General features: G+C 50.0%; 2 protein-coding genes, 1 long non-coding RNA gene and 1 other non-coding gene across 6 annotated transcripts; 1 reads left to right on the forward strand and 3 right to left on the reverse strand.

Annotated features, from left to right (window-relative positions):
* Positions 1-7,849: 7,849 nt before the first annotated feature.
* On the reverse strand, positions 7,850-36,098 carry ETF1 (eukaryotic translation termination factor 1). 2 transcript variants are annotated; one of them, XM_042790286.1, is made up of 11 exons: positions 35,983-36,098; positions 35,756-35,898; positions 20,542-20,717; positions 19,588-19,727; positions 16,160-16,298; positions 15,028-15,218; positions 14,369-14,498; positions 13,441-13,596; positions 12,804-12,868; positions 11,455-11,602; positions 7,850-9,958 (listed from the first exon to the last, which is right to left on the reverse strand). In XM_042790286.1, the coding sequence occupies exons 1-11, from the start codon at positions 36,070-36,072 to the stop codon at positions 9,876-9,878; spliced, it is 1,461 nt and encodes a 486-aa protein (XP_042646220.1). In that variant the 5' UTR covers positions 36,073-36,098; the 3' UTR covers positions 7,850-9,875. The 2 variants fall into 2 exon arrangements, with proteins under 2 accessions (XP_042646220.1, XP_042646221.1); XM_042790287.1 differs by having other exon boundaries at positions 35,760-35,898; positions 35,983-36,092.
* A 4,702-nt stretch (positions 36,099-40,800) lies between these two features.
* Positions 40,801-62,771, reverse strand: HSPA9 (heat shock protein family A (Hsp70) member 9). 2 transcript variants are annotated; one of them, XM_032992714.2, is made up of 17 exons: positions 62,635-62,771; positions 61,687-61,745; positions 60,207-60,294; positions 59,912-60,093; positions 59,272-59,396; positions 57,672-57,745; positions 57,482-57,588; positions 56,507-56,669; positions 55,741-55,833; positions 53,845-54,054; positions 51,166-51,393; positions 50,252-50,356; positions 49,077-49,194; positions 46,592-46,686; positions 44,260-44,352; positions 42,420-42,560; positions 40,801-41,579 (listed from the first exon to the last, which is right to left on the reverse strand). In XM_032992714.2, exons 1-17 carry the CDS (start codon positions 62,707-62,709, stop codon positions 41,520-41,522), a joined length of 2,016 nt encoding a protein of 671 aa, XP_032848605.2. In that variant the 5' UTR covers positions 62,710-62,771; the 3' UTR covers positions 40,801-41,519. The 2 variants fall into 2 exon arrangements, with proteins under 2 accessions (XP_032848605.2, XP_032848604.1); XM_032992713.2 differs by lacking the exon at positions 62,635-62,771 and adding an exon at positions 62,242-62,283.
* Positions 50,853-50,924, reverse strand: LOC116961513. The gene has a single exon (XR_004407013.1). It is a non-coding gene; the product is annotated as a small nucleolar RNA SNORD63 (small nucleolar RNA).
* A 55,260-nt stretch (positions 62,772-118,031) lies between the features above and the next one.
* Positions 118,032-124,600, forward strand: LOC122153275. The gene is made up of 2 exons (XR_006165122.1): positions 118,032-118,621; positions 121,653-124,600. It is a non-coding gene; the product is annotated as an uncharacterized LOC122153275 (long non-coding RNA).
* Positions 124,601-142,646: the final 18,046 nt, after the last annotated feature.

Genomic DNA, 142,646 nt, shown 5'->3' on the forward strand with positions numbered 1-142,646 from the left:
GGCGGTCCTGGCCGGCACCCCCAGGGCCAGAGTCCCCCCCGGCTCCTTGCACGAGCCCAGCGTGGGGAAACGAGCAGCTCAGCACCCCCAAGCCCCACCGCACGCATCCTTCCCTGCCGGAATCCCACTGGCCTCGGGGAGGGCCGGGGGGGGGACACGGACCCCCCCCTGGCAGAGAGACACCCCTGGGTGATGCCTGGCCCCCACGCTGGCTTCTCCCAGCCCGGCTTCTCTCCTGACTTACCTGCAGCATTCACAGACACCCTGGGGTGATCTAAATGCTGTTTCGAAGCTCTGGTGCCCCAATATAAAAAAAAAAAAAAAAAAAACAACGAACAAAACAAACCAAACAAACAAACCCCAAACCCTACGCACCCTTCTAGTTACTGATTTCATGTCTCAGATGTCTGTAATACATTTCTTTCCATACTTACTGGCAAGTACTCTCTATAGACATGCTGTGAGGTTATTCCAGCAATGCCTTTATTTTCTCTCGATACCTTCAACATGTTGGACGCTTAACAAATTAATACGTATTTTCACTTTGTGCAGGGTTGAGAGAACAAAAACCAGCCCCTAAATCCCTGCTTGAACCTCAGAGCCACCCTCGCTCTGCACCCTTCCCAGGGCTCTCGCCTGTATTTTCAGGTGGGACAGAAAAGGTTTCTCCACCCCTTGCCTGGCACATCACCCTCCGTTTCGCTGTCACTGCGCGATTTGAAAACAGCACCAAACCTTTTTAGTGAGGCTCAGTAAAGGGCTGTCAGTAAATATGGTTGTGCCACCACTGTCAGCCGACCGCAGACTCTAAGAACTCAGCTTGTTTTGGCTCAGCCTGAACTTGTCCCCACTCCCCACCGGCACAACGAATTCCCCTCGCCGGAGCGGCCGAGCTGCCCGACCATCCGGTGAGCGGCGGCTCGCTGCGCTCCCAGCTTCCGCTTGGGTTTGTGCAATTACGTACTTGTTACCCTCGAAAATTGGATCGTATATGGTGAATCTGCTGCAAAGCTCAGCCCTCGGTATTTAATTAAATTTACAGACCCATTGGCAAGACAGAAGAGGTGACAATGGACTGCTTGGAAGCAGACAGACCACTTACCCCGAACAAGATCCTGACTGTAAGAGCAGGACAGTAGCTCCTAGGTGTGGAAGCGGGCAGTGCCAGCTCTCCATCCTGCACGGGAGGAGGTGACATTGGGGCAGCTGGTGTCCTGCCAACTGTAGCACAACCTCAGGGAGCCAATAGTTGATTGGGAGATGACAATAAAGCTATGAACAGACTTGCTTTGCGGTGCATCACCCTTCGGGTGCGTCCACCTACCTAAGCAGAACGGCGAGGGACTAGGAGTAAGCTCAGTTACCCTGCTAGTAAGAACGTGAGAACAAAAGCAATTCATGTGCCGGCCTTTATCCCCAGCACCAGGCAGCGAGGGATTAAACCACCCGTTGGCTTTGCAATTGAAAGGGAAAGCCCCAGCCCTTTTGTTGGTCTTAATCAGAACTTATTTCCAGCTTATTTTTTACCATGTATTACAGCTGTGCAAACCTTGGGAAGGATTAGTGCCCTGGGGTCTGCCCCTGACCCTGCGGTCCCGGTTGGGCCCCAGCAGAGCAGGTCTCTGCCCCAGGCTGCAGGAGCCTGCTGGGGACCCCCCCCCCACCCCCCAAGCTGCAGAAATGCAGAGCCCTGAAGATCACAAAAACTTAACGAGCCACCAGAGCCAGCCCCGTGGCATCCCCTGTCGCGCTGGAGCGGCTCTGAGCTCCCGATGCTCCTCACACCAAAGCCACACACAGCACGTTCCCCCTCGGCGCCCTCCCACACCCCGGGATGTTCCTCCCGGAGCTGCTCTGGCAAACGAGCGTGACCCAGGCGTTAAACCAAACCCGGCTGAAGCGCAGCAGGGCTTGTCTCAAGGTGGACACGCAACGGTGTACCTCCAGAAGGACAGTCCCCCGTCCTCCCCGGCTTTCCGAAGCGTGGCTTTGTCATCCCTCAATGCGCTCGGGAAAACCGCGCAGACTTTGGGCACACCTGGGATGCACAGAGGACACGGGAGGGGGGTTGTTTAAGATTCATTCAGCCACAGATGCAACTCAAATCCACCGCAGCATCACGAAATAAGCAGGTTCAGTGAAGCCTGTAAGTCTGTGGGGCAAAAAGCAGAGCAGTGAGGGAGGGAGGGCACACTGGGTGCGCAACAAAACAGAAGGAATGACGGCAGACACCCCAGCGCAGAGGTACGCGAGGTGTCCCGGCAGCCTGCAGCCACCCCTGCCATGGGTTTAAAGCATCCTCCCTTCCCTCCCCACCCTCCAGAAATATGTTCTTGGCTCCCAGGCAGCGCTTGAGCGAAGGCAGCCGACTTCAGCTTACGGCAACCACTTGCTACACCTCTGACGCTCGTGTTTCACACGGAAAACCCCCGTGCTTTATCTCGTATGCAAAGCATGAACATTGTCCTTTCGGCTGGTTACCTCCCGCGTTCCTCAGGCAATGAGTCAGTGGGAGCTTCCTTGCAGGCAGTGTAGAAATGTTTTTTTTCTTAATAAAAATTGGCTCTGGGAACATGAGTGATCCCTCTACCCATCCCCATCACCTCCTGCAGATAACTCCAAAATACCTCTGTGCAAGCTAAGCACTAAGCAAACCTTGCAAACCGCTATTTAAATAGCTATGAAAACCCGTTCTTTAAACAGAGACAATCTCTAAGTAAACTTTTCCCTTTTTGCTTGTGGACACAAGTGGCTTCAATCCATTGGTGTCCACCAAAGCCGCAGGGATGCCGACGCAGAGCACTAGGCCAGCGAGGGGGAGAGCTGCGGAGCATGGCCCCCCCCAGGGCAACCACTTTGCAGGAGCTTTAAGTTTAGGGAGCAGCATTTAAAAGCTCACAGTAGGTGCCACTATCCAGACATCCGGCTCGGGGGGATGGCTGGGTGGTGCTGGTGTACGTGGGTTTGGGTCTGTCCTGGCCAAACAGCCCTGGGAAAGGCACCCAAGTCTCCAACAGCACCAGGGAGCATCGCTCCCCCCTCCCTGGAGCCAGCATTTAGATTGTGACCTGTAGGATGACATTTGTTTAGTAAAACTTTTTTTTTTTTTTTTCAAACATAAGTGTGGATGTTTTCGGTTTCTCTGAGCACCGCCCAGGCCTCAGCCCGGAGGAGCAACTGCTGTGCAGCGAGGCAGATACCCCCGAAACACCCAGCGATCGCTCGCCGCCCCGGAGCCCCGCACCACAGCCGCAGGAAAAACGCAAGAGGCTGCAGGAGGGGGGCCCCTCCATCTCAGCCAGGCACCAGCAGCGAGAGAGCAGCTGGGGACCCCGCGACTGCTGTCCCCCACTGCTGGGGACGTCTGCGGCCAGTCAGAGCTGCCCCACGCTCCTGAAGGATGGTGTCCAGCTGCAGCAGTGCTCAGATGAGACCAGCCATCCCTCCCCTCTTCTCTTCTGCTACTTATTTCCTTTATATTTTCCATTTTCCTCACTAGGAAAATATATTTTTCCACGCAGTTTTAGCTTTTGGGCAAGCTGCCGGCCTCCATCCCCCCCACCCCCTCCCCGTCCTCAAACAGTACAAACTTCTCCGCTATTTCGGGTAAATTGAGACATGACTATGCAGAACCGCCCCGCTGGGGGTAACCCCGAGATCTGCACTCCGCATGTTCTTCCCACACCCCACTCCAACGAGTCCGTGTCCTCCCGTGCAACCCCAAAACCATCCCCAAACCACCCGTGGCCGAGAAGCACGCGAGAGGCAGCCGTGGCCGGATCCTGCGCCCGGCCCCTCGCAGCAAGAAACGCTCGAGCAGGCGTGCGGGCAGGGGAAAGGCTCCCGGAGCAGCCGGCTCCCCGGGGAAGGACCGAGGGAGCTGGTTTGTTTAGTCTGGAGAAGCAAAGATGAAGAGGAGACATGAGGGAGCTTTTCCCACGGCTGCACGAGCTCAAGCAAGAGGCGCGGGCAGGAGATTACGCGCGGCAAGTGCAATTCCTTTCACCAGATCGGACTGCTAAACACCCTTTGGCGTGTTTAACTGGAGAGCGGTTCAGCACGGCCCTCTGAGGTGTCCCAGGCTTTTGAGGAACAGCATGAGCGGCGGCACAGGAGCGTGCAGGAGCTTTTCTACTAAATAACACCAACGTGGGTTGAAAGCAGCTCCCAAGAAATCAGTTACAGAGCGGCAGAGGGATTTTGTGAGCCAGGAGGCCCCTTCCAGGAGCTGCACAGCGCCATGCCCAGGGACAGGACAAGCCTCCTGTAGTGCTGCGGGGGCCCAGTTCCTTCCCAGCACGGTGCAGCCCCCTCCCCCAACTCCAAACCCAGGCAAATCCCAAAAAGGGGCAGATAACCTCCGAACAGCAGCTGGGAAAGGGGTCAGCACCTATGTGAGCAATACGGCATGATGGAAACCACCGTCAAGATGGAAACCATCAGCTCTGTGCAGGGCTTGAGGCTTCACGGGCTGCGACACCGTCCCTCAGTCCCATGCCCCGGGGTGGGATTGGGAATGGGGACGGAGTGAGGGCACAGGGTGAGCGCTTCGGAGTGGGCCCAGGGGTGCGAGGGAACCCCAACACCGACGACCACCGAGGGTGGCCTGGAGCCAGCTGTGATCTAATGGCCCCGGGTCACTGCACGTGTCCTTCTTGCTTGGCACTGTCTTACCTTCACGGGGCTGCTGGAACCTGCTCTTGGGTAACTGGAGGCTCTTGGGAGCCATGGCCGAGCCTAGTCGAAGGTCTCCGCGTTCAAACCACATCCTGACGTCGGAGCACAGGGGAAGAAAGCAGCAAAGCAGGCACCTGGGGATCTCCAAGCACATGGCAAGGCAAGAAGACTCAGCTGTGAGGATCCCATCGCCAGAGAATGAGGTTTATTTTGTGCCAGTGTGGAAACTTGGTGGCTAAACAGATGAAGCAGCTTCTCGGAAAACTCCTGCCCTGGCATTAAGAAGAAGAAAGTGTGGGTTAGAAGCTGGGTTTGCCTTACAGCTGAGGGAGAGGTTGGCGTTGAAGGAAGTAGTCTGAGGCATGACAGCTTGATATTCAGCCACCCAGACTTACAGACAGCGTCCTTCAGGAGCTCCTGCCTCCAGGTCCTGGCTTTCGAGGAGCTGCCACTGCTGTGGCTCTGCAGGGAGCAGATGTGCATGCCCGCACCGCCAGCGAGCCCCAGAGCTAGGGCAGAGCGAAGGGGGAGACGACAGAGGGAAACTGGGGGGGGGGGACCCCGACCCTGAAAGGGTCCCAGGGAGAAGAGCAAGGAGCCAGCAGCCACCCCAGCATAGCAGAGCTGGGGCTCAGCCCCCCCACCCACTCAGCCTCCGCAGCGGCTTAAGGTCACCTCCTCGTCCTGCCCCTTAGCAAGGAATCGGGATTTGCCCTTTGATTTATTTAAGCACTGACAAAGCTTCGAATGTGTTGGAAGTGCAATTTTTCGCCACTGACTAAAAATAGCCGAGTGAAATTCCAGAGCTGCCTTTCAGCACCGCCGGCTGCGCTCGGCTTCCCAGGACAATGGCATTTGTAGCCTGCTAGCAACAACAGTGCAGGCCGGGCTCCAGCTCCCGAAATAACAAGTTACAAAGGGCAAATTCTGTCTTTAATTACAGCTATATAGAAAGTAGCATTTAGAAAGAGCATCATCAGAATACATCTGAGCAGGCAGTGACAAAACTGAAGCGGGGAGCGCAGTAGGAGCGGTATGGATTTACTCTACATAAAATAAAAAGTCAGTGGCTATTACCGAGGGCGTAAGGCACACACAGTTGAAGCATTTACACGAGCTGAAGCGCTCTGGCATGAGAAAAAAAAAAAAAAAAAAAAAAAAGCCTTCAGACAGCAAGCAGAAGCTGATCATCCTCTAGAAACGCTCACGGGAACCTCCTCTCAGGCGGCTGCGGCGGCGGTGGGCCCAGGGACACGCCGCTTCCAAGTTCAGGTGTGAAAAGGCCCGGGGACGGCAGCCCTGAGCACACGTTAAACTGCCCCGAGATGCACAGAAGCAGCTCCACGCGACGTACTGGAAATGACACTTCATTTATTCTCTTCATTCCAGCTAATCGAGATCGGATCCCTTCCGGGGAAATCATTATCTAACCGCCCCACGGTACAGCGGGAAGCCTTCCTGCCTGGCTTTGAAATACAAACCTGCATCCTCCGCTCGCTTGTGTCCGTCCGGACGCGCCCAAACTCGGCGTCGCAGCAATCCCGCGTGGCGAAAGCCAAGTTTCCCAGGGGAGAGCACCGCAAGGGGAATGCTCACGTTTATAGGCCGGGAAGAGCCCACTCGATACTCTGATGCGAAAAAAGACGCCTAAATCGGCGCTTGCAACTAGAAAACAATCCGAGCGCCAACACCGACCCCTGCAACCGGGATAAGAGCAAGCCTGCGACAGAAACTGCTTTCTGGAGGGTTCCGGGAACCCAGCGACCTTATTCTGGCAGCTATGAGGAAGAGTTTCACCACGTTTCTCTCCAGCAGCCTCACCCTTCCGTAAGCGTGCGGCGCCCGGCGGGAGGTGCAGCCGGAGGGGACCCAGCAGCCGGGTCGCTTCGCGCTCGTGTTCTCTCACCGAAGCGGGAAGGGGAAGAGATGCGAGAACCAGCCCGGATCAGTGGGTGAGGCAATCCGCAGCCCGCAAGCATGTCTGGCCTGGAGCACTTGTGCCACGGAACGAGGGAGCTCTCGCACATCCCTCGCCAGCAGCCAGGCTCCACTGCTCCTTCCTTTTCCCCTCGGAACGCACAAGTGAAAAGCAGAAACCAGGTTGGCCGTCGCTGCCAGTAAAGGGTTAACCGGGAAATATTTCTGCTCTTTTCGAAAACAATATACATCCCGGCTCACACCAACCCCTGAGACTGCATGGGTCGTTTTCTGCAAGCAAGAGCTTCTCCCGTGACATGTGCTGACTGATGGGATCGTTTCTTTTTTGTGTGTATTTTGTGCTGATCGCAGCCTGATGCTGTTATCGGCGTCACGAGCTGAGCGGCGATCGGTTTTCTGCACAGCACAAGATGCACACAGCAAAGTGGTTTTGTGCGTCAGTTTTATTTCTGCTCCGGCAGAAACATCACATCTCCGTAACTTCTGCCACCTGCAGACCCAAGAACCGTGAGCCCACGCTCTCCTGTCCGCTACAGCTGCAGACCACAGAGAGCACGCAGGAAAAAAAAAAAAAAAAAACAAAAAAAAAAAACCACAAACTCTGCCTAAGCACCCGCTGCTGTACGCCAGCCCCACGGCCCCGATCCTGCCCTGTTCTGGTGCTGCGGCGCGAGAAGGTGGATGCTGAGCTTCCGCCCGAGACTCAGCGCTCGGCCAGGCCAGCTGGCAGGCGACTTAAAGCATCTGCTAAAATTCCTGCTATTTATTACTGGTGTCTTTTCCATATCACCTTCCCAGGTAGCGGAGGGGGCCGGCCCTCGGGGAAAGTCATCCCTGCCCCGAAGCTCCGGCAGCGGACCGGGGCGGCTGGCCCACGAGCAATACGCCGCTGGTCCGCCCGTGTCCCGAGAGGCAGAGCAGCAAAGGCTTCTTAAAAATATCCACCCAGGCCTTCTGTGACTGGAATAGTAAGGGCAGGTTTCGACATCTGCGAGGTAGGTAACACCCGCAGCACAACTTTCTTTGAACTTGGGTTGCTGGTTTTCCTCCCCGCCTCTGAAGTCAGGTTTCTGCTACAGCTTAAAAGAGCAACAGCAGGGTGAAGAAACACCATGTCCAAGCCCGACTAGGAAACAGCCACCTCAAAACTCAAGTACTGACCTGAAGCTGGCACCGAGCTGAGAGGAAAGCAGGAGGTTTCCTGGACTAAAGAAAATAAGTCAGGAGTCTGTACTATATTCTTAAATATGGTTTAATACTCTTCTCCATTTCTGTACATCACAACACCAAGATATCACTGCTTGGGATCTCTCTGCAGAGGCTATATAGTATGCGAAGGCTAGGATTTTTCACCCCCATTTAACGTGTTTGTATGTGTAAGTGTAATACATATCAGTATATATTGATATACACATCAATATATAATGCAATATATATCACTGAAGAGAACACATTGATTAAAGAAATACAAAAATTTGGCATCATTTCCAAACTTAAATAGTAAAAATAAAAACTACAAAAAGGAGCTGCATACCCTAGAATGTATCATGTGAAACAACAAGCAGTATATTCAAAAATGTAAATTTACATCCAATTTTTCTGGTCTTGTCATGTCACATTAGACCCATTTACAATGGCAAAATCCAGAACACACCACTGTGAAGACCGCAAATGTGCTCAAACCTGGGTTTGTGCAAATCTACGGCGGACCCAGTCCCACCTTCCGTGAGAGATTCCAGCTTCGATGTGAAAACGACAGCAAAGCCATCTGCCAGGTTATGAACCAGGGTTACAAATCGTATTGCTCACCATGACAGTAATTTTGGACCTCAAAGAACAGCGTGGCAGAAATTTTAAGACAAGCTCCCCCCCTCCGTTCAAGTGAAACAGGATTATTGGAAAAATAGGCAGGTATGCAGCTTGGAACAGGAGCTGCTTTTGACCGATGCACCAGGAGTGACAGAGCCAGTGAAGCACCAGGCACCGCGATGTCCGGGCGCCCGGAGGACCCCGTGACCCCCGAAAAGAAGCAAGACACGTGCATTATCTTGTGCCAATGTTCACTTCACCCTCTGCCTGCAAGACCATCTGAAAAACCCTTCGCCATTTCTAGTAGGTTGAAATGTCGTGCCTCCTATAAAGGAGGCAAAAAGCTTTCTTGAGTCTTGATGCAACCAGGAGTTTTAACCCATTAAGGGCGAATTAGAGTTCAGCATCAGATTTACAGGACACTTGTGAGCCTTAGTGCTGGGAGATGGATGTCCCCAGTGGGTTGTGCTAACGTTCAACGTATTAGTATCAAATGCTCCAAATGCACCAGTACTAAGGTTTCAGTCAAGGGCTCCACTTCCTAATTCTTCCTGTAAAATACCCGCTTCCATTAAAGAACTGTGGGTTGAAATTCACATAATCAAGGAAACCTTACGCAGTCCTAAAGCAGAAAGAAAAACTTACTGAGGAACAAAACAAAGCAAAGTGTACCTTACTTCACTTAAATCATATGTTTATTCTTGTCAAGACTGAAAAAAAAAAAAAAAAAAAAAAAAAAATCCTGAAGGCTGCACTGCTCAAATCCAAATTAAGCCCAAGACTTCAGCAGCATTTTCATTGCAATCAATGAAGTGCATTTCCTAGTTTCCAAGAGCGGTGCTTCTGCAAATAGATTAAAGCACGTTTGGCCGGTAAGCCTCCCCAAACCATCTGAATCTGCAAGCCACACATAAGCTAGCACTCTAGGTAAGTGCCTTCTCATTCTTCTGAAGAGAATGAATGGCTCCAATTTCATTACATTTCTTCTTCTGCAGTCTAAGCTGAGAATGCCATGTAAATGGGTCACGTTGCTGCAAAATGCAGCAATTGATTTCTCCAATCAAAGTAAAAAGAAACAAACCAGTAGGATCTTACTTCTATTAATTTTTGAAGGAAGAGGTTTACAGCAGTTAATGTATCATGAAGGTTAAAAAAATCATTTTCATAAAATACAAGAGCAACCAATTTCACCATTGAGTAAAAGTAAAAACTGGGATTCTTTTTAAATTAGTCCAAAGTGGCATACAGGAACTTAGTAGTTTGCTGCTGTACTGACACTATGACAAACCAAAGTGTAGGGTTTTGCTTTTTTAAATCCAATGCTTGTGGATCAAGTTCTGGAAATGTTCCAATTCTAAGGCAGGGATCTGTTGTGTTTTCCACCATGAGTTTGCTCCTTGGGTTGGATGCTGGAGGGGCGAGGCACGTTTTGCCGGACCCAGGTCGACTACCTAGTAGTCATCAAGGTCAAAAAATTCATCGTCTCCTCCTTGGTATTCCATTCCCTGGAAGTCCACTCGGTACCGCAAGATACCTAGTAAAAACAACACGCTTTAGCTTCTTTGAAATTCAGAGAGCTAGAAAGGCATTTTAAACAGTTTACCGAGCCCTGTCTGCACGTCAAGAGTTTCTCAGCTACATTTTTTTTTCCGAAGCTGACTTAGCACTTGAATTGCAAGTTAGGCTCAAACCGATGATTGCCACCAGACTCACAGCTAGAGCGAAAATGCCACATCCACGTTACAGCCTGATGTAATTTCTTGCCAAAAGGAAGAAATACCTACCTGCCCAGCATAGGCCAGCTTTCTTCTGGAAAAGCTGGGCCTATTCTAGGAGGCCTGTATCTCCAAAAAAAAAAAAAAAAAAGGCCAGTAACAGATTATTTGTCCTAATATAACTGCTCAGACAAGGGGCTTATCAGTGAAATTTCAAAGGCAGCTGACACTGAAGTAACTTTTACAACAGTGTAAAAGCAGTATTTAGTGGCTGTCTTCCTGGACTCTTTCCTTCTCACCCCAAACACCAACCTGGGTTTCTGGGAAATCTCTGTTTCTGGAAACATTTACACTTAGGTGAAGGGTATTTAAGGAGTATTTCCTTTCAAGTCTACAAGGACTTGAGCATGGTAGCAAAGAGTCTCTCACCAGGCAAAGCAGCTGGATCTGGCAGGGCAGGAAGGACTCTTGGAATTACAAAAGCCTGAAAACTTAGAAACCTGATGCTCCTTACGTAGCCAAACAATTCAAGCTTGTTTCCTCCTGATTGGTGTTCTCCAGTCCCTTGAAATTCCTCTTTATAATACACTCATCCCTGGTTTACATCCATCAACCTAAACACAGCAAGTGGCAACAGCTGGCTTATCAGCAAATAAGCAACAGCTTTGTCCTGGAATCCCTAGGCTGGGGAGGACAAGGTGCATGGCAGGTGTATTTGCTCTACACTCCTAATGATTTTTGTCACTGAAGCACATGAGACACCTGCACCTCTGCCAGACTTCACCAAAACTGGTCAGAGAGCTCAAGAAGAGGACTAAAGGATTTCAGAAATCTCATTTCTCCGTGAAGTTGGGCTAAAAATACTTTTATTTTTGAAAAGAAGTAAAAGATCAGGGAGCAAAGTACAGGGAAGTTCTAAGAGATGAGTAACAGATATCCAGCTGCTTCAGAAACTAGGCTGGTGTTTGTCATACACCACTTCTACACAGCAGGGCTTGGTCTGCCACAAAACAACTGTGCAGAGAGAGCGAAGCAGTTCACAGCCCTTCAGCAGCTAGAAAGGACAGTCCTCCCCTAAGCACTCTGAAGGACAAAGGGATCTGAGGAACACAACTGGAGAGCAACAGCTGCCTAACATGCAGAATCAGCTTGTTGAATATGGAGTGAATTCACCTGGAGATCCTAGATGAGCATGATAGTTTCTTGAACTGGTATCGTGACTAATAGGAGTAAAATTAATCCCACTTGTGTTGGCACCAGATTATCAAATCAACCATTAAAAAAGGACAAAAGACATTTTTCTCTTGCAGTTTACCTCCAATTCCTCCAAATCCTTTCACAAATTGGGATCCTTCCTGTGATTTGTCTGTAACAATTTCCAATGTTGCTCCAAATTTCTTGTAGTTGTTTGCAAACCACTCCAGGAGAGGCATACTTTCTATCAGTTCATGTTCCTGGCCAGTCTATGTAGACATTAGAGGGAGAAGGGAGAGGAAAAAAAAAAAAAAAGTTACAGTCACTGCATGTTAGGTATTGAGAAAACTCATACCAAAAGCTGTCTTGGGCTTAAGCATCACCACTGTCTTTTCAGTCTTAAGACAGAGACACCATCAGCCTTCATGCTCTGCAGGCTGGAGCAGCCTGCCACACGCGCCAGGGTCCGGGTGGTAGGCATTCCTGACACATCTGTATCAGACAAGTGTTGGCACAAGCAGAAGGCTCCTGGTGCTAAGAAATTAAATACTGACAGGCTTTGTTTTGGGCCTCCGTACTACAGAAGTTAGTGCAGAAGCGGGAGAGAAAACGCCTTGTTTATTCTTCTGCTCAAATGTCACCTCATGCTGTCCTATTAGTTTTCATGGTTTCCTTAAATTTCCTTTATACCCCACAAACAGTCCATTGCCACTCATTTAACCAGGCACTGTTTACTTTAGGAAATACTGATCTATGCAAATACAGAGGCAAAAAGCATAGTTTTATAAGTAGAAGGTCAAGTGATTATTGGCATAGAAATGCTACATCACTGCAGATAACACTGTAAACCTCCCATGCACGGAAGGAATTAGCAATTACGCCACCAAGGGGGAAAGCAGCTGGAAATGGCTACCCAGGAAGTCCTAACGAGACAGAGTTGAACACCCTTTTTTGCAAGGGACAGACATTTTTGCCCAGCTTATTCTGCAAAGTAATATAGACTCCCCGCCCTGTCGGGGTTTGACTGCACAGGCAAGAAATTCACAGGCAACGAATGGCAAACATTCCCTTGCACTTAAATCCATATATATAATTTCAAGCCTCACAGTTTTGTATCAACCAAATCAGTGCACAATAAGCAGGGAGTAAAGGTTTGGGACCTTAGCCTGCATGGTGGCCACTAAACTCTTCTAGTGGACAGTTTGATGGTGATCAAAGACCCCATGCTGCCTGCCACTTCAACTCACAACCTCGGAATTGGCAGCAGGAAAGATTGGAGAAAAGCAAGTCTAGAATCCAGGGGTCACACTGAAGGTGAACAGGAAGAGCCACAGGCGACCGTCTTGAAGTCTCAGCTGAATGCCAGAAAGGTCCATCATGCTCACATGCTTGTGACAAAGTAAGCTCAGATGTTCAGAATGCTGCACCAGTACACTGAGAATAAATCTACAAGCTCCAAAGCTGAAATACCTCTTTATCTGTGAAGTGGGATTTATCCTTCTCTTGCTCTGGTGTCAAATACAGGATCTTCTCCTCTGAGAGGGCAGAAAACAAAAATTAGGTTGGATAAGACTACCAGATGCAGGTTAAAGATGGCAAGAGACTAACAACAGCCAGCAATTACAACACAGAGGGTTTGATCTTTGACTCTGCCTTTCCTTATAGCTGAAGCTCAATGAAACTAAACAGGGCACACCAGAACAACTGTAGTGCCAACACCAGAAAAGGCAGAGGTCCTCCTGTAGGCATATTATTTTTCTAGAGTCAGTCAGGACTGTTGCCATAAGGGTCAAGTCAGTCTCCCCTCTATAATGCACCGGTATCACATTGACACATACACAACTGGAAGGCAGGTTTCATGCTAGCTCTGTGACAAACTGCCACCCCAGCACTGCAATTCTTTCTCCGCCGTGGAAGCCTGCTAGTTTCAGACTTTTCCCCCCAAGTAGCTGGGAAGCTGCAAGTTTGTGACCTGCCTACACAACATCCCCTTGAGCAAGTCCTTAAAGATCTACTTAGGGAGCTCCTCCAGCATAATCTAGCCAAGTGAGCTGGCGTAGGTGCTAAACCCTCACAGACCTTTCAGTCTCACAGAAGTGCTACCTACCCTCCGTGCCTTGGCAGTGCAGAACGTATCTCATTATATCCAGATTTTCATAAACTATCAGTATCTCTACTGCTCCCATTTCCAAAGCTTTTAGTGTATCTTCAACGCCAAAACAGTACTTCCCCGTGTCCTGACTGATTTCATCGAAGTATCGTCCTGCAGCCAGGATACAAAGAAAGATTGTCATGAACACTGATCATGCCACACAGATTTTTAACAAGCCTGATTCAAATGCAAGAAAAAACTGGCAAAGGAGACTGTAATGCTGTTGAAGGAAGCAAGGGATATGATAACATGTCAAAGCATGTAATTTAGAACATTCATTAGCAGAAAGTCAACAGGATCCAGCACTGCCCTGCCAGGAATCTCACTCCACTGAAAGGCTTACCTATGCTACGAAACAATCAGCTGGACTAACTCACCAGCAGGCACCATTTAACTGCACTCTTTTCAGTGGAAGGTAGCTACTGTTACCACTGCTCTCTTGTGCTTTCAAAATTAGCAAACTGTGTCTGCCCACAGTCAAAGAAGGGATCATTTCTACTGCCATCTTAAAACAAAATAGATCTTAGCTCTCATCTTGGTGAAGATGCAAACAGAGGAAGTATTTTTTCCCCTCCCACCCAAATGTTACCAGAAGGCCTGAAACCAAGATAATCTCTGATGAAAATATAAACAGAGAAGATCTGATAAGTTTGGTGGGGAAAAACAAAACAACAACAAAAAACCCCACTGCTTAAGTCCTGCAGCATTTGAGAAGGTGTCCAGGTAACAGAAAGAATCACTACAAGTCATGCTCTGCTCAACTCACATGGCACTGCAGGGCTGAGGCAGCACACAAAGGCATTACCAGGAGGTCTTAAGCAAGATCAGCACATCCAGTCAAGCATATCTGGCTCAGGAGAAGGCTGAGCATGTAGCCACATACCTATTAGTTTCTTCTCTTGAATGAATTTCACATTGGAGAGGACCTCAGTTGACAACTCAATTGCTTGATTGAATCCATTTTCTCCTCCGTATGAAATGTCAACTAGTTTAAGCACTTTGGATTGCAACCGCTAAACAAGAAAAAGAAGAGACATGAAAAAGCAGCTATTACACAACACTGGCATAAGGCTACTTCATAATGCCACAGGAGTAAGTACCTGGAAGAGTCAGAGCATTAATCTATTTTGCTTCACTTGCAAGCAGAGGTTCTGAATCAGAGGGACCTCTGAATACTTAATATCGAAGAACAGTTTTCAGGCAACAGGGCCACAGAGATTAGGTTTAGTGAAGTTTAATTCCAATAAAGCTTCTATCTTAGATTTGGGAATACAAAGAACATGAACATTGGTTCCAAACCAGGGAGGACAGATTTCTTATTAGCACTGTTATTAAGAAAAGGAGATCTTACCTCCCTGCAGGAGGTATTAGGAAAGGGTGACCTCTCTAGGATACATCAGATTTTTAACTTTGATCAAATCACTTAAGACACCCAAGTTACATTCCTCCTGAGGTGCATCTTATACCACAGCTACTGCTAATATCACCATGTTACTACTGACAGCTTAAACATTTGGGCTTTGCTCAGAAAAGGCCACTCACCTGATCAAACATATCAGATTGACTTAATTCAGTTTTGAAGTCAGCTGATCCAGCTAAAACAAGACCAGCCACGTTCACCTTGTCTCCAGAAATGAACAGTTGCACAGCCGTCTCCGCTACCTTCCTTACATAGTTGTGTCGTTTTTCCATTCTCAAACGAGCAAAACGCAAGGCAGACTGACCTCCTCTACCTTTATGAGAGAACAGATGTGAGGTGGCAATTTGGAAGTAATTTCATTTCAGAAAGATTATTAGTACATGGTCCCAACTGGGCCCTGAATAACTGAAGAAAAGGGCAGATGCAGCCCTCAGAATTAGTTTGCCACAAGCAGAGCCAGCGGCACTCACTGAAACAAAGTGAATAAGGAGTGCTCACTCCCAGCAAGGGATTTTTTCAATGTATCCCACAGAGGGAAATAAGTTTGGTGTGCTTTTTTTTTTTCTCCTTTTTATACAGACTTGCAACTCTCTATAGAAATATTGAACATCTGTGCACATTTTCTATGTCCTGCACCTTCATTAAAAGCAATTTCCTTTGTTACGCTGCCTCACATACTTTTCTTGCTGATGCAATGCATCCCAGCAGTCCCTGCTGCAGAAACTTACTGGGGGAGACATTTCTATTTCAGTTTGTCCCATCCCAATCTACAGAGAAGGACAGTAAACCAGGAGTAGCTAACAGACAATCTGCTGAATTCATCAGTGGCTCACTGCAATACAGCGTCGTATAACGGAACTACAATTTTGCTCACTCCATTAGACCTCTGTGCTTCTCGCAAGGAATCACTTCTTGCTTTTCATCATGGTTTACACGCAACACCATCAGATGCAAACTTTAAAGATGCTGCACCAAGTGGTATTACTACTTGTGCTAGTAATATTTAATTAAGACTGTCCCAAAACCAAGGGTCACATGCTCCAAAGAAAGAGCCACCAAGACGATGAACTGCACATCACTGTGATTCATTAATTTTGGCAGAAGGCTCAGACTAGAGACTTTGCTGTCAGATTTCAGGGGAGCGAAGAACTGAGTAGAGCTAAACACCTACAGGCCAAGTTCCCTGCTTCTATCCTCACATCCCAGCCCGCGATATTCTGCTGCAAACAGTCTAGAGACAGACTAGTGCATTACCATGCTTCTTTGGAAGATCCACAGTGAATTTGTGCAGGACTTCTCTTGTGTTTCCTTGAAGAGTTCCAAAAAGTGCACCGCTACCATCTATTACAATAAAGCCAAACTTGCTGTCGTCAGAAAGCAGCGCTGTAAGAGCCTGCAACAGGAGACAACGTTGGCAGAGGTAAGCACCAGTTTATTAAGGACCCTGGTTCAGAAAGGCTCCCAGATACAATACACCTCAATAAATTTTAGTTCTGAAAGTGGTCACTACTATTTTTACAAACACACCAGAAGAGCAGCAGATTCAGGAGCTGAGAGTACCTTCAGTTACTATCTCACACAATGCTGCCACGAGCAGAAAGAAAACTAATGTTTGATAACTATTTTCACTGCATTACCAGTTCATCATATCACATCACAGGCAGGTGTCACAGCAAAACCCTAAAGATGAGCTCTGGAGAGGGTTAAGTGAAACACATTGCACCTCTGTGAGGCTGTATCACCGCTCCAGTTGGCAAACTGGGAGAGTAATTTTCCTAACATTCCAGCCAGGAAAGCAGAACTTGTTCAGTTCACCGTTTGGGCTATTTTTCAATTCAGTGTTATCCTACAAAGCACTGATACAGACTTTCAACTTGCCAACTACCACAAACACTGGTTAGATGCACCTGCTGACTTCAAGTCCCAAAGGTAGAATGATGACGTCTATAGTGGCTATGACAAATTCAGCCTTACAAAGTAGAATTAACTAACAGCAACAATAATTGTCCTGTGCCTAACTGGCTATAGAGAAGATAGCCATGGCGTTCGCTGGGAAATGAAGTTATCCTTCAATTTTCTTCTCTTTAAACCAGACAACTAAATTCATCCTGTAAGGTCATTTAGGTTGACTAACAACTAAAGCAGGGCTTAGTACTGAGGCTTTTGAGTTACTTTGTCTAATTTCCAGCCCAGCCCCAGTTCTGGTGGTGTGGGACATCCACAAGTACCCAAACTTTACACTCCATTTTCAAGGGAATCTGCCGGCTACTGTTCCCTCCAGGGCAGCCTGAGCAGGGAGGCACATTCAGCATGCAAATACTTCTGTTCGCTTATACACGCCCAATAAATGTAATAGCAAGAATCCTCTTTCTAGCTGGCAAAAAGACATCAGCAGGACAGAGAACTTGTCAGATTCCAGATTGGTTTAAGTCACCAGTTTAACGCTGAAAGAGTGATGGTGTTGGTTTACTGCACAGGACATTTAACTGCCTGCATGCCTGCCAGCTTGATTATTGGGCTGAATGGAAAGAATAAAAACCATCAGTCATCTTTATCCAAAATCCACACAACCAAGTCTACAGCTTTCAAGCTTAAAAGAAACAGACACTAAGGTTTAATGGAATCAACTGGCCAAAATAAATATTCTGTATTAATTCCGCAGCAGTGGTATGAATGAGAGGAGGAAGTGGCATACTACATTGCAATCTATTTAACTGGAACAGAGCCAAGCAAATCCTGTGACTGGAATGAATGCTCCAGCCAAGGTATCAAAATAAGTCATTGCAAATCCTACCCTTCAGACACACATCAGGGTTCATATCCTCCTTGGGAAGTTACTTCAGTTTCACACAGGCAATAAAATATCTAGAGGAAATCTTATCAGATACTCTTGCCAGACAGCAGATGACTACAGCTCTGATGTTCTTTTTCCCCTCTTATTTTAATAAAGTATCCAATGATCAGTGATTCCCTCAGTGTCCCCTTCATTAGTTCTGTGTCAGCAATTCCACTATTGGACCTATCAAGTACAAAAAAAAGGACTATTGCTTTTATTCTGTTCCTTCAGCCTGGGCTGAGTTTCTTCTTTGCAGCTTCAGCCTAAAGGTGAAGATCACATCCTTTTTCTGCTCCTTGACATGCTCTCACTTTCATCGGAAATCTGGCTTGGTACGTCAACAGATGCCCTAGCTGGTAAATTTTAGTTGCATGTTGAAGGGAACCACTGGGTCAAAAGCACAGCTCTAGAACCAAGTGAGGCAGACAGACAGATCGAGACTTCAGTGCTAACATCATCTGGTTGCTCGAGATAGCATAAGGTAGGCTTTTACAGCTAGATTTGATTCTGCAGTACAGACAACGCCAAGTGAAATAATCACATACTCAAGACAGGAGAGCAAACAGCCCATGGAGAAAGGTGCCATTACTAATCACATCATCATCAGCAGCAATTACTACAAATTCCTCTCAAGTTATTGCCCCTCTCATGCTGAGCAATGCTACACACCAGCAAGAGTGTATTTACAGCTGCCTCTTAGGAACAGCCCACTGGGCAGCAGCTACTTTTTTCATATTGAATCAGTGCCCCAAGGCAGCGGCTGCAGCCAAGACCAAATTAATCCCTTTTCCTGATAGGGCAGAAGGCAACCCACCACTGCCCACCGGCTGCCAAAACTGCAGGGACAAACATCTCCTTTGGCTTTGCACCTCTGGCGCTCTCCTGAATTCTTATTTACCTCTTGTTTCCAGCTGCCTACAAACATATGGGCTCAGCAGAGCAAGAGCTGTACCCGTGCACAGTTTTGTTATTCCTGGTAGGTCAAAGATGTATTGGGATTTCATCCTTGGTGGAGAGACAGAATAATAGGGATGTACCTCACCTAGGCAATAAGCATACTTTCCCTTTTTGTACTCCTCCTAACCTTTGAAACCCAATCAAACAAGGAGCACTACACCACCAAAGGGCCTGTCAAGCTCATGTCATACAAGTTTGAGGGCAGGCTACTAAGCCTTAGTCCACACATTTAACGTGGTGAACGCCATGGATGTGAAAGGCAGGCAGTCATCTGCTACAAATATTGAGACCTCTGCAGCAGCCAACAGAGCCAAAACAGACTTAGGTGCAATAAACTGACTTCATACGGTCGAGACTAGTGTAATCCACCTTACTTTAAATAGGCCTCAAACCACTCATTTAACTAAGATAAGTAGATGCAGGATAAAAATAATGCCACTTTACCCCACAGAGATTAGGTACATGCCAGTTCTCCATCAAGGGTCTCAGTTAACACATCTGCTATCAAGACTGGCAACACAAATATTATCTTGGCACTACTTTAAGGCCCGGCTTGGAATAAGATCTGTAGGCCTCTAAGGTTAAGGAAAAAAACCTGCCTCCAGTTACAGAGAAAATCTTATGTCTGTGGGTTACACTAACTCAGCAGTTACTAGCTGGGCCATAGTCAGCTGTAGTAGGAGCTGGACAGTATCTCAACTCCTTTCAGCAACTATCACAAATACTGAACACTAGCCAGTCACAAGTCACCCAGTGGCTTCACCAACAGGATGTCTTAATTAAAGCCTGCTGTTCTACAGACTGTGGACTCAAGCGCTCCAGTGAGTCTAGCAAAGCAGTGTGACTTTGTGACTACCGCAAGACCAGCAGGCAATAGGAGACTTCTTACCTCTGTGTGGAATTTGTTGTCACACAAATACAACGACGTATTGATTGGTTTGAAAGGTTCAAAGTCAATGTTGACTTTCTTCTCTTTTCCTTCTTCTGTCACAATTGTTCCACAGTAAACAACCAGACCATTTGGAGGTACTATAAAGGACACAATGCAATTTTAGATCACTAAGAAATATTGCAAACTGTACCCATCAAGAACTAACTACTGGGCCTTGAGATTTAAGCCTGAGTTGAAATTGAAGTTCGCCAGTTTTTTACTTTTCATTTCCCCCACCTCATTCCCTCCCAGATCTCTACAATGGAAAGTGCACCTACATTGGACAGCTTGGAGCAGGAAGCTAAAGGTAACGCTGATGGAAAGACCTGCAATAAAGCTGCAGGAACATGCACCCATGTTAAACCCATGAGTTTGCAAGCTCACAGAATTCAGAAAAAGGCTGAACACCCCCATGAAGCCTTCCTCGTTCTTATACAGCAATTTATAGACTGACCATCTCAATGAAGGCCACTTGCCAGAGTAAAGACAGTGTCAGTGAACTCTTTTCCAATACTTATTTCAGATGGCCTGGGTCTATTTCCTCCCAAAATGATGGTAGCTGCATAGTGGCATGCATAAGGCATACATAAGTTTCTGCGTGATGGAAAAACCTCCAGTTTAATGCAAATAAACTATTGTGGAATAGCTCTTAAGTCTGGCCAAGTTTAGAAGAGCCAGCACTGCTCAGAACAGAATCACAAGCCTGCTTCTTAAAGACAAGGACCATCTTACTATTCTAGTCCCAAGGTTTACCCCTGAAGTAGCCATCCATGGGCAACGTACCTGGAACATCAGTGCAAAACAGCAGCACAGGCCAACAGATTTGATTAGCAGAAAACTGCGTAATGCAGGAACTTAAGGCTGCTTCCAAGTAAGGGAAGTTTGCCAGCATCCATACAAGCTAGAAGTTACCTTTGTTATAGAGTTTCAGTCTTTGCTGTACAGATGTAATGGCTCCCAGTACTGAAAGGCGATTCACTCGAGACTTAATGTTGGAGGCGGTGCCAAACTCATCTGCTAACATTTTTGCCACTCGTGAAATCTGGTCTTTGGGGGGAATGATCAACGATATCATGCTGGTACCATTGCTGAGAAAGGAAAAAAAGAGGGGTTGTGAGCAGCCATCAGTCAAAGCAACAAGTGTATTCAGACCATACTCCATGCCCACAGTTGTCTCTCCTCCCTCCCGCCAAGGATATTTCACTTCACTGTTACCAGTGTAATTCCCCTTCTGCAGGTCAATAATGGGAGAGAAAAGAAAACAAAACCAACTCTTCAGAGGATCTGACTCCACAACAAAGTATTTAGGTTAGCTACTACCAAGGAAGTCCTCCAAAAGCTGCTGGTTTAACCTGGGATACTACTCTGAAAAAAAAAAAAAAACAAAACAAACAAACAAAAAAAAAAAAAAAAAAAAAAAAAAAACAACAAAACACAACACAACAGAACAAACATACAGGCTAAGGGCTGCAAGCTAAAGACACATAAGCAGTCCTCAGCAAAGATTATTTAAAACAATGCAGCCACATACTTCAAGGACACTTCTAAGCCCATTCCATTTGTTTTCAGACAGCTGGAGCACTAGTAAGCCCAAGTGCTATTTTAGCACTTCGTTCTCTTCAGATTAATACAGAAAACTGAACTGGAAGGATTCTTTTGTAGCTCTTCGTCTTTTCTACTTTCCCACTAGCACTCTGCTCTATAGAGAAGCTCACCAACTCTGGCAGCTGCTTTAAATAAAGTATGCTTAAACACATGACTGCTAGTTCAGAATCACCAACCCCAGGCACAGAATTGGGAGATAAGACCCCACAAATCACAGAACTAGCTTAAATTAAATGCAAAAAAGTAAGCTTGATATACATTTTTTTTCCTACAGCTTTGGGGTGGATCCCGCAGAGGTCTTAATCTCCAAAGCAGCCTCATGGTTCAAAACTATCCAAAGTCAAAACAAAAACTGGGGAAGTTCCTGTCTGCCTTTTGCCTCCCATTTGCCACTGAAGTATCCCAGATGTATGAAGTGCTGCTTCTGCATCATCTCAAATTTAACCCAGACCTCATACTTCACATTAGAGTAATAGCATAAAAATCAAATACCTCATCACGTCCTCTAGCCCTCTCAAGGGCAAGCCAGCTAAGCTCTGTGAAAAAACCTCTACTGAGGATTCCAAGTTAGAGAACCAACAAACTGCTTTCCAGCCCTAAAAAAAGTAGGTTTTGCTCTTTTGCATTTCTTACATAAGAGAAGACTAACACAGTACCTGCCTGCTGCCGTTTCAGATTGTCATGCACTAGCATCCTGCCTGAAATGTTTGGGCTACAGAGACAGCAGGGAAGTGCTTTAAAAAGCATCACTTCATTAGCCTCTTTATAAAAGTTGTACAACCCTCTACCAAAGATCTTCAATTCAGGCCAAGTTGAAACGGATGCTGGTAGGTCAAATAAGTCCCTGACCTTAAAGACAACTAATTGGTTTTAATATCCAAGATCCCCATACACACTAATCAAGAAAGTTGCAAAAAGACACTTGCACACGTTACTCCCAGAAGGAGCTTTGAGCCATGCTGACAGCTATCAGACTTCCAGGTCACACCAGCCAAGAATACTCCATATACCACTCAATTAAAGCAGTTAGCTACCCCAGTGAATGCCACAAGCCTTAGGGGAGATATAATGGCCTATCATTCCCAGCAGGCTCCTTTGAGTAAGAGGCTGATCAGAATGAAAGCAACTCTTCCCGACTTATCTGAAAGTAGCACTCTTGAGGCAAGCTCATGCAGTTCATTTCTTCCTCTGAAAGATGAGATTCTCAGGCTTCCCAGAGATCAGAAAGCTCTGCACATCACACCTCACTTGCTGCACAAACTAAGGGCATCCTGATGTGGCAGGTGGGAGATGGGAGCGTTATGTCTCTTGGGCACTCCATGGCTCTCCTGCTAAGAAGAGATTTCATGCAATTTTCCTGAACTGAGGACAGAGGGGAAAGAGCAGACAGCGAGCTAGGGGAACAAGTGGGAACAGCACAGAGGAAGATCTGGTGTGCCCTTCCAAGACCAACTCTTCAGTAAAAAAGCACTTATAAAGCTACCTTACATTTTCAAATGCAAGCCACCCCTCAACTCCCAGCCCCTGGCCTCACGTTATGTTCCACTGCCCCCATAACACTGGCATTAGCAGAGCCCTGGCCAGTGCGCTGCTCTGTGTACCGTGAGCTGGCCAGATTGTACCAAACCCGCACCTTGAAGGGGCCACCGTAACTGGTGATTATTTATATTACACACAGCACCTTGTCTATGAGGCAGACACCTGTGTCAGTCACATCACTGTTCCTTAGGGACACCCTGCCCAAAGCATCCTACCCAAGGCAATAGAGTGGGCTTCACACACCCTCCTGATTAACTACTGCAAACAAATAAATGAAAAGACTCTCTTAGATGATGCGTTCTTCCTATTTAAGTCTCAAACTAGTTTAACACAGAACAGCACTGTGCCTGGTCCAACCCTTCAGCAAATTCCAGCTTGGATTTATATCCAAAATCACCTTCCATTACCAACATCAAGTGCATTTCTCTGGTTTGACGTGCTTTTGCCGCTATTTACTCAGCCAAAGCTATTTCAGGCACTAACTGATCCCTGCAGAACCCAGCAAATTAGCAGTCATGCAGCCTGCCACGGGAGCAGCAGCAGCTGGGGCACCTCACGGCATCCCAGGCTGCTGGAGCCTGGAGCACAAGGAGCCAGTCAGCTTGTCACCCCGTGTCCCGGGGCACCCAGCACCCCAGGGGGGCAGCCCCTGCCCACACCCTGCTGCTGCCGCCTGCTGGGTACAGCTAATCCACCAACCAAGCAGTTAATTAGGCAGCCAGCTAATTGAAGGTTAACAGCAGCCTCTGCTCATCACCCTTTCCCTCAAACAAGCACACAGTCAGGACCTGCTCACTAAATTAGATCATGTCCCACAGAGGTTGAGAGAAGCAAGACACCAGCTGAAGCAGATCTGCCCACAAGTGACCAGGATGGATGCAGAACTCCCTTGCACACCACTGAGCCCTTGTTATCCTACCACAGACAAGTGGTTTTCCCCTCTCAAAGCAAGCTTGTACCTGTATGTGACCTTACTGCAGGATGGCAAGGTCTAAAAAAAAAAAAAAAAAGGGCAAACAACCAAACCAACAACAACAAATAAAAAACATCATCAAAACAAACAAACAAACAACTGTGGTTGCATCTGCTAAATTCACCACAATGAGAGAAAATGTAGCAAAGAGTTTATAAAAAACTGCTGTTCAAAAACAACTAGAAAAAAATAGGTTATTCTGCTTAGTAATACAATTTCCAGGTTTTCTATCGGTCTTTGCAGCCACTGTGCCTGAACAAGACGATGGGTATTTCTGCAAAATCCATGCCTCCTCCTCCGCAGCTGCTAGGTGAGCCACATACCAGGTTCCAGAATACCTTGGGAAGCAGGTATGGTAAATCATGCTGACTGCGACCTCTTGACAGGGGCCTTTCTGAACAGCAGACCTCTAAACCCAACAGGCTCTGCCGTGCACGAAGCACACGGGACATTTGGTGCCTGGCAGGCCACTGCCAGCCAGGAATCCCCTAGTGAGCATACTGCCAGACAGAACTTCACTACGGAATTGTTACAGTGAACAATTAAGTAATCAATCTACATTAAGGGCAGCGCTCACACTGGCAGCTCAGGATCGAAGGTGCAATGAGCTGATTCTTCCCTGTACCATCCCCAGCACTCCTGCAGGAAGGATGGACCCGGAGCACTCCAGATTATGTTCTGCTCAGCAGGATCCCGATTTCAAAATGCAGTACTGCTAAAAGGTTTCCCCCCCTGGTTTTACTACACCCAAGACAAATTATACTAGATCAGCTGGAAGCTAATGCTTTCAGACTGAACTGAGCCAGGAAGTTTTAAGCAGCTAGAGACAGTTGCTGTCCCTATTCTGGGCTAAGGAGTGCCTGCACAGCAGCCAAATAGCTGCCATTGTAATGCAAGTATGTGCATCAAGACACAAAATGCTCCAAGATGTTTGCTTTTTAAGAAGCCTTGTAAGAAACCCGCATCATCCCCGACCACAGGACAGCACAACGTGTGCCACTGCACAAGGGACTGGAGAGGAGAAAACAATTAAAAGCTTTAAGGACACCTGTCCACATACTACATAGAAACAGGGAGGGAAATAAGTGCCAGCCTCTGGAAAGGTAGGAACACTTCCCTGTCGGTACTATGGTTACTCCTCACACTGCGCCAGCCCCACCAGTAATTGGCAATTAGCTCAGATTTAGCACAGCCTGGAAGGTACCAGCATTAGGTAACAATAAGACAGAAGATGATGATCAGGGCTGCAACTTTGCTCCTAAACCACTGCACCAAGGCTCCAACCTTGCTCCTACAACCCATCAAAGAACTGTTTGAGGGAAGGAGAGAAGCAAAACCAAGCACATTTTGCTCTCTCAAGACAAGTTCTTTAGAAAATTAAGGTTTGCGGATAGGACATCCTGTTCTTATTAAAACTTCAATGTTACTACAGTTTGAATTTCAGACAACTGTACCACAAAACAGCTTTCCCAGTCACAGAGAAGGCCAACAGCAAATGTTAACAAGTTATCACAGCAAGTGGCAGTGTGTGCAGTGCTGAATCATCACTAACCTAAGCTGAATGGAAAAGTTTTGCCAATATTCCTGCAAGCAGGTACTACAGCATCCAATCACCTCATTTGCCCTGCAAGATCATCCTGCACTGCCCAAGAGTGTGTACCACCCGACAGGATCTCACCGTGCCTTACCACAGCTGCGGTACTGCAGACCAAGAAGGGAACCACTGGGTTATTCCCAGAAGCAAGAGCAGGGATTTCACAGGAGACACACCAGCTGGATTGCTGTGCTGAGTCCCAAGCCCCGTTTGGCACCAGGAGCCGTGCCCACTGTGTACTTGTTTTATGGTTCAGCATGAGGAACCACCACAACAGAAGGCAAGTGCACAAAGCGAACAGTGTATCACATTTGAAATAAGCTGTCAAGTATACCCCATGGATGGTTTTTATTACAGCTGGCAGTTGAGCCTCCTGTTCTGGGTGGCCATCTTCATCTACAGGGATTCGGTTTCTACTCTTTTGCCCATCAGAAGGAAGAGCTGAGCAGATCCTTAGACCTTCAGCTTTCAGCTGAAACTAGAAACTGGTCTAGTGGTTTTCTAAAAGACTCCTACCATCTTAACACAGTGTTATGTCAGTAAAATGGCTACGTGCATGGTCGCATACCACACAAAAACCAAACCAGCAAGCATCGACTGTAGCTACCCTCAACTTGGCAGATAAGAGCAATCCCAACCAGAAGTCTGAGGAGGAACACTCAACCTGTCTCCTGGAATTTGGGATATGCACTGGCAAGGGAGAGCATTAATTTAACAGACATGCTATATAAATAGCAGTTACTGGACTATCCTGTGGTATCAGAGGAGACTTGACAAAGAGCAGCTGAGCCATAATTGTTCCACAATGAAACATTTTACACTAATAGCACACTGTGTAATGTGGAGACACAGAGGCAAGGAAGGTCAGTTACTCTCTCTGACTCAAAATGAGCTTATTTTTACAAGGCACTAGCTTCACAAGCGGCTTGCTTCCCTCAGGAAACAAGGGCAGCACAAGACCTATATGCACATTCCAGAGACTGGCAGAAGTGTGGAGCAAACGGCTTCCAGATAATCTGATCTTAACCACATACCACATCTAGGAAGCTTTCTATGAAATAACTGTTGCCACATACTGCTTCAAGCGATGTTACCTTCCCAGTGTAACATCTGTTGGTCTCCATCCAAGAGCACTGCAGATTGCTGGGCGGGCATCACACATACTAAGGAACCCAAGCTGTCTGGACAGTCAAGACTACTGAAGTTACACGATGGCTACACCAGTTCCATCACTGACACATCCACAGCCAGCTGACGACAGATGCCAGCAGTATCTAGGTAATCCAAGGCAGAACTTCACCAGGTACATACTACAGATCCAAGAGAAGAAATCTACTTCGGAACAAATATCTACATAGCGCTGCGGGCACAAGATACTTCAGCGAAGGACTAAGTTGAAAGCAGAGTCCACACAAGCAGTGACATAAGTAAAGAATATTCTGTTTTTTTGATTCTCTATCTGAGCACAGATGTTGAATGAAATGCTATAAAAAGTGTCCTTTGGTATTGGTGACTACAAAATTGCTGGCTTGGGTTCTCTTACAAAACATAGGCCATTAGACACTCCCTATTCATACAAGCCCTGTGTGCAACAGCGCTGACCTTGCCATAGGGAAGTTCTAAGCATATGCTCTTACAACTTATGAATTATAGCTGTGAAGTACATAAACAGGTCATAGGTGTGCCCTTTAAAGGCTTAATGTCTTTTAATAAAACAAAGCCTTCATCGAGTAGAAAGTGGATGCCAAATCTAAACAGACGACAGCAGATGTAAAAAGCTACGTAACTTTTCCTGGAAATTCTGTCAGCCTGCTAGGAAAGAGGAGAAACTGTCTTTAAGCGCCTAGAATCCCTTCAGTGCTTCAGAGGCAACATCACCTGGAAGCTTACCCAAAGACTGCATTGCCTGTGAGAACATCAGTTGAATGCTTTGCAACAAGCACAACCAACATGCTTCAATTTGTTGCTTGAGAAGCAACAGCTTTTTGTGGTGCCTCCATCAGAAACAGCTGAAATCCCACACCCCGTTCAGATGATGGGCTCAAAGCACAGCTCGAGCAAGAGATAAATGCTGCACAGATACCTAGACAGAGCACACAACACGGGTTAGCTGACAGTGGGACCTACCATTAGCTCCTCTGAAGTTTAATGTCAAGTTGGGCTGAAAGCCATGCTGTTGGCAGTACTTTTTAAAGCATCACTTCAACAAGAACCTCACAACCGCCACCTTGGAGGCATTCTGCATTTCACTACAGCATACACCAGAACTCCAAATCATCTACCAAAAGGTGACATCAATACAAGTAGTTCCTTAAAGGTTTCCAGGTCATCCAAAAAAAGGTTATGGAGGGGACCAGTTCCCAAACAAAAATAAGGCAGAGATGACCTCTATGGATCCAGTGCCACCTCAGAAGCATAGAAAAAGCACAAGATGGGGGCAGAGTGGATATGAGAGGATCGCAGAGCTAGGAGACCAAGTAATTGTTCCTTCAGGAATACTTTTCAGCATAAGAATTGGAGAAAGCAAGCCCTCCTTCCCTGAGTCAAAGAAACACTCCAGATAGCTAATTCCCCCTGTCAGTCTTTGAATGCACCTCTACCCTGGACAAAGGGAAATCACTTAGCTGCATACCACGAGGCCATGCAGCTATGGCCACCATGGCACGCACAATGCCTAGCTCTCACACTGTAGTCCTGTCCCAGAGCCCTAGACCGGAATCTTGCCTATCATCTTCTTGTAATGCTGGCAGATGAGATAGAAAAAGCACCTTGTGTAAACAGAAACAGCTTGAACGCAGATGTTAAGACTGTCCTGCAAAGGTATTCCAACCCCTTACCCAAACCCACTGACCTTCTCAAACAGGGAGCTTACCGAGCACGAGCTAGGGAGCAAAGCACCAAGCCAGAACCCACCCTGGAGAAGAAAAGTGAGACTGCTTTCCTCAGCGCACCCCCTGCTTCAGCAGCGAGGGAAAGCTTCCCACAGGGAGGCAGCAAATGGCTGCTTCAGCAAAGGAGCAAAGGCAAGACTGGCTGGTGTCTCACCAAGGGTCAGGCAAGGTAGTGCTTTCCCCTCCTCAGCAGTCGCTGGCCTGCTGCCAGGATCTGTCTCCTGAGCTCAGCAGGCATCGCTCCCCAGGGACAGGAAGGAGGTGAAAGAAGAATCAGGTCACAGACCTCTATTGCTCCACATAGCAGAGGATTTGGCCAGGTATCACGTGTCCGAAGGCTGCACAGGTAGCAGGTAACAGCGAGCCCTTGCCCATTGGTCCAACACGCGCTACCTGCACAGAGGTCAACATGAGCAGCTCCATGCTCCCAGCTTCCTCTCGTCCCCCACTGGAACCAGCTCCGACACTGCAGCTGCTGCTCGAGCGACTGCCAGCACCCAGATCCCAAATCAGTTCTGTAGCTCCAGGAGCAGATCCTGAATTCAGCCCGTATTGCCGAAGAGCACTGAATCAGCACGAGTGGATACTGCACACCCCACAGGGAAGGTGAATCAATGCCAGTCTGAAATCCTTGGATCAAAGGCAACACATCACAAAACATAATTGCATAGGCATGTTTTGAATAGGCCTTATTGGCTGCATCTGACCTCATGCAGAAAGCCCGGATGCCCAATTACTGGTAAGTGGAACAGACATTTCTGCACTTCAGACATTTGTGACTCACTGGGAGGCTCAGTTTTGCCACAGCTCCCCTGCTCTCCCTCCTCCCTCTCCAATTATTAATGCTCCAAGTTTAAAAGACTTGTTGCATTATGCTAATGGGCCAGTTGGGTACAAGATGTACACTGAGGGACTGAAGCAACAAATCCAGATTTGCTTGTTAAGACGTTAATGCCTCACAGCTACATGGGAATAGGGAACTAACAGGGGAGAAAAAATAAATCCAGTTGCCACAAAGCCAAAAAAGTCTGTCTTTTTTTTTTTTTTGAGGTGCTCATTCCCATCTTCTACCACGTCCTTTGTCTTCAGCAGTCAGGGGCTCATTCATTAGCTCTATGTGAATGATGATCTGTGTATGAATCACACTGCTCACTAATGATTCACGCAGTTGTAAAAGAGGGTATCAAGCTGCCGAACTACCAAGGGCTGTAAAACACTTACTAGAGTTCTTGTCTGACACATAACCGCTCTCCCAGATCAGGTTATTTTCTGTCACTTGCTAGTGTTTATTCTCAAACCAGCACTTCCTGATTGTTGCTATAATTCAAAAGGAACAGGTAGAACAAGCAGATGAGAAAGCTCAGGAAATGTTTTACAATGATTAGACATGGGCAACCAGAAGGTTGTCAACAACCCTTTGGACGTTCTCTCCAGCTCTGGCTGCCTTCTCTGACCAGCCACCCTCAACACCACCCAAACACAAGCTCTTAAGAGACACTGCCTTAGTGCCAAGAGGTTCGAGCAGCTCTGGTCACATGAAATCCGTATTCAGCTTCTAACCCCAGCACTGTGGAGACTGCCAGCCTGAAGAGACAGTCAAAGCAGGGACACAGCATGTAGGCAGCTGCAGCACATCCTACATGATTACCGGCCTCAGAGCCCCCACATATCACTCCTGCCCTGGACTACTACTGTGGCCTCTCTGCAAAAGTCTCCCCTCACACTACCAGAAGCAAAAGGCAGTATTAATATTGTAGCCCTTACCTCTGTAACAGAAACACGACCTCCTTTAGAAACTACCCTTAAGACAAGTGGGCTGAGAAAGCACTACTTTGAGGAAGCAATCTCACTTAGGTAAGAATTTAAATCGTAACCTCTTCCCTAAACACTCCACACTTTAATGACGTACCATAAAGCCAAAGCAGAAAACTCACTGTCAGTAAAGATAAATCCTGCGTGCCACCCCGCAGAGGCTACTCTTCCAGTCCTTGCTCCACTCATCTGCTTCACATTCCCCACAGAGTGAAAGACAACCGTTTACCCCAAGGCTGGCCCAGCCCAGATTCCAGCAGAAGCAAAAGACCTTTAGCAAAGGTAGGTCCACTGGAGACAGCAGCTTGCTGTGGAGAGATCCTCAAGGCTATCCCATGACTGGCACTAGCATAACATATCAGCACTGCAACCTAATTAACACAGCACGAGTTGGAAAGCCAAGTAGTACCTTGCCACAGTACTGCCCTTCACAGATCGACCAGCTCACCCAGGCCCGGTTCAAGGTCTCCATCATACTCCACGTCCTAAGGTGAAAGCTTCAGCTCCGCAGAAACAGATCCTGTATCAACGGTTAAACTGTCTCCCTGAGCCCAGACCCAAGGCACAGCCATGACAACAAAGAGATCCAGATAAAAAAGGTAAGGAAAGAGATCTGCTGCCAGCCTGGAAGCAGGGGAGGGGAGCCTCTGAACCAGCAGTGTGGCCAGAAACCAGTCACAGTGATGAAAGACCACACCAAATTCTCCTCCTGATGTATGACATCACTTAAAGACAAGATAGTTATATTGCTACTTGCCTAGACACGGTGGTATTGTTACAGCCACATAAAATCTATGCGTATATGGTGCAGTAGAGGAATTCACACCCCAGTTAAGAATCAACTATACTAGCACATTCAACTGTTCAACAGTTATTGCAAGCACAGTTACAACCTCAGTGCAACGAAGCTGTACAGCCCCAGCTATCAGCCGAACGAGCCAGCTACAGTCAGGTGCTGCAGATGCTCCCAGGAATGACTGAGTATTCACACTGTCTAATTCAGGAAAGAAATGCCACGAAAGCAGCATCATCCCAGAACACGGCGTGGAGCTGTGGGGGAAGATGCACCCGCTACCTTCTCCCAAGCAGCCCCCCGTCCCTGTCACACAAGGCTGGGAAACAGAAGCAGCTTGTGGCTAAAGTTGGGTCCTTCCATCAGAACCGGCGAGGCAACGTAGCTGCAAAGAGAACCTAGCTGCAAATGATGCTTTCTGCAACACAAGCTGGGCAAATCAATTATGTCTAAGCAACAGGTCATTTTTTCCACCCTCAAGCAGAACTAGTACATGTTTCACTTTGCAAGAATTCCCACACATTTTCAGGCCTCTGTCCTTCCTGGTGACTTTTTATTTGTCTCACGTTTGGTTTCTACCATATAGCAGATGGCAGTCTCAACTTGGCACAATCCAAACGCTAGTGGGAAACTGCATGGCTTTGCTTTCCCGTAACTCTGCAGACACCAAGACATCCCCTTCTCTTGCCATTTCTCCCTTCTTTTGCCTTGATACGCTTCTTCCAGTCACAACCAGAGTAAGTTACTTGTTCAGACTTAAGTTTCTGCATTTGCTCAGAAGTCTGCATACACCCTGTCCCCCCACCTTCTAAAAATACTTAATTTGCAAATATGTTGACACACTCTGCTCGTCAACCTTAGCGGTGCTTTCAGAGAGAGCCTTCAAAGACACCGCATTCTTTGCCTCCTCTTTCCCTGTTTCAGTAAAATAACTCACATGGGCTACTGCTCTGAAAAGAAATCTAGCCCTGCCTTTAAGTTCAAGGTAGGAGAGATGTGTCAAGGGAGCAGCTTCCTAAAGGTTTTACCACTATAATGCAGCTCCACACCCTGCATCAGCACCTGCTGCGCTCCCACTCAGGGTCAGAAAGTCCATCTGCCCAAGCAGAGGCGTTAGCAAACTGTTGCTGAACAGAGCCGTTTGCAGGAAGAAAGCCCTCATTTCTAAGACTTTGAGAAGTTTTCCAAATGTGATTCAGATGGGATAGCTCAGGCCTAAGCCTGCAAGGAGACTGCTAGCTGTTGCTGATACTTTATTTTGCCAAGCATTTACAGCTTAGATTAGCAGGAAAAAAAAAAAAAAAAAAAAAAACAAAAACCTGACCGTAGCTCTGCTAACTATTCAGAACTGCAAAGACGAAAGGAACAAAGAGTGATTGTCAGTTTAACACTGACACTGGAAAACTGCATGAAGGAACAGCAAAGCCCTGACAGAGATCATAAGGGAAAAACATAGTGACTAATACCACTTCTCCTTGAGCTGCTGCAACGTCCACACGTAAAGACATGGCTGCAACTTCTGGGGCACGGAGTCTTTCACCATGACTGTTTTACAAAAACTAACTGTGGACTGAAAGCAGAATTCCTTTGTAGGGGAGAAGCAGAGATACTTGATCAAAGTCTGAGCACTCCAAGCTACCAGAAGTGCATGTCTGACAAGGCTAGACTTCTCACAAGGGCCTAACGTGCTTATCGCCAGCCTTTTACCCTCACCATCATCTGGCTAGAAAGGTGAATTGCCTGTAGCACAAAACTCAGGCCCCATTTGCTCTCACTCACACATACTCTACAGATACCTGCTGCTCCTCCTTCCCTCCTCACCGAATCAGAAAGATCAACTCATTAATTTTGTACAGTGTCAGACAGTTTGCAATTCAACTTTGGAAGAGCTAGGAGATAACAAACACTTCTATTTTAGAAAGCAAGATACAGACAAAAGCTCCTTCTAATTGCTGCCAGCAGAGACGGGGTTTTGAGGTTTTAAAAATTATTTTTCATTGTTTTGATCTGTCAGATTCTTGCTAGCCAGAGATGAGTGAGAAAGCCAGCTTTCTTAAGTAGGAGTGGAAAAATACCACAGGACGTTCTTGCTAGGATGTTACCTTAAAGTTTGAGAAGCAGTCTTACCCTCACCGGCCTCTAACTGATCAGCTTCTGGTAAAGCTGAAGCTCTAATCTTCTCCCTTGGTTTTCTGACCAAAGACTGCCACTTACCTCATCTATCTCAGACACGATAAAAGCATTTCCTTGCCCTTATGCTCCCTTAACATTCTGATAACATTCTGCAGATTTCATTGAGATTTTACCAAAATAGCTGGTGAGCAGCAGAGGTGCCCCAACTGCCACGTGTGAATTGAACGTCTAGCTCCAGCTTCCTCCATTTCCCGTCCCTTTGATCCACTGCAGGAACAACCAGCACATGAAACTGGGACACTGCTGCTGGGTCACTATTAGGAGTACATGAGTAAGGGAAGGTGGAGACACCGAGGAGTCCCTGGCCCTCCACATCACCCTATTAGGCTTTGCCCCCTAATCCACCCCAGAACAGGTCTTCCTACTTCACAGGAAGAGGAAGCGACTCTCCCAAAGGCCGGAAAAGCCTGTTTCACTGCCCCACACCTCTCGTGCAGGGGAGCCTAACCTGACGCTTCTGGTGGCAAAAGTTACAGCATCTCTTCCCCTTACAGGACCCAAACAGACCAGGATAATTTTAGCTAGGACTCCCTGGAAGCACGATGCGCATTTACACGTAACCAGCATAACCTTGCTTACAGCAAGGACTGCTAGCATCAGCAGCCTTCGTCAGGTGGTGGTTTAGCAGTTAGCACACATATTACATTAAGGAACAGCAGTATCATGACATCTAGGAGATACTCTGGATCCAGAGGGCTCAACTAAACCTCCTACACACGTTTTATTGTGCTTGCAGCATCTTTACCATGAAGTAGACATGTACCAAGGATCACTGATGAGGAAACTTGGGCTGTGGCCCCAGTAAGCCATTACCCCCAGCAGCCTCCCGCTCCGAGCTGGTCCTTCAGCCTCACTTCTCCCAGGACCTCTCCAGTACCAGCTTTAATGCTGTTCTCTGCAACATTCATCTATTCCAAACTACGTGAGAGCTGCTGCTAAAGGTAGATGTGCTTATGCTACCACATTCTGAATTGGGGAGAGCCAAAACGCTAACTGTACATTTCCAAAACACACCCCAGCCTCCCTCAGCACTGCTACAGGGACCTGCAGCTGTTTTCACAAGCTGCAACAGATGCTCGCAGCTCCCCAAGCTCTTTCAACTTCATGGCAGAAGTCATCTACACAGTCCCATGCTTGCTGGGACCTCCTCGTGAGTACAACACACACTGCCGTCAACGCTGTGAAAAGGCACAGCTGGATTATCAGCTTCGGCAGTCAAAATTCACTCTGCTGCAGGGAAGGAAAACCCTGGCTCTCCACTCCTTTTTCTCACAACCCCACCCCTTCCACAGCTACATCATAAATCAGATTAAAAAAGTTTAGGGAGACCTGTGGCTCTTCCCTCCTGCCTGAGTCAGTTTTCAGCTGAATGATTCCCCTGGCCTACTCTGCACAGAAGAACAAACACCAACACTAAGAAAAGAACAAGGCAGCGGCTCGGCTTCCGCAAGCTGTCCAAAGGCAACCTGCCTTTTGGGTGGCCACAGAACGATGCCAGCGCTGCCCCAGCTAGATTGACACTGGTTCAGATGAGCCTACGGAAACTGGAGCCACAGGGGTGGCTACAGAGTCACCCTTCATTTTTATTTTATTGAGTTGTATACTGAGACAGTTGCTTTCTCTGCTATTTTACAGCTCCAGAACCTACAGTTCTTCCAATTGCTCAAGCCCAAGTGGCTTCCTAACACACGCGACAAGCCACTGCTGAGTTGCCCCCAGAAACAGGTACCACGTCACCACTGGCATGGGGCAGGCTGTAAGAACATCCAGCAATTTTACTTCTGGTAGGGGAAAAAAATAAATCAAAGTGCAAGGACGATATAAGCAGGATTAGAGCCTTTAACACTATGCAAACTCCAGGAGAGCTTGCTTTTTGGGGAAACGGAGCTAAGCGCTTTCACTGGAAGGTGAAGGGTTGAGAAGGATAAAATAAGTGCCGGTAAGAGAAGTAACAGAGTAACTGCTGCCTCGGTCCCTGCCGCCCTCCCTGAGCCAGTTGGTCCCTCGGGAGGAGCCCAAGCGTGCACGGGGGGCAGAGAAGCCGGTACGATCCAGCCGTTCCCCGGTGCCAGCTGGCACGGGGCGGGCAAGGGGCACAGCGGGGCCGGCGGCGAGGCGGAGCTCTGCAGCCAGCACGGGCCCCGCGTCCCCTCTCCCGGTCCCTGCGGGGCCGGGGCAGCACCCACTCCGGTGACAGCCTCGCCGGGGCGGCCGGGGGGAGCTCATCGGCTTGTGGGGGGGGGGGAACCAGCTAAGGAGTCGCGGCCGGGCCGAGGCCAGCGGGGAGCCCAGAGGCAGGCGCAGCCCTTTTCCCGTGCGGGAAACACGGCCATGCTTCCGTGCCGCGGCTGAGCCTTCCCCGGTGTCCCCGGGGGCTGGCGGCCCTCCGGTCCTATCCTCGGCGCCCCCCCTCCCCCCCCCCAAGCCGGTTTTTCCCTCCAAGCCCAAGGCCCCGAACGGCCACGGGGACACCGGGCGCTTCACCACGCGGCGAGACAAAAGGGCACCGGGAAGGGGCCGCCGGGCCGCGCCCTCCCCTCGCCCCCACGGCGGCAGGCCCGGGGCCCCCTTCGCTCCGGTTCCCGATCCGATTCGGACCCCCCCTCCCCTCTCTTTCCCTCCCTCCCCTCCCCGCCCGCCGCTGCCGGAGCAGCCGCCCCCGCCGCCCGGCCCCCCCCGGCGGCCGCCCTCCCGCCCCCCGAGGCGGCGCGGGCCCCGCCGCTCACCCACCCGCGGGCCGCCTCCAAGCTCTTGATGAGCTTCTTGATCTTCCAGATCTCCACGTTGCGGTCGGCAGCGCTGGGATCGTCCGCCATCTTCTCCCTCCTCCTCCTCCTCCTCCTCCTCCTCCTGCTGCGGCGGCTGCGGCCTGCGGCGGGCCGGCGGCACAGACACAGCGGTTAGACCCCGGCCCCGGCCCGGCCCCGCCGCCGCCCGCCCGCCGCTCCCTCACCTCAGGCCCGGTCCCCCCCGGCGGCGCGCGGCTGGCGGCGGCGCTGACGTCGGACACCGGCTGCTCGCGCTCCCCCTCGCCGCGCTGCATGTGTTGCAATCGGCTCACATGGGGGGCCTGTGACATCACTTCCGGGGGACCGGGGCCGGGGGGAGGGGAGGGAGGGGGGGCCGACCGCCCGCCCCGCCCGCGCGGGAGCGGGGCGCCGCGCCATTGGCCGCCTGCCCGGCCTGCCCCGCCCCCCCGCCCGCGGCGCTATTGGCCGTTGCCCCGCGCGGGGCACTATGGGGCGGGTAGTCCGCGGCCGCGGCGGGGCGGGGCGGCAACGTCGGCGTCTCGCGAGAGCTGCGCGCTTAAAGGGCCCGCGCCGAGGCGGCAGCGGCGTGGCCGGGGGGCAGCGACCCACCGCGGCACCTTCGGCCGGGTGTCCGTGGCGGGCTCCGCTGCCACTCACCCGCGGGACTTGCCCCGGGGTCACCCCTCCGCCCACCCCACGGCCGTGTGCCGCCCTCTGTACCCTTTCCCACCCGGGTCCCCCAGAAGCGCCCGGTGCCTCCCGGCGGACATGTCACCTTCCTGCTGCCCTTATAGCTGCCACCGCCGGCAGCGGGCAGGAGCCGCACGATGCCCGCTGAGATCTCGGCCGAGCGCTGGCGGCACCAGGAAAATGGTGAACGTCTGGAGAAAGGCCGGAGGTCTCGGACAGGCTGGCGAAATGGCACCCAGCGAACCCCGGGGCGGAGGTGGCCGCCTGTGTCCCCGTCCTGCCCGGGGAGGATGAGCACCGAGCTGCCCGGCGTCGCGGGCCACCCTCCTGCTGAACCCCCTCTGGTTCCCGGGCGAGCGGGGGTCACGCCGGCCTCTCCCCAGCGCAGCACGGCTCCCCGTGTGCCCCGGCAGCGCCCCCGGGCTGGGGCTTCTCGTATTTGTGCGTTACTCGAGGTGACTCGTCCGGGCAATCCCGGCCTCTCGGGGCCCACCCGCCTCTGAGCGCGTCTCCAGGAACCGCATCGAAACAGAACCGCGGCCCTGGTCCTGGGATCGCAAACCCACAACCTGCATTTTTGGGTTCTTACTGTTTTTTTTTTTTTTTTTTTTACCCTGAAGGCACCAGGCAGCGGGGCTGGGACCGCCACGGCACAGGGAGAGCCTGCTTGGTTCTGACTCTCGGACAGCCCAAAATGGGACCGGCTGGAAACAGTGATGGAATGACACTGAAGCCATTTACTCCTTTCTTTTATTAAGTGGTAGTAGAGGGGCTGCTTCCCTGCTGCCCTCCCGGAGGCGATGCTCCCCTGGTGATGCTGAGGAGCTGTATACAGGGGGGTTTATGGCCCTGGTGTCTCTCCAGCCCCAATCTGCCTCCCTGGGACATCGGGCTTCTGGCATTTGCCACCAGCCTGGCCACCACCCCTGCCCTGCCCGGGGGCAGCCTGGCCTCCGTGCTGTGCCCTGCCGGGATCGCGCTCCCAGAACTGCAAGCACTGCCACAGCCTGAGCCCGCTGGAGCCTCCTCTCCCTCTCGGCTCCCTGGCCCAGCATGGCCCCGGGTAAAGCAGCACTGAAGCCCTGGGCAGCACGGCCACCTGAGCAGAGACAGATCTGGGACTCAGCCTGAAGCTGGGTTTTTCTATCTACAGGGTCACACTGGGGAGACGCTGTGAATTTCTGAACTACCTGGTTGGACTTAAAGTCCTGTTTCTCTTCTGGGGCTGAGCACGTATCAATTTCAACCCTTATGGGTATTTCTTCCACGTGCATCTGGTCCCACGCAGCCCTTTATAATCCTCCTCAGAACAGTAAGACAATGGATTATGCTTGGCTTTAGGAGATGATCTGCTAAGATGGAAGTTTCTGTGCCTGATATGACAGGGACAGCGCAGGCAGATGGGCAGGTGGGCAACTTAGCCCGCGCTTGCCCGGCAATCCTGCCCTTCCCATTCAATCCAGGGACTCTACTCCACAAAGCACGTGCTGAGCGTCCCAGTTCCCACCTCCCAGCCCGACGCACCCACTTTGCCGTGGCACTTTCTGCTCCAGCACTTCCCCATGCGACAGACGCTGCCGGCAGCTCCCCCCGCAGCTTTCCCGCCGGCTGGCCGGCACAGATGCCGAGCAGCGCCCGTCTCCGGCAGCCGGCACAGCTCCGTGGGAACGAGGGGGCAGAGCCACTGAGTTAGAACTTTTTCAGTACGCTGTTACGCTATTTAGAGAAGCATTGGAAAAAGGAGCTGTGCCTTCCCAGCGCGCTGGCAGTCACTGTCTCGCGGAGAAGGGGGAGAGACTCCATCTCTCTCTCCTCCTGTGCGGTACTGCAATCCCCGAGGAAGCCCAGCACCTCCTGCCCGTGCAGGCAACACGGCATGCTCACCAGGCATGCTCCCCAAACATGGCACAGGCGGCAGAAAATGCTTTTAGGAAAGGAAAAGAAGCCACTGCGGGCAAGTAGAGATACCCCACGCCTGACTGAAATCTCAGCCTTCCCTCCCCTATTGAAGTCAGGCAGGAGCTGCGACGCTGGAATCTCCTATCCCAGTCCTGTTTGTGTTACTGGCTGGTATGAAGGCAGCGTGGCTCGCAGAGCCCCACGAGGCTGTGCCTGGCATGGACCTGCTCCCACCCACAGACCACACCTTGGGAGGATGCGTGCAGGTGGAAGCAAGCAGCACAAACATCGCTCAGTCACCTTTTTCCCGCAGAGAATACATGCAAACTTTTCTTAATTACTATCATACACAGACCAGTAATTTCTCTCAGAGCTGCAGCACTGCTGGGGCTAAGATGAGTATTGGCCTACACGGAAAATGACAGTGGGCCACAAACCCCAAAACACTCTTTCTCCCAGTGCTGACAAACACCTTCCCAGGGGCGGGACGGCAGCCGTTAGCTCCTCAGGACAGGAGTTGCTCCTTTTCACGAGAAATAAAGGCCCAGTTGCTGCATGTCCTGCCTTGCTGGCAGTTTTTCACAGCAACTGGTCTCAGCATGACACACATTACCCAATTTCACTTCTCCCTCCTCGGTTCGATAAGCTCCTTCTCTATAAGCTAAAGAACAGCATATTAAAAAATAAAGAACATCTGTGAAAGATGTGTGCAAACTGGGACAGGGAAAATAACCCACTGAAGAAGGCCAACCTTGATCAAAGATTCAGGACCCTGGAGGCCACGAGCTGATGATCCATTGCCTTTGCCCTGATGGCACTACCAGCCCCGAACTGGGGTGGGAGCGGGCAGGTGCAGCCCCCATGAGCAGCAGCACAGCCCTGGGCTGCCCCAGCTCTGCTGCAGGAATGCCCGGCTGCCATTTCAGGGAGGCAGCAGCAAAACCTTCCACCCAGGATGGTTTTTAAACTCTTTCACATCAGGACATTTCCTTTCAGCACCTGAAATACTCAACTCGCTTTGACAGAGAACTCTTTTTCAGACTAGTTTCATACAGGGGACCGCTTTTGACAGGAGCAGCAGCACAGGGCTATCTGGGACAGAAGTCACCTGCATCAAATTTTGTAAAGGAGATCATTGTCAGGAGCTGCACAGCCAAGTGCTGCCTGCCATTGCCAAACCTCACGCCTAGCACGGGTTACGCTGTGACAGAATGCAGCACACCGTTTCACACGGCAGCACACGCAGTTGAACACACCCAGATGGCACAAACAGCCCTTGGGAGCAGCAGTTGCTGAGAACAAGCACATCTTTAGCCACATGTGTCCCTCAAAACTTCCAGGGAACCACGCTGGTCACACAGTTTAAGTACATCTCAGCTTGCCATTATCTGCTTCTGAGAAATAAAAGCTCTGTGCCACTTAAAAAACCCCACAAAACAGGGCCTGGACCCATGCGCGATGAATTTGTAACCACTCGGTCACTTGTGGAAGACCCATGTCCACAGAAGTGGCCAGATGAAAGCCCCAGAAGTTGGCACCGTACCCCGCTATCCTCCTTGTAGACTGCTACAGCAGTCACGAGCCCTAGAGGCCACTAACTCCCCTGCTGAAAGGAAGGCACTGAATTTTGGGCTAGAAATCCCGTCCACCTGAAGGCAACTTGACACTCCCAATTGCTGGTAAAAGCCCCCTGCACACTTGCTTTCCCCCTCACGGCACACCCAGCGTGCTGGGGACTGGGCACCTAGGGCTGTACGAGGCCCTCTCCTCACCTTCTATGCCCAGGTCAGAATGCTTCGAGCTCCCTCTCACTTTAGTTAGATCACTCACTACTTTATAGATCTTTTCACCCCTCTCTGTTCAGTCCAATAGGCCAGGCTGATTAAAGTAGAAGTTGCTTCCAGTTCTTTTTGCTAGGACTGCTGGAGAGCTCTGTGGCTGAAGTCTCGGTCTCTTCCAGTCTGTAACTTAAACGTTCACAGAATCAGGACTTGCAGCCTTCCCTAACATCTTATTTAGGAAACTCAATAGCCAGAAAAGGAGAAACAGCGTAATATATTGTGGCAAGGAGATTGGACCTCCTTGGAAGACTTGGTTGCTAGAAGCAGCAGTGGGCAACTGCTGCTCCACAGCTACAGCCTGTTTCAGAAAGTTGAGGCCAAGCACAAAGATCCCGAAGGCAAAGTCCCACTGCTACTGCAGAGCACAGCAGGACTTCCAGGCACCTTGTGCAAGTGCAGCCCTGATACTCTCAGAAGGGACGGACCCTAATCTGACACCAGATACCTTTTTTTTCCATGTGAATGAAGCACAAATGCCACGAAGCTGCTGCCACTACAGCTGGCTGACTGTCACACCTGCCCCAGGAGCTCTCGCAGGCAGTTAACATGCTCATGTTCTCCATCAGAGGCCAGGATACCAAGAACTCTGTGTTGGACTTTTCTGCTTTTATTTTAAAAAAATCCAGAATGGATCCAGTAACAGTTTTATTATCAAGGAATTTTTTTTACTATAAGCAGAGAACAGACACAGGATGGAGCAGAAGGCTCAGGCAAGCAAAATATTTAACTTCCACATAGCCTCTTCTGTGAGAAATAATGTTACAGCTAAATTTGAAGTAACCCCTCTCCTTCAGAACCAGGGTACTGACCCAGCTGCAGACCAGGATGTTCTCTAGCAATGTAACCAGCCTTGTCACTGCTGCTCACAGGCCTCCTGACCTGCTCACATGGACACAGATCCACAAGGAGGGCCCCTGCAGGTGTTACTCTCCACCCAGTTCCAGCAGGATTTCCATCTCCACCCTTCAATTTAGTGACATGGTTTCCAAACTTCGATATCAAGATTTAGTACACCATTGTGTCAAGTATCAGAAATAAATGATCAGCGAGTCCCCAGTTGCCTCAGTTGAATACCACGGGGCCAAACACTTAGAACTTCATCTGGCATGAATTAACTTTCATCAAGTGACAATTTACCTAGCAGACACATCACTAAGTTTATACATTAAAGAATTTTATATATAGAATACTGCAAAAACACAGTAAGTCTGAATTCTGCCCATTTCTGCTCAGGAAGGTCCCTTCTCTCCCAAGCGTCAAGAAAAATCGACCTCTTCTTCATACTCTAGTCAAGGCAAGACAGAGACTTCTTATTGCTTCTCTTCCTTCTGATCCCCTGGACTTCCAGAACCCTCTCGTTCGGAGGCCATCTGTGAAAGAGTTGCCTTATTAGTTGTAGTAACAATACAATACTTTCCTAGACACTTTTTTCCTACCTAGCTGCTTAGGTTAGTTGTAGACTGAAGGAACCCTTCCTTCAGTGAGCAGGGTAATTGTCCACCGGAGAACGGAAACAATCTTCATCTCTGCACGACTGCTACTAAGAGGGAGGAATCTTCCCATTATTTTCGCCTTCCCAGTGAATGTAACAAGCTTACATCGCAGCACTGACCGTTTGCAGCCTGACATCGGAAAAGCAGCTTTCCACAGTAAGGAGAGCTTAGCACCACCAAGGTCACCTGAGCAGTGTGCCACTTCCATCCCAGGATGCTCCCAGGACAGGAGAAGTGCGCAACTGCCAGGGCTCAAAGGGATGGGCCTTCCACTGGGAAGGAGATAGAGAAGAAAGTCCCAGTGGCCTTACTACTGTAATTTTAGGCAGATTGAACAGGAAGCCTGCTTTACAATCATCATTAAAAGAAGTCCAGACGTTACTTTACTTGTTTAGCTCTCTACACGCCTAGGGGAAAGCTCTGTTCGTGCTGCTCTTGATGCTCCTTATTAAGAGGTGCCAGCACTTTCCCACGTAACACTGTACAGTAACGTAACACACCGCCTGGGCAGCGGGTTACCTACGGCAGGATGGCCAAAGAATCCAGGTCTTCAACTCTACTGACCTTCTACAGCCACCCCTTCAGCAACTGTCATCCAGAGGGAGCTGCACCGAGACTCAGCGCTACCTCCAAGCCCAGCTCTAACCTAAATGTTTGGTGTCCCGACTCATCCCTCCCCATCTGAGGGCTACAAAATGGAAATGACCGTGAACTTACCTTCTTGTATGCCATTTCAAAGAGTTTCAGGGAAGCCTGCTGCAGGTTGGTTGCTGCCTGTCTGATGTTTTCTCCTGTTTCAGTATCTTTACGAGCCAGAAGTTCCCTCATTTTAGCAATTTCTTCCTTCAATTTGTTGCACTGCAAATAAGTCACAAACAAACATGATGAAATTCTGCACTTTATTCACTAAGAACCTCACTCCTGTGATTCAACCCACCTACTGGTCACTGCAAAACTACCGCTTTTTTGCCAGAAGCCATCAAGTCAAGTCTCAAACTGAGGTCTGCAGGGACTAGGACTGTGCTCAATTCCCAGTGGGCACCTGTCCACTTCACTAAACATGCCACAGTTGGCATTAATCGGTCCCCTTGTTTGCAGTCTCAGCAAAGGCGCCAAGGACAGAAAGCCCTGCAGAGACTGAACAGCCCGCCAAGGACGAGAGCTGCTCTCCCTGGCACACCTCACCAGTGAGTCAGCCACCCCAGGAGCCAGGGTAAAGGGAAAAGAAAGCTGGTTTTCATCGATATTTAAGGCACTGTCAGAAAGCCAGCGAGTAAGGCTGTTCCCCACCCTGTTTAATCCCTTTGTTGCACGTGGGAGAAGGAGCAGAGAGGCAAACCAAAGCAATGCGGTCTCATCCCAGCCCCTGTAGCCATCTGTCAAACCCTCCACACAGTCTGGCATTTCTCTGTCAGACTGGCACGCTGCTGGAGAGGCAGGCCTGGAGAAGCGGGGTTACTGGGGGACAGCTGTGCTGGCAGCGCCTGCTCAGCAGCGTTCGCGCTCAAAACGTGGGCAGAGTTTTCATTCAGACCCGCAGGAAGGGGAAGGCAAATCGGCGATGCCTGTGTCAGGCCAGCATCTCCACCCAGAGAGCTTCCTCCAAGCACTGCTACCCCCTTTCCCTTGGTATTCCCCTCAAAAATATTACAGGGAACACTGCCTGCAGGCAACAGGGATTTAGGCTCCGTGCTCCTGTGAGAGAAAACTCCAGCGATCATAATCCCAAACACAGAGTCAGCCAGTATCCATCCTAGAGAGAGCAGCTGGGCTGAAAAACAGCACTTAAACTGATCAGAGGCTACTTACCAATAAACTATAATCTTGTTCCCTCAAATGCCTCACAGAGCCCCCAGGAGCCCTTTTATTCTGCTTCTGAGAGCTGTTAAATTGAAGACTCTGCAATCTGTTTGAAACTTGGCTTTTGAAATTCATAATGTAGAAATTAAGCTGTCACTTAGAGTGGTATGAAAAGCATTCTTTTGATACTAAATATCCACTCCTCTCCAAGACAGAAGAAAAACTGCAGTTAAGGGGATACAGTAATTTCCATTACCTCCAAGTTCTTGGGTGCTGTGGATGCACTGCTGGGACTGCACAGCAGCTTTGCCTTTGTCTCTCTGATAATACACTGGAAGGCACTGTTCCTAATCTCTCACTTTTGAACAAAACTCTCCTCCCACACAGGTCACAGTACAGTTCTTATCAAATCACCACAAGGCCAAGTCAAGGATATAATTCATGCAGAAACCTTTCATTAACAGCTTCCCAGGCTCTTAGATCTTCAGGGACACTGAACTCACACTCTGAAATAGGGTATTTGCTATTATCCAAACCATGTTCTTCTAAGTATGTCCTTACATCTTCCCGTCAGCCACGCTCATCCCACTCAGAGAGTGCAAAAACCAGAAGAGTCAATGACTGTGCCATCTTTCCACAGCATGGAAATACACACAGGGTCAGTGCCACTGGCCAGCGCCAGTTAAGTGAGAATTTGAGCTAAGATTTAGTAACAAATCTTACCTCCTTTATTGTTACAGGATCAGAAACTACCTACCTCATCTGCTGGCAGCTGATCCTTGAACTCCTCCATCTTAGACTCCGTATCATGGATGATGCCTTCGGCCATGTTTACAGCTTCCACACGTTCCTGGGTAAGAGAGCTCGTAAGGGCTTACTGCATACATCACTGGTGATACGAGCTGTGGACGTATGAACTAGCAGCTGACATATCTTTCCCCAAACTGCCACCTAGTTCCTACCCAGGGTCCTTCATAATGGCAAGGGGGCAAGAAGAAATGCAAGCAAACCATTTCTAGATGTATTCTGGCACCAGAAAGCCCAAAATAGGCAGTCTATGCAAATCAGCCCTCATGCTTTCACACTTACACTTACTTCCCTGGAAGTAGAAGCAACTCATGCAGCATGACTGCTGGCCCACTGAAAAAAGACAGCAACTGCAGAGACAGCACAGCCCTTTCCACTCCTTGGAAGAGCAGCAGAACCTTTGGAAAGTATTCTTAAGCTTCTTCAGCAACAAGGGCACTGGAGACAACTAAAATGCTGGGTTGTTTTACTCATGTCCCCTTATTACAAATGCTTGTAAGATCTCAGCAGTGAAAAAGCTCCACAGTCCTAGGTAAGAAATACTCGCTCCTAACGTTACTGTTGCAAAGACAACCAAGAGAGGACAGGGTAGGCTGCAAGTACAGAGGAGCAGTAGTCTTACTGAGTTGTAATTCAGTCCCAGTGTCAACATGAACTATTTTACCAGCAATGGTCTCTGGGACATCCAGCCCCCTCCATCTGAAAGAACAATCTACCTGAACAAGGCTGTGATAATATTCTCAGGAGACTAACCACTTACAGTGGAAAACTGATGAAAAATAATTTTGTTTCTACACTAGGTCTTCACTCCTTGTGGGGTGTCCAAGTTCACAGCAGGATGCTGAGTCCAGCAGAGTGATAACCGTTTATGCATTCATGATACTTCCATGGCAGCAAAACCATGATCAGAAAGGTCTAATGAGGGAATTTTGGCAATTACAGTTACACAAGTCAAGTGAAGAGAAGTGTTAAGAAAGTAACCTAATCACCTTCATCTGATAGATCACTGGATAAAGATGAGTCCCACTTCAGGACTACAACAAGTAAGAACTTAGCCATTTAAGATACAAAGTAAGGCAACAGGAAAAAGTTTTCACTGCAGCCTCTTCAAACGCTAGGCCACTGCCTACGCTTCATGGCAATGATGCGGTTATTTAAACAGTGGGACTTTCAGACCAAGGTCTTTAAACTAACCTACAAGTGCTAATAACCCACTGCTTTGTGGCTTTAGAGGTTCTGAAGCAAGGCGATCCTGCTTCACGTGACTGTATTCCACGCATTCTCCCCTTCAGCACTCTTCTGAACCCTCCACTACTGAGGATGAGATTTCCAGTGCTGCCTGAACACCTGAGGCAAGTTTCTACAGCCTAGGAGAACACAAACTAGATCAATTCAGTGTGCCACTCTCAGCAATCACTAAACATATGCTCGTGCCATATCTCAGAGTATGCCTGCGCTCTGTCTGCTTGAAAATCAATGCTCTATATTTAGTAGCATAATTAATTAGTACTACCCTCATTAAACCAATTAGTTCCAACCATTAATCCTATTTATATCACAGGTTCAGCCACTCAACCGAGGCAAGTGTCAGTCTTGTCTTGGCAAAGTCAGCAAGGCTTTCAAACACCTCCCGATGGCTTCACCTGCGCCGAGGGCAAATACTGCGCTCAGTTGAATATAGCATTCAAGATGCCACAGTGAGACTTTAAGCACTATGGGAAGCAACTTCCCACTTACGAAGGAAGAAGCTGAGATGCAGCTTTGCTTGGCAGGTTCTATAAATTGAGCTTTAAAATAAACTCAGAGAAAGTAGGTTAAATATCTCCATACTGCCTCCATTTAAATGGAACATCACTGTGAGAACCCAGCTGCAGTCGACTAGCTTCAAATAAACAGCCAAGATAACAGGCAGGTGGGCAGTAAAGAGCATCGATGACTAAAAGCATAACCAGAGTCACAAAGCTGTTTGTCATGAGTAATAGGCAGGTGAGTTTGCTTACTGCTGCTTCCATGTCCCAGAAATTCTTCAGGGAGGAACTGAAATGCTAACCACCCAGGGAATATTACCCAAAATCCAAAGGCCTCTGCATACACCTCCTTGCAACTCTGGAGTGTAAACTGAAGCAGCGAGCAGATATTCAGGTTACTGCACAAGCAAACAGCTCAAGACTCTACAGACTAGAACCTACAGCTCTATCAAATGTGGGCACAGTTAAGAGCACAGAACAGCAATAACCAGCAGGTACACTACTAGCTGGAAGATACCACAATGATCACATTACCTTTCTTCGCCGGTCTTCCTCTGCATATTTCTCTGCATTCTTCACCATGTTCTCAATTTCATCTTTGCTAAGGCCACCAGAAGACTGGATAACAACTGCATTAGAGAAGAAGCATTAATAATGAATGTGTTCTCATCTTTGAGGAAAGGAGGGTAGTATTTCCCAAACTCTCTCAATGGCAACAGCCTTGCTCAGGGACTCTACACGTGTGAAGACCCTGCGGGCAGCACAAAGACAGCCAGTCTTTGAAGAGGCAGTGATGCTGCTGGCAAGATAAAAGCCTGACATTTTAGATTTAAGAGCTCCCCAGCTCTGCCAGACACTTCCTGTCCACCCGTCTGCAAGTCACTTTGACTGTTCTTCAGTTACTCCTCTTGGAAATGGAGGACACAAAGGCCCCAAACCAAAGGGGCATTCCAGCAGGTTGAAAACACAAAATGAAAAAAGACAAACCCAAAAACAAACCAACAAAAAACCAAGCACAGCAACCGCCTCCCCCCCAAAAAAATCCAAACAGAAGGAATCATTTTACCAGGGCAGAGATTCCTTTCACTGTTGGAAAGCAGCCCAGGCTGGTAGCAGGATAAGACAACATGACATGATTCTACAGGTGAGGTCCTGAAGGCCTTCTGGTTTTCTCCACTTGTGCCAAAAAGCCAAAAAATATAGCCTAGACATAAGCTGGTTCTGCAGCAAAGCATAATTTCATTGGGAAAGGAAGGACCAACCTCCTGGCTATTGCAAAAAATGGAAGTATACTAGGATCCTCATTAAAACTAAGTTTTCTGCATCAGATTTGTCCACAGTACTATACAGAACTCTAAACAGACAGACACGTACATGTCCTTCGGATGCAGACGGGGTATGAGTTCACCTTTCTAAGTAGGACTGTGTTTGCATATAGATAGGCAGCTAAAAAATTCTGGTTGCCTATTATCAGGAGATATTTACTCAAAGCTAGAAGGCTGCCACACATGGAAAATCTACCAGGAAATCAAAAGAACAAGCAGTGTGTTTTTGGAAATGAATTTATACTAAAAGCCAAGCAGTATGGTGAAGACCAGCATATACCTTCAAGTTGCCAATACAGAGTTGACAATATTTTTCTTAACCGAAGCATGCATTTGCTTGCTCAAGTGGTTGCCTCCAAGAAACAACTGAAGGGCAGTATGGAGGCTTCCCAGTTAGAGGCACAAGAGATCTACTTTGTATCAGGGGAATCTACAAATGCTTCAAATTAATTTTCTGAGCCCACAACAGAGCTTTAGAAAGTATCAACCATATCATTAATTACCCCGTAACACTGGGCCTAACATTTCATCGTACTACAGAGCAAAATATACTGACAGCTTGAAGTCCCCAAGCCTCCTGCCATTTAGAGATGTTTCCAGCCTAAATGGATGAAAATGAACAAGGTGGTTACACAAAATACCTGCTGCTTCAAAATACTTGAATTTCAAGACCTTTGTAACGGAGTCATTAGAAACAAAAGAGGGTTTTGGCACAGGGCTGATCTGTTCAGCTGTATGTGACATGCCTTGGATTCAAAAGAGAGCTTCCTAATTCGACCTCTCCCTTAAAAAGCTGGCACCTTCATGCAGGCAGCTTCAAACAGACAGTAATCTCTTTGTGCGTTAGCAGAGGGCACTCCCAAAAGGAACAGCATGCCCACAAGCACAGCACAAGAACAACTCATACAAGATGCTGGATTCCCAAATCCTGATTTCTGTCCTGTCTGGGTAATCGAGTCACTGCTCCAAGCTCCTCAGTGACACAGGACGCCCCTGTAAAGCAGCAGGAACACTTCTCCACAAACGTCTGTGAGCCCTCAGTTAGCCAACCTGTACATCCAACACCACTCCAGAGACTGAGGTGTGGCTGCTACATATAGGAAACCCCAGGAAATAGTTGCGCTCTGCTGCAACATTGCTATGGCCATCACAGCAGACTGCAAGACCAAGAAGGGACCATCATACAGTGCAAAATTACTTGGAATGTGGTAAAACCCTGCCAGTGAGGGCTTCCTTGACCTTGGCACAGGCAGATACTTCATCTCTGCCTGATGTGCAAGGAGGGAGCATCCATCGGTGGCAGTTTCTGTCAGCAGACTGATGGAGAGGGTAGGGTGCTATGCATTTACAGAAGCTTTACTTCCTTACAATGAAACTAGGAGGTCAGTTGTCACTTCTCCCTCTCCCTACTTCATTTTGCAGTAACCCTTTGCTCTCCTTTCCAGAGGGGGCACTTATGCCAAGATGACTTCAGCTGCACCTATGCCGCACTGGCAACAGATTCCTTGTGTCATCCTTACTCTTAACCAAGTACCAAGCTGCACAGACCCCACGGACCATGGGATGCCCAGCAAGGCAGCACTCCATTGCCTTTGGAGTCACCTCGTGTTACCCATAGTACCTGCCGTGCCACGGCACCATCACTGCTCCACACCCTCCCTCCTCGTCCCTAGGCAGCATCCCAGAGCACTTACTTTGCTGTTCGCGTCCGGTGCCTTTATCCTTGGCTGACACATGAACGATGCCGTTAGCATCAATGTCAAAAGTGACCTCAATCTGGGGCACTCCACGCGGCGCTGGGGGAATCCCAACCTGAGAATGAGAAATACTCAGCCATTAGCTCCCACATGGAGAGGAGCTCAAGGTACGAGACTCACCAAGGTACGTGCTGGGCACGTTATCTTGGTGATCTGTCAGCTGAATCAACCACTAACTAACCCTCAAAGCCGAGACCTCTAAATACCTGTTGGCATCATGTGGTGAATTAGTAGTATCTTGACAGATTTAACTCAGGACAAGTGCACAGAAACCACAAGAGGTAGCCCCCCAAGTTTGGTTTCAAGGTGACATGGGTTCTGCTTTATTGCTAAACAAGCACCTCTTCCATGGACATGGCAGGATGCTTTATTTCCTCAGTTCTGGACATAACTAGACTTCACTGACTAGCTCCGAGGCTACCATTAAAAGAATGACAGGCAATACAACTTCCTTCAAAAGTATAAAAGAAAGGCAAAGCCCTTCCTTTCTGTGGGACTCTTCCTAGCAACCGCAAGTTTGTATGAAGAGTTTTAACAGTTCCAAACTTTGCCAAGACTGACCAAGCCAATTCTGTGCCAGGAGCTGGTTAGGCAGCCACATGCTGCACACATGAATCCCTGGAGCACATCGGTTCTCCAGCAAGCAAGACAGTTCCACAGGCATTCACAGAAAAGCGGTATTAGACTAGAAATGGCTTACCCTAGGGACTGCAGGTATCGTGGAGCCTGCTCCAAGTCCTGTCTTTAGAACACCAGAGGAAAGGCCGGCAATTTGGGTTATCTGCTGCACAGACCCAGTACTACAGAGCTCTTTTAGCTCTTTGTGCCCAGAAGGAAGGAGAGCCCTTTTAGGTGAACAGGCTCTAAAGCTCCAGTAGTCCCTCTGCCACATAAGACTGCTTAGAAACTCTGAGCTCCATCTCAAATGCTAGTTGCTCCCCTGCCACTGAAAGGCTGTGCCTTTAGAAACTGCTTTTACTACAAATAGGGTCAAATGGCTTCTGTAAGATGACTCCCCCTCAACACTGCCTTCAGGGGTCAGCTGAAATGGAGACATGAACTTCTCAAAGAAGGTCAAAGCTAAGGTCATGAATACTGAGTAGCCAACATACCAATGTGAACTGGCCAAGAAGTTTGTTGTCACTAGCCATTTCTCTCTCTCCCTGGCATACTTTAATCTCCACTTGAGTTTGCCCATCAGCAGCTGTAGAAAACACCTATGGAAAAGGAACAGAAAGTTACTGGCTAGCTAGTAAATGGCAACACATGAACTGACACAGTTACAGGCTGACTAAACAAAGAAAGGAATAAGGAGGAGCTACTTTGAAGAGATAAAGATTCATTACATGCTTGTTGTTCCTCTGTTCCTCTAACAAAACACCAAGGTACCAAGACTAGCAACAGCCAAGCTCACTAGCATCTTGTCCTGAATGCCCTTGAGTACAGGAAAACTGGCAATGCCATGCCAGCAGCAGGCTCCTGTGGCAGCCAGCCACATGACCAGACCATCTCCCTCTGGAGCAGCACAGCTCCTGTCCCAATCCCACGTCCCAGACAGAACAAGTGTTATCAGTAAGAGCACACACTAGCAGACCCAGACAAGGCAAAGTGAAAGAAAGGATCACACCCAACTCTACTAGGGCCTTACAATACAGGAAAAAAGAAACCCTTTTCAAGGCCTGCAAACCAAGAAAGGTGGTCTCAAACGGGTGTGGTGCTCAGTTACAGAAGGTCTCCACACAATTCTTCTTCAGAATGATGTGTTGACAGTTAACATCATGGCACATGCACTGCAATCCTGATCAGGCCACAAACATCCTGGGGTATCTTGGCACACATTAACTTAGCTTACCTCCCTTTCTAGGCACACTAATAATCAACACAGATACTCAGGGCTGACTTTAAATCTGATTTCTCCTTGCCAGATGAGGAGGAGACGAGACTATCTACTGGGATGCTTTCAGTAACCTTCTCTGGGTGTTTGAGGCCACCACCAAAGACCCACCCATCTAGAGTCAATTTGTACCTGGCTCTTCTTAGTTGGTATGGTAGTATTCCTGTTGATAAGCTTTGTGAAGACACCTCCCAGCGTCTCAATCCCCAAGGAGAGGGGAGTTACATCCAGCAGCAGCACATCAGTAACATCACCAGCTAACACGCCACCTTGAATAGCTGCACCAATAGCAACGGCTTCATCAGGATTAACTGCTTTGCTAGGAGCACGGCCAAACAAATCCTGTACAGTCTGCTGCACCTAAATGGAGAGAAAACACAGCTCATATGCAGAGTGAACCATTACTGCCCAGTGCTGTGGCCACAGGAACATGCTAGCCTTGGCTAAAGGTTCGTATCTTTCTGTTCCTGCTGCCATGTAACCCTGTGGCATGACAGAAATACGAAGCTTCAGGCTTGTGATTTCTCCTTAATTCCCCATCTTCCACACACCCTCTTCAATGCACTTGCTTCAGTCTAGACAAACCCTTCTCTGGAGACTCTTTCGCAATTAAGTTTGCCAGCTGCAAGTCAACCTCCTACATCAGTCCTTTCACGTAGCCCAGCCATATTCAGAAGGGATCACTCCATGCTTATCAAGCAGGAGTCAAGGACTGCTCCCTGGGAACTTGTACAAGCCAACTCTGGGCAGAACACAGCTGTCAAGGACAGTACAGCTGTGGAGGCAGAGAACAGGGAAGGTATAAAAAAATAAAACAGAGCAGAAGGACAGTTCATCCTGTTTGTGTCTAATACAGGGAAAAAAAGAAATGAAATTATCTGTTTTTTCAAACTCTTTATTTAATAGGCTGTTTCACAAGAGAAGTAAATTTGCTGCATCAGCTGACAGTCTGAGCTGCGTTATTAGCTTTTCACTGCTCTGTCCTTTCAGAAGGACATGCTCATGATGGCAACAGGTTTACTGCTGAAGGATCCAGACTGGAATGCAATAAGGTGTCTGCACCAGAGCACAGCTCAGCAGTCCCCCCCTTTGCCTTACAAGCGAAGGGTGTGGGACTTCGCTCCTGCTTGCAGCTTCCCTCCCCTCTGAGGACACTTGCTCAGCACACATCGGCACAGGTGAGCATGATGTGCCTGGAAAACTGTGCTGTAAGCAAACGTCCAGCTCCTCTGCACTTCAGCCAAGAGACATCTGCTGGGAGTGTTCATTAGAGGAAGACACTTTATGTATGAGCGTATAATTAAATGTAAGTCTTTACCTCTGGAGGCATATTTTATAGTACAAAAGAAACATTACTTCTAACCACCCACTGTACTTTTCCTGGAGCACTAGCCATGTGAGCACTCCAAAGGAGGCACGTTCCCTCCTAGCAGGGTGAACAAAACAACATACACGAGAAGGCTCTGTGCTGCGTGCATACCGGCACCGATCTCAGAGCCAGAGCTGTAACTACTGGCACTCAGGAAAGCAATATGTAAGCTCAAAGTCACAGATGCTGGGGGTTATGAACAGGGGGTAAAAAAAGTAAAAATAATAATAAAACTTAAAATCAGTATTTAAGTACTGTCTTACACTCTCCAAAGGTCATGTAATGTTTCAGGAGGGGCATCCCCACTTCTAAAACGTAGCTAACCGCACCGTTTATCCAGCTGGAACAGCAGGGACTTAGGGAAGGTACAGCAGAGTTACTCCACTCGAGCTTTGGCCAGAGCAGCAGCTTGTTTATCTTGCTGCTCTGGTTCCCCTGCCTGGGTGACCTTCTGCACACACTAATATCAACGCCAGCCACCAGGCTCGCTTAACACAGGGAGGAAAAAACCTCACCACCAAACCCCAAATCAATCCCAAGCAGGACCACGTAAACACCTACTATCCTAGAAAGGACTTGCAAATCACAAATCTTAACAGCAAAGAAGGAGTCCAAGCCTGACTGATCCCTATGGAATGAGATTTTGATCATCTCCATAGCAAAGGACAAGCTGTACCCTTGAAGCGAGCAGTGTACATACATGTTCAGCTCTGACTTCAGGGGAGCTAAGCAGTACTCTGCATTGCTATGAACAAGAATAGTAAATCACCAGCAGACAGCGCCTTATCTGCAAGACTGTGCATGTCAGCAGAGCAAGCTTCTAAGTTACCTGCTGGCGCTTATCACCACAGAATACAAGGGCTCCAGGTATTAGGTAACGAGTGCTTGGAACAGCCAGTTAAATATGCTTGACAACACCCAGACTCAAACAAGTAGCCAAATACATGCAACCAGCAGAGAACAGAGCCATTCTGCTTGTGCAGTGTCTTCACAGCTAGCTAGAAGTGCTCTACACAGGGGAAGGAATCCCCTGGAAGGCAAAGATTACAGATAGTTTAACCGCCACTGAAGTGTACCTTCATCACACATGGAGGTCCACAATAAGAGAAACCACCCTGTGTATCTGAACAATGCTGCTTACATTCGGTCCACATCAGAAAGTCAAGTTGAATTTTCAACTCCCGATACCTCCTCCACTTGTCTTTATAAAGTGCAACTCAGCTACAGCCCCCGGGGATCCAAGCTGAGCTGATTAAGCAGGATCAGAGTCCCTTGTCACTGCTTTCACGTGACTACCGAGCACGTCTGCTCTGCTCCTGGGGCCTTCAGCTGCTTGAGCTCTGAAGTTATCAGATTCCCAACTTCTCTGTTACAGATCACCCTTAACAAAAAGCCCTGCGTAGCTGTGCCAGCTTTGCCTGTAGCAGGGACTTATCTCATACCTTTGGCATTCTGGTCATGCCACCGACGAGAATGACTTCGCCAATGTCGCTCTTGCTGACTTCAGCATCCTGCATGGCTTTCTGGCACGGCGCTACTGTCCTTTTGATCAGATCAGCCACAATGCCCTCAAACTGCGAGCGACTCAGCTTCATGTTCAAGTGCTTTGGTCCAGAGGCATCCATAGTAAGGTATGGCAAGTTAATATCAGTCTGCAGCACAGAAAGAGACACGGAGTGAAAAACAGGAAAGGAAAATAAAGCAGCTACGTACAGGTTTTAGATTAAGTTACAGGTTCTGTTCTGCCTGTACTGAAGCACGTACATGCATGCTTACTCTGCAGCACAGTGGCAGCAGGCATACTTCTATGTTTGACATGTCAGACAAGAGAGAAGAAAATTATTTTGTTACACATCTCATGGTTACAACTGTTAAGTTTCAATCTTAATACGGTGTTATTTTGATGTCTTCTGTTGGTTAAAAAAAAAAAAAATAAAATGTATTTATCATATCCAGGAGGTAAGAGCTGAAACATTGGAAGTGCCAACCTTAAGCCTCTTTCTTTAGCACAACAGAGAAGCAAGCCCATCTTGAAAATTCTTAAAGATTTTGCCAAATGAGTAACATTTTATATAAGGTAACCTACTTGAACAAAGTAACTCATGACTGTTTTCCAAATGCAATCAACTCATGTTGGACAGCCAGTCCACTGCCATTTCACACAGAGTTCATCAGTGCCAGGGACCATAATCCCCACCTTTCATGGCTATTTGTGAATGATCTTACAAATTCCCATGCTGGATTTTTAAAGCAAATCCTATACTGAAACCATCTTATTCAAGTGCTGAGTCATGCTGACATCAAAAGATACTACAAATCAAAGCAATTAAAAACACAAATACTTTAAGGTCTAGAGATTAAATTTACACAACCAGAACTAACAGAGGTGTGCATTCACTTTATAAATAGCATGGTCAAAAATATTACAGGAAAATAGGGCCAAAAGCAAGTTGTCTTTCCTTCACTGCTAAAGAGTTAAGGAATTCATTTTTTTCTGGTATGAACAGACTGTATTTGCCAACTCTTGAGCTAGTAAAACAGAGCCTGCTATGTCTCTGGCAGAACTATGCATCCATTGTGACTGGCCTAAACTCCTTGCTATGAGCTCCCCACTGGCCAACAAAAAGACCACCATCAAAAAAAATATGTTTATTCAGAACATAGAAACTGGCAGAGTCCCCATTTCAATTACTATATAATTGACCTTAATTTCACTTAGGCAAAACTATTACACCCCCAACTTGCTGCTTCTCCAGCTCCTTATTCAGTAGTGAATAAAGGACATGCTTGAATGCATTAATATACAAAGCAAATGGAAAGAGAAAGGGGGTATATGTTGCCAATTGTCTAGACAACTCTTCTATAGGCGAATAAGTAAAGATTCTTTACAGAAATTATTTCTGATTAGACAAATTAGCTGTTTCAGTGGAATGACTAGCACCAAGGTTTTGGAACTGCTTGCACAAAGCCGCAAGCGCTTTCAGTAACCCAGCAGTTCTAGCTGCAGCTAAATTCCCTGATGCCTATCATAATTCTGAAATACCTAAGTTGGAAACCAGGTCACATTCCCTGTAACATGAGAAAACATGGTGCTAGAAAACAGGCAAACCTCAGCATCAGCTAACATTCTCAGCTTCTGACAACTAACTGTGCTCCTGAACAGTCTGTCTACCCTGCTAAAGGACTTCCTGTTAAAGTGATGCCATTCCGTTACACAGAACCTTGCTCTGCCATCACAAGAAAAAGAGCAGCAATTTGATAGAGCTTTGTAAACAAAAACAATCCAAACCCAGCTTATTACAATGTTTTACTGGACTGCTTTGAACCCAGCCACTTACCTGCACAGATGATGAAAGCTCACACTTTGCTTTCTCTGATGCTTCTCTCACCCTCTGAAGGGCCATGTTGTCTTTAGTCAGGTCAACACCCATCTAAGCGACAAACAATATAGGTTAACAGACTCTCAGCTTTTGCACAGGAGTCATGGAAAGCTTCTCTTCATTGCAGTTCACCTTCCTATGACTCTCGACTGTAAAGATGTTTGTAGAAATACAGCCAGATATGTGCAATTCTGCTGATCTCTCTCACTTCTGGCAAATGTATTTAGCATTTCGTAAACATCTGTTAGCTCCTTCTGCTCTGGCAGTGATTATACAGTAAGTTACAGATTAAAGCTTGGACAAGCTGCTGCATCGCAGAATATACAGGCAAGACTGAATTAGCAAAGGAGTTGAAATTACACTGCAGTTTCCTACAGCCAACCATGTATGGTATGCACCTGTGCTGACACATTCAGGTGGACCACAGGTTTTTATTATTAGAAATAAGCAGACTAGGTATAGGATAGTCCTGTTACACTAGAGGAAAAAAAGGCACAGGTCCTACTATTCTATGTTTTCCAGGAGAGGAATATTCCACCTCAATAAAGCAAGCGCAAGAACTGGAAGCCAGGCTAGCAGGTGTCTAATAACTTTTAAATTTCAGCTGTGCCATAGTTTACAAACAGTGCCCTAATATTTTAAGAAAATTCCCATTCTTCTACAGAAGTTAAGCAAGGTTGAAAAACAACGTATCACAAGAGTGAATTCTGATGAGATACCTTACCTCTCTCTTGAACTCTTTAACAATGTACTGTAGCAAAGCCTGGTCAAAGTCTTCTCCACCTAAGAAAGTGTCACCATTGGTGGACTTCACCTCAAAGACTCCCTTCTGGATTTCCAAAATGGAAATATCGAAAGTGCCACCACCCAAATCGTAGACTGCAATACTACAAAAACAGATGCAGAAACACATTACTTTCTAGAAACAGTTGTGTGGCTCAAAAATCAGTCTCCTCAGAAGGTGAAGTGTGCAGAATTCATGCGGCTGCCCACAGAAGTTAAAAGCTTCTCTAGAGACAGCAGTAAACAAATCACACAGCATACGCATCCCTTGAGCACTTCGAGTCCATATGGAAGTCTTCTCTGAAAGATGTCCTTGCCCATTATTTCAGAGAGGGTAGTTCCTCCTTCTTCAGAAAAAAAAGACACTCGCATCCAATGACAAGGGCAGGGACACCAGAACCACTATGAAACATGTTTTTCAAAACGTGAGCCTTTCACAGCACTATAATCTACATCAGAAATACAAAATCTGTAACAAAACCCCTGCATTTATATAACCACGCTTGCCATTGACAGAAGGCTGAATGCAGTCAGGGAAGAGGCAGACTGTGGGTACAAGGCACCAAACCTCAGCATCTCTCTTGTGCTACACTTCAGCACCACCGGCAACAGCCTCTCACCCAGCTGTCCTTAGCCACACCTATCACTGCTACCAGGAAGTACAATAATTAAATTGACACTCAGCTGTGATAACAAAGTTGTAGCTGCAAGTTACCAACTCACTTTCCTTAACAAGTGTGGTTGGCATAGAACAGAGTTGATGTTACAGGTTACATAGCACTGACTCACAGCTGTAAGTCTTACTTTGGCAGAATTTCAACCAATGTTTTTAAAAAACAGAAAGCAGAAGAGGCATTTACAAAGAAAATTATAGCATGCTTGTTTAAGAGGGTAGGTGTTACGAACAGGCACTTACACTTTGTCTTCAGACTTGTCCAGACCATAGGCAAGCGCAGCTGCTGTTGGTTCATTAATCACCCTCAAAACATTCAAGCCAGCAATCTGTCCAGCATCTTTTGTAGCCTGAGGTAAAAAGAGGAAGAGTGCTGACTACTGAAACTAAATGCAAATTATAAGCTGCAAAAATCTTACATCTTGGTGAATACCTGTCTCTGAGAATCATTGAAGTAAGCAGGGACTGTGATCACAGCATTCTTTGCTGAATGTCCCAGGTAATTTTCTGGAGGAGAGAGACAAAACAGAAAGTTATCCTTGTAAAGTAAGAATACCGCCAAGTTATTATTATGTAGTTTGAAATCATTTTCCTGAACTAAGAATGGAAGACAGGCTTGCTGCCCAAGAACTTGCTGCTTTCTGGGAAGATGCAGAGGGAGCTGTGCAGAAATCAAGTCCTTCCACATAACACGGAACAGTTTATAGACTTCTGACAGAACAACAAAGCACCTTCACAATTCAGTCAGTGACTGGATGCCACTGGTGACTGCGGATTATTCTGAGAGCTCCACTTGTCACTTTAAGTGTGCGAGACTGAAGCTGGTTTTCATTTCTTTGGAGTGTTCAACATGTGATACACTTAAAACTTACTCACTTTCATCCTGTTTACACAGCCTGATGATGGTAACATTTATACAGTACAGTGTACTCCTACTAACTTTACAAGCATTTGAGACACCAAGGCAGGAAAAATTAGGGTATTACACCCTAATTTAATGTCATAAACTCTGAAAAAAGAAAAGGATGTCATCGAATGCAGGTTCAGACCTGCTAAAAATAAGAATGCACCCAATGCAGTGGGAATGCACAGACAGGACTCATGCCTACGCATTAGCCCTGCACAGACCTTACACACTGCATTATTCTCTGTTGCTTGCAAAGCCAAATCATTCCATAGTTGAATTCATGTAGCATCCAGGCCAAAAGCCAACAGACCCACAGGAAGCAGACCCCTGCTTAAGGCAGAGGAACATCATCCTCAGAGTAAGTCAGATACATCATACCTAGATGCTCACATACTTTTATTTTAACTCTTAGGTGAAGCTTTAGCAAGTGTCCAGGACCTAACACTGAAAAAAAAAAAAAAAAAACAAACCCTAAAATCTTTGGATGAAGCTTCAGTAACAACCTTTAGTCCTGCCTTCCACTTACTGCTGGATGCACAATGTTTACCAAAGAGGCTGCGGAAGGCAGCTACTGGCTATTATCTCTATGTATTATACTCAAGTTTCCCCAGAAACCACATTAGGAATTGAAAAGAAAAAAAAATTCTCTCCAGGCTAATGGGTGCTTTCCCCTTGTGAAGATTTAGAAGTCACCACTAGGTAAGAAGCTATTCATTCCGCCGCAAAATTGGGTCCCTTCAACACTCCCTTTCTTGCTGAGTATCTAGCAGCTGAATAAGAACAAAGCCACTCAAAACCCTGGCTGCCACAGCCCATGCTCAGCTGCAGCCAGGGAAGCACAAGAACTGCAGCTTACAAGGAAAGGAGCTCCCCCTTCTGAGTAAGCGCATCAACTCAACAGCTACTCAGTTTTGTAAGCGTATGGTTTAAGTAAAGCACTAATGTCTTGCCAAAGAGCTGAGACTGAGGTAGGCGCTGATCTTTGTAACAGCCCATCACTGTACCCTTCCACAATCTGACCCACAGAAGCGCCTGCTATATGAGGATTCCTGTACATCCATTGGCCACGGCCCAGCACCGAGGTCATACTCGTGGACACAGACAGCAAAGACCAAACTGTACCAACCTGCAGTTTCCTTCATCTTCATTAGTACGAAGGCACCAATCTGGCTTGGAGAATAGAGTTTCCCATGAGCCTCTACCCAGGCGTCACCGTTGGAGGCACGGACAATTTTAAATGGAACATTCTTACTAAAAAACAGAAGAATTCCCCACTCAATTGCTGTATCAGCGTACAGCACAAACCCCCCACAATTAGCAGATGAACATGTACAAGTTCTAGACAAAGAAAAAAAATACAGAACTTGCCAAGAGCAGCCTCAGAACCAGGGAGCTCCAGAAATACCAATATATTACCTACTACTGCTTTTAATCAGCTATATCATTTAATTATAAGCCTCCTGCTTTGATTGTAAACGCCCTCAAGAATGAGAAAAGTCTTCATTGGCAGATGCTGACCACTCTGCACAACATCAGTAAGGCTTTTTTCTTCTTCTCTGAAAGCCTTATGATGATCAGCAATTTGCTACTAACGTAGCAAAATACAGCTTGGCCCTCAGAAAATAAGCAATGAAACTTTGAGACACGAGGGTGGAACTACTTCACCCAAAAGAGGGTCATATTTTAAAACACAGCGTGTCATGCTATACAGCATTGTATTTTACGCATTCCTGCTGGCAGCAGAATTGCTCTCCACCCCCACTTACATATCCTTCTTCACTTCAGAGTCATCAAAGCGCCGCCCGATGAGACGCTTGGTAGCGTAGAAGGTGTTGTGTGGGTTAGTTACCGCCTGCCGCTTTGCGGGCATTCCAACCAAGCGCTCGCCATCGGCCGTAAACGCAACAACCGAAGGTGTCGTCCTGGCACCTTCGGAGTTTTCCAGCACCTGTGTAAAAAATGTAACAGGGTGCCATCAAAAAGCATCACCTCCGAGAACGCGGATTTGGACATTCCACTGCTAATAATGTCACTGAAAGCTAGTATTCATTTTTTACTTACTTTTGCTTGCTTTCCTTCCATAACTGCCACACAGGAGTTTGTTGTACCCAAATCAATTCCAATAACGGCACCTTTAATTGCTTCTGAGCTGTGAAGCACATCAGGGAAAAACAAAATTACTACTAAAGGAAAGTAACTAGAGGGTAAAAAAACTTTCTACCTTGAAGACAGGACAAAGTGGCTTTTCACTAGATGTTGAAGCAAATACACATTGTATTCTGACCTAACCCTGTACTCTGACTCTTACACAGGAATTTGTGCCTGTTTTCAATCAGATCACTTGTAGGTAAACCCTCACTTCTTTAAACAAACATATAAAGCATTATTCTTCACCAGAATAATCTGTACTACGTATATTCTCAACATCCCTTAGGATTCTGACATAAAACAAAGTCGTAACTAATTCTGTCCCCTGCAAAGGCAGGGCTTGTTTTGGGTTACTTTGATCTTCAACCTTGTTTGAAAACATCCACCAGGAGTCAAAATGCTAATAATAAATTCTATTGGTTTATTTATCATTTCTTAGCATGAAAAGAGGAATACACAAGCAAATTACTCAACCCATGCAGGGTTCTTTGAGCCAGAGCCAAAGATAACCAAATTTCTGATCCTGAGGAGCAACAAATTAATTTAATTCTGAAAAACGTAAATGGTTCTTACTCAAGGCAAATTTGAACCACCTCCTCCTTCTCTCTAGGAAGAGTGCATTACCCCTTTCAAGGCTAGGGAGAACTCCCGTATCCTAGCTTTGTCTTAAAGCCACGTGCTGGGAAGGAAGAAGCATCCTGAAGGCAGAGCAGGACCACATTTACCAGCTTCTCACTCCCCAAGATGCAAAGTCGCTCTAAATCCAGTTCAAATCCCAGAAAGCAGTGATCTTGGCAATGTGCAACTGCTTGCTTTCTCTGAGCTAACCAGAGCTGGGCAGTTCTTCTACCACAAACACATTTCCCATTCTGTGTCCTGAATCAGCATCTGCCACAAAACATCTGACTAAGTTACACAACTAACTGCCACTCTTTTCCCATTATCTTCCAACAAGAAAAAAACAAGTGATTAAAATTCATGAGCTGTTTGAAATAAACTTTATCTGTAGTGAAACGGAAACACACATCACTCTGTTTTACAATGGCATGAAACAAATCTATTCCATCAATGTTCGGGGTATTTTTTGTTTGTTTTGGTTTTTATTTGTTTTGTTTTGTGCGTGTTTGTTTCAAATCAAACAAATCTGAACAATCCACATTTTGTGGATGCCACTGATGGTGGGAGAACAGGGGAAGAACAATTCTTAAAGTTCCCCTGAAAAAAAGCAAATGGTAAAGAAACAGCCTTAGAGAAGTTACATGCATAGGCTTTAGTTTTACCTTGCTGGTTTTGCCCCTTTACTCCATCTCTGACTCCAATATTCAGTTCTGGTATCAGGAGAGTAAATATAAATATCAAACAGGCAATAGTGAAAAAACAAGGAAATACTTACGCATATTTTCTGCTGGATGCTGCTCTGAGAACATTCTGACTGAGGCCATTCCAGAATGTCTGTAAAAAGAAAGACGTTCTAATGAAAATTTGGTTTTAAACATGAAGTGATCTTCAAGCCAAGGCTTTCAAAGGTAAACAACTACAACTTCTGGAGTGACACTGTCCTACTACAATATTTTATTTTTAAAAACTTAAGTGCAAACTAAAGAAGAATTTGAGAAAGATTCAAACTGCCCCAAAAAAAAAAAATCCAACAAAACCAATCCAAGTACTATAATTACTCATCCGGCATAACCGTAATCTGTATTACCAGAATCGAGCTATTTTGTAAAAAACAGTCTGCAAGTATGCTACCTGGCAAAACCCATTTCAATAAATTAACTCTGAACCTTCAGCTTACAGTGAACAGCACCATATAAACATTAACCCCATTCCTCAAAGCTTTACACATGGTCAGCAACCAAAAAAAAAAAAAAAAAAAAATCCGCAAGTCGAGATTTTGCTGCAACTCTTTTAAGCTTTTTGCAGCGGCTGTAACTTCGCACGTGCCAACCTGTATCTTGGAGAACTCCAAAAGCATTACCCCCTTTTTCTGCTCTGAGAGCGAGTTTTTAACAAAACCCCTTAACACAAGCAGGGCCGCGCCGAGGCGGGAGCATTTCGCGAGTTTTTCTACGACAGGCCGCTCCTCGGGCGGGTGAGGAAGCGGAAGCCGACAGGCCGGCCCTGACCCCCGCGCCCGGTGTCCCTGCCCCCCCGGCCTGACCCGCGCTGCTATTCCGACCCTGGGGAGGAAGAACTGAGCCAGAATGGAGCCATTTCACCACAAACCTCCCTGAGGACAGCTCCCCCCCCCCCCCCCCCCTCCGCGCCCCCGTTTAACGCTTTTCTCAACAAATTCCCCTCAGCGCTTGGGGCGGCCTGTGCCCCCCCCCCCCCCACGCACCTGCGCCAGCGCGGGGGGCGCGGCGGCGGCGGCGGCGCGCGGCAGGAGCGGGAGGCGCGCGGCGGAGCGGAGCATGGCGGCACGCGGGGGGGACGCGGCTCTTCTGGAAACCTCCACCCACGTGGGCCGCGGGGGGGGGGGGGGGGGGGAGGTGGCGCCGCAAGGACCCCCCCCACCCTCTCACACACACCCCGAGCGCTCTCGGAGATGGCCGGATCGCCCCGCTCGCTTTCAGCGGGCCGCTGGGACGCGACGCGCGGGAGCGCGGCGGCGCGCTGCTGTTTTGGAGACGGCGGGAGAGTCCGCTCGCTCGGCCCGCGGGGAGCGCGGCGGGATAGGGGCGCTACGGCGGCCCGGCGCACACCGGCGCTGCCAGGGACAGCCCGGGTCCTACGGGCGGCCGCGCGCTCAAGGTCGGCCAGGAGAAAGCGCAGGGCGATTGCAGCGGCCTTGCGTCAGCGGCGGGCAGCGCGCGTGCGCGGCTGGTGCGAGCCCGGCGCCTGCGCGCGGGGCCGCCCTAGTGCGGCCGCGCGGGACGGGGCGCGCGCGCATGCGCGGTAGCGCGGGGAGGGCTTGGGCTGGGAAGGGGGTGGGGGAGTGGAGCGGTCGGTGGGGGCGAGAGTGGAGGTGGTGGTAGGGCAGGGAGTGGGAGTGGGAGTGGGGGCTGAGACTGGGCCGGGGTTGAGACTGGGGCTGGGGCTGGGGCTGGGGCTGGGGCTGAGGCGGGCTGGGAATGTGACTGAGGCAGGGGCTGGGGGTGAGCCTGGGACTGGGGCAGAGATGGGCTGGGAATGGGGCAGGGGTTGGGGGTGGGACTGGGGCTGGGAATGGGACAGGGGCTGGAGGTGAGGTGAGTAGATGCTGGGTATTGGACTGGGGGTGAGCCTGAGACTGGGGCAGGGGCAGAGACTGGGACTTGTCTTTTACCTGAAACAAGCCCCAGGGCCTGGGAACATGGGACACAGCCCCCACCGAGGCCTTCCCCTGCCCGGGGGAGGGGCTGGGGGGGTATGAGCCCCACGTCTGCCAGTGCAGGGCCCAAGCCTGCGCACGGCTCCTGGGAGTGCTGGAGGTACGACTGAAAGCAAGGCTGTATCAGTTTGGCACACAACAGGCCTCTGACTGCAGTGCCCTCATTTCTTCCCCAGTGTCATGGTTTAGGCCTGGTTGTCAGGCAACCACCATGCAGCCATTTTCTCTCCCTTCTCTTCCAGCAGTAAGAAGGGACAGAGAGCCAGGCCTGGGGTTCGAGATAGGACTGGGATGGGGAAAAATCCCCCTTTTATGATCACGAGCAAAAGGCAGACTCGTTAGGGGAAGAAAAAAAGAACATACATTTATTACAGACACTAACAACACATAACAGAGTAGGACAGTGAGAAGCATTGCCACATCTTGAGAACACCTTCCCCCCACCCCTCCCTTCTTCCCGGGCTCAGCTCTGCTCCCGATATCTCTACCTCCTCCCCCAGTGGCGCAGGGGCAGGGAATGGGGGGTGCAGTCAGTGCTGCCACTTCCTTTATCTTCGGTGGGGGGAGTTTCTGGAACTTCTTCCCCCTGCTCCATTGTGGTCCCCCTCTCACAGGAGACAGTCCTCCACAAACTTTCTCCAACATGAGTCCCTCCGACGGGCCACAGCGTTCCCCACACTGCTTCATCGTGGGTCACCAACTTTCTCTGACTGGATTCCCTCCCATGGCTGCAGCCCTTCCCGAGCTGCTCCAGCGTGGGACTCCCCCACATGCTGCAATCCTCCCAGTGCTGAATTACAGCAGTGGGGCTGCCTTTTCCCACAAGATGCCAGCCTTCTTTGGGCACAGATCATCCAGGCAAAAAACGCAGGCCATAAATCGATACCCGCTCCACCGTAGATCTCCATGGGTGGCAGGGGGGGGCTGCCCTGCCATTTCCCCACAGGATACAGGGGGGTCTCTGCTCCGGCACACCTCCCCCGTCCTTTCTTCCTCCGTTTCTCCACTGACCTTGGTGTTCACGCAGCTGCAGCAACTCCTCCTCCCAAGTCTGACTGCCCTTCACCACGTCCCTTCTTAAATACGTTATTGCAGAGGCGCAGCTGATGGGGTCAGTTTCCAAACAGAAGTGGAGCTGACTTGGAGCTGGGGGAGCTTCGAGAAGCTTCTCACAAGGGGCCACCCTGATAGCCCCCTCCCCTGCCACCAAAAAACCTCCACCACTCACTCAACCCAGGACACCCAGTTATCCCAGTTTTATGCCCCTTTTCCCAAAGGCACGTGCAGCTAAACACCTCTGAAGACCAAAAGCATGGAGCCCAGCACTGGTGCTCCACCACCACAAGCAAAAACGCGCTCCCTGCTTCACGGGAAACTCCTGGTTTGCAGGTGGAAGCCCATCATTTCACCAGGCACCGGCTGTCCCTGCGAGGCAGCGTGGGCTGTGGCTGCTTTCCCCACCAGCATTGCAAGTTTGGGGTCTGCCCCTGGCTTAGGCTGGGGGGAGAGGCAGGACCTGGCTCCAGCTGCTTGTTGCTGCCTGAGCGGGTTCGTTCCGTAGGGTCAAGAGCCATCCCTGGGGCCCAGTAAATACCAGCCAACACAGCTGGGCCAGGATTAGCGCACAGCCATGATAACTGCTCAGGGTCGGATTGTTCTTGCGTGGCTCAAAAGCCTGACTTCATCCCTCAGACATCTTTGCTTATGTAAAGTCCTGGGATGGGCCACCTCTAATCCAGTGAGGTAAGAGGGTACGTACAAGTGTCACCCCCTCCCGCCACCAGAAAGGGGCAGCAGCCTGCCGTGCAAGAGCTGTTTTCAGGCTGCTCCTGTGAATCATAAGCCTGGGAGAATGACAGCTTAATTCACATCACTGACAACTCCCCCGTTTTGGCAAGGCTGCAATTAAAACACGAACGCGCTTAGAAGCGGCTCTCCAGGAGCTCCGCACCGCTCCTCCCTGCTTCCCAGTCACCTCGGAGGCGAGAGGCAGGCTGTGCCTTCCCGCAGCGAACGGGCCCTTTGCCCTGGGCCGTGGCCAGAGCTGCGCAGCCAGCCTGTGACAAAGCAACAGGCGAATGTTCTGGCAGTCTCTGCAGAGGTGGTAAAAACAAGAGGAAGAGGAAATCCTCCTGCTCTGAAGGTTGCAAAATCCCCCTTCCAGCTGCTTGTAAGAAGGCAGATGTGTCCTGCAGTGGCCTTGGGCACAGCACCTCGGGGTCTGGCTGACTTTAGATGTCAGTGCCTGGGTGTCTGCCTTCCAGGCACAGCAAACACCGGGCCACAGGGGCCCTCAGAACCCCCCCAGCCGGCAAGTTCAGTCTCCACTCCCAAAATGTGAGATGCTCACCAAGAGCCACAGCTTTGGGCCTCAGATTGCCCTTAGCTGTTGCCCTCAGCTGCACCGCTTGCAATGTCCTTCGCACCTTCTGCTCTACCCCCTCCTCCCACATGCATTGATCCCTCAGAAACAATCTGCCTCATGTTCCACTCTGCTCCCTCAATTGTGTTACACAGCCGATAGTGCTGGCAGAACGCACGGCCATACCCCTTGGCGCTCAGGCAGGAGGCTGACATACTGAGCACTCCCTGCAAGAGATCTAGAGCTTCCAGCTTGCTGGCTTCAAGTGACCCAGAGGATGCTCTGTGCCAGGCAGGATTGGCCCCTGAGCTTGCCCTCCCCTGCCCTTCAACCTTCCTAAGGAAAAGGGGAAAACTGAGGGGCTGGCAGGGAGAGCAGTGTGATTTCCCTCGGACAATCCGCAGCAAGGACCCGGCACCAGCTGCCCGCAACACAGTGACACAGAAACGGTGCAAAGGAGCTGCCCGGTGGGAACCCAATTAATTTCCTTCCTGTTAACTGTTGCCAGGCACGAGGCTGCTTTGAAGGACCGCCGAGGATGGTCTCGCAGCGGGGCAGCCCTTTGGCAGCTGCAAACGCAGAGCTCTGCGTGGATGTCCCATCCCCTCTCCCACAGAGATCAGCAGCGGAGCATTTGCTTGAATCCTGTAGGAGCAGAGCAGGGCTGTAACGCCTTTCCTACAAAGCCTCAAGCCACTTGGCTGCATTTGTCAGCTCCGTAGGCATCTGTTTCAGAAGGATGTCACTGTAAATGGCAAAAATGCAGGGAGGTTATGCATGGTTTTCAGTAGAAGAAGGATGTCGGAGGTATCTGCTAGTGCTGAGGCAGGCCGGGGCTGCTGGCAGCATGACAAGGCCTGTGGGGAGCTCTGCATTAGCTTCTCCACCTTCATTATTTCCCACCTGCAGGAATTTGAGTGCAGCTCCTGCTCTTTGGCTCCTAGGTGCATTGGAGTTACCTGGAGCGATGACGGCATGACTGTAGGTGACCCGGTGTGAAAAGGCTTGTTGAAGCAGCTGCCGAAACAGCTGCACTTCAGTCGCTTTGCTGCTCACCGAAACGGAGCCTAATAGAAAAAGCAGTGATGGATCAAACACAGCATGGCATCAGGCTGCACCCTGAGTCAGGGTGAATCACAAATCGAGTCCACCACGCTCAGTGTGCAGGAGGAGAAAGTCATATTTGAATTCAGGGTTATCCCCAAATGTTTAGTGAAGGGCTGGCTGGGGGAAAGGCAGGCTGCAGCATACGGGAGCAACGAGAACAGGGCAACAGGGCAAAAATAAGCCCTCCCGTTTACAGGGCTGGAAGGGATGCAGGCATTTCTCTTTGGATTGGGTGTTTAATAGTTCATATGCACCAGTGTTGTAATGAACCACCAGCCAGATGCTTGGCTAGGTAATTATCTCGGGGGGATCGCAGCAGGGACACGAGGGTTTGGGGTGGGCATTCAATAGAGAGCTGGTCAACCCCACAGCATTCCTCCAGGCTTCCATGGCTTCACCCCTGTGATTCCAGTGGGGCTGGCAACAAGCATCAGCCTGTAGAGCATCACAAAATAAATCAGAAAGCAACACAGAAGCAACAAACCAGCAACAAGACAGTTGTGAAGGCTGCCTGTGAGTCTGCTGGCAGCTCACCAGACCTTCTTCCTACAGTGCATGTGGCAGAGACCTGTCACTCAGCCGAGGAGGCAGGCGACCGGAGGGAGCAGCAAACCACATCTCACCCCTACACAATTGCAGCTGCCGTAATAAGGATCTGAGGTGCCTCCAGGAACCATAATAATGAGGGCAATTAGTGCGTTACAAATGAAAACTTCCAAATGCTCTACTCTGCAGATTTTTTGACCCTGATCTGAAGCGGCTGAGGTACAAAGGGAGAGTGGTTTCGGGAAGGATGCTGCGACTCTGAAGGCTGGTCTCAGCCCTGCTGAGAGGAGAGGCTGGCTTGAAGGTGACCCCGAGCCAAGCTGTGCCACAGTGGGAAGGCTGACGGGGCTCAGCCAGCCAACCTCGCAGGCAGGGAAAGCCCCCGGAGACCCCTCCGTTAAGGGGTCATGGATGTGCCTTGGCACGAGTCGCCCCTCTGCCCTTAGCTGAGCAGGGCTGGATTCCTCCTCTCCCCCTGCCTCACGGGGGGTTTCCAGCACATGCCAGTCCTCTGCTCTGGCCTGGTGTCTCAGAATAGACTCATCTGCTCTCCCACATACCCTCCAGCATCCCATCATGAAACCCCAAAAGTGTTTCCCCATTTCTGCTTCCCTAATTTCTCCCTCATTAAATGGCTTTGGAAGCATCACTCCTCCCCTGCGACACTCATGCCTTTGCTGGCATGAATCTCTCCCTTGCTGCTAGCCTCCTGTCCTCCCCAGCCTCTCTGTTCTTTTTGCCCTCTCTGGTATTTGCAGTCACCAAATTTGGGAACTTAGGGTGCTTTGTACTCCCTCCTCCAGGCCATCACAAGGGTGTGTTACGGCACTATTCCCCCCTGAGCCAGTTCCTTGCAGTGCCCATTGCCTGCTGTCCTTTTGCTCATGCCAGTTTAACCTGCTCTTGGATTTGTACCTGCCAGCCGAGAACCATCTCTTCCATTCCCAGTGCAGCTCAGAGGATGTGAAACTCCCCAGCCAGCACGTAAGTCCCAAGGCAGCATCTTTGTCTGTTGAGAAAGAATACAGCTTTTTATTCTGAAAACAATACAAATCACTCCATTGATACGTACTTGCTATTTCCTTTGTTATTTCCTAGATACGCATCCTTTCCTTTGTAAGCTACAATGCTGTGAACCTCTTGCAGCTCCTCTGTGCAAACACTCTTTGCTTTGTGCTGACTGTCTAAATACGGAGCCAGGAGAGACAGACTCTTCCCTGCCTGGCAGGGCCCGTGCCAGGAAGCTCCTGTCGGATCAGCCGCTGCCAACACACCCGGCCCAGGTAGAGCCTGCAATTTATTTAATATGTACAGTTCCAACGATTTCATTTTGAAATCAGCCTCATGAGAGAGGCGTGAAACAAAAGGGTAACATTTGGAGGAGAAAAAATCCCAATTTGTGCTTAGACAGAAGATATGCTGTTCTCTGCTACCTTGGCAATAAGACAATGAGGGAGGAAAACATAAAATCATTCACATTCCTGACTCCCTCCTTTCCAGTAGCAGCAACATATATTTTGAAGAGCTTCAATGCAGGTTTTTACTGCAGAAAATAAACAGTGAATTGTGTCCCTCCTAGGCAGCGGGGGAACACATCCTGACTGCCTCCAGCCTCAGCTCCATCACCTCCTTCTGAGCCTTCCTGCTCAGCCAAGCCTCATCATCATGCCAAGGTACAGACCTGTTTGGCACAAGCCAACCCCTTCATCGCTGAAGGAGGACACATCCAAGATCTCCACATCTTGATCTCCCGCTTCCCTGGGGGTGCTCAGCTGGCAGGCTGCGGGGGCCCAGGTTGCCAGAGGGCTCTTTGCCCCTTCGCCGGGCTGGCTCTCCCCAGCTCCCTTCCCCAAGCCAATTCCCTGCACAGACAACTGCGGCACAAGTCGAACAGAAGCAGCCAGGCCAGACATGGAGGCGGCTTAAATTGATTTAAGTAGCACTGCAGCTAATTACAAACCCAAAGTCTTCGCACATGTTTTTCTCCTGCAAGAGAAGCCAAAACCCTTGGGTGTAATTAGCAACGCGCTGCACAGCTGAGGGGCCAGCTCAGATGGCTGTGCTCTAAACTGCTCGCAGGTCACATCCCTTCTGTCACAAAGGAGAGGGCTCTGGCGAGGGCGCAGGGGAGGTGCTGCCTGGCTGGATCAGATACACCTGCACAGAGCCGCCCTGCCGCGTAGCAGGAGGAGCAGAGGGAGCCTGGTGCCCCCGTTGCACCCCTGTGTCCTGCCTGTGACACCCCCACCCCCCCACCCCCCCGGCGCCCAGGGCAGATGTAGGAGCAGCCTGAGGTTGGTGGGACAAGCCGGCATCGCACCTCGGCCCCCGGGGGTCCCAGCCCTGCTGCAGCAACCGCTCTGCGGGCACACGGCCGGCAGCTTGGGGGGACAGCACGGACCCCCCCGCCCCGTCCAGTCTGTGGGAGCCCTGCCCGAGCTGGGGCAGCGAAGGAGGGGATGTCAGTGTCCTCCAGTGCCTTGGGCACGCAGGGGAAGCCGTGGGCTGGGATTTCTCCTGCTCTCACAGTGATCGCAGAGCTCCAGTGCCCCCCCAACAGCACTACCTCTGAAACCATACCAGCATCTGCTCTCTGGGCATTTCTTTTTTGTTAAACAAATGAGACACACAGACCACAATTCACTCAAACTCACGTGGTAGATCAAGGGTAAATTGTGCCCTGGGGTGTTTTCTCCTTGGATCGTGTCACTCATTTCTCAGTCCGTCAGCCCTGCCTGCTTTCAGGCCTCTCAGATGTTCTCCTGACCCAAAGCGAGGGCAATCATCTGTACCCTGGGCTCCTGTGCTTTCTGCTTCAGTCCTTTCTGGGGGACACGAGCTCCACACCTAACCACGTGCCACATTTTGGTCTCTTTGAGACCAAAACTTTTTGCTCCTTGAAGCCAGGAACCTGCGTCCTTGGGTGAGAAAGATCAGAAGAGGACAGGGTGGGGAAAAATGAGTAATGATCTCAACACCAAGAGTGTTATTTCCATGGAGGCATCTCAGAACCCATGCTTTTTTGGATGGAGGGCATCATTTAACACATTGATTCGAATGACCTCCACCATTAATCTTTGCAAGGCTTTTTTCTTTTCTTTTTTTTTTTTTTTTTTTTTCCCTCCAATAGAATAGGCAATTTTAGCCACAGCATTGTTCTGGGGGGAGGGAGAGGAACGTGGACAGCTTTGAAGATACCCAACTCAAAGACCTAGTTATTCTCCGTTTTTCCCTCACCAACTTCAGCAGCAAGAACACATAAATTGTGTGTCATAGCTGCCTTTTCATCTGTCCCGGGAGTTATAGACTGCACACATAAGACAATTCATGTTCCTCTGCATAATGAGGTGAGTTTTATAAATCATAAATCTTCACTTAATATGCAGGTGGTGTTTGCTGCCAGGTTTAGGAAAACTGATGCAGTTGCCAAGTTCATGAATGTCATAAATCATTCATGCTAAGGTAGTCTGCAATTGCTCAGTCCTTTGAGACAGACCAATTTCAAGGTGGTTGTTTAACACACAAACGCGATCTTCATTGATTGTTTATACAAATATATATTTTCATTAAGTTTTTCCCTCTCCATTTTTTTTCTTCTTTAGGTGCCGAGAGGATACCCTGAAGAGCCACCGCTAGTGGCTTCTTTCCAGTTTCAAAATTCCATCAGAAATCCATTACCAAATGCATAAAAATCCATGGATTTGTAATTTAAAGAACCTCCTAAAGCTCAGAAAACACAGCCTGCATGTCTCAATAAATCCTGGTGCATGTGATTAAAAAAAAAAAAAAAAAAAAAACAGAGCAAGAGAGCGTGCCTCAATTCTTCACAGGGTCATTTTGGACGTACAGCATTTTCTGCAAAATTGCCATTAATTAAAGGTGTGCTGATCCCAGCAGGGTTTCCATCTCTGCTCGAACGGTGGCTGCAGTGTGCACGAGAGCAGGTAATGCACCCCCCATGGGGAATACCCTGTGTGCTTCTGGATTTAGCTTAGCCCCCACACAGCAGAGCTTGCTGGGTGCTCTGCAGCCCTCTGGGATTCAGTGGGAAGTCTCATGGGAAAGCCGCTTTCCCATGAGATCTGCAGTTTTTACTGGGATGGAAAATTAGAGCTGTGTAATTCCTGCAAGTACCTGGGAAGAGACACCCCACCCCACCCCCCCAGTGCCTGGCCTGAGGGGCCGGGCACGGACAAACCTGCTCAGGGCTGTGTTGAGGTTTGGTTCACCAAGCCCAACCCTGATGGGAAATGTTCCTCCTGGCCTCATGTCTCCCAGCCCCAAATGTCCCCACGAGCTTTCAGCTCATGGTCTTTGTGCCTCATCTTCCTCTCCCACCGCCTCCTGGGCTTTGCATTTTGCTTCCCGGTTTTGTATGACTGCATATTTCTAGGCTGGCCTTACAAGGTGAAAGCTCTGTCCCATCTTGAAGTGTTTAGGGTCATCTAGGGAGGGCTGTCATCTCCCCTGCAGAAGCAGGACCTTGGATTATCAAAGCCTTTCACTTCCCACCTGATTTACATCTTGGAGAAATAAAAAAAAAAAAAAATGAGGCACAGTACTACTGGACAGAGTAGTAAATCAAAAAACGTTTAGGCTCAGAGTCACCCGGCACTTGAGAGGGTCTGATATTGAACACCACATTAATTTTGAGTAGATCTAAGAAAACTGCATAGGTGAAAAAAGGCAGAAAATTTTGACTGCTGTTCCTATCTTCCCTCATCCTTTGCCGGTGTAATTAATTCATCACAAATAATTCAGGCACCAGGTTCTCTCTCTTCTTTTTCCCTGTGATTAGCCAACAAGTTCTGAAGTTTCTCAGGTTTATTCCTTGTTCCAAACTACTCACCGAATAATTTTTGCTAATAAGTCTCCAGCTGCAGGTTGTTCCTCAGAATCTCTTTGTAAGCATGTGCAAGCCAGAATTTCAGAACTGAGCTGGACTGTTTAGTGTTGGTCAGATGTGGAGGTATACTCCCTTGATTTAATGAGCAAGAAAAGGCTTTTAGGGGAAAGATGACTTAAAATCTGACTTGCCACAAATCCAGCATTTGATTTGGCTCCCAGCCTGCCCTGAGATTTCTGTGATTTCACTGTTAGCCTTCACAGTCCTCCACGGATCTCGTGGTTCTCAGTACAGGATCAGACTGGGAAAACATCCTGCTTTTATTAACAGTCCTGCCTGCAGACCAATTCTCTAGGGTATTAATGAAAACTCAGCCCTGGGCATAGGCGGTGTCAAAGGGAGCACCCCCTCCATTTCAGCAGCTCCAAGGTTTCCACCGCCTCGCTGCGAGATGCCCTTCAGAGAAGCATCCTTCTAACAGGAACGGCAGCTGACGCTTCCCACTAACTCAGAGCCGAGATAAAACATAGGTGAATCTCAAGAGCAACAGAACCTTCATGGCTGTAACTCCTTCCTCTGGGAGTATTTATGTTCTCAAGACTGATTAAGCTGGGGTTGAGCCATACCTTACATTCCTCGAGGTGCTTCCCACTAGCGAGCCCGTGCTGGCTTTGTGCTCTGTGCCTGAGCGAGCGAGCGCGGGGACAGGGTACTGCTGGTGTGCTTGTAACAAGAGAAATTCAACCCCGGTGACTCAATCCTAAAAAAAAGAAAATAAAATGTTGATCTTCCTGTGAGCTCTGAGTTTGTGGGCAAGAGCCACTGCGACCCTGTCCTGTGGAGGACAACATCTGGGAGCGGTGATCAGAGATCCGGGATGTCAAAGCTCAAATGCTGAGAGCCCGGCAGGAATTATTAGCAGTGAAACCTTACAAGCAAAAATTTGAGCTCACCAAGATCTGGCAATGGCAAAATACTGAAATTTCTGAGTTATTCCCACCCTCTTTGCAAAAGGAAGGAGCTTTGGGGGGTGGATTCTCTAAGGATGTGGAGAGGTGATTCAAACCTTCCTTTAATTGTTCCTCCAGGTCATAAACTACGGAGACACAAATGACATTTCTGTGCAAAAAGCTGCTGCTGGTTGCCTCTCCTCACTTGGGGCGAGCTCCCGGGGACAGGATGGAGGCAACAAAAAAATGCAGCTGGCATTGTACAAGAGAGGAAAGAGGAGAAGAAAGAAAGTCAAATGAAAATAGGGAGGAGAACTGCAGGGCTGTAGCAGCGGTTCTGGTCCCTCGAGTCCCTGCTGCCAAGGCAGCATCCAGGCACTGGGGCTGCCGCACCGGTACCGTGTGATGTGATGAAAGGAAACTGTGTTTTCCCTTAACATTTTGAGTTAAATAGGGGAAACTTTTCCATAGCCTGGGGTAGTCTCAGACACTCAGCGGGGCAAACAGGGCTTCTCTGTGCGCTGGCTGAGCCGGGGGGCTCGGGGGAGCACCGCTGCACCCCAGGAGCAGGGTGCTGGCCGGAGGGATGGAGGTGCTGGGTCCCAGGGACGGGGCCATCCCTCGGAGGCAGGCTGTGATGGGGAGTCAGCAGCCAGCACACACCAGCGCTTTCTCCCTTCCCTCTCATTCCTTTTGGATGTGTCCTACTTCTTCAAAGCTCCTGACCCACCCCAGCTAGCGTTTTTTTTCCTCTCCTTTCTCCAAAACGTGTGACATTATCACCATCTGTAAAACTGCCAAACAAGCGACTCGCCTTTGCATTTCCCTGCAGGGCTGCTCTTCAATTAAAAGCTTTTCTTGATGTTTTAACTTTCACCTCTCTTAATTGAGGTTCCTTTTCCCAGCCTCCTCCCCCTTTTTATTGAGAGACTAGGATGCCAGTTAACAGAGCTTTGCAACAGGCAGCACCAGTGACCACACGGAGCGAAACCCAGGAGGGCATTTGGAGGGCAAGGGCTGCCAAAGCCGGGCTATTCATGGCCCGGCCAAGTGTCATGGAGCCTGGGAGCAAAAGGCAGCAGAAAAATATAGGATCCCAGCCACGTATAAAATGATCCTGCCCTTGTTACATGCTCCCAGGCTCCATCAGTCAGCACTTCAGCAGCTAATGACACAGCAACGGTTCTCCTCTCCCTGTTATAGATGCAGGGCAGGGACGTAAGCGATGCAAGGGAGGTGAGTCGGGCACAGCTGAGTTTGCTGCTTGGCCAGCCCCAGCCTCACTCCTGGCAGCCAGATCTCTGCTCCTGGGGCACCACCGCAGCACTACCACCCCCAAATATTTTAAAAACGTGAGCTGGGTTAAATGTAGTGAGAAAAAAAAAAAAAAAAAAAAAAAGACTGTACATCCTCTTTAATTCACCTGCTAATGTATGAACAGGCAAGCTTTTCTTCACAAAAGCAGGTTAGAAACACTTCATAAAAAATATTGAGCACTTCACAAATTTTGCAACTCCTTCTTCTGCAGGAACGGGGATAATTTTCTGTGAATTACTCATTTTTAAAAACATAACATGTGTGCATGCAAAGCAACCACACACCTTTATTTTACATCCAGCCTCAGCTAAGTTCAGGAGGCTCTGATTATGTACACTCAGACATTTTTAAAAGCTGCTCATTTGTGAAAACCAATCTTCTTATAAAATAATGAATTGGAAGCTTTCATGGGAATTAACCGCATGCTGCTGGGAACCGCTGCGCGGAGGATAACAGAGATATTACAGAGGTTTGCAGTTCTGCTCCCTCCCCGTGTCCCTCCTGGCCCAGCCGGGCTGGCTCTTGCGGGTGGTCCTGGGTTGCTGGAGATGCAGTGGCCACCCGTCAGACTGGGATGAACGGGAGCTTTTGGGGCTCATTGCAAAGGGTTTCCTTGCACCAGGGCTGATCCCCGCTGCAGACATGTCCCCTCGGTGCATCCTCTTGCTACAGAAGGTCCCCCAGCTCCTCTGCAGAGCGGCTGAACTCAATGAGCTGCTCAAGTCCAGGTGGTGCCAGATGTCCTTGAAATGTTGCTAAAAGATGGGACAAATATCTGCAAAATTGCTCATCTCTTTCTGTCCCTACCATTTTATTTCTTCCTTCATACAGCGAGGCTTGTAGCTTGTAAACACTTAAACCGTCCTTGCCAACTCTCAAGCAGTTTTAAACCTGAAACACTGCATTGAAACACTTCCATGACTTCACGTGTAGATTTTATTTCTGGCCTTGGAATAATTTAAAAACTTCTGATGTTACGTGCTTGGTTGTCTTTAAAAATTGCTCAGCTGCAGCATACAATCACCTTATGAAGTCATGGTGTGGGATTTGGGAGGGGAGACCAGGAGCTGGAGCAGAAGGGCTGCTCGGAGCCCGGAAAGCCCTTCTCAAAGCCTTGCAGATGGGCCAGCAGATGCTTTCATGAGGGGAGAGCGGCACGAGCTCTTGGATGAAAGCGAATGAAGCAAGGACTGGGGGGGAGAGTGCAGGAGCAAAAGCCAGGAGCTGGGTTTCCCCGCCCGTAGGGTTGGAGGCTGCTCGCAAGGAGCCGGCACGCGGTGCTCGGCACACGGGACCGAGCCGGCTCGCAGGTGGCACCCGGCTCGTCCGCAGGCACGGGGATAGAAATACACAGCGAAAGCTCTGGGATAAATTCTGGAGGAGGTGTACGTATATTTTTGTAGACAATAATTTTGATTAACAGACAGAAAAGTCAGTTTTATAGAGGCTTTTAGAAGGACATTTGCCAGCATGAATAAACATCGAGCGGCTCTGAGGACAGGCTGGGAATGGGGCTGCAGGGCAGAGCGAGCCTCAGCGGGCTCAGCCTGTGCCCAGGGCCATGCGTCCCCCACCCCCCCGTGCTGTGGTGACTTGAAGCTTGTCCAGCACCAGAGCCACTGAAAAAAAAAAGATATTTTACCTTTTACAGATCATTTAATGCTCTAATGAGATTCCTTAAAAATACAAACGAGCCACCTGATGCAGAGGGATGAAAGCCTATTTCCATGGCAGTGATTTTCCTGAAGATGCTTTTCATCTTTGGCTACTGGAAGCTTCGACGTAAAAATTTATCGCACGCCCTCCCTTAATAAAATGTGATGGTTTTACTGTATTTTTTATATAAATGTACATTTAGTTTTGAATTATACCAAGAGGCAGGCGCTGGCTTTGGTCGAGTCTGTGACACGCAGCATAAATCACGGCTCCCTAGCAACTTCCCAGGACCGCAGTCTTCTGCCTAAGGGTACAAGTAACTTCTATTGACTTCAATGAAAGTTTCTGGTATCCTGCAGCGAGCGAATAGGCCCCCAGAGACTCATTTGCTGTTGATTAAAAGCCAGAGACTAATAGCACCGGGCACGGTGGTGCAGCTGAGCGCTGTGCTGTTTCCCGCCCGCACCGCTGCCGGTGCGTTGACCCGAAGCCCGGCCCTGCTGCTCCTAGGAGCCCCAAAACTCTCTGAAATGCATCTTGCTTCTGACCCCAAAAGTGTTTCAGCTGCTACACCCCCAAAACAGCGCCCAGTGTTACCCCAGTGCTCCCAGCCACCCGACGCTGGGCTGGTCCCCGTATGTCCGCCGCAGGCTGCCCATCCTCGCCCAGCCCCTGCCTCCCTGGGGACATCCCACCCTCCAGCTGACTTCAGAAAAGGTCCTGGTGTTCCCCTGGAGCCACAGCCTTGTTTCACTCAGAAGCTATGCAGAGCATGGAGAGACGGGGGCAAGGATTTATGGAGTCACCCGCTCCCGTTGCCCATAGCGAGGAGCACCAGCCCGGCTTTTCATTTCTGGGCCAGCGGGTCCCGTCCGAGGCTGGGGGGGCCAGAAGAGCCCCCTGAGTGCATGGCCGGTCCATCAGCCGATGGAACAGCCACCTTTGATCTGATTGAGGATAACGAGCAGCGCGGGACCTCGGGAGATGCAGCATCAGCACGATTAGCCCCGTTCTCCGGGGAAAGGGCTACGCCGGGGAGACGGGAGGATGACTAGTGATGGAGGAGTAGCAGATGGTTTCTCTCAAGGAGAACGCTGGGACAGTAATTATAAGAGACAAGAGGAGCGCTGCTGGTTAACTCGCAAGAATTTGTCCAAGCAATCATGAACCTCTCTGGGAGAGCGGGGAAGGGAGCGCAACAGGGGAAAAAGACTTTTTCCTGCAGGCTCCCAGTGCCATGGCTAGAGCCCACTCACCTCTCCAAGGGGACACGGACCCTCTGCTTTGCATCACACCCACGACTCCCTCTTCACCAAGACAACCATGGGTTTATGTGCTTTAAGCTTGGCTTTTCTTTCTCCTGCTCTATGTTGTCCTAAGGGCACCCCGACCACCATGCCGCTTGTCCCAGCCGCTTCCCAACAGGTCTGAGGTAAAGATGTGACTTTGCTTCTTGCTTCTTGTATGGGACGAGGTGTGCCAGGAAGGACGGGCTGGCTGTGGCTTGGGAGCATCGCTTCCCAGACTTGCTCAGGAAAGGAAAAAATAGAGAGCAAAGCTCACAGCTTGCAAGTCTTTTCCATCCTCTTTTGCCCAGCTGTGATTTTACGCCTTATTGCCTCTCTACCCCATGCCCTCATTTTCCTACTCCGCGACGACTCTTTATTCCCCTTGGCGTAGCTCCCTGCCAGCCAAAACACAGTGGAGCCTAGAAAAGAGTTCCATTAGCCCTCCTCTCCCTCACTGCCTGCTCCTCTGCACCCACTGGTGACCCTGCAGCTGGTCTGGATGAGCAGGGGACATGGAAACGGAGAGATGAGGAGGGCTGTGCCATTCCAGGGTGCTTTTGCTGTGAAGGATCCCCCCGCCCACACGTACCCCTCGATGTTTAGTTCTTCAATGCAGCCTGAGCAGTAGCCGAGACCTGCAGGTGACAAGGAAATCAGGACTAATTAGAACCTCTAATTAGATCTCTGCTGAAACACGGCCTCTGCTCTGTGCTCGTGGGCTCTGCTCTGAGACGGGTCCCTCCTGCTCTGCGACGTCCCTCTGCCCGTGCCACCCCATCGCCCGCACGCGTGCTGCACACACACCAGCCAAAACAAACAAACAAATAAATCAGTCAATCAAAAATCACTTTTGCCAAGACTGAAGTATTTCAGGTTGTGCTCCTGCTGACTTGGGCAGAGCCGCAGCCCCGGCTCCGCCGAGGGCACTGAGCCAGGAACATCCAAGGGAGATCTATTGCGCTTCCCATTTATTCAGCTCAACCTTCAGGGGCGAAGCTGCCCGGATGGTTGGGATGGCTCCGCACACGCTGGAGTGAGCCCAGCCACCCATTTCTCCAGCACCAGTCAAAGTGGGGCCAGCGGTGGCCGGGGGGACCCACCTGCCAGGCCACCCCTGCCTTGGGGTTTTTCAGTGAGCAGAGCTGGGATTTTACTCCTGCAAGCTTTGTCAAAGGGATCTGCAGCACATCTGCCCAGCTCCAGCATCGAAACCCTTCCCAGAGAGCCCCGTCCGCCTCCGTGGCGGAGGAACAGCACTGAGGGATCCCCCGGGGGAGCCGGGGGACAGCCAGCTCCTGGCCCTGGGCAGCTGGCAGTGCCGGTTCGAGAATTTGTGCTCAGACCTTCCCATCCCCCTCCCAGCAGCAGCAAACCCTTAGGTCAACTCATCTGCTCCTGGAAGGGCACGCAACGCACATATCTGTCACCTCGAGAGGCGCGGGACCACCTCTCCCTCCTCAGAGCAGGGGGTTAAAATGAAAAGCCCCCAGGATTGCAAAGCGCAGGCTAGGAGCTTCGTTACTTCTGAGTTTACCCGGCGTTTGTTGGAAGGGGGTCCGGGCCGTGTATCTGCCGAGGACACCCGGAGCAGAGCCACACAGATGTTTCGGTTTCGTTGCTGTGACCATCAGCGTTTGTCTTGCAGGATGCAGCATTGACCAAGGCAAACATACCCTTGGGTCAATACCATTTGCTATTTATATCAGCAGACCTTATTAGGAGTGCCAGATTAGGCTATAAGGCCCTGATTTACTGGAGCACTTAAGCCTGTGCGTAACTTTAAGTACACAACTAGATCCATTGACTTCAGTGGTTTAAGGTTCGACATTTGTAAGTAACTTGCTGAACAAGGACCTACATTATTCATCTGATACCCCGGGTAATGCATTCTTAGGAAATAACTGTAGCAAACTCCACAAATCCCTGCTGAAAGGACATCCTAAAGCTCCAGCTAGATAGAGAGATTAGCTGGGATTGCTTTGTAAACAGTGTGCATACATATATATATATATATATATATTTGATTTTATTTTAAATCAGGCAGTGCAAGACTCAGATTTGCAGAGGTCCCAGCTCTGCCTCCCCTGCTGGATGTCAGGAGAGGGAACATGGCAGTGCAGCAAAGCATGGTACTACAGACCAAGCTCTCCCCGTATTGCAGCCATATAGGGGATGACACAATTAAGGAAACTAATTTAAGTGCAAATGTAGGTGCTTATACCACAGACACTCAGGCAACATCAGCCATAACTGCAGCCAGTAGTTCAGCTCCTGTTGTCGCAATATCAAGATGATATAAAGCCATGTGGAGTTAAGACATAGGCATAAAACGCTACCAGCTGAGGAAGCAGGCGTCTCCCCACTTCGGGGACCCCCGCGGATGGTGCCTGCGGGAGCTGAGCAGACCCAGCCCGCTGACAGCACCGGCCACAGCCCGGGGATGGCCAAGGCCACGGCGATGGAGCGGCACAGAGGACAAGCCTGGGGACCGTGCCCACGAAGCAGGGCTGGCGAGGCAAGTGGCAGAGCCACACCAGAGCTCCAGCAAGGGGCTCAGCTTGATCGCATCTCCCCCAGCGAGGCTGCTCCCCCCTCCTTAGCGCCCGCCTGTCCCAGCAGCAGCAGCCCGGGCACAGCTCTGCCACACCAGGACCCCGATTCTCAGAGCCTCTCGGGCACTTCTATGGCACACGTTAATCCTCGGTGTTTCCCCAGCTGGAATTGCTACCCACAGGATGGTTTTGGGGTGGCTGGGAGGGAAAGCAGTAACGGTGGGGGCAGGATGCATCCCACCGGCCGCACCGCCCTATTTGCAGGGGAGCAGAGCAGGGGACGGGACCTGGAGAGGCAGAGACCAGATCAGCGCTTGCCCACGCAGTGCTTTCCGCTCCTGCAGCTGCAATTATCCCCTGCAAGTCGTCAGGAGCAACCTGTGTGGCAACAGCGGGGAAAGCGCCGCGCATGCCTTGCTACCGGCGTCCAGAAGACGGCTGGCAAAATGAGCTCAAAACGACATGGGTTTGAGCCATTTCATAAAATGTAATAGAAAATTATATCCCCGTTGTGCATTTCCACCAGATCGTTGAGAAAAACCCAGAAATCTGTTGAAAGGATCTCATTCTGCATTCAGCCTGATGAGCAACAGGAGAAATCTTTGCCGCATCCAAGCGCGTTTGTTGGTGCCCCGTGAGCTGCACTATTACACTATATAGCTTTTCCATACATCGTGCCACGTCTGCACACCCCAGTGACCACCTATACGCCCATGTGTGTGTCCCTGCGCTGCTCCCTGTGACAGAACACGGGAGTGGGAGGAAGAGGGCTTCATCTTCCTCACCGTGTCGCTGCTGGAGAGATTCAAGCAGCGGGAAGCGGGGAGAGCCAAATGTTATGGATCCCTCAACCACTGTTATTTGTCCCCATGTGCATTGCTGGTATTTTGCATTAAAATATATGTTGTTAAATTTATGCCTTAATATATATATATATGTGTAATATGGCTGAGTTACGGTTGCTGTGGGAACTATAACTTTCTTTTTTTCCAAGAGGCTGTTATATGTCTTGTTATGTTGTATCATCTGGAGGTTGGCTGGAATCAAGATTGCTGCCGTTAATCCTTCACCATGGAGGGCTGATCAGAGCCAGCCGTCCCCTTGGCAGGTCCACGTCTGCACGGGGGCAGTCCCGGTGTCGCAGGCTCGGGCAGAGGATCCGGGCTCCGGGAGACGTCACGGCGCCAAGCGTCGCGGTGAGCTGGCTTTGGCTCGCCGACCTGCTGCTCTGCTGGGGCGCGGGCTGTTGGCTGGGGACAAGCCCAGCTGCTGTTGGGTTGGGGACCAGCCACGCTGCTGCTCCCACCTCTCCCATCCCCTCTGGAGAAGGTCGAGCTCCTGCTTCCCGCATCGCTGGGGCTTGGGTAGGATTTGGGCTGGGCCCCACCCCTACCAGCCTGAAATTCCCCATCGGGGAGCCGGGAAGCTGGGAGAAGGGCAGATCCAAAACCCCGTGGGATGTGGCCCCGTCAAACTGCCCACTCCCGCCCGGCCTCCATCCCTGCCAGCTGGCATCAGCGGGAGGTGCCCAAGCCCCGTGCCACGGGGTTTGCTCCCGTGGGATAAGCCTGTCCACAGTCCCTTCCGTACCTGGTCCCAGCGCGGCTCCGCAGAGAACGTGCCCCCCCATCTCGCCAGGTGAGCGCTTGGGGAGCATCTTCATCCCCACACACAGAGACGAGGCAGCACCCGGGGGCCCCGAGGCACTGCTGGGACCCCCATCACACCAAACCCCGCTGAAAGCAGGATTTGCTCCCAAAAGCCCAGTGCTGGGTCCTCCTAAGGCCTTGGCAGGGCTTGTTTGTGTTTCGACTGCTGCGAGTCACCGAGGTGGCTGATTAAAGGCTTTAATGGGACATAGAACGGGTTGATTTGCTGGGAGGCTGCTGTAAAAAGATAGGAAGGCTGCTTAGCGCCTCGGTCACTGGAGGTATAAACAAAGGATGGATTTTGCTAGCACATGTCCACTCTCCTCATAATGAAACGCAAATTGCTCACTGAGAAACTGCTCCGGGATATAGATATTTGTGAGAGGCTAAATGGGCTTCTTACCATTTAAATATTTATTCCTTTTCTTGCGCTTATTTTTTTTAATTTGCAGAAGCCACTGGTGTATAAAAGCTTCAATGCACAACATTTAAAGGGAAGGGAAGTAATTTCTAGCTGTTAAATGCTGCCCCACTGGACCCCTCGCTGGCTGGTGCAACAGCTACATCCCTTATGGTGCCCTAAAGAGCAACACATTTGGGTGCTGAGGGACCCACAGGGATGTAATTCCTGGCACTGAGAGGCAGTGCTGACTCCAAACCCCAGCAGCAGCCCCCGAACAGCACGTGGTGAGGAGGGAACTTGGCAGTGCCAGCGCTGGAGGGATCCTTCGGCACCCTCACACACCCCTGAGCTGGGCTGAGAGCCCCCAGCCCCCAAATCCACCTTTAACCTGGGTTTGGGGCTCTGGGAAGCCTGGCAGCACAAGAGGCTTTTCCTCTGGAGCGCTGATCCCCGGTGGGCTCAGCCCCGGTGCCCGAAACCCCGGACCCAAGGGCTGGCTCAGGGGGTTTCCAGCCCAGAGACACCCCATCACATCTCCCCGTGGAAGACAACATTCCTCACGTCGAGGTGTTCTCCGGGGCACGGTGGCCTCCCCTCACTCTTCCGCTGGGGTTGATTTATGCCAGATATAAATAATCCTCCAACTGAGGTTGCAGGAAGGAGTTATTTACAGAGGAGGGATGAATCCCACTGCAGGGTGATGTTCCCTGCATGACTAATGGGTTTGGTAGCACTGTTATAAGTTGGTTCCCGCTGCAAGGAGGTCAAGAGGCAGGGGATGGGATGAGAAGAGGGCAGTTTTGGGATGTCCTTGACCCCAAGCCCCCAGGAATGGGCTGGTGAGAGCGTAGGAGGAAAGCAGACAGGAGAGGCTTCTCTTGGGCTTTGTCTGGATCAGTTCAGATCCCTCCCAGATGAATTCTCGGATTTCACGCTGTCACTCAGCCTTCAAGAACAAAAACTTCCTGATGAAATTAAAAGGAAAACTGGTATATTTCCTGCTTCAGGCCAGGGCCTCATTAAAGCCCAAATTTTCTCTCACTGGAGGGGTGAGCGTTTCTCCCCATCTCGTTACAGGGTGATAGAGCAAAACTAACCCAGTGTAGACCCAAGTACAAAAGGTTGGATGAAGTTGTTGAAAGGTGAAGTTGTGTCCTGCTTGGCTGCCCCAGTACCACACAAACAGCCTGGCCCTACCCGTGCAAGCCCTGCCTCGCCCCTGCCCGGCCACGAAACGCGGGACAGGCAGCACGCAGCCTTGATGGAAAAGTACTGCAGTAAAATTACAGAGGCTTTCCTTCCACAATGCTGATATTTTAAAGTTACTTATGTATTAAATGTACCAGGGTTGCTGTTGTCTCGGTAGCTCTGTTTATTGTAAGACATGCCACATGAATTTAACATCGAGGGCTTTGTGCTGGGGACGGCTGCCTGCACAGCCTGGGCACTGCGGGAAGGAGCGACTGGAGCCGGCTCCAGCATCCTCACTGCCCTTCCCACCTCCCCAGCACTGCCTGACCTCGGGCCAGGGGCTTACTGGTGCTTTTTATCGGGGCAAATGCAGAAATCAGTTTGCTCTATAATTTGCTTTTCAGCTGTAGTAAGAGACAAGCAGAGGTTCAGAGGGGAGCTGAGCAGCAGGGATGGGACAGCGATGTCAGGACCCCCACTCCCATCCTGGCCCTGGGGTGACAGCGGAGTTGGGCAAACGTCAAGGAGGGCACCTGAAAGCCATGCTACCCACCCTCCCCGTGCCTCAGTTTCCCCGTCTGCAGAACAGGGTGGCTGAGCTCCCTCGGGCGGCTGCAGGGAGAGTGGGTGCAGTGGTTGGCAGCCCCACGGCACAGGCACCTCCCAAGCCTTGTCCGGGGAGTCACGATGCCCCAGCGTGCACAAAGCCGGGTCCCTGTCCCCGGCGCTCGTCCCAGCTCTGCTTCCTTTGTCACCAAGCGTCAATCCACCTCAAACAGCTGCATTTCCAGGAGCCCTGGCTGTTTGCGCTCGCCATGACATCACTCTGCTTTGCAGTTTGCCTTCTGCTCTTCAGACGAGTTTATTCCTGCCCTTGAATCGCTGTTTGGTTTGCAAGTCACTCCCAGCCCGTTACGACTCCGCGGATCCCCGTCTCGGCTCTGCGCAGTGTCGCTCTGCCCTGGTTCTGCCTCTCATCTCTCACCATCTCCTCTGGGTCTTTTCTGGGTGGCTGGCTGGGATTGGGATTTGTACCACCCGATTTGATGCCACTTGCCTCTGCTTTCTTCTGCCTGTTCCACATTATTAGTCCTTTTCTTCTTTCCCCCCCCACCCCACCCCCCTTTATGTTAGTTGCTGCAATTTGGTTTTCTGATGTTCTACTGGGTTTTATTTTTCTTGGCGTTGCATCTTTGGGGATTTCACTCACATAATTTCAACCCGAATTTGCATTGACATCATTATGTTTCCTCTTTTCAGCCTGCCCGATTTTCCTTTGGAGCCAGCGCTGCTTCAGTGTGCCCTGACACAGTTTGGGGATGGCGCTCTCGGGCCTTAATCTAGAGAGTTTGCCTTTCACGGGGGAGTGGGGGGGGGGGCGTTCAATTGCTCACAAGCACACGCTTGGCCTCGGGCGAGCACAGGCAGGGCCTGTTTTAGCATTCCTGGGCTGAGCTGGGGAAACATTCCTGAGTCTGTAACATGAGCGGCTGCAGGGGCCGTGTCCCGGCCAGGAGCAGGAGAGCTGCTCCTAGCCTTGCACCAGCCCCCACCGAGCCACCACCTTCTCTCTGCCCCCCATTCCCCGCTGCCAACACTGAGATAACAGTGCCTATTATTGAAGTTCACTGCCATGAGACCCAAACAATTGCTATCATCACAAGGAGAGCTCCCAATTCCCACGCGATACTACTTTGGCTTAAAGCCGAGGTTGGTCGGGGTGCCCCACGCAGGCAGGGCTCACTGGTGCACCCCCCCGCCCCACACAGCAGGGCACCCAACCGTTCCACAGCCACGATCCTCTGGTGTGACCTGGCAGCTCACCTCCAGGTCGGTACCAGGACCGGCGGGACGAGGATGGGTGGGCAGGGGTGCCACCTCTGTCCTTCTGGTCCTCACCCACCACAGGTACTCAGCAAGCCCGATGAGCTCCCTGGCATCAGGTCCTTCCTCACTAACGTTAATATCCAGCCCTGGAAAAAAAAAACACCGCAGTTACACCCAACACAAAGTGTCCAGGCAGAGACACACAGGGATGTGACAAACCAGAGCGGGAGGGCGATACCAGCAGTAACGTAGGTACCAGGTCAGTGCTCAAGTGGGAGAAAACACATAGGTTCCCAAAATCCCTGCCCGGTGCATCATCTGCCCAATTACCAATTCTTATCAGGGACCATTCCCTTGCTGGAGACCTGCTGGGGAAGGGACTGGGGGGAGCTGGACAGACCAATCGACCACTACTGCCGACCTACCGGCCATCACCTAAAGCCTGGGAACATCCCAAGAGGAGAAGAGAGGGACCCTTGGCAGCAAGAGCATGAATTCCTGGTGCCACCACCCAAGGCGCAGCCCTGCAAGAGGCTCCAAAAAGCAGGAGCAGGACCCCTCACCGCATCACCCCAGTGCATGTGAATTGAGGGGGGGGGGGGGGGTCATGGGGGGCTGCGTGGACACTGCTGTCTGCAGGGAAGGGCTGTGGCCACGTATCCCTGTGCTGGGCTTTGCTGCAGGGCCAGGCACCCACCGGCTGGGAGCAGGCTGAGCCTTGGCACTGTGCTGGTTGCGGTGTTGTGCCCGACTTGGTGCTGTGCCCGGGGGCGGAGGCTCTCCGGCAAGGAGAGCTCCACCACCACCATGCTGTGTAATCCCGACTGCCAAGCGCCCTCCCAGCCCGAGCCTCCTGCAAGCACATCACATGGAGCTGGAGCCTTGCCCTACCCCAGATCCCAGCACTTCTGAGCTTGGATGGAGATGCCAGATTCCACCCTCCGTTAAAAAAAAAAAAAAAAAAAAAAAAAAAAAAAAAAAAAAGAGAGAGATACAGGATGCGTGGAAGGAGCCAACAGGAAAAACATGATCAGACATCCTGAATTGCAGGAAAAACTACAGCATGGCATGTCTGAGCAGAACAGCATGCCTTTCCTAGCAGCCCGTGTACTTCAGCTATCGCTAGGAAGGAGAGGGATCTCGGCACGGCGGCTAACGGGAGAACTGTGAGTCCCGACTTCATCAAGTACATCCGAGATCTACATTTAGACTCTGGGAAATGCTGGCTGAAAGGAAGCTGGCATGAAATTTCCATTTGCAGTCATAGGGGACTGGGGAAATCAATCTCTTTAGAGTCCTTTGGAAACCTCAGTCTGATGGCTTTAAATATTTACTGTACTCCTGCACACCAGATCCCAAAATTGCAGGGTACATTCTCCCAGGCAGCCAGTTGGTTTAGACACTGCAAGCCTCCAAAGCACTCTGTGCAGGTGCTGATGGAAAGCAATCCTTAATACGATTGTGATTTGAAGTTGAAAAACTTCGAAATGCTTTTGAATTTGGGAAAAAACAGAAATAATTCTTGTGACTACAGCACATTAGTGTTCTTCATGCTCCGGGCTGGCAACGAGAGCAGGACAAGGAAAGCTCACGTCTCGGCCAGCTGTGCCCACCGTCTCCCACTACAGGGATCAGCGACAGAAATACCTGCCTGGGGTCATCTCCTGGTGCTTCTGAGGTTTCGGATGACTCGACTGGGGAAACTGAAAGGCAGAGATAATACCTGTCCTGCTGGGTAGTTAATGACATTGCCATCTCAGAGGCTTTAAAGCGGCCAGAGTGAGCATTAAGAGTCTTTGGGATCCATCATTTTCTCTCTTAAGCATAACAGCAGGTAACATCTATTTTTCCCCTTTTAAAGATGACTCTGCTGTCCCTGCCTGCTTCAGGGAGAGACCTTAATCAAACCCTAAGAATTCAACAAGACACCAGAAAGGAAACTTTCCTCAGTTTGTTACGGCCTCTCTCCCAACGTGACCAACCCCTTTGCTCGCTCCCTCGCCCTACCAGCACAGGGATCGGGGGCAGGATGGGAGGCTGCTCTGCTCTCCAGGCCACCCAAATCCATCACAATTGCTGTGATCTGCTTCACCTATACCTAGAGCCCAAACGTCGCCGCTCAGAGCCACCAGCAGCCCCAAGTGCCAGATGCCAGAGGAGCTGCTTCCGATGGGTGAAAGGCAGAGGAGACATCGGGGGCCTGCAGATCCATGGCTGATGGCAGAAACATTGTACTCCAGCTATAGCATGTTGGATGAGGCTGTCGGGAGCATATCTGCATGGAACTGTCTAAAGGTGACTTGCAAGGAAAGCCTGGAGACGGGGCAGAGCACAGCAAGAGGGTGCCCAGCACATACCCACGCTGACCAGGCTGCAGAGGAGGTAACAAGGGGATGTCCTGACCTCAGTCTCCCAGCCAGTTTGCTATAAATAATGCCATACACATCTTCATGTGTTTCAGAGGCACCTGATGTTAGTGGAGGGTTTGAGCATCCTTATTCTTCCAGTCCAAAGAGGTGCCGAGAACAGCCAGAAGGTATTTCGGTGCCTCGTGGGGGGATGTCCTGCCGAAGTCCCGCTGTTCACGTGCCGCCTCCACCCTCCCAGCACCGCAGCGTGAAGCTGGCCCCGTCCCCGTGAATGGCTCCGGAGGGTCCCCTGCACCACAGCAGAGGCTCAGACCAACCTGGAGGTCTCCGACTTGGGGGTCAGTCTGAAATCAGCGGCAAAAACAGCTGGAGAAGGCCCAGCAAGGAGGGCAACGTAGCACTGGGTCAGTGAGACTGTGGGTTAACCCCTTGGTTGGGAGGAGGAGGATGCTGTTTCATGTCTCTCTCCAGCACCTGCCCCCGCTGCAGCTCGAGGCAGTACCCCAGAGCAAGGGGTTCGGGTCGGCCAGGCTCAGCCCCTGCAGCCCATCTCAGCCTCCGGCAGGGCATCCCAGACCCACTGTAAGAAATAAAGTTATTTTGGCAAGAACATGCAGATGTGAAAGGGAGATAAATGTTTGCTGGAGTGAATTCATTAATCAGTTCCAGAGAGCTGATGAGTGTGCCGAGGGGGCTGTGCAGGGATTGCTCCCGAAACGAATGGGGCTGACTGGTGAGCTCTGGGCATTGTCCCGGGCACGACCTAATGCAGGGGATGCTGTGATGAGCTGTGAATCCTTCCCCACAGGGGAAAGCCCCCAGCAAAACACCCTGTCAGGACTCAGGGCAGCAAACGCCGCTGGGCACCACTCGGACTGATCTGCACTGCTGGAAAGTAACGGTGATAAATCTCACCCGGTGCTTGGTGGGCTGAATTTTGGCTCTGCGTGAAATCAGCAGGCGGGGTCTTGCTTCAGATGTCCCCCACCATGAGGTCTGGAGCCTGGCTGCAGCCTGGGTGTGCTGCCCGCCCCGAGATGCGCAAGCATTGCTGCAGAGCACAGAGAAAGTGCAGAGATTTAAAACAAAACAAAACAACCAAAGAAAAAAAAAAAAAAAAAAAAGAGAGAGAGATGGATGTTTTTGTGAAGTAGGTCTGGACTGGATTCAGCTGTTTGTTTAGCCAGGCCAACATGGCATCCACTGCTGCCTGAGCAAACAGTCTGCTTAATATCTCCTGAGGGGAAAGGGCTGAAATGTCCTTAAGGCTCACCCCGGCATTTTACCAAAATATTTATTCCTGGTCATTATAAATCTTCTGGCTGTGCTGCTGGGCAGGCTGTAGCAGGTCATCAGCATCATTCTGAACAGCCAGCAGCTCCAGGCAACAAGCAGCTCTCCAAACTCTTCCCCCTGTGCTTCATGGCTCCCCAGAGCCACCGCTACCCACACCACAGGACTGATACCCCAGTTCTGCAGCCGCCCAGAGCCCCAGATAAGCTGTGGCACAGAGGTGGACACAACTGTTGGTGGAGAGGGCCTATGGACCAGTGACCACCTTGCATCTCTACCGAGTCATCTAAACCAACACAGCTCACATGAGGTGTAATTTACCCCTCCTTTGCCTTGGTGTAAATATCTGCCTATTGGAGAGGGCAGGCAAGAAGTGCAGCCCTAGCTAACCCACCTCTGCGGCGGTTTAGGGAGAGCAACGCTTTTGGTGGCGGCGTCTAACTCCAAGCATTGTGTAGTAAGAGTCCAGCTTCCCCCCAAAATGAGGGTCTCTGATATCAGGAGGTTTAAACCTAAACAAATGCCAAGTCTCATTCACCAGTGCTGAAACCCAGGGAGGTCACAGTGCCAGGATTTCCCCCTTAATTTTAGGGGCTAGCAATGTTTTACACTTTTTTTTTTTTTTTTTTCAGTGCCAACTGAGATTTTCACACTGAGATCCACAAAGATACTCTGCTGCTTTCCGGGCTAACAGCCAGCTGCACACCCCGGGGTACATGTCTAATGCCACTACTCAGCTCTATCCGCAAATACACCCTGATCTTTACCAAAACACCAGAACCACAAAGTCCACAGCAAAACCACTGTTGATGCTGCTATTGATTTCACTGGGCATCTCCAACACATTTGAAAGCTAGAAAACAAGGAACAGCCAGAATATAATGTACAGAGCCAGAATCTAACACACTTTCTGGTAAATACAGTGGGACATGGGCTCAGTTGGACAAAATGCAGGAGTGTATTAAGTATCTGACAGCTACTGAGGTCACTGAGAACCCTTGAAGAAACCAGCTGGGAAACTCCCTGCCTCTGTTTTCAAAGTTGGCTTATTGATAAAAAAGGAAGAAGCCATAAAAACCCCTCAACAGTAAAACCCCAGCCTTGTTCAGCCTGGCTCTTTCACCAGCGCTATCGAAGGGGAAGCAAGGGCAGGAGATATAAAACCAGAGCACTGCTGGAGCTCTGCCCGTCCCCAGAACTGCCTCACCCATCTCCTTCCTCCCACGGCTCCTGCTGCCGCTCCCCCCCAGCCAGCGGCAATCTTGGTTTTACAGCAGGAACCCCAAACAAGGCAGCAGGTTAAAAACCACACCGGCAAGGAAGGTAGAAGCGCAAGGAATGGGATGGGATGGGATCAAGCAGTCACCACGGAGATCTCACCTGGCTTGGAGGCGCCTGTGGTCCCCGGCACGGACCCCCCGGCACTTCTGCAGGGGTTTCCCAGGCACACGTGGCAATTTTGGGGAGGGTAGTGGAAACCCAGCCTCTCAAGGGCTTGCACTGCGTGCTTGCTGCGGCATGGAGACAGGACACTGGGCTGTGCAACTCCAGCAAAGGTAGAGCAAATCTTGTACCAAGGAGCAGAGTGAGCCCTGCTTCGCAGACAGAGCCCTTGGGTCCAAAGAGCCAAGGGTAAAATAAATAACAGGCTTATCAAGGGCTAATTAGGGACAATCCTAGCTCCTCTATAGTCAGTAAGGCTTTGCTGTTAACTAAGAGGGCTAGATTTTACTCAAGAAGATTTCCTGTTAAAAACCAGCTTAATTAAAGCAGGTAGAAAGTCCTTGCAGCTCTTCTTACTCCCATGTCTGTGACCCAGGCAGTCAGGTTACAAACACACTGCCTTACAGACCTGAAACAGAGATCAAGGGGAGATAAAAGAGACCGAGAGAACAGAGGGGCTCAGCTCACACATCGGAGCAGGGAGACAGCTCCCTCACACAGAATCAGCAACCCCAAAGCACAAGACCACACCTCACCCAGCCTTCTTCTCTCTGCCACACCTAAGCATCCCCCACCCATAAAATCCCTTCCAGCTCCTGTCCTCGCTCTCCTCCAGCCCTTAACCACCTGGCCTCCCCCAGAAGCCCTTAATTTCTTTAATTGATTTTTCCTCCTGCAGTTATTTTAAGCACCTGCTGTACCCGGATTGTGTGCTGTCTGATGGAAGCAGGCAGCTTCACTCTTATCTGTCAGGGTAGATGCAAGCCAAAGCCAGCAGGGTATAGGCTAGCTCTCTTGAAGCCGAGTAATAGCTTTATGTAACTGGAATAAAAGAGCCAAATTCAAGAAAGCTCCTTTCATCCTTGCCCTGCTAGAGACAGGAGGGTTTGGATGTGCCAAGAGCTTTGCTTGTGCTGCGGGTCCCTGGCTAGCAGCGACTCTGGGGTTTGGGGCTCGTGGGGTGCCCAGTCCACCCTGGGAGCTGAGCAGGTTGAGTGCTTCTCTCCCTCCAGACAAGAGAAAACCATGCTTTGCCTCCAGCCTGGGAAAACATAAGCTCCCAAGGTTTATGTTGGCATGGGGGGTTGCTGTAAAGCTCCAGTTGGGATGCTTGAATTCAGAATTTGGAGGACATATTTTGCATTAATCAAGTAAATGCATCATGTGAGTCATTTTCCATTTAAATGTCTGAAACAGATGCTAACTAAATGATCAGTATGACATGAGCAACATGGTCTGGGTCTAGAGGATATGGGAAAGCAGTGGAGAGGCTCCCAAGCTGTGAGCCGTGCGCCTGGTCCATGTGCCAAGCGACCTGCTGAGGACAGAGCCTCAATTAAGTGTTGATTAATCCACAGATGTAGAAAAACTAATTGTTTAAACTTGCTGCCCAGACTGTAGAGCAGGAAGGGAGCTCTTCTTTGCAAGACCTCAAAATCCACTGTGCAACATGTAGTCAACTCTTACAAAGAATCAGAAATAATTAATCCAGCTTTAACTTTTCACATAAACCAAGAGATTTTTCAGTGCTTTGGTGCTGCTTGCTTTCATAAAGGAGCTCTTCCTGCAAACTTTCCTAGTGCAATAAAGTTAAGCTGCTCAGACTTAACGCTCCTGAATGCAATAAATAAGGGTGGCTTGAATTGGTAGCTGAGCTGCTTATTGCATGAGTGGCAGCCGGATTCCACGGGGAGAGGTGTGAGCGCCAGGCTTAAGGTGATAAAATAGTTCATTTGGGATAAGCATCCAGCAGAATGGGAGTTCAGCTAATCCTCCCCTGCACTTGCTGCTTCTGCAAGGAAGAGTAGGAACGTGGCAAGAGCAGGGTTTCATGTAGCAGTGTTGGGTCTTTCCAGGAAATACTCAGAAAATACAGTTTCCTAAACTGATCTGGGAGCTCTGAGAGACTTGAAACTACAAAATAATTGCTGCAAAGGAATGTGAGAATGATAGCTACTTTTTTTCTGCATAGTGTTACACTTCACTTCTCCTGATGGAGAGTTCAAGAGCCAACCCTTTTTCCTCTTTTCATTAACTCCTATGACTACATACATTTGAGAAAAGCTTCCATTAGTCACAGTTGCTTTCCTACTCATCCTTCATGTCTTTCAGCTACAAGACCAGGCTAACTGATGACAAGTATTTCCCTAAGTCCAGCTATGATCTGAACATCGTTATGTCTGCACAGTGTTACCTCTTTCCAAGAAGTCACGATTAGTGCACATGCAGAAAATAATGATTTGAGACAGATACCTAATATCAAACAAATCCTCGCTCCGACTCCTACCATCTCCAATTGCCAGTGAAAAGCACCAGGCCACGAACGAGCACTGTCAGCAAGATGATCCCTGCCAATTATCTGGAAATTTAAAGGTCTGACAAAGGGTATCTGTGCACTGGGAAACTCGGGTCTCCCCCAGAATAGCATCAGCCATCTCTGCCACCCCCTTCTGATCTCAAAACTGCCCTAGCCGTGGGCAGACGGCTGCTCTCGGCGCGAGGACCCGAGCAACCTTCCCATCAAGGCTTATATTTTAAAGGTAGTGGTTTCCATACTTGCTTCCTGGTGCAGACTGCGTTTTAGTGCAAAACCTGGCAATGAATCCACCTTCTGCAACCACGAGGACTGCCTTTCCCCTTTCCCAGGCATGAAAAACTCACGGTGAAAGTGAATGCTGCGAACGGAGAGCTTAGCAGCTCGAAACGAGGGAGGAAAAGCACCGGGAACATCTGATGAGCCAGCTCTTGGCAAAAACTGCCTGAGAAGCTCTGCTCCAACGAGTTATCATTTGCCCTTGGTCTGAAAAGCGAACAACATATTTTTCCCTTCCCAGCTCGCCGCCCACGTGCAGAAACGCAGGCGCGGAGGCAACCGGACAGAAGAGCGGCAGCTCGGGGGCGCGTGCCAGGGGTGTCGTGCCCGCGAGCCGCCCCAGATGCAGGCTCTGCGGCGATGCGGGTTGCCCAAAGTTGGCACTGTTTGCAAACAGGAGGATCTGTTGGCTCTCCGTGCTGCGCAGGCTGTTCCCCTCCGCGCTTGTTTAGCTGGCACCTCAGCCGTGTTACTGGCGTTACACCCTCGTGGGCACCGTGCCACCCCCGGCAGATGGGCATCGTTGCAGAGCTGCAAGGGGAACAGCGTGCACATCGATTGCCGGTGTATTAGAGGGAGGATTTATGTTCGGGAATGTTAAAACAGCAGCTCACGCAGGGCCCCGTCCCCTCCGGCGAAGGAGCCGAGCTGCTGAATGCCCAGGCAGGATGAACGCTGCGAAGCCACCGTCCCCTCCCCGTGCCACCACGGGGGGGGCAGGAGGGATGGGGGCACTGGAAGCCAACCGGGACCGCAGGTATTGCCACGCGTCTCTACGCTCCTGGCTCTCTGCTAAAGAAATCACTGTGTGAAGCCTTGTAGCTCTTTCCCAAGAGCTCAGTCCTCCTCTGGAAGCAGCCACAGGCGCTCCCAAGGCTTCCACACCAAGGGGATACGAGCATCCTTCTCTGCTCCAGCAGAGCTTTTTACAGACGGCTTACAGCCCATCCCGACGCTGTGCAGAACATGCTCGGCGCTGGCCTCTTCAATTATTGCAGCTGTAGCAGCTGAATCTGAGGAGCGACCTCAAAATAACAATAGGGACAAGCTGTGAAATTCCTATATAAAATAACAATAAAAAAAAAAAAAGTCTTTACTGCTGTTACTAAAAGTACTAACAGTAGCACTTTGTTCAAGCTGAGTTTTAAGGCCAGGATTTTAAAGCTTTCCCCAGGGGGATACATGCCAGTAGTGCATGGCATTGCAGCTCCATAAGGCTCCTCCAAAGATACCGGCCTAAAAATCTTAGGAACTGCCCAGTGTTTTGTCTCCTTCTGCATTTTCTATGTCACTCCTGATTTGTGCAATGAAAAAAAAATATTGGTTTCGGGTCCCTTTGTGACAATATATTACTCCTGTAGATGTAGGATTTTTGTATTCCAGTGAAAAAGGGTAAATAGATACCACGAATTCACAAGCAGACAAAATTGGCCACCTAACCTTTGAAGTGGTACTTGCCACCACCCTCCACTCCCATTTTGTGCCTATTTCGCTGTGTTGTTAGGTACCTGGCCATATCTACACAGCAAGTAAAGATCTGATGACAAGGCAAGCTAGGTCCACGTGCTTGCTGAGTGAGCTACGCTAGCAGAATACCACCGGCAGGGAAGAGGAGCACAGAGGCTTCTCCGAGCATTAGCACATCAGATGGAAGCTCTTCCGAGTACCCCGGAGATGCACTGTCCTTGCCAGAGCACTGCAAAGTCCGTGTGGCCACATCTTTGCTGCAGTTGCTTCCTTGCAAGCTAATTTTCGTCAGCGTGAGCAGCGCCGTAGCCCGCTCTGCTCTCAGAGCAATGCTCCACTGCAGAGATGCTCCCTGGCCCACCAGCTTTACGTGCCATTGCTCCTGCCAAGGGATTTCTGCAAACACCACTGCTTATCTGTCATCCTGTGCATTTTTGTCCGAGAAAGACACCTTACCTTCCCCAGAGAACCGTGGCCAAATGGGTGGCAAGCCCCGAATTATTTGTAATTGTTTTCTGTTTCCTAGACCACATGCCCCCCTCTCAGTTGCTGTGTCACATCCCCTCTCCTTCAAGTGCTTTTTCATGTTTTCGAATGAAAAGCCATGAAGCACCTCAAGCAACATGGCCATGACTGTCTCCATTTATAAGCAAATAAATCTGGGCTTGACTCTGAACATCCCTTGTTCTCTCAGCGGTGTGCATGAGTGTATGAATGCAATACTGTTTTTCAGTGGGGTTTCCAGGCTGGTTTTGAGGTCTTGTGGTATACCAGGGACTTGTGGCTGGATCTTCAGCAGCTCAGAGGGGAGCTCAGCAGGAGGAGGAAAGGGGCAGGGGCAGGCAGGTTTCCCTCTCTGGGTCATGCTGTTTAGAACCACAAATTTCACATCGCTTCTCCGGTCCTTTCTCGGTCAAACAGGACAAGCTCACCAGAGGACTGGGGTGAGTCTTAAGAGAAAGACAAAAGTTGGGAGAACAGCTGAGGAAAGCAAGCTGTGCACAGCGATGCTCTTGGCAATCTCCAATCCAGCCTTGTATGAGAAAAATAAGACCCATTTGCCACTTCCACCAAAGCTTTGTGAAGTGCATGAGATGAGATAGGGTAATAAAAATGTGCCCTGATTGTCATTTTTGCTGTGAGGATAAGCAAGATGGGAAGGTAGTACCGTGCAGGGGGCACGGAGAAAAGCTGTCTCTGAATGACTCTGCACGATTCAGAGTTCACCTTTGCTTCTGTACTTCAACTTTGCTTCTGTCTTCAACTTCTAATTTTCATGCACCGTTATACCAGGGAATGGAGGGGCAGAGAGAATCCAAAAGCCAGGACACCTCTCAAAGGTTATACATGACTCTTTTAGGAAAATAAGTGTTTTATCTTAGTGTCATGATAACTTAGATTTCAACTTGTGCCATTGTGGTCATCGATCAGCCAGGAACGCACTACTAAGGCAGCAAAGCACGTGAGAACAAGGAGCTGGGAAGAATTTTGGCTTCGAGGTGAATGTTAATCAAGGGCCTTCTGAAATCACAGTGCCTTTCTTGATAGCTAAATCAAAACATCCCGGGAGTGGTCCTCTCACGCCCATGGAAAATGAACACGCTACACGCTCTCAACACTGAAGACCCAATATGCCATGACCCTAAAATGGTATTACAAGGGGATCTTCACATCTTCTAGGAAATCATCAGCACCTATTCTGTTAATACAATTATTACTGACTGTTCTTAAAAACACACCCAGTATTATCTTGCTTTTTAAGACACAGTTGCCCAAGTCATCCCTTTGGTAATACTTACATGGGCAAGAGTTGATAAGCTCACCCCAGTATTTCCTACTGGACACTGCACAGAACTGATGCCTGTGCAGGTTTGGTTTGGTTCCTCTGACCCACAGGTGGATGAGGCTCGCTTTGTGCAGCATTAGTGCTCCAGCATTTGACTGAAGGGGCTTGCAGGCTTTCTACAGCTTTATGTGTCCTCATGGAAAGCTTGAGAAGATGAATGGATTGTTTCTCTTGCAAGTGCTTATTAAAAATGTGAAATGCATGATGATTGCCTGCCAACCGTCCAATTACTATTTCTGCCTGTGACACAGGGAGATGGTGAGAGCTTCTCCCAGCCAGGCATAGCGCAAATCAAAGAAGCACAAATTCTCTTATTTCTGCAGGGTCGGTGTTTCTGGCCAAGGACTGGCAGTGCTGGATGGACCTGTTCTCCTCCATCGTGAGTAACTGGCACAAGGGATTGTCAGCACTCAGAAGCTGAAAAAATGAGCAAATTTAGATTGGAAAAGGAAAGGGAAGCCTTTTAGATCTTGAATATAGATATCATAGTAACTTGGTAGATACTATGTGCGTTTTAGCTGCTTTTCCTTAATGAAGCAGCTGTACCTGAGCCAGGGAGAGCCCTGCCACGTCCTCTGCTTGTGCATGGAGGGTAGCTGGGTTTTTGTAATTTGTTTCTGCCCTAAGGATTCTGTTTCTTTGGCCAGGCCTCGCTGACCATGATGTTACAGCTCAGGAGGTCAGTGCCGTGCCGGGTGAGGGCACTGGTTTGCCAAGTGAGTGTCTGGTCTTGGGCAGCGGTCCACCCGGGCTCTTGAGAGGTGCAGGTCTCCATCGGCACACACGGCAGCTGTGCAAGGCTTTCCTTGGAGGGGGAAGAGGAGATTAACTTGAACCCTGGAGCACGGTGTTTGATTGCTTCTGTAATGTCATCAGTCTGCAAAACCGCAGATGTTACAGGTTGCTGGAGGGGGTGCGAGCTTGCGGGAACAGAAGCGACGGAGAGGTGTCCAAACCCACACACAGGATCAGCAGTGGAGACAGGATTAGAGCAGAAATTCCCTCAATTTTTTTCTCATTCTGTTATCCTACAAAGGTTAATAGTGATAGAGGAAAACAACTGAAAGCCAGATAAAGGGACACAGACAGTACCCATTGCCATGTGCATACCAGACATTGCTCATGGGACTCACTGCCCCCCAACAGCCCCAGCACACATCCCACCAAGGGCCTGTGGATGTTTTGAGGTGGGAGGGATTCAGTACAATTCCTACCACCACCATCACCAGCAGACAAAGTTATTTCCAGTCAGCAAAAGATCCACAAGCAGGTCAAGCTCAGATCATCTCTCAGATGGGGCTGGCTGGAGAGCAGAAGCTGTGGAGCACAGGTATCATGAAGACAGATCTTTCCACATCCACATCCACGTCCACATCTACATCCACATCCACATCCGCATCTACATCCACGCCAAATACTACTGAGTCAACCTGAGACATTGCTGTGCCCTAAGGAAGCAGAAAATACAAGCTATGATGTGCCTAGCCTTGACTTTCACCCATGATGAGTAGAAGCAAAGCCAGCACAGATGCTGGGGTCCCCTCAGGCCCATCCTTGGGACAGCAGAGCTGTTTGAATGGGGCACACAGCCTTTACCGTGCAACAGGGCTTGCGAAAGGGGTTGGAGGAACCATGGCTTGGGGCTGGGGGTTCTTCACTTTTTTCCCCCAAGGCAATGGCAACGCAGCAGGGCTGTCCTTCTGTTTTTCCTACCCTGCATCATGTCAACCCAACAAGAAAGATCACCCCCTCCAAGGGCTCTGCACTCAGAGGTCATGCTGAAGGGAGGCTGCAGCCCAAGGCACTGGAGGTGGCCTGGTTTTAAACACTGCGTGGAGACTGGCACAGTGTCACTGCTGCTGGGACGTGCCCCAGTTCCACACACTGTCCTCCCTGATGGGGATGGCCAGGAGGAGCTGGGGGGATGCAGGTCTGACTTTTCAGTTGAAAGTTGCCCAGGATGGCTCATCCATCTCTCTCTCTCTCTGTTTGACCATGCATGCCCCAAAGTTTCAGGCACTTTTCCCAGGTCTGCTAACGGTTCTTGGCAAGGAGTTGGCTCCCACCGCCGGCTCGCTGCAGTTTTTACATCTGCAGATTTCTGTTTTTACAGCCTCGCAGACATCACACCGTGCTGCACTTGTATCAATTCTGGAGGTAGTCATTAGTTGCAGTTGCTTGGGGAAGGCTGCTGAGCTCAGCACTATTAGATTTATTATATGGTCAGTCTCATAAAACAGGCACTAAACTTAGATACCTCAACTCAGGTCCTCCATTTGTCAGACAGTTAAATCTATGGAGAGACCGTGGTTCTCCACCATGTAACAGCACCATCAATCCTGCCAGGGAGCCAGGGATGGATGGAGCGACCCCTCCACCTGCAGTGCTTAATGGCCTTCTTCAGTCAGAATCCGCCTCCTCAACAGTCCTGGAAACTCTTTTTTTTTTGGCTGGCAGGTAGGCACTAGGATCCTCACGTGGGAATAATCCTACAAGACTACAGCCTGCAAGACCGTGAAGGAGTTGCCAAGCAGTGAAAACAGCTGGGAATAGCTGAGGCCTCAGATGTATTGGTGTGTACATGGGGAAGATGCGTGCAGCCCTGTGAATAAAGGCTTTTGCCATTAAATATTCTCATTTCTATACGCACTGTTTGGGCCTGAACCCCTTTGCTTCTCTGCCATGCTCCTACTCAGAGCTCTTTGTTCTTGCATGGTGATGGGAAATATCTCACTATACCTCCCCGAGAAGTGCAGCCCTGTGCCCCAGCCAGCTTGGTGTTGCCAGGCATCTTCAGGAATTAGCCACACCATCTTCAGGAGTTTTCAGGCCTTGTCTGGTTCTGAACATATTGTAGCTCAAAATATACTTATTTTAGCTTTAATATTTTTTTTTGCAAAAATTATTTAAGAAACTTTTGCTATAACTGCAGCTTTCTCCAGGATGAGATGACTCGCTCAGCTTGTCTGAGCTGTAAAGCAGTCAGATGTCTCTTGTCTATCCTGTCGTTTTGGGTTTATTTTAGTTATATTATTACCAACTTCTTTTTAGCTTAAGTTTTGCTTAGCTTTGTGCAATTGCATGATTTTCCCCTCCATTAAAGAACTCATATCATACAGAGAGAAGTTCAAACAAGCCTTAATAATCGTGGCACAACTAACTGCGTAGACCAATGGGAGAGGGGAGAGCGTAACCCATCAACAGATGTGAACTAGGAAGGTATAAAAATAACCCTGAATGAGCCCAAAATGAAGGGATATGGCTCCCACTGTGCTCGTCCAGGCAAAGCTCACTGGGACACGGCATCGGAAGGGTGAGAGTTAACACTGGGGAAAGGGATGGAGACACGGGGCTGGGGTTTCATTACCCCTTCCTTTTGCTCTGTACCGCCAAAGCAGAAAAGACCTCACTGCCAATAAAGCAGTTGGGTGAGGGACAGTTTGTGGTAGGCTTCATTGGAGCCACAGTTTAATAATTTGTACTTCTCTGAGCCTAAAACTAAGAGAAAAATGACCAAACCCCATTAGTTTGGGGCCCCTTCCCCACCCACCCAACCAGATGGGTCTGGTTTTAGCACATAATTAGACTCGCCCTCTCGGGTGGGAGGGAGAACACCCCTTATAACTGGGAGGAGAGATTTTCCAGGCTGTTTGCTGGTGAGGAGGAGTTTTGTTCCTGCTGACAGGGAGCAGCATGACGAAGCCATGAGCAACTGAAGAGGGCAGAGGCATCTGCAGTCCACCTCCCGGCACGCTCCGTTATCCTGACAGCTGGAAATGGCCTCATTTTAAACATGGTTAGCTTTTTTTTTTCCTTCCTAAGGAGCATAAATCTCTGTGTCAATGATGCCATCTGTCCCTCTGAGTACACATGCAGTGATGTGCCTCTCTGTCTATCCTCCCCACGATGAGTTTGGACAGAGGGGGAGAGTGCTCTCACACACGCGCGTGCTGACAGCAGACCTGAACAAGCAAGAAGAGTTCCCAGGTCAGCAGGTTTTCCCAGGACAGAGTAAGTGCACGAGGGCCCCTGGAAGAGCTGTGCTGACATGTCCCAGGGGGCTGCCTTGCCCTTGGGGATGGGGCACAGCCACCATGGAGCTGCCGTCAGAGCCCTGGCTTTGTGTGCACACTGCATGGAAAGCCCCTGCCCCCGGGGATGGGTGCATGCCTCAAAATAAAAGGGAAAAGGGAAAAAGAAGGGAGAAGGCAGAAGGGAGAATAATAAAATAAAATAAAATAAAATAAAATAAAATAAAATAAAATAAAATAAAATAAAATAAAATAAAATAAAATAAAATAAAATAATAAAATAAAATAAAATAAAATAAAATAAAATAAAATAAAATAAAATAAAATAAAATAAAATAAAATAAAATAAAATAAAATAATAAAATAAATACCCAACAAAGCAAGATTTTTCTATGGACTGGGAGTTTGCAAACAGACCCACAGGTCTGTACTGCTGTCCAGTGCAGACCAGTTAAGGAAGTACTTCTAGAAGTGAGTCCAAAGTGAGTATCTCTGCATGCTGGACATACCAGCCTGGTCCCTGGCTGGGTGGTGCTGCTATGCTCTGGGGAGCAGTACTCAAAAAACTGTGGCCCCATAAGCCCAAAACTCCTGAATGAGAGCAAGAAAATTAGATTTACCTCCTGGCTACAAAGGCTCAGCCACCAACTCATCTTCCCAAGGTTTGCTTGAAAACCCAAGGGGGCAAGAGTGCCTTTGGCAAGAGACCGCCTGAAATGCGTGGAGGTTGGGGTACGGTTTGTTTTTTTTGTTTTTTTTTTTTTAATTGTAAATGTGACTTTTTAATTCTAAACTAAACATCCAGAGTCTTCTTCCATATGATGAACGGCAGATGCTGCGCCTTACTCCACTGCCTTGGCTCTTCATTTAAATATTTCTCATGGAGGACATACTTGGCTGAAAAAGACTAAACTATTTAGCCGCACATGTGTCTTTCTGCTCCCGGATGAGCTGCACTTAGGATGCCCAAAGTCACTGGTGGTGATTCGAGTGGTGGGACTGGAAAATTCATCACACCTCCTCATCCCGGTGCTCCTGGCAGAGGGCACTGCTGGCGTCTCCCACCTCTCGAAATGATAACGCTGAGCATCCCTAAGGCAATTACAGCCTGGAGATAACACGTAATTGGCAATGTTGCCTTAAATTGACAGCTTGGTGTGAAACAAGATAACAGCTTGTACTAATGAACGTGTGATTTATAAACTGATGGGTCTAACAGTGTTTTTAACGTGACATAAGAGCCTGGGTAAAGGCAGATTACGTCACATCTGTCCCCGCCGCAGCAGAAACTGCTTGGCTGTGGGTTATCAGCGCTGGTAGGAGAGATGGTTTTGCATTGAATTGACTTTATCTGATAAATTTAAGTCAATCTCTGAATTTCTAATTAGGGGATTAGCTGGTGAAAGGATTTCCTTGCAGAACACTTAATCATTGTTTTGCTAATTGTCAAGGATCAGGAGTAAGGACCTGCAGTTGCATATTAGTAGCAGCATTAGATGTTAGTGCAGCCATTTTAACAAGGGTGTTATTGCTTAAAATAATCAACATTGAAAAGCCATAATGTTTTCATTTTTCATGAAATGCAATGCTCCGTTTCCCCAGGTTTTGTTTTCAAAATCTGAAACTTTTTTATATATTCCAAAATGCAATATAACAAAAGGAACAATTTCCTTTGAAAACAAAAACTGGATCTCTTCCAAGTCGTTCAACTTCCAAAAGTTTGAATTCTTCAGTTAAAAAAACAAAACAAAACAAAATTTCAGTCTGAGCACTTCTAACGAGACTATCACAATTATACTTAGCCTGCCACATGGGATTTCTCTTTACAGTGGCTTGATTCATGGGGGAAATTAACTTGTTTAAAAGCAACGGTTTTTAACAGAAATGTTCTGCTGACTGTTCTCCTTGCGCAGTAGCTGGAATCTGTTCTGGCACAACATCAGGTTCTGGAGGCTGGGACAAGCTCCTTGCTCCGTGCCCACCTTGTGCCCGCTGAGCAGATCCTGCCCACAGCCTGCTACAGCACCACAACTCGCACCAAGAAGGCTACCGTAACTCTTTTTAAAAACCCCACCTATTTAAAGTCTTGGAAACTTCCAAAGTCAGCACTTGAAGAAACATGAAACGCAATGAATTAATGAGAAACAGAGAATGAATCATTAAAATTGCATCACCGCGACGTGTTCCTGATCGCATCTCCCCTAATGTTCTCACAGTCTGAACAATTGATTAAGAAAAACACCGCAGTACACTAAAAATTGGAAACAGTTAAGAAGAAACAGGATTAGCAAAGTCTTACAGGAAAGGTCAATTATTTCTCCCAATTTATTGCTAACCTGACATCTGTAAACAAATCACTAGAGGAACTCCCTGAAGACTACACTCTGTCCGACAAGACATCCTAATTAATGAGGGTGCGCTATGCAAACAACAAACATAAGCAGTGAGAGATAATATCTAAACTGAGCCTTAAAAAGATACAGTGGAAATGGTTACCCAGGAGGTTGTGGGAGATCAATAAATGAGGAGAGGGTTCAGGAGAGCCAGAATTTGCCGTGGGGTGAAGGCAAATAATCTTTGCGGGTATCAGAGCTAAGGCAGCAAAATGAATTAGTGTTCAGAGAGGACTTGGTGAGACTGGCTTAAAAATGCAAGAGGGTTGCAATCATCTGTTGTGCTTCGCGGCAGCTGAGGGCTCAGCCGGGGTGCTCAGGTGCCCTGCCTGCACGGCTTTAGGTGCTCTTGGACTTGGTGAGCATCTCACTGACCTTCAGCATCTCTGAAGGCCAAGCCCTCGCGCTTGGAGCGCGCTCCAAGGAGGTGCCTGATCCCACCGTTGTTCCAGCCGAGTTCACAGACCCAAAGGGCGAGGTTTTCTCCTCTCTGGCTGCGGGCTGGCAGCAGTACCTCGAGAGCTGTGCACCACAGCAGCATCCTCTCCACCAGCCAAATCTGCTGGCAGCTGGGCACAGCGCCTGCCCCAGAGCCCTCCGCAAGCAAAGCTGGATCATGGCAGCTAATATTAAAGATTCCTCTTCATCAGCATCCCAACGATTAAATATGTATAGAGGCATCTGAGATCTAATTTATTTCTTTTGTGTTGTAAATTCCTTTTCTCATTGGCTTTTTTTGAGCTGCTTATAATTAAGACCTTCAGACAGAGCGCAGCATGGCTGGAAACCAGCCATACTGTTGTTGTATCCGACCCGTTTAAAGTGCATCTCCCTCCCCCTCTCCTAGTCAACCAAGAGATTCTTCCTTATTAATTCCAGTAATGATTTGATTTCCTTCTTTCTTAATGAACAGAGTGACACTGCATTGAGTCACTGATGTGCAACTTACTGTTTTTTCCCTCCCTTTGGAAAGTTTTCAAAATATTTATAAATTTTAAAAGGAACAGAGAAAGAAAGAAAATAAAGTTGCATTGTGTTTATTTGGCTAGTGCTCCCCCTTCTCTTTCTCATCTGCGGGAACTGTATTTCATCCTATTGTCCGGGCTGACACGGGGCTGCCTTGGGCAGGCGGATGGATGCCCGGAGTCCCCTCTCCCCTCCGCTCATCCCTCCTTGCCGAGCAGCACTGCCAGGGTCAGGGATGCAGCCAAGCATGAGGTGTTATACTGGGGTAAAGGAGCCCACCTGAGGGTGAGGGCCACCACACCAGGGGCCAGAGACCCATGTGCCCACTGACCCACACCTCAGAGGTCTTCTTTAAAGGGCGTTATCGTGACTGTGCTGCTTTGGGAAGTGCTTTGAGGTCTTTGGGCAGACATGAACCCAACCAAACACACATACATGTCAGAGGAGCTGCTGGAAATCCCAGTACCAGAGACTCCCCCCATAGCGATGGCATGGGTACCTTTCCTCTGTAGGGTCCTCTCCTCCCCTCCCAGATCCTCACTACCCCAAAACACCAGGGAGGCGCAGTTTCTTCCTCTTGGCTGACATAGTCATATGTGAATAACCAAGAAAGCTTTAGGAGCTATAGGAATGCCCAGAAAGTGTCTGCATCCAGACACTAGTGAGTCCTGTGGGACTTCTGCTGTAGCCTCATGGTTAGGAGCTGCTGGTTCATCCCGTGTCCCTGGGACAACGCTGCACCCGGGATGCAAACACAGCCAGGAGAGATCTGCACGATGGATTTCAAGAGCTGTCACCTACACGGGGGGAAAACACGGGTGCTGAGCCAACTGTGGGAAGAGACGGCACCAAACATGTTCAGCAAGGGATGCACGAGGCTCACACAGAAAGTCACTGCCCAGCTGGATGCTGTAGTTGCAGCTGAGATGTGATAAACTTTCCGGTCTTGTCAGTCCAGAAAGTCAACAGAATAGCATGGATGGCAGGTAACGACTGCCAGACACAGTTCCAGTAGAGATGAGACTCTGCAAGAAGCGCTCGGAGGCAAACGAATGCCCTGTGGGTTCAAAGCAGACTTACCAGGGGACTGCTCCAGGGCAGAGAAGTCTAAAGCAGGAGATGTCTTTGGCAGCTGAATCGTGCTCCTGGGGACCATGGATAGATGGGATGGATCTTCAGGTCTGAACCAGCCCTCTCCATGTGACAGGAGAGACTCTCCGAGTACCTGGGACACACCTGAACCCTCAAATGCAAACCCCAAAGCTCAGGTCTTCAGCGGGGCTAGGGGCCTGCTGGGTGCATGGTGTTGGGGCAGCATCACCCAAACAGTAAATGGAGACCCCCCAGCATGCTGCCAGCCCAGGGCTTCTCAGAAAGGGGCTTTCCATCTCTTTTCCTACCTAAGACAAGCAGCGAGAAGCTATTCCTGTTCCCCTGTGCCCAGGACTGGGAGGTAAAGGGGCAGACCAACACCCCAGCTGGCTCCTGACAATGCCAGGACACTCTGAACCCCAACATCCTCCACCTCCCGGCTCTGCCCGGGCTGAGTCATGGCTCTCGGCTCCCGCCCGGCGCGGTGCCTCCAGCTCCCTCCACACCAGCTCCTGCAAAATCTGCCGGCAGAAGCATCGCTCCCTCCTACAGCCACGGTGCGCTCTGCAGCGAGGAGTGACTCTCCCTCCAGATGGCTGTAAAGGTTAACAAGGAATTTATTCAGAGTTACATACAAATCAGATTGTCTTTTTTTTTTTTTTTTTTTTTTTTTTTTTTTTTTTTTTTTCTGAGAGGGAACAAAAACAACCACATAATTTCAAGCCCACACAGGCAGCGCAGCCTTCCAAGGTGGTTCAGTTGCTATAGACGACCGCAGGCAGCCGAGCTGTCACACTGAGCCCCGCGGCATCGCGGGGACCCACCATGAGTCAGGAGACGGGGGTGAGCCACGCTTCCGTCCCCCCGCACGGCCCCCAGCTTGGCACCCGGCTCTTCGCCTCCTTCCTGGGTTGCACTGGGGAGAGGGATGAGCTGGCTGCCCAGGCTGCCTTCCTACGGTGTCAGGAGGAGCTGTGCTTCTCAAGGGTGGTGGCTGGCCCCATCTGGCCACGGCCAGTGGAGATAGGTGGCTCGACGTGGGACCTGATTAAGTGGATGGGATGGGTTCCTCAGTAGGGTGTTGAAAAAATGGTGTAACTGGACATTTGGGGCAGAATCTGAAATCTGACGGTGTTTTTGCCATCCACCGTGGGCCCTCAGCTTGGAGCTGCTCTGTCCCCACGCCTCCGCTCCATCTCCCCACCAGCACCTTTCCTCCCTGTTGCATGGGAACCCCACAGCTCATGGCCAAACCAGTCCCCACAGAAACTCATCGTCCTGCCCGCAAAACCACTGCCAGCTGCTCTCACCACCCCGCTAGCTGATGGCTCGTGCATCAGCTCTTAGGGGCCAGAACTACCAAACCCCTTCGGTTTAGTCTCCAAGTCGCCCAGTACATCTCTGGGCTTGAAGCGGGAAAGGGTGGAAGCAGAGATACCTGATTTTTTGTCACCTTTCAAGGCTCACAGAGCAGTGGGTCTGTGACGCTGCAGAGGTCTGTAGCAGATGGGGACTGACAGGAATGTGGAAAGGAGGGAGATGTTTGTGTGTGAAAGCTCAGGAGAATCACCATCACCACACGAGCTACAAAAAAAACGCCTGCATTAAGAACCCAAGGGCACAACCAGCAGCAACGACGCTGAGAACCCCCAAGGAGCGGTTTGCGCCGCGACCTGGCTGCGGACAGCTCGCCAGCGAAGCCCCGCGCCCTGCTCCATCGCCGGAGCTCCCTGGGGAACGGTGCGACAGCAGCTCTCGGGGGAGGCACAGCCCCGTGGCAACGGGACCAATGTGGCCTGTCCTGGGGGTGACAGCCCGTCTGCCTTCAGGCGGGACCCCAGGGCTGGGACATGAATTTCAGATGCAGATGGAGTCGTTTGACCGGCCTGATAAACCTTCCCCAAAAACTTTGGTGAAATACGTTTTTAGAAGTTTCAGGTCCAACTGGGGGCAGATACGGAAAGGTCACCGAGGATATTACACTAAGGGTTGATCAGATGTACAAAACTACCCAATTTTTGTCCAGGGTTGCTCTGCTGACCCTGCCAAAGCGGGCTGTCGGAGCGGTGACATGCCCCTCGTCATTTCACATTGACAGAAACGTGGAGAGCACAGAGGCTGGATTTGGTGGGGGAGGAAGAGGAAGAACATTTCTTCCTCCCCTTGCAAAGAAAAGGTGATTTATCACCAGGTTCCCCGTGATTCCTCTGGGCTTATTAGTGGAGATAAAGGGGAATGGAGAGTTTTGATTTTGGTTTGCAGAAGGAAAACACACACTCTCAGCTCCTCAAGGGCTTGAAGGATCATCTGACATTTTTAAGAGAAGCACTTCTGGACATATTGAATCCTGCCATTCTTGCCACACAGCTTTATTGATTAAATAAAACTGATGCCTAGACTGCTTGGATGGAAGACACTTCTCCAGCCATCCCGTTTGGATGCCGATATAGGAAACGAATGGGTTCATCCTACCCTGGACACAACTGCTTTGCAATGTAAGCCTTGTGAGTTCAAGGCAGACCCTCAAAATAGCCAATATGTTCACCTGGAAATTTTTAAAGCTGTTTAACAGAACCTGGATCACATCTTTTCATTGGTCTGTTAAATCCTACGGTCAAACAGGGAAGAGCAGGAGGAAGAGCTAAAGGAGAAGCTGTAGTTAGTTATCAATAATAAGAACACGCAGACCACGCGTCACATTAGGAATACGCTTATAAAATGTGCTCCTCGGCTGTACATTCACAACATGTGTCTCTTCTTTTTTAGCATTGATGTGCAGTATAATCCAATATCTGGCACCGTGGGTTTCCCCGCCCCCCCCCCAAGCCTGTCCTGTTACCCAAATTGCTTTGGCTCAAAACATTAGTTCCCTTGGGCGTCTGTTATTCACAGACCTCATGATGCCAATTGAACAGCTTCCAGGAGCTCTGATGTCTCTCTTTTATTTTATTTTTTTAATACTGTGAATCACTTTATTCCATCCACCTTCTGGAACAATTCCCTGGAGAATATCGATTCTGCTGAGCATCTGTTCATGCAGAAAAACCATGGCCACTCCTCCACTGGAAGTTTTCACTCCTTATGGTCATTAAAGGCCCTTCAATCCTATTTCCCAGTAGATATTGGGGTCAATGTATCAAAACAAGTTGTCCCTCCAGATAGCTGTTGCTTGGACTTCCTGGAGCCCATCCCCACTGCTCCCAGATGCTTGATGCCCACTGGGACCATGGGCAGCCACAGAGGGTCTTCTCTCCCATGCCCTTCCATGGGTCACAGTTTTCCTGTGGGTCCACAGGTTTCCCCAGAATTTCTCCTCGACTCTATGTGGAAGCTCACTGGAACAGGAGAGGAAGGGAGTGGAGAGCGAAATGACAGCTTTTGTTGATGCTCCCAAATTATTTAAGATATTAAGGACAAGGGCTGACTGTGAGGAATTGCAGAAGGACCTTGTGATGAGTGACTGGCCAAGAAAATGACAGAAAAAATTCAGTGTGGATAAATAGCAGTGCACGTGGGAGAAACCATTCCCAACTTCAGAAATAAAATGATGGGCTCTGAGCTGACTATTAACTCTCAGGAACAAGATCTCAGGGTTATAATAGATAGTTCTCTGAAAACATCAGCTCATTGCTCAGCAGAGATAGGGAAAAAAAAAAAAAAAAAAAAAAAAGCAAAGCGCGTCTTGAATGTTAGGCATTACTCAGAGAAGAACAGAGAGCAAAATAGAAAAAATCACGCCCTCACTGTATAAATCCCCCATGCACCTACACATTGAATGCTGCACAGGTGAGAGGGGACGTGGTAGAGCTGGGAAGGCTTCAAAGAAAGGTGGGAAGGATGATTCAATATGCTGAATGGCTTTTGGGCAGGGCATGAGGATGCGGGCGGGGAGCTCTAAGGCTGGAGCTCCACCATGGTCTTCCACCCATGATGACAAGCCCTTCCCACCCACGGGGAGACGGCTGGTGGCCGCGGCTCAGCCCCTGGCTCAGCGGCTCCTCCTCAGAGGGTGATCCAAGCCCACACAGGTGCTGCCCCTGCGTCTCGGGGTGGTATTCCTGCCGTCCCCTCCTCTTGCTGCGGAGCAGCTGGTGGCCACCACACACGGCACTGTGCTCCACGGGCCCCGCGTGGCCCCCGCGCTGGGCAGGCAGCGTGGGCGCTGGGGAAGAGGATTTGGAGCGGCTTGGCAAAAGAGCAAGGGCCGGATGCCAGAAAAAATAAAATAAAAATAAAGGAGGAAGATCTAGCTTCACCTTCTGTTCTTGTAATTCTTCTCTGCTAGCAAATCTGGTGGGAGGAGGAAAAGGAAAAAAGGCAGAAAATCCAGCCCACTGATGGAGGCAGGATTACTGCGCTGGAAAGAAAAAAAAAAAAAAAAAAAAAAAAAGGCAAGAGAGTTTGGGGCTAAACCCATCCATTTCAAATGCTCAAGTCCAAATTTGTCTTTCCAGCCCTAATTCTCAGATACACCAGACACTGGGGGAAGTTTTCATCTTTATAAAGGGAGGGGATGAGACCAAACACCTCCTGGCATTTGGGATCAGGGCAGCGGACGGCTGAAAAGAGAGGAAGAGGTGCAGCAAGGCAGAATGACGGGAGCAAGGAAACGCTTGTGCAAAGCGGCTTTAACAGCGACGGGGACGTGCAAGATGCGCCCTGGGGTCTCGTCACCAGCCCGGGTGGCACGGGCGAGGAGCATCGCCAGCCCCGGCGCTGCTGGGGCTGCTGCACCTTCACCGCGCTCTGCCAGCGTGGGCGAAACCGTGGAGGGGCCGACGGGGCACCCGGTGGGAGCACGGAGCCCTCCCCGGCCAGCGAGACGGTAACAAAACTGTTGCTCCTGCTAATAGTGATCTGCAACCGGCTGGCTATCCTTGCACGGTGGTGTCTCCGCTCTTCTTCCTGGAGGGCTGGCATGCTTTTTTGCAGACGGGCTCTGACATCTAAACACAGCCACTCCCGACTATTTCTGCATTATCAGTGAACGCAGGTTCCCTTTGCAAAGGGAGAAAAAAAAAAAAAAAAAAAAAAATGAGCGTGAACACGTATATAAGCAAACAGCTCAAAACCAGCATTTTTGCAGGATTCAATTTATCTGCTGCTGGCAGGTTGGCGTGTTGCCATCGGGAAGGCTTGCAGGGGAGCGGGAACTGGAGGCCTCGGCAGAGTCAGGCTCCCCTTCTGCTGGGTGCGACACAACAAACGAGACCGTCCTTGCCTTGACAGCGTGTGCATAAATAGAGAAAGCAGGCCTTGGAAGGGAAAAAAAGGGACGCGGGAGCGGGGAGACATGCCCAAGAACATACAGCAATCAGTGGCACAGACAGTCCCAGCCTGGTGCACTGCTGTTTCCTGGCCTTTGAATGATGCATCCCCTTCCTAAGCTCAGGCACTCCACAGGGTCCTCCTGACAAGGACAGAACAGTCCTGGTAGGGAACAGTGGATGATATCTGCAGCTCTGGAGGACTGGGTATAATATATACCTTCATTTGGTATGCATGGTTTAGCTAGGGATATTTATTGCTGGGGTGACTGTCTGCTCCCAGCACGGAGCTCGTACGTTCGTGGGGCAGCAGACACTGCGCGTAGCAGGAGGACGAGGGCTGCTCACTCTGCCCTTCACAGGGGCATCTTCATCCATTCCCATTAGTTCTTCCTCGGGTCTCCTCTGGCATCCCCAGCGCTGCTGAGGAGGAACCGCAAGCTCACAAGAAATTACAAGGAAGTCACTTTGTCCCCGCATAAATTATTAATTTTAATCACATGAAGAAATAATAGACTCTGCTTCACCCATCAGGCAGAGTGTCCTTGCAGATGCAAGGACTAGATTCACCCTCCTTGGAGATATCTGCAGTATTTTGCTGTGTTCTGGAGCAGGGAAGAAATTTCCACCCACTGCTGGATATTTCTAAACTCCTGCCAAAAAAAGGTTCTTGTGCTCGGAGTCAATTATTTCCCCTTGGTCTCCTCCTGCCAAAGTCCTGCCCTGAAATCAAGAAAACCACCTTTAGGAGAAGATGCTAGTTGCTGTCTGGAAACCTGTGAGAAAGCCTTGAAATTTTGCTTTGCTGTTTCAGGGTGGTGCCCACATGAGCTTTGGAGAGCAGACCGCCACGCAAAGTCTTGCACCCCGCTCCGCGGGGGCCGCCTGTGCGCCCCGTATTGCACGGGGGTGCCGGGCAGTAACGCGCCCCGGGCGTGGAGCTGTGGACGAGCTGCCCTCGAGCTGAAGTGGGTGGAAGCGGGATGCAAACCCGGCGTGTTGATGAAAGCAGGCAGAGCGCCTTGAGGCGGCACGGCTCGCTCGAGTCGGTTCAGTCGCGTACCCCAAACTAAAATCGGGTGCCTAAAACCACCCAGAGCCTGTAAAAACCCTTCTCTGTCCACACCTCCAGAGCGAGCTTGGATATCAGTTCACAATCTTCCTAGCTTGCCTCCAGAGGGGGGGCAGTACCTATTTACGGCTTTAATCCGATCGGCGCGGTCAGCAGGAGCCAAGAGGCTGCTCTCTCTGTCTCATGCCTGGAGTGAGGAAGGAAGGAGGAAGCATAAACCTGCTCAGCATGACCAGACCAAAAGGAAAATCCAGCCATCCCGTTCCGAGCGTCCTGCCCTGCAGCCACTCTTCCCATCGCCGCTTTTCCTGCCCAAACAGCAGGCAGGGGCCCGGGACCATCACCTCTCCTGCTTCTTTTGCAAAGCTCCTTTAATTGCTGGGGTTGCAAAGGGTTGTTTTACAGAACCATTTTACTTCGCTCTGCCATTTCTTCATACATATTTTTTTGTTGTTGTTGTTTCTCTGTGGTTTCACAGGGATGTATATGGGATTATGAATAAGGCACTGTGAGCTGAATGGAATGTGTTATTTAATGAATTGTATGAAATATTAAACCATGCCTGATACGAAGCATGGTGAATTCTGTAAGAAATAATATATTACACTTGGGGAGGACTGAAGATAATCAAATATAATGAATGAATTTAGAATCAGGACACAGACAGTTTAAAGAAGTTAAGTTTTGTTCCTTGTGAGCCTGAATTATATGTGACGATTGTTCAAGGCAGGTTCTTCCACCACATGTTTTCTCCTGTTGTGAATGACATTATTGTATTTTTCCATTTAACATAAATCTATTTTTCGGAAGGCTGCTTCCACCTAAATGGCATCGGCAGATCCCATTAATCATGGTGCTCTCAATCACTCAGAATTATTTAGAGCCTCTTTTGCGTGACTCTGGCTCTTTCCCCATTTCTGATTAATCTTAAGCTAAACCAACTAAATAAATAAAACTGCAAGGATCCAAAGAGCATCCCTGTGAAGATCTTATTTAAGCAAGACACTCATTGACAATTTAGGAGCTGATCCATGCAGGTTGGGAATTTTCTGCTCCCAGAGGTTTCAAGAGGAGGAAAGGGGCTTTTTGGGCCAAGGCAGGAGGCCCCACTTGGAAAGAAGCCGGCGTCTTGACCTCAGCCAGGCTCAGCCTTCTCCATTTTGGGATCTTTTCCCTCAGGCACAGCCCATCCCATTTGGTCTTGAGCCTCTTCTACAGCTACAAGAGACGTCTGATGGGCCATGGTGGCCATATACCACACATGGTAGTCATATGCCATGGACAACTGGAAGGATCGGGCACGGAGATGGGTTGACTTTTAGGCTCTACTGTGGGTTTCCATGCCAGGGCTGGATGCCAAACTGAGCCAACCTACTCAAGAAATTTGAGAGAATACCGCTGCTCTGGCATTTCTCTACCTCTCCGTTTCCCAGGTGACGATTGCTATAGCAATGCCACCTCCTGCCACCTGCGAGGAGCCAGCTACGCCCCAGCAAAGCCAGCCCTCCAGGTGCTTCTCCAGCAAAACCTCAGTAAATCTCCAGCTGGATGCTTGCATATGCAAGGGTGCTGCTGTTTCTACAGCTAGAGCAGGGACGGTTGAAAAGGTGATGGATTTTCATCTTTATGAGCTCTAAAGCCCGTAATTTTAAAATGCCTATGTGCTGTGCACCAAGCACGCTGGGAGCAGAGACAAACTCCCTCCCGAGACCTCCCGGCAGAGACATACCTGGAGTTGAAAAGATCTGCAAATAGTTGTTTCATTCCCAGTGTCATGGCCAGGGTATGTTGCAGTAAGCAAGATGAATACAGCGTTCGCATGTTAGAGTCTTTCCTTGATGGAAATCCCAGGATGCTTGATGAAGCATGTCAGCACCGCGTATCCATACGTTAACCCGAATCCTACATCTTTATATTAGTTAGTGATATATTTTGATTCCCGCTACTCACATCCGTATTTGGGGCTCAGAAATATCATATTCATGAGTCATGGGCATTAGAGACATCAAGGCCTCCCTTCTGGTTGTGTTACACGGCTGCCCCAGTGCCCTGCCGTGCGTGTGGGTGCTGTGTGCTCCTGCAGAGCCAGCTCAGCCGCGGCAAACAGCAGCAGTTACGTTATGTACTTGCTGGGTTTGGCGTGTTAGGGCTAAAACAAAGATACAGTGTTGGGCAAAGACACAAAGATTGCTTTAAATGTGCATCATGGGGCATATCTGTGATGAAGGTGGCTGCTCTGCCTCCTCTCTGAGGGTGCAGTGTCCCTTCGCTGTTCGGCTCGCTTTGGCTCTTGCTAATAAACTAATTGATTCAGCTTGGCTATTTAGAGTTCTGAGTAATTTCAATATTGAACCTCAGCTGTAATTAATTCAGTCAATACAGTCAATACAAACCATGGGCAATGCAGGGATGCCAGTGCCACGCTGGGCAGCTCAAGTCCCCTGTGCCTGGGCTGAGCCCAGAGAGAGGGACACTGTGCACAGCTCCCAGGCAGGGAAAACACCCCAGGAGAACTTAGCTGGGACACCAGGGACTCATTTCTACTCAGAAAACATCCACAGGACCCCAAAGCAAGGATCACCTTCACCTGAGACACCCACGTGGCCCAGGTTGGACAATGAATGCCTGCTTCGTTTGAAGCAGTAATTTTACAGTTTGGAGGCAAAATAATTTTAAATGCAAGACCTTAACAGCCCTGAAATCAGGGCAAAAGGCAAGCACTCTCGTGGGGACCCCACCCAGCCGTACCCCGATTGCTGTGCTTTCCCCTGCCAGGCCGGGGGGGGCGTCCCGGGCTGCCTGCAGCCGGAGCATGAGGCCACCCCGGGCATCCAGGAAGGCAGGGCAGGAGCCGAACGAGTGCCTGTGATGTCTGGAATATAACTTCTGAGCCACGAGATGGGTTTTCTGGAGCCTTGTGAAATCCTGGGTGACGGGGGCTGAGGAATGACAACATCACGCCTTGTTTGGACCAGCCCAGCAAGGAAGCCGGGGAGGAGGAAGGACTTTTTTTGCCGGGAGACATAAAGGCGGCTAATAAATAATAGAGGGCAGTGTTATTACTTTTTTATCTTACAAAGTCAGACCAGCTTATGAAACCCAGACTGGAGCAGAATGCTAATCGGTGAGACGTGGCAAGATGAAGTTATTGCTCCTGACCCACACAAGAGTTAACTCGAGCCAAAAGGAGAGGAGCCTCCCTTCCCCGGCGTTCTCTGTGCGCAGAGCCTGGCTCTCTACAAATCACTGCTCCTACCCTGGAGCACGCCTGGCCTCCAGGCACAGCCTCCTCCCAGCTCCTTCCCCAGTTATTGCTCCTCTGATAAATACCGAGGACACGAGGCGAGCCTTGAGACGCGGGGGACTGCTGGCTGGGGCCGAGCGCGGCACACGTGCTGAACGAGATGTGGTGCTGGTCCCGCAGCGTGAAACAGGTCAGCAGCCAGGCACTGGGAACCCATCCATCCGTTTTTTAGCCACAATGCTTTATCTCTTTTCCCTCCACGGGAACGGATGGTTTCTGGAGGCCAAGAACGGTGCCCAGAGGATGCCTGCCCTGCCTGGGCTAACGCGTGGAGCCCTGCGCTTTCTGCACGCCTGTGCTGGGGTGCCAGCTCCAGGAGATTCCCAAAATCTCTGGCCAATGCAATGCACTCCAGCAATTAACTCTTCTTTAGTTTTCTTAGACACTGAGGAGCAAAACAGGTCAGCAGGGAAAGCGCAGCAGAGCAGCCGCGAGGAAAGGTAGTGCAGTTCAGCAGGAGGGGGCAGGCAAGGTTGGGAAGCAGAAAGAAAGCAGACAACAGGCTGTTTGGGATGAGATGTTTCAAAGGTTGATTTTCCAAACGTAAAATATCAGCTCACTTGCAAGAACCACCTGATTACTTTGTCAACCACGTGCAAAGTGTGCCAAGCTGTGGGTTACAGCCATTACTGTGCCCGGCACTGTAATGTCAGGGGCTCAGGGGTGTTTTGCTCAGGGTCTGGGTAGCAGAACAACAGCAAAGCACAGCAAATGAGCTTTGACTTCAACGTTGCTGCTGCACTTCAGCTCCCAGACTCCTGTACAGGGTGCGGCCTTCCAGCTCACATGCTTTTCATCACACAGGCTGATTTCAGATAATTCCCCAAGACTTGTTTTTGATAAACTGCTTTTTGAGCGTGCTATTTACAGATGGTGGAAGACGTTATATTAGGAATCTGCGGAGAGTGAAATATTCCGCTTATTTGCATAGGAGGCACATCTGATACTTGGCAGCATCACCTCCGCTGCTGTGCCGGCACTGGCTGCGGGGATGGCCCTTTCATGGCAGAACCAGCCATGCCCTACACGCTCAGGGATGTGGCACCAGCTATTTTCATGGCAGCATCTCCCCGCTGACGCACACAGGAACTGTGGGTGATGCTGGCAGAGGCGAGATCGTGCACGGATTTGCAATGTCACCACAGCTAGCCTGGGAGACTGGTACCCCCACCACAGCACCGGCCTCATGGTTCCCTCTTCGGCAGTCCTATCTTCACAAAAGTCCACTCCTGGCCCTGCGTGTGCCCCAGGGATGCCCCGGGCTCCCAGCACGGGTGCTCTCCGCTCCCTCCTTCAAGACACAGACTAATGCTGGCTGCAGGGAGACTTGTCTGTCTGCCCGGAGAAATTACAGGGTGAGTATCGAAGCACTGTCATCCTCTGAATGATTTTGCCTCCTTCCTTTGTAAGCACGGCACACACAAGTCGGCAGGACTATTTTTCTAATTATTAGATTTTACTGGAAATCGATAAGCAAATAAGATGATTTTTTTTGGTCCTAATACCTCCATAGCTCTTCTTGCAGGGCCCAGGTATTGTAAAACCCACCCTGAGACTCTTACAGCGTGGTGATAGATAGCCTATGCCTAACTCTGCTCAGGATGTTTGCTGGCAGGTGGGGTTGGATTAAGTCGCGAGTGTGAGATGGGGTTTATCACGATGTGAAGATGAAGCCCAAGGTAATTATCCATTAAGTTCTGCAGGAATTTGGGATATGGAATTCCCTACAAGCCCTGCTGCCTGCTCAGAAGGCCTCGCGTGCATCTCTTGCTCTGAGAGCCACCTGAATTGCCTCTTAATTTGAGCCCTGTCAACACAAGAGCTAAATGAAGAGCCATTTTCTATTTGAAGGAGTGCTGTAAGAGAGAGGCAGGCCCTTCTCAGCGTGCGGAGCCAGGCAGATCATTAGTGGGGTCAGTGTGCTCTGCAGCCAGCGCAGCTCTGCCAGCGAGCTGGTGCACCGGCGGGCTACGGCCCGGCACCACCGGCGTGGCCCAGCACCTCTCGGCACACACTGGTGCCGAGCTGGGGAGAGAAGATGAAGGGCAATTCCCACTCCTCTGGCAGGATTGTTTTTCTAAGTATTAGATCTCCTGGAGATCAATAAGTATATAGGATAATTCTTCATCTTACTGTAAAGAATAGCTGTTCTCCAAAAATTCTCAATATATCTTCAGAAAAAAAAAAAAAATAAAGCTAATGCTGCAAAGGAATCTGTCTCAAAAGTGTAGCTTATCTCTTTGCTGAAGCAGTAGAAGAAAACAGTGAAATAGTAGTAATTAGAAAAGGAAGCAAGTCATGAGCAGCACTCAGCACGGCAAAACCCACGCAAAGGCGCTCGCCCCACTGTTACGGTCCCCTGGGGCTTGCTCCCGCTCACCCCAGCTACCTGGGGAATGCCAAGTCCTTGGATTAGGAACATGGTTTACAAAGAGACCTTGTGAGGAAAAAAAAGAAAAAAAGAAAAGGCTGGGCTGATTTAAACAAACCTGGAGTGAATAAATTAGTGGGGGAGCGGAAATGAGTGGATGGAATTACACAGGAGCGTTACATAAAAGCAGCTGACGTCTGACTCCTGCAATTAATTCAGATTGGGCTGAGCCTGGGCTTTGGGGAAGAATAACTGGTGGGTGGTAGTGGAAGCCAAGAATAAGCAGTCGTGTACTGAGCTGGACGGTGGTGTTTAGCTGTGGTCCCTATTAGGGCTGGGCTTAATGAACAGTCTTGCTCAGGACATGTAAGAAAACATCAGCGAAACACCCCATTTTTAGGGGCAGCTGTGGGGGCTGGAGAAAGGCAGAGCAGAAACACAGAGAGGGAGGCATGCTTGCACCTCTCTGCTGGCTCACACCCAGCCTTTTCTCCATTTCCCCTAAATCTGGAGCAGGGACTGCCTGAGGGCGGCCTCAGGATTTGGCCAGCAGGGACAGAGGGACCTGGGGCTGGAAGGGGCCTCCTGGGTCACCAAGCCCCTGCCCTGCTCTTGCAGCCCTGGCATCGCACGGGCATCATCTGCGTCCGTGACTCAGCCCCTCCTGGCGGGAAACGGTCCAGCGAGCCATGGCTTTGCTGGCCAGGGCCGTGCTCCCGCCCGCCGGCGATGCGCACGGGGCACAGCGACACGAGAACAGGGAGGTGACCCTCAGCTGCAGGGCCCGTGACCTGGAAAAGGGGGACGGTGCAGTGATCGCCTGTGGGAGGCCACTACGCATTGCAGCTCGGAGCCAAGTGCAGTGATAAAGCCCAACTTGGGCAAAACACCAGCGAGCCCTCGTGCTCTGGGCACTAACACCCATGATGGCATTGCTACTCGTTATCTCTGAGGCTCCTCGAGGGCAGAGCAGCATCCTCCCACCGGCAAAAGCATCCTTTTGGATCCCAGGCAGACAAGGGGCTCGCGGTCTCTGACAGCCCCTCGGGGTTTGCCGTCGCACTGCTGGGCTCCCCCCCGGTGACTGCCTGTTCTTCTAAAGGCCCTTGATCCGCACGCACGAGGCAGCTCCCACCGATGTCAAACCTAATGCCGCTAATCCGATTAGTTTCTGTTCAACCTGCCTGCAGTGTCCTCTTTAATCCCAATCTCCAGCCCTTCAAAATGCTCTAACCTTCAGATGGCTTCTGCTCCACATAGCACACCCATGCACAAAAGCTGCCCATTCCTGTAAACTGGAGACAGAAACAGGCGCGAGATAATTATGACGACCAAGAAGCTTTGTGCAGAGACGGCTAAATCTGGGGCAAACCCAAAGCTTATAAACAAGAGTCCCATGGACGTAGCTAGCCTTTGGGCTGGAGCTTCAGCCCAGCTCTGAATTCAAGACAGCGCTCCTGTGATCTAACATGTCGAAGCAATCTTCTCCTGCAGTCTTCCTATTTGATAATCTGGGATCTGTGGGAGTCTCTACTTCATAATCCATATATCTTGTGACCCTCTGGAAGCCAGACAACTATTTCATGCTCGGATGGTTCCTTGCTCATCTTTGTCCGTGCAAGAAGAGCATGTCCTGACTGGCACAGGAGTAGCTCGTATTTCCATCACACCAAGACAGTGATTAAATGTCTTCAGCCCAGCACAAGGCAACTTCAACTGGGTTTCTTCTTTAGGGACTGGGAGGACTGGGAATGAGGCCAGAGAAAGCTGCAGGAGACTCCAGCCGCCAGAGGCTGGAAAACGATGCTTAGAGGTAGGTTTGGCACCTCCAGCAAATCTCACTCGAGTCTGTTGGGAAACTGAGCTTGTCCAAAAACCGGGACTGGCCCCGGCTCTGGTGGGCAGCCCCAGTGTCCCCGGGGTCCCCCGGGGTGGCCATGCCAGAGCACGGGGTCTCCAAGCCTCTCGCACCCCTCCTCAACCTGCGATGCCCCTAGGGAGGGGGGGAGGGAAACAGGATGGGGAAACTGAGGCACCGCTGGACCCACTTGCTCTCCTTGACCTGCTCTTGCTATGACTGCTTCCCATGGCTCAACCCCTGCTCGTGGGGCTGTAGCCTGGCAGGTCTCCGGTGGCCGCTCTGTCCGGCACCGCCCGGCCGGGTAGAGCAGCTCTCCCCAGCCTCGGCGCAGCGGCTTGGAGCGGTGCCCAGGCAGGATGGGCCAGGATCAAAGACGGGTTTTGCTCTGCGAGTACAAAGCTCCCAGCCGCAAATAAAACCCACTAATAGAAAAACGGTACAAAGGGAGCCGGGCTCTCGGGGCCAGCCTGGAAGTAAGAGCAGTAAATTGGAGGATAAAACGGTTGCCGTAGCTGCTGGTCAGCCCGTATTTCACCATTTCAAGCTGCAATAAAGAGGAAACTTTTTTTTCACGGTTTCATGCTATCATCGCTAAACCTTGCATATGTAAAGAGTGAGCGTCTTTTACGTCCTCATGGGCTTTTCAGTCAATTGAATGCTTTTAATACACTCCCTTCCCCGCTTTCCTTGCTCGCAATGCTAATGCACACGCTTCCCTGTGCTCGGGAGCCAGGCAGGCTGCCACCGAGATGTCTGCCTGGGCCACCAATGCCCATCAAATACAATGGAAATTAAGCATTTAAAGTGAAATTACGGCTCTGGGTCCCTTTTTACTTCGGATTTCCTAATGTTAACCTGGGTATTTCTCCTTCAGGGACTGTTGCCATCCCCAGGTGTCTGTATGAGATGCGTAGCCCGAGAGGTGAGACGGGTGTTTTCCCAGGACGCCGGCCACGGGGTGCAGAGAAACCTCAGCACATCATTTGGAAATAGCTGGGAACACATTGACTGTGCACAGCGCTCTACACTGCACTCAGCAGTGCAGGACTAGGAGATAAAAAAAATAGATCATATATCAATATTTTCACAATTTTCAACCAGTCCCTTGAATGCTGGGAACAGACTCAGGGTTTCTGAACCCTGTCCCTCTCCATGCCGCTCTTTATAAACATCAATAAGCCTCCCACTGCTCCCCAGACAGACATATTATCCCTTTTGTAGCTACTGCAGATTAAGACCCAGCGATAAGTGCTTTTCCAGGGGATGCAACAAGGATGGTTGGCATAGCTGCCGTAAGAGGTCAGGATTTTCTCTGTGCCTCCCAACTCCACCTTCCTCCAGCCCTGCTTCTGCTGCCAGACCTGGGGTCACCGCCAGCTTAGCTGGGGGAGTTAAACAAGGAAATGTGCTGCAGGAGGATCACAGCAACACCCCAGCAGGAAAAATTCATTTTCCCAGCAGCAGCATACAGTGGCAATAGTCCAAGCTTGGACTTGTAGTAGTAGAAATAAACACATCCCAAATTCTGCTGCCACAACCCCAAACTCCATGGCTGCCTGCAAGGGCTCTGGATGAACTTGAAAAGGCAAATGAAATCAAAGGAGGGGACCACCAGTAATATACTTGCACAGGAATTAAAGAAGTGACCTGGCTGCCAGCCATGCCATAATACAGAGGATCTTCTTGTTACCTGTTTTTTTTATTTTCCATGTCAAACCCCTGGCTAACAGCAGCAGGCCTGATTAGTTCCGAAATGTCAGTGGAAAGCCCCCACGAGCACGTAGCTGCTTGCTGGCCTCCAGCCCTCGCTTTTCTGCTGCGGGGCTCTAATGAGGACATCAGCGATGCTCTTTATTAAAACAAATGGTTGAAGGCAGTGTGCCGCTGCCCAGCCCGCGCTGCGCTTGCTGCCGAGCGGTGACCCCGAGTCCTGGCAGAGAGTAGGGCGGTGGGTGCCAGAAGGGGGGCTCTCCACCTGCAGCCGTCCTCACGAGGATGCGGGATGGCTCCACAGATCAAGCCCTCCATTCCTCCCCTTCCATCCAGCCTGCCAGCCCTGCTCTTAAAGTCTGTTGAGTTTGGTATTTCACCTAATTTCCTTGCTCCTATGAGGATAACATGGCGAAGGTTAGTTTGAGGTGCTCCCACACTCTTGGGTGTCTACAAGCAACTGGAATCTCTTCTTGTAGAGATATACGATGTTATCTTGGTGCAAGAGATGGAGATGAGACTCCATAGCACTTCTTGTTCCTCCTTTCTCCATCCACCTCCTCCATCCAGAACTTCCCACCTCCCTCCCAACCTCCATCCAGACCTTCCCAAGCTCCTTCCCCAGAGGTCAAAGTTTGTCTAAGAACTTTGGTGTTGACCATTGGCCTCGGAGGAGCTGTTTCCCTGGGAAAATGAAGCATCACATTGGCTTCATACATATGTCTGGTAGAACTATGAAATATTATAAAAGATTTAGATTTATCGGTTCGGACAGATTGGCCTCTTTCGGTGCGCCTATAAAAGCTCTGAATGATGCCATCCATCAACGGGTGGACAGCATTGGCTCTGACTGAGGACCAGGCAATTTTGTGCCACTGGGGCCAAGTGCCAATTCCTTAAGTAATCCCAGGTTTCATTAAAGAGGCAGCCGGAGGAAGGCATCTCTTTGAATTTTTTTTTTTTTTAAGTCAGCTGCAGGACACTTACAAATTACTGTGGAATTGATGGTGGGTGACTCGTTAAAATTAATTATGGCCATAATTAGGAATATTCAAGAAGAAAACCACAGGAAAAATGGTCCATGGAAGGATATTTTCTATAGTCATATTTTAAAATGAAGCAAAAAATTTGCAGCTGCTTTATTAATTTAAATAATAAGATATGGCTCTTTCTTGCATAGCTTCAGAGGGTTTCTAATGGAGGGGGGCTGCTAGATGAGGCATTTCAGAGGAAATCAAATAGCCTCATAAATAAATGAGTTTTCTTTTTTCAGGGCATAACTGTATTCATTCTTATAATATTCACAGAGCATCACATTACAGGGGAAAAGAGTCAGGAGGAGCCTCCAGGCTGCTTCTGCATCCTGAGGACAAACTTCTCCAAGCTGCTGGCTACTTAACACGAACCCATCCTGCCTGCACTTGCAGCAAGGCAGCTCCGTGCAAAACTACGCCTTGCTTTAGCCCTTCGGTCTGCACCTGCAGCCAGCGAGCAGGACAGGGAGACGAGGTCCTGCCTGGGGGCGTGTGGCTGCTCCGCACCCTCCCGCAGCATCCCCAGCCCGTTACCCTGAGCAGGGACCACCAGCAGTGCCATCTGCGCCTGCTCCAGCGAGTACTGGTGGCAAATCAATGCCACCGCGGGGTCACGAGAGCCACAGGAACCTTCAACGCAGGGGCAAGGTGAAAAGCAGACCCCAGGAATGAGCACCCCCGCCGGCAGGGTACTGGGGATTAGGAAAACCACATCATGACAGCATCCCGCTCGCCCCGGTGATGGGGTGGCCACCGTGGGTGGCAAATGTCACGGGGGCTGCGTAGGACCTTTCCAGACCCTCTTTGCTGGCTGCAGCCCCACCAGCCAAACCCCCCCAACTGTCACCACGCATCCCACTGCACGTCCCCCTGCTCTGCGGGCTCGTAGGTGGCTGCACAGCCCAGCCTTGGGTTCAGTGGCCGTGCTGATTGAGCATCCAGCTCTGGGTAACGCCGCAGCCGCCGGTGGCTTACTCAGCACGACTTAATCTGCTCTAACTTTGAAACGCTCCGGGGCGAGGAGGACACGGGCAGTCCATTTCCACAGGAACGTTGCCCTTTATGTCCAGACATCAGCTGGTATCGAAGGTATCATGGCAGAGCACGGGGGGGTCGGAGCTCGCGGTACAGACGGGGCAAAATGGGCGCGAACAGAGCCAGCCACACGATCACCAGATCCGCCTCAACCTTCCCAAAGCAGCGGTGAATCTCACACCCGCTAATGGCATCCGCGGCCGGGCAGGGGTCTGGATTCACCATTTGCTCAGTTATCTTCTGCGCCAAGATACAGAGATGATCTAACTGCTGAAACTCATTTATGGGTCCCCTGTACCAGCGTGGTGCCACAAACACCTACCTTGTGAGCATCTGTGTGGCAAAACCATCGCTACCAAGTGGCATCTCTTGTGGCTATTTGCTGATCACTCCATCCCTGCTAAATCTGGATCATGGAAACACAAGCAGGAAAAATAGGTCTTTGAAACAATTCGAAAGCACCAGAGCTGCAATAAATACAAAAGGCGGCTCAGACTCCTAAGGGATCTTCCGTTAATTGACTACTGTCTCAGCCCAAAGCACACAAAGACCATAAGACCCTTTCCAAAGGTTCAGCAGGTTTTGGACCCCAACACCAAGTAACCAGGTAACGGCTGAAGACCTTTTCTTCCTGGCAGACCGGGACGTTTATGCACATAACAGAGATAACCACCTCAGCACTACTGTCAGTTGGTTTTGGGGGGATGTACCCTGTTGATGAGCGCAAGACACGCTCTTGTGAACGGTGCGAATCCCTGCAAGGCTGCTCTGAGTTTCCTCCACTGGGTCACCAATCTCTGGTGAAAAAACAAACAAACAAACAATTTAAATCAGCACAGCAAATTAGAATGGAGGAAAACACGCGTGCGCCCCAGCGTTTGTAACCTTTCCAGATACTGCTCCAGCATCACGGAGTGCTCCTTGCCACTGGCCCCATGGGGACAGTGTGCAGGGCAGAGGCTTCTGCCTACCACTGATTGCAAACTCCAAACTGCTGGAAAATTTATACCAAGAAATCGCTCTCCAAAATTTCCTCAGGGACACGCGACTTTTTGGCAGAGAATTGAGTGTTGCAGCAGAGTGCCTGGGAGCCAAAATCCCTCGACTCGGGGATGCTGCTGGCCAGGTACGTGTGTGTCACGGGCCTTCCAGCCCAGGGACGAAGGTCTTGGGGATGCCCCATGCGAAGGAAAGGCTGGGCTGTGCTCCTGCACGTCCTGGCATGGCGGTGGTTTCTGGATCCAACTCCCACCACGCTGCTGCGCTGCACCGGGACGGGGCTCTGGCCCCTGAGCGCCCAAGGAGAATTAAGGACACAAAGATAGCAAACTACAGCTCCCAGGGGATCCATGCCAAAAGGTTAAAGGATTTTAGCTTTATCTGGATTTTTTACTGGTGGATTTTCAACGGAAAGAGCCTGCTTTTCTATTCTGCACGTTCCTCCACTCAACAGCCCAATTTCCTGCTGACAAAGAAATTCATTAGGAAACTTTCAAGCCGATCCCAACCATGGCAGCTAGTTGAAACTGCTCAAATCCTCTCCAGAAAACCTTCTTACAATACATCCAGCTCCCTTTGCATCCCCCTGGTAACTGATTTGAACTCGTAATGACCTATGAGCTGCCTGCCTGCTTAATCTGGCTCCAGCGCTCCCCATACCTGTCATGGCAGAAATATATTCTTGCAAATTTATTTCCGAGCAGTATTTCTGTACCAAAGTAGTCTCTCTCAGCCACCCTCTTTCATGCAATAATTGTAGGAGAATTTGCAAAGCTGAAAAAACCTTTCCCCATTGATTGCTCTTCCCATGCGAAGCGGGCAGGAGTAGGAAAGGAGGGATTCAAGCAGAGAGCATCCACTGCTACAGGGGGTCGGGTGACGTGCCGGTGTGCCGGACCCGGCAAGACACGGAGAAGCAGCAGGAGATCCAGCCCGGCTGTGAGGATGAGGAGACATAACCGGCCACGCTCAAGCCCAAAGGACTGTGCGGTGGCTCATTAGCCAAAGAAGAAAGGGCTAATTTTAGAACGGGTGGCAATTAAAAAGCATTGTATTATCCTTCCTGTGCTAAAACAGGCTGTCAAAATCTTTGGGTAAAACAGCAGTTAAATGAGGGGCTGACGGAGAGTTACAATAAAGAAAGACAATGGCATCATTATATTGGGATTTATCTTCCCAAGACAGGATTGTCCTCATTATTCAGGAGCGGCGTACGCAAAAGCCACTAATAAGGCTCCCTCCCAGGATGGAGATAAATCCCAAACCTTTCGGAGACTTTTGAATGTAAATGCTCTGCAGCATTCAAGGCGCCCTTTGATACCATCGCGTGCATTGCTCGCACCAGCACCGCCGCTCCTTAAGCGGGAGATTAAGCGGGCTTCGGGGACTTCACAGCCCAGGCCAGCTGGGACCGACACCTCGCTGGGACAAGGGGCCAGGCTCCTGCACCAGCTGGGTGTTCGGGTCAGCTCGGGAGGGAGCTGGGGAGTCCCACCCCCACGGGACTCGGGCACCCCAACCGCCGTGGCTGCGGCGAGGACCGAACGCCCGCGGGGAACCGGATCAGCTCCCCGTGACGCAGAGGCTCTTGATTTGGGGCAGATCAAGGGCATTTGGCAAACCGTCTTCTAAAAGGCAACAAGGAAGAAAACTGGAGGCATCCAAGCTGGGGGGAGGGAAGTTTGTAGACTGATGCCAACTGGGCAGTGTGCCCCTGTCCTCCCCAGTGAGCTGAGGGGGGAGGGAGGCAGTGGATGGCAGCTCAGCTCTTCAATGCTTTGTAGCATAATTAAATCTCATCGACCAAAAAAACTCCTTCCCATTCATCATGCAGAAAAATCTATGCTTCAAAAAGAAGTAGGATGCTGCTTTTTTTAATGTTATAAAATAACAGGGTAAGTATTATATTCAATCCATAGATGGGAGGTGCCGTGTTGTTTCAACTGCTATGTTCTCTGTTTTAGCCTGCACCAAAAAAAAAAAAAAAAAAAAAAAAAAAAATCCCGATAAAAGCCCTAGGTGTTGATATAGATTTGGAAAGTCAAAGCAGTTTTGCTGTCAGCAGTAGGGTGGAAAACACAAGTTCTGTTTTCCGCATTTAAAAGGGCTCTTGGGGTGCAAACAATGTGAGCCCAGCTCCTGCCTCGCCAGCGCTGCTGCTGCTGGCGTTCCCCCCACCCCAACACCAGCCTGCTTTTCTACACGTTCAGACAGGCAGGGATAGAACTCAGAAGCTTCTCCTAGCAGAAAGGATGTGCTCCCTACTTTCCACCCTTCTGGTGGAAATCCAGTTCCTTCAACGGCGCGGAAGGTGCCAAATCCCGCGGGCGAGACACAGCCCGTTTCACCCATGTAGGTCTGCTGCTCATCGGAGCTGCTGTTACAAGAAAGCTGGAGGAGGAGGGAAGCCCACAAGTGTCTTTTTTTTTAAGAAGTAGAGAAACCACAGAAGACTTTTTAATGTGAGGACCAAAGAAATCATAAGATGGGCACATCCTGCCACCGGGGAAATAAAGCCAGAGCCCACACGGGGTGGGAAACACCAGCAAATCTTTCTCATCTAGCCAGGGTCAGGGTAATTTTTAATAAGAAAAAAGACATTTGGGTTTCAAAATGACTGCTGTGACAGATCTGCAGGAGGCACACGGGGCGAGATGGGGGAGATGACTTAGAAGCTGATATTGATGAGATTGTTTTCACTGATGGAGCCTTTGCAGAGAGCAGTGCTCTCCGTGCAGCCCAATGCTGATGAAGGCATTTCTCTTGTGGCAGCTGGACTCGGGGCATTTTTCAGGTCTTTTAGAGTCCAGACTGAAGCAGATTTGATGATAAAACCCCTACCCAGTATCCCTGATTCTCTCCCCCTTGGCAAACAGCCACAGTAAACCGTGGCTGTGATGCTGCGAGCGCTGGATGCCGGGACCCTAAGTCAGCTCAGGGAGATCTCACAGCTCCTCCAGGCTCAGCGTTACCCCATGCCATATTCATCCAGTAACAAACCCCCGTGGTTAATTTATCTGATGCTGCCTTGGGATCTTCCCCAGAGCAGCACAGGAGCAGGCAGCAGCCAGACCCAGCCTCTGCATCCCTCTGCCCGGTCCCCTGAGCCACACAACACAGTGTTCTCTCCTCTAAACTGTTTATCTTAACAAAACCATTTAATAGCTGCTGGTTTCTATTTCACCATTCAGGAATAAAAACCTTTTAAATAAATATTTAATGACTCCTATTGGGTGCTGGGATGATGATGGGGCTGGTAGGCACATGGAGCCGTGCACCCGGAGATAAAACCTGCATCAAAATGAGGTCTCTTGTTTTATTGTTCCTGATGTTATAAAGATTGACTCTGCTATTAGGACTTCCTGGAGGATTTCTCCAGGATGAAGTCTCCAACTAGCAGAATTTAATCAGTTAGTGATGAAAAATAAATTTCAGGTGGTGGCAGCTTTTCAAAAGGTGCAACTTTCTTTCTGAAAACATGGTGTCTGCTTTGCTAATAAACTGTCCTGCAGACACAACCTGCCCAAGCCTATACCATGTGCAGTGGGCACGGTGACCCTCGTTACTGGCCCCGAGGGGCTGAGTGCTCTGATCCATCACTCCATTCCCTATGGACAAGCCAGAGCAGACCTCGGTGAAACAGTCCAGCCCAAGGACAGCAGAGCAAATTAACAAGGAACTAATTAACAGTAGTCTGGCATTACATGGGCTTTAGGTATAACATGCTTGGACAAGAGAAAAGCCTTATTTAAGGGTAAAACCAATGGGGCTGGTTTTTGTTGGGAATGGGTTTGCTCCATTCCAAGCTCTGGGATTTGGGGGGCACAGCCCCTCACCTCCCACTGCCACCAGAGAGAAGTTTCATGCTTGGTGCAATTCAAAAAGCACAACCCCAGAAAACAATATTAGAAAGGGACAGAGGATTGCTTAAACCACGTAGAGGAGCAGATTGAGGCTGGCGGAGCAAGCGGCCCCAGCCGCGCCAGATGCTCCCATGAGTTGGGAAACATTTTAGCTGCTGGCCTCAGAACACAGCAGCCTTGGGCTAACAGCCCTGGCAGCCTCCCGCGGGGAGCAGAGGCTCCATCTGCACCCTGGCCAGATCAAGGACCCTTTCAGCAGAAGACGAGCTGTGCAAGGGTGGGGGGTTCTGTCCTGGGTGGGGGGTTCTGTCCTAGCTGGGGGCCGAGATTCTCCCCTCCTCCTGTCTTTCTCCACTCCATCCCTGTCTTGGCAAAGTGAAGTTCAGCTATTACAGAGTGTCAGGAGATGAATTACATTAAATTATAATTACATTACCCTTGCCTGCTCTGGGCAAAATGCAAAAGGTCATCTTCCCTCCCCTTGCTGCATGATCTTTAATATGTTAGGCCACTTATAGACACTGCCATGACATTTACAATAGGTCCAGAGAGAGATGCTGCACAGACACTTGCACGTTTTCCCTCTTCCAAGGGGCTTGATATGGCTGGGGACAGCCAGAGCCGCACGGAGCTCCTCTGCTTTCGGAGCCGGGCTTTGCTGGAGGGCTGCGTGCTCAGCACCCCGCCGGCACGGCGAAGCCAGGTAGGTAAGCCATTTCCTAAACCAGAGGGGCTGCAGGGTTGTCTGGGGGCAGTCACCCCAGTACACGGCAGCTTTCGCATCTCTCAGCTTGGAAACTGCTATGACTTTAGGAGCAGCACTGCCTGGGTGGGTGTGAAGTGCTGCTGGCGAGGCCAGTCTGCAGCACAGGAGAGCCCAGAACTGTGCAGAACATGGGGTTGCATGGGGCTATGCACCCCAGAGACCTCTGCAGAGGCTTTCACACCTCCTTCACCCTCCCAAGATATATCCCTGAGGACGACTGCACTGTTGAAAGACTTTAAGTACCTTTCAAAGACACGTATGAGCTGACACTACGGTTGCTGACTTGTGTTTTGATATGAGATGCAGCACCGACCACCTAAGGCAGGTTTTGCAGTCGGTGCTGCCGCGTAGCCTCAAGCCAGCGTTGGAGGTTACTCCGGGCATGCCCACGAGACCTGAACTTGTAGTGACATGGACCAAGACAAGACCCCACCGCTGCAGGTTTGGGGGTGAAGGGCGTGGGGTCCCTCGGGGGGAGATGCAGCTCCTGGGCACGCAGCCCGCTCCTGCTCTCATAAGGTAAGAAGCCAATTTCCTGCTTTTCACGACAATTTTCTTCAACTCCAATGGCTACGAGCTGCTCTGCTGATTGTAAATAAATACAAGGGGAGCTTGGCCCAAAATAGAAAGCAGACAAACCTCCCTAGCTCAATAAACTATAATAAGCACTTGCAGGGAGAGAAACCGTAATTTGCAGGGCCAGCTCTCTCTGCGGGATGCAGGCTTGGCCGGGCTCTGGCTGGCTTCCCTTCATCGCGGTCCATTAAGGATGGGAAGAGGGGGGCCCGGCCCCAAAGCAGCTCTCCTGGGCTGTCCTTCTCCTCTCCCCACCGATGCTGTGGGCTGGAGGCTGGTCCCTGCCCGGGGCTAAGCCCTGCCAAGTCCCCAGGGTTCTCCTCTGCCACACATCACCCTGCCCAAAGCTGAAGGCACATGCGATTTACAGCTCCCCACACCAGAGACACTCACTCATAGTGCAGCCCTTGCAGAGGGGCTCAGCCATGGTTGGTTGTTCAGGCATCATAAAAACTAAACAAATGTAGGCGAAACGAGTGCCTGCAAGCGCATCCCTTCTCCTTCCCCCCATCCCGCCACGTCCTCTAAGGCCAGGGCTCCTCCTCCACCTCCTCCCCATACCAGGAGCACCCTTCACGCCGTGCCCTGTGGTGAGCAGGGTCCCCCCCCTCTGCCAGGACGTGTCTGTGAGTGGGTCACGGCCCCCCATGCCCTCCCGGACCACCCGGCAGCTCTGCCCAGGGATGCCGGCAGCGCGGAGAGCAGCGGGGGGGGGTGCAGCAGGATGCTGCCTGCACAGTTTGTTTACCCCATCAGCAATGCCACGCCAAGGGGTTTAGTGACACGGCTCCCAGCACGGCGAGCATCCCCACCGCAGCCCACACCCCGGGAGGGGCTCCGGCTTGCCGGGCGCTGGGTCCTCCCTCCCTCCGGTGCCTAAAGCAGCTCTTGGAGGTGTGTGGCTTTCCACGCACGGAGGCTCCCGCGGGAGGTTAAGAGTACAGGCAGGGATTTTCCAAAGCAGCCAGTGAGTACAGGCAGGGATTTTCCAAGCAGCTGACAGATTTGTGTGACACACTGTTTTAAAAACGAATGAGACCAGGGGGGTGATTAGTCATGAGAACAAGTCGCCAAGAGATGGTGGGATTCACCATCTCTATTTTCCATCCAGTCCCACTGTCCTTGTCAGCTGGGACCTACTTTAGCCAAGCATGTGTTGGGCTACTGATCCTTCCTGGATGAAATCTATGAATCTCCGAATAAAAACAGCAGCAACCTAATGGCTGCCAAAATCTCTGGAAGGGTCTGTGGATCCGATTCCTGCTTTGTGACTGCCCTGCCTGTCTGCAAACAGACACTTCCCCGTCAAAATGGATGAAGCTCTTTTATGGGGCTCCCTAAAAAGCCTGGAATTCATAAAGGATCGCCGCCAGCCCTGTCCCAGCGAACCTTTGCTCGGAGCCCTCCATCTCCCGAACGCCTGAGCCGTCACGCAGCGGGGGCCAGCCGGCTCCCGCCAGCCCCCACCGGCGCCGCGGGCACGGTGCTCGAGCAGGGCTCGTGGGGATCAGCGTGAACCGCCGGGCTGCAGAGGAGCAACCCCCCCATCCGAGGTGCACTCGGGCAGGAAGCTGAGCCAGGCAGGCGGGAGACTGACACCCACCCGAGGGGTGTCCCTGCACCCCCTCGCTGGGGTCGTGCTGGGCAGGGACGCAGGGGGCTGAGGGGGGTAGTGGTCTTGGGGGATAAACCAAAACCTTTTGATGGGGAGACATGTTCTCAGCTTGAGTGTCATCAGTCATGATTTCTCATTTAAGGGGTGATGCAGACTGCATGGAAGGAGGCGTCTCCTGCTGAGCACGTGCCCTGACTGCACAGACGTTTAATCTGCGGCTGCTCAAAGGCCCAGAAAGCAAAGGCGCGTGACTCCCACGGATGAGGACAGATGATTCCCTCTGAAGATCCCTAGCTAAAAAGCCCTTTTTTAGTGGCTCAGAGATGTTTCCCATCTCCAGGGGGGCTGGGGGCTTGGACTGGGCAATGCCACTCCCCCAGGCAGGTCCTGGGGAGCACGGGCAGCCTCCCGGGCGAGAGCTGGCACCCCACGCTGCCTCTGCAATGACCTCGTTCTTCAAGAAGGAGATGGTCCCCAAGAGACACCTGTCCATAGCAGCCAGGAGGGAGACCCCGTTCAGGCAGCACTGCCAGATCCACGGGATGTCTCACAGGGCTGCCACCAGCAGGGAGACAACAGTAGAACGTCCCCATCGCAAGCTCTGGAGTGGCAGACACAAACCAGCAAGCAACTCACCTCTCAGAGGCAGCCTAAGAGGTGAACCACAGAGCTGAGCGTCCACCACGACGCTCCATGCACAGCTTTACAAGAGCACCTCACCACCACGGTGCTCCACGCAAGGCTTCACAAGAACATCTTGCTGGCTTCTCCTTAATTTCAGTGCTCGTCACACTCGGAGGAAATAACATTCTTTCATCTTCTGTGGCTCTTTGCCGTCCTGCCACCCTGCCAAGAGATTCTGTGGCCCCACCACGTGGGGACCAGTGAGGCCACCGTGCCCTCTGGCCACCTCCATCGCTAGCAGCTCCATGCTAGCCCAGCACAGTATTTTTAGCTGTTTGTCTGTAGCAAGTTCCTTCGAGCTTGTGGTTTGCTATTGTTGCTCACTTTAATAACCTGTAATAGGTTTTTCTCCTCTAAGATAAGACCTTAGTAGCAGTGGTTTACCATAATATCAACGGTATCGGGCATTCTCTTCTGCTGTAGGTACACTGAGATAAAGATTTCAGAGTCCTTTGAGCTATGATGTAGACCTTGCCACAATAGTAAATGGTGATATTTCCATTCAGTAATGTATTTATATCTTCCCAGTGAGGTCAATAACAGAGTATCCCTTGAGCTGGGAAAAATGATGAGTGATGTCTAGTAATTACACAGACCGCAAGGCAAGAGTGAATCTAATTCTGACATTAAAAGTCATGATGAGCACCTCCATTGCCTATTTTATTTGCTAGTTTGGACGGTGAGGTCCACCACTATGCAAGAAATGGATGTCTGTACACAGGGCACGTTTTGGGGTTGTTGGAATCTAAAGCAATTAACTGCTTTTGCCTCTATCAGTTTCCTGGCATTGCGCCTGACCTTGCATACGATTCATCTTCCTCATTTGTGTTAGATGTTTGCAAGTCATCTTGCTTTGAGCAATGTAGGCTGCAGTGGGGATTGAAATGTCTGATATTACTATCCTTCCCCTCTTCCTCAGCACTGAGCCAGCCGGAGCACTTTCAGAAAGCATGGTTTATAGCTGCACATTGCAAACAAGCAGTAAGAGTGTACTCTGAAGATGAATTGCACAAAACAACTCTCCAATGAGGTGCATTTTGCATTTCAAACACCATCACTCCAAATGCCCAGCTGTCTTTGCCAGAGGAGTTGATGGAAAAAATTTTTTCATTCCCGTTTCATACAAATACCCTTGTTTGTATTTCAGTTTTAGAAATCCAGTGCTTTCCCACAGAGGTACGACGTTGCCACTCAGGCTTTCCAAACGCAGGGTGGAGGAAGCCATCAAGAGCTCTGGCAGATCTGCAGATTTGGAGAGGTTTAAAGGCCAGGCTACTCAATTTCTTACACTTGTTCAGAGAACTGAGTTAATATATTGAGATTTTAGTAAATAAAAGCACTAGGCTTTATTTCTGAAGTCATCACACATTTTCAGCTTTTTGTGGTATTTTTCCTACTTTTCCCTAAAAATCATAGGAGATGTGGCACTGCTTTTGGAACGATGCAGAATCACAGAAAATAGGGCTGGAACAGAACTCAAGCACTGGCCCTACCTCAAGGTAGGGTTACCTCTACAGTATTCCCCAGAGATGTTTCTCCAAACTCTTCTTAAACACTTCTAATGACAGAAACTCCATAGCCTCCCCAGGCAAAACATCCCAGCACTTAATTATCCTTACTGTTACAAGATTAGAAATCTCCTTCTCTGCAATTGCAGCACTAATTCCCATCTTGAACCTCTGCAGATTGAACAGAGAATATTCCATCATTTAGATCGTTAGGGAAAATACTGACTCCTGTTAGATCAAGGATGGATTCCTGCAGAAAGCCACTCAATCCATCCTTTCGTTTGACAGCAAATCATTGACTTCTCTTGTCTGGTTTCCAACCACGTTTTGCACCTCTCCCACAGTAGTTTTATGGAGACCTGCTTACCAACCTCGTTAAGAGGAATATCATGTGAAATACAGCAAAATCCTAGCAAAGCCAAGACATCTGACATCCAAAATATTTAGTCTCACCACACAGGGAAATCAGATTGGCTTGACACATATGTGTTTTTTCTTTTGAGGGTTTTTTGGTTGTTGTTGGTTTGGTACTTAGAGATTCTATTTTTCTGGGAACTGAATTTAAACTAGTTAGATGACAATGCTAATAACAATTCTCCATGCCTTCTCCTTTTACCCCTCTGTAAATACAGATTTTACCTTTGCCTCTGCCAATCTCCTGGAGCATCAAAACAGCTCTGAGATGGCTTCTGCCCATTCCTTGACTAACGGAGGATAAAGTTCTGGCTTTGGTTGGTTTGAAAATACTTTATTCATCTGCAACTGATCCCTATTACCCTTTATAGTCCTTGTTGATTGCACGGAATTTCTCACCCTGAGCTGCCTGCTCATGCCACCCGATTTGCACGTTGGGAACACGACCTGGCTTTCAGTCCTTGCAGTCTTTGCTCCTCCCCCAAAGGTCCATGATGAGCTAGAGCTGACCCGAGGCAGCCCCTCCTACATCTCCTGTCCTTCTGTTTCCTACGGTTTGGATGGTTATCTTATTTGCCCACAAAAAGACTTGCTTCACCTTAAGACACACAGGTCAGCAGCCTCACAATATGTCACCATATTTACTAACCAGTCGCAGTTTTTCAATAGGTCCCACATCCCTTTATTCGCTAGCGCTTGCAGCAAGCACGCACCTCCTTAACACACATAGCAAAAACCAGCTCCCTTTTACTCTGTTTCTTCTTCTAAGACAAGTTGCTCCCTGTTCCAACACCATCCCTCGCATAAGAATTATTTGGCCTCAGTCACGGGCTACCCAACTGGGCTATTAGAGAGCTTTCCTGGAGAGCTCTTTGCCTGTATTTGGTTGGCTGCTCCTTCAAAGTCTCCACTGAAATGGACTGGCATCACTTCACCAGTCTTACAGTTGAAAAGCTAAGTCACACAGAGAGAAAGTAGTTGACCAAATCCAAGAGCACAACCCCAGGGCCCTCATTCCCTTGGACTTGCTGTCCTCAGGTGGCTAATGCCACCTCAGGTGTGTTGAACACATGGATTTTGGCTGCAACCTCCTTCCTCACTCTTTACCAGACAAGAAAACACCACTAGATGGAAAAGCGCAGTACACATTCGCAGCTCAGTTGCTGCGGTCCTTCTTCTGCCAAGCCAGTCAAACCAACAAATCACTGTCAAATATATCTTCTTCCAGTGGCTGGTCACATTGACACGTGCAGAAGATATTAATTCCAAGCAGCTACTCATCCATTTCAGTCAGGAGAGATCAAAAATAGTGTTTGCTACAGGAGATTCATGGCTGTGACAGGCTTTTGCTTGATGAGTTAAGAATAAGTGCTCACAGGATGGAGAGAGAAGGAAGAACAGCTGAAATCTGGGGTCTTTGTGCAGCTGCACGTGAAATCCAGCACAAGCTATCGCTGAAGCACACTGTACCAGGGGACACAGACAGCTGAGACATAGCACTAGGATCGTATATTACAGCTGGCAACATTACAAACAACTAAAGGACAATTGTCCTGACATTTTTTTATGGCACATATAGTTCTTTTTAATAAGCGTTTCTTTCATAATTGCATCTGCTCCCCAAAGGATTTACGGCGGATTAGGAATCCCATGCGAGCACAGGGAAGCAAACTGTGATTAATTATGCTCAACTTGCTCAAGGTGTGCTGTGGCTAGACACACAGAGGCTAAAGATGAAAAAAAAAAAAAATGGAAAACAAAGTAACTGGGCTGTTTTTTTTTTTTCCAGAGATGAATGTCTGAGTTGGGAGAAAACCTTCAAAACAGCAGTCTTTCTGGACAGTTCGGACAACCGGTGCGGCTTCCTACCCTACAGCATCTAAACAGCTTTGGTTTGAATAGACCAGCCAAGTTCAGCTTGGCTGCTGCCTGCTTAAAACCAAGCATTGGAGTGCTTCACTAGAGCTGGTCTGAGCCTGGGTGGACATAAAAAGGAGAGACATGGGAAAGCAGAGGGACGGACTGCCCAGAGGGAACCTGCAAAAATGGTCCTATTGGTGACTGTCACCCAGGGTCCCTGAAAGCCAGGTGGTCGGTCCCCTGTCCACAAGGACAGTGACATGTCCCTGCTTCGCAAGCCCCAAAAGGGAACCAGAGAGATGAGCAGGTCAAGGCTCCCCTAAGCTCTGCTGTACTCCGTTCTCTGTTTTGCAGGACCCATGGCCACAGGAGGAAGAGGCCACGTTTGGCCAAATCCCCCCCACCTCTCCCCAGCAGCCCCCGCAGAGAGCAGCTGGCAGAACAGGCACAGTTTGTTAGTGGCACAACCCCGCGTGCACCTCTGCTAGCCAATCAATAAACCATTTTTCTACTCAACCAAGAGCCATTTGTCACCGACATGATGAAAAATACCCTGCTCATCAGGACACGGTGCCCCCAATCACCAACAAACGGTCAGAGCAGACCCAGATTTCTGAGGTGACACAAGCTCTGTCCATGGTGGCCTCATCTTCCTCCCCCTCTCCTTCCCGTGTTGCCAGAAATAGATGCCACAGGAATATTTTATCAGAAAGCAGGGGGGATCCCATTCTCTCAAGGCCCCTTACCTTGAAGCTTAGCTGGAGAGTGGCCCCTCCACAGGCAGCTTGGTCTTAGGAGCTATGAATTGTTGTGCAATTACCACCCTGTTGAGGTCCCTAAAAGCTCGGAGATACCTTCAGCCCACCCTGCAGAGTCCCTTCAGTTGGGCTCAGATGCTCACCCATGTCCCCCAGCAGCCCAGCTGAGCTCAGGGTGCCTGTGTGTGCATATGACAATGCCGTAATTACAACTTCAGAGTCATTAATTGAGGAGCATGGGCAGAAGATCTCTGCACTTTGAGGAGAGAGGTGCTAGTCCCCGTGTCTTCCTGCTCTTGCAAAAATGGCACAGATTGTTCTGAAGCTGCTCCAATTTTGATTTCTGAGCACTGCCTCTGTGTGCTCCTCAGTCATCTGCTGAGGCTGCTTTCTGCTTTCCTGGGCGTCACCTTTTCTGAGAGGAATGCTCCACCCTGCATGGTATGTGATAAAGCAACACATGGGGATCAATTAAAGGGTTAAAGATGGAGTTGAAGTTTGAAAACTATTTGCTCCAAACAAGAACATTGTGTTAGGATGGGGAATTTCTCCCTCTAATAAATATATATTGGAAGAAAAAACTGCTGCCAGTAGAATTACTCATAATGTTATAAATGAAAATGGATTTGGGGATGCTGGGCTTTTTTGCACAGCAAGAAAGACTTTCAGACCATTAAGCTAGAGACATTCATTACTTTCTTTTCATACACATGACGCAAAACAAGAATTCTTAGATCTGAATGCCCAAGAAGGCTACACAGTGGTTTGCTTGAACATTATGAAGGACATGGCTTTACATTAAATGAAAAGCAAGAGAATGATGAAAATATATAGAGACTCTCACTGCCTGGCTGTTGCATTTCACATGAGATAGTTTGGCAGGGCTCAGCTGGGGCACGCTTACAGAGGCTGAACTGCTTCACAGTCTCAGTGTACAGCTGGAAGCTGATGCCCATATTATACCCAAGTAATAAGAAAGTATGATGAGCACAATTGCAATTATTGATAACAAGTAACAACACTTAATAGTAACTAGATGATGGTTGTCCCACTGATTTTCAAGCACGGAAAACCAGTTATCACCAGTGCTAAGAACTCAGGGACAACACCAGGCACTCGTGGAGGTAGGAAAGCCAAAAATACAGTTGAGAAACCAGAGGGAAGACATTTACCCTCTGGAAAGGTGGCTCTGGTCTGGGCAGGGCTGCCTGGTGCGCTGTGATGCTAGGATGGGGGACTGCTGGAAGGATGGGGGACTGGATGTTGTTTTCAAGATCTGTCAGCTGGGCACTAAATTCCAGTAGAAAAAAGAAATGAAAGAGCAAGGCAAACAGTTTAAATAAACCCAAGAGTCGCATCCAAGTTACAGAGCAGGAGAGGGGACAGTCATTCTGGAGACTGTGCGCTGAAAACGTTAAGCAATAAAAACAACATAAAAACTCCCCAGTTTCCTTGTAACATCGAGTGTCAGTGAGCAGGGAGGAGCTGACTGCCAGGTACGTGCACTGAGCCAAAATGTTCTGTACTGTGCTCCCATACAGTAATATTCACAGGGGAAAATGTTGGTATTTACTGCTGGCAGTTGTACTTAACGAAAAGCAGGATCGGTCCGTGACGGGGACCGAGGCAGAGATGCCATCTATCATTTGAAGACGGAGGGATGGCTGGGGACAGCTCAGGGCAGAGGTGAGATGCTGCTGATAAGCACGGTGGCCTCCCGAAGCTCTCACCCTGCCCAGGAGAGCCGGATTTCCCAGCAGCTTTGGTGACGAAAAGCATCGGCGCAGCGGGAGGGAGCTGGGTGACCCACCGCGCCGGGGGGCAGCTCTGCGGTGGGCTCAGTGGAGGTGGGGGGAGGAACGGGGGCTGGAGAAGTTGGCTGGGGGTGCTCTGGCCACAAGCATCCAAGGAGGTTAACAAGTATCTGCCAGGTGGCCCGTGGCAGCCCCACAGACCATGCAATTATATGATCAAAGCTGAGAAAGAGGAGATACGGAAAAGCCTAGGAGGGATGCAGGGCTCATAGCTTCACAGGCAGGACCAGTCTGAGCTCCTCTGAAGCGTTTCCCTGAATTAATGCTTTCTGAACGTGACCACATAATTTAGAAAAGCATACAATCTTAATTTTAAAATCATCAATGAAGGAGAATCCATCACGAGCCTTGGCAAATTGTTCCAATTGCTGATCACCCACCCTGTTACCCTGGATTTGTCTAGCTTCACCTTTCAACCGTTGGATCTTTGCATGCTAAATTGAAAAGCCCTCTGTCAACAATTTACATCCTTTAACCTTCCCCTGGAGAGCTGCAGTCACTGCAGCGAGAGGAGTTTGCTCTAACCTTGAAACTGCCTCTGAAATTACAGCACGAAGAAACTCAGTAAGAGAAGTTAAGAGGGGCAAGCAGGAGATTTGGGGTCTTAATGAAAAAACAAATACTAAGAACCAATGTGGAAAAAGGGCTTTCTGAAAGAAATCTTTCCTTGCACCGGCCTGGTGGGCTCATGGACACAAATCCTGGGGATGCAGTGTGGACACCAATAGCTCTTGGCCATGGTGCAGAGCAGTCCAGGTGCCTGACAGGGAAGATGTCCTTCCTTTCCACCCCAAAACCCTGTGGAGAGCATCAGGGAAGTTTCTGAAATGTTGAAAACAAGACATGGTACAGAATCCTTGATGGAGGTGGATTGCTGCGGTGGTGACACCACCCTCGTTGGCCCTTTCTGCCCAGGCAGAGCTGTTGAGTAGTTTCTCCGGCTCCATCTCCACTTGATGAATCGAGGCAAAACATACTCAAAGCCAAAAATTAATTCCTGCTAAGCACTGCTTTCCCCATTATGGGTGCAGCGTGGCTAGTTATCGGCAATGCTCTCTGCACATTCCTCTGTGACCCTCCCCATGACACCCTGACAGGGACCTGCAGCCTCAGGTGTTGCTGGCCCCCCTCCATTTTTCGGAGGCACGGTGTCTCTTAAAGGAGATTTTATGGGGCTTCACCTCCCAGAGGCTGCAGATGACCCGAAGAGGTTGGGTTTTGCACACACCTTGCCCCGCTGCTGAGGCTTACGACGTTTTGGCCGCGTGGTTGGTGGCAGAGCAGGGGCCGGGCGGTGGCTGCCGGGACGTGTGTCCTGCCGCATCCCTGCGCAGTGGCTCCGGGAATGAGACCTGCAGCGCACGGGACAGCTGCTGCAGCGGGATCATTTCCTAGTTTTACATGGTGTAGTGGCATCACCTGCTGCACATCTGGGCCAGAGCTGGCTTTGGGTCCCTTCTTTGGTCAACACACTGGGCTAGACACGGTGGGGATGGCTGAGGTGGTCTTGGGGTTTCACTAGGGGCTCCATGCCCAGAGGAGCTGTTGCACAACAACGTGACCCACTGAGGTCCCCATCCCTCCTTGCTTGTCCCCTGGCAGTGCTGCTGGGCTGTTTGCTGGATGGCTCCAATGTCACCTTGAGTCATCTCTCCCCAGGTGGCCTGTCCCGACCTGCACGGCAGGGTGCTTTTCAGGAGATTGTTCCTGTTATGTATTGCTGTCTCCTTAGTTCCACGATGATGACTAACATGGTGGCTGACATCACGGAAAGGCCCAGCACAGTGACAGCATCTGCCAGCGTGTTACAGGTGTTTCTCTTCTCTGCGTGAGCGAGATGCCCATTTGGAGGCAACATCACCCACGGCAGGAATGTGGTGGGTGTCATCCTGCTTCCACGCTGGAGCTGATCTTAAGAAGATCCCAAACTACATGAGTTTGGTACCTTTTAAGGCTTTGTGGAAAGGTCCCAGACCCAGCCCTCTGTCATCCGGGTAACACAAGTACCGCACAAGTACCGTGCCTATATAGCAATCATATATGCAGCACTTTTCAGAGGACCCAGGCCACAGAAAATAGGCAGAGAGCATGGCAGGATGAAGCCAGACAAATCAACACATGCATCTATTGGACCAAGAGGGATTAAATGTAACAAGAAAAGCACAATGCTTTTTGTCCAACCCAAGATCAAGATGTGGCTGGGGGAGTCCTTCCAGCACACACCTGGCACGCTTGGGTCCAGGCAGCCCCGAGACACCAAATATCTGCCATGGAGCCCAGCTGGGGCTGAGAGCAGAGCTCAGGTACAAGGTAAATAAGTCAGGCAATGCCCGGGAGGGAAGGACTGCCCTTTTGGTACCCTTTTTGTTGGTGGGGAATGAGATCTGACGGTCTGAACTCAAGGATTGAGAGCTCAGCTCTTGACTGCAGTGATTTAGGCTGAAAGCAGTTAGATCTGGAGGCAATCACAGGTGTCATGAGCATCCTCAGTGCTCTGTGGCCTTCAGGGATGCCTGGAGGGTCCTATAAAGAGCAAGGTGGACAAATGAAAGGCTTGATTGAGGACTACAACCATCATCCATTCCCCACGCAGCAGAGAGCGGAGCTGGAGTTAGCACTGCATGACGAAAGGGCCCGAGGGGAGGCTTGGGGCACAGCACCTTTGGTTAGGCTCCGATCACAAATTTTCAGGCCTCCCTTCTCCTTATTTTGCTGTCAGCACTTGGTGAAATTGCTCACCCGAGCAGGATGCGTCTGCCCTTGCCATCTCCCACCCCATGCTGATCCCCACACCGAGCTCCCTGCGCCTGGTACCCCACTCCCCGCAGATTCCCCCATCTCTCCTTTGCCAGCAATTTTGGGCTACGATCTCTTTGTAAGTGCCAGGGCAGGTGTTGCTTCAGGCAGCGATGTTTGAAAGGCGGGAAAAGACTTGAGGCACTGATTTGGTGAGGCTGCGATTACTGCAAATCCTTGCCACGGGGGCTTGAAGAGCTGCTCTCCTCCAGGACACCCCAGACGCCTCGGGAGCCTGTGTAATGCTTTCTGCCAAGGCATACATGTCAGGAGAGCTTCAGGACATCCCCAAGGGAGGTGGTTTTTGGGACCAGCAGCACGCACTGTGCTTGAGGACGTATTTCAGCTGCTGCTGCTGCTTGCGGGCGGGCTGGGGGGCAGGGGCCTCAAGGACCCTAATGCGATGTGTCAGGGAGGCACTGACTTGCCGGGTCCAAGGGAAGAGGAAGAGCACTTGGGGGCTCATCCAGCCGGGGATGACGATGAAAGCCAGACAGCGCACTAGGAAAGAGGCTTTACAGCGTAAACCCTTTGGGGTTATTGCTGGAGGCACAGGCTGGCGAAGCCTGGCCGCGGGCTGAACTCCCCAGTGAGCTGCCGGTTCAGCCTCCACAAGGGGAAGGGCCGATTTTGCTGTGGAAAAGAGCTTAATAAGAGATGCCGAGTGACGGTGAGCGGCAGCGAGGGGGGACAAGGCCACCCGAGCAGCCCGGTGGCGAGTCCTGCCCCAGCCCCGAGGCTCTGCCCTCATCCCACAGCCCCTCCGTGGGGCGGGCAGGAGGGGACGCTCGGCTCTGGGTATTTCCAGCTGCTTTGCTCAAGCCTTCCCAAAGCTGCCCACAGGCCAGGGGATGCCTGTGAGGGACGGCACCCAGCAAACCCCACTCTCTGGGGGGGGGGGCGCAGGGCTTGCTCCCTGACTGGCACACTCTGCAATTACCCTTTGGGGGACTTCTGCGATGCCATGGCTGCGGTTTATGCTACACTGAGTCATTGCCAACTTGGTTGTTAATTCATATTAGGGCCGATGCGAACACTGGCGTGATATTTTCCGGGATGATTTCAGACTGTTTACCGCTGCCGTGTTACCATGACGATTAATGCAGTGCCGCTCGATGCGATGGTCCTATTAAACCCCTACACACCGGGCTGTTTGAACCAGGACAAGCTCCCCAAGCCCTCAGGAGCCTTTGCCCAGCTCCCCCCCGGCCCGTGCCAAGGCTTCTCCCCGCGCTCCGTGCTCAGCCGCATCCCCTCCTGCCCACCCCCTGCTCCCAGAGAGGAGCCCGGTGATTGCTGGAGGGACTTGTTCTATTTTGCCATGCGGCGACTTGACATCCCCAGGGAGCTTCCCCAAAATCCCTGGAGCACACAGAGGCTGGCAGGAGGGTGAATGAAAGGTCAGAGCTGGCCCCGCGTGCTGCTCTTCACAGCTACGGGCTTGCGTGGTGGGTGTAAGGAGGCAAGATGCCCACAAGCCTTGGGCCAGCAGCGGGCACCACCTTCAAATTATACTTTAGAAATCCAGCTTGTCACTGTTAAACACCTTTCTATAACCTCAGCGTGGCCATGGCAGAGTGTAACCTGCCTGCCTGCAGCCCTCGCCTGGGACGGGCTGCGCTCCCGACCTGGCCCTGTGGCTCTGACTCACTTGTACGACATGAAGCACCTTGCCATGTCATGCACGCAACATCTTTTAGGATCATTTTCCTTCCGGCAACCCTGATTCAGTATTTATGAGGCTACCGCCGCCGTCAGCCCCTGCTCCCGACGCTGGGTGTTTCCTGGGGGTTGCAGAGGCAGGAGGGGACCACACGCAGGATCCCAGGGAGGGTTACCCCCCCCCGCCCCGGTACAAGCCTGTGGGCATTTGTCAGCAAGAAATGACACGGTTTCTGTGCAACCCACAGGAGAAATAACTGCAGGGTCCAGGGTAGCTCTTCGTCTCCCTTTCCCAGCGCAAACACTTGGAGCCACCAGCCCCTGGGGTGTGTGGCTCTTGGGGGCTCACAGGAGCAGCCCAGGGGAATTGTCACTGTGAGGGTCACCTACCCACAATGTGTTTTTTTCTGCAAAAGCGCTGGGATGAGAAAAACATAGCTTTCCTCAGAAAAGCAGCCTCTGCAAGCATTCTCTGAGTGAGCGCAGAGGGCATCGTCCCCTGCTCCCTTCTTCACCCTGCGCCTCTCAACAGCTCCTTGTTTCAGGCAGAGCACCCCATAGCACCAGCCACGCTCTGCAGAGATGCCCAGCTCAGCACAGGAGCTGCAGCAGATGCTATTTTGCCAACTTCTGGGACAGCTTCTGCAAGAGGTGTCTCTACGGGGCTGTTGTAGGATGCTGGACCATGACAGAGGTCCACTACAAGCTACGTTGCATTTTGGGAACACACCAAGGGAGCTGCTGCTCTTTATTCTGCAGCCTGGACTTGCCCCTACCTAGGCAAACCTTGAACATCTCAATCTATACACCATAAAGAGAGGATTTTTATCGCAGACATGAAACTCAGCTGATGTGGGATGGCCGAGCCTTTGCAAGGTGAAAC

This window comes from Tyto alba, unplaced genomic scaffold (assembly GCF_018691265.1).
Source record: "Tyto alba isolate M040663 unplaced genomic scaffold, T.alba_DEE_v4.0 Super-Scaffold_17, whole genome shotgun sequence".
Classification (NCBI taxonomy): Eukaryota; Metazoa; Chordata; class Aves; order Strigiformes; family Tytonidae; genus Tyto; species Tyto alba.

Coding starts and splice junctions, on each gene's coding strand:
- ETF1 (XM_042790286.1), bottom strand. CDS start 36,072: ATGCAGCGCGGCGAGGGGGAGCGCGAGCAGCCGGTGTCCGACGTCAGC. Junction 12,869..13,440: donor GCACTGCCAAGGCACGGAGG/GTAGGTAGCACT, acceptor CTGCCCTCTCAG/AGGAGAAGATCCTGTATTTG. Junction 11,603..12,803: donor CCCACTTCACAGATAAAGAG/GTATTTCAGCTT, acceptor ATGTCTACATAG/ACTGGCCAGGAACATGAACT.
- HSPA9 (XM_032992714.2), bottom strand. CDS start 62,709: ATGCTCCGCTCCGCCGCGCGCCTCCCGCTCCTGCCGCGCGCCGCCGCC. Junction 57,589..57,671: donor TCAATGATTCTCAGAGACAG/GTATTCACCAAG, acceptor TTTTTACCTCAG/GCTACAAAAGATGCTGGACA. Junction 54,055..55,740: donor AGCTTTCATCATCTGTGCAG/GTAAGTGGCTGG, acceptor TCTGTGCTGCAG/ACTGATATTAACTTGCCATA.